At 46.6% G+C, this 103,344-nt stretch overlaps 1 protein-coding gene, 3 long non-coding RNA genes and 1 pseudogene across 24 annotated transcripts; 3 read left to right on the forward strand and 2 right to left on the reverse strand.

Annotated features, from left to right (window-relative positions):
• The first annotated feature begins 8,988 nt into the window (after positions 1-8,988).
• On the forward strand, positions 8,989-58,722 carry LOC105471461 (NBPF family member NBPF3-like). Of its 9 annotated transcripts, none has more exons than XM_071099769.1 (31): positions 8,997-9,171; positions 9,771-9,890; positions 11,380-11,520; positions 13,627-13,886; positions 18,759-18,857; positions 29,713-29,782; positions 30,614-30,927; positions 32,062-32,215; positions 32,318-32,527; positions 34,312-34,414; positions 35,247-35,461; positions 36,521-36,593; positions 37,054-37,265; positions 38,314-38,523; positions 40,279-40,381; positions 41,212-41,426; positions 42,472-42,517; positions 43,004-43,215; positions 44,258-44,467; positions 45,690-45,792; positions 46,628-46,842; positions 47,889-47,961; positions 48,430-48,635; positions 49,935-49,986; positions 53,482-53,645; positions 54,686-54,737; positions 55,374-55,546; positions 56,251-56,299; positions 56,912-57,084; positions 57,789-57,840; positions 58,479-58,722. In XM_071099769.1, exons 9-31 carry the CDS (start codon positions 32,353-32,355, stop codon positions 58,720-58,722), a joined length of 3,330 nt encoding a protein of 1,109 aa, XP_070955870.1. In that variant the 5' UTR covers positions 8,997-9,171; positions 9,771-9,890; positions 11,380-11,520; positions 13,627-13,886; positions 18,759-18,857; positions 29,713-29,782; positions 30,614-30,927; positions 32,062-32,215; positions 32,318-32,352. The 9 variants fall into 9 exon arrangements, with proteins under 9 accessions (XP_070955875.1, XP_070955870.1, XP_070955872.1 ...); XM_071099771.1 differs by having other exon boundaries at positions 18,827-18,857; XM_071099772.1 differs by lacking the exon at positions 18,759-18,857.
• Positions 23,809-77,360, reverse strand: LOC139364242 (uncharacterized). 13 transcript variants are annotated; one of them, XR_011625731.1, is made up of 8 exons: positions 77,143-77,359; positions 72,417-72,687; positions 67,499-67,597; positions 34,741-34,897; positions 31,082-31,143; positions 29,055-29,178; positions 25,690-25,811; positions 23,809-24,182 (listed from the first exon to the last, which is right to left on the reverse strand). It is a non-coding gene; the product is annotated as an uncharacterized lncRNA (long non-coding RNA). The 13 variants fall into 13 exon arrangements; XR_011625733.1 differs by lacking the exons at positions 23,809-24,182; positions 25,690-25,811 and adding exons at positions 74,736-74,923; positions 76,416-76,532 and having other exon boundaries at positions 28,255-29,178; positions 77,143-77,360; XR_011625739.1 differs by lacking the exons at positions 23,809-24,182; positions 25,690-25,811 and adding exons at positions 74,736-74,919; positions 76,413-76,532 and having other exon boundaries at positions 28,255-29,178; positions 77,143-77,360.
• Positions 37,972-41,212, reverse strand: LOC139364244 (uncharacterized). The gene is made up of 2 exons (XR_011625743.1): positions 40,708-41,212; positions 37,972-38,417 (listed from the first exon to the last, which is right to left on the reverse strand). It is a non-coding gene; the product is annotated as an uncharacterized lncRNA (long non-coding RNA).
• Positions 77,361-79,690: 2,330 nt separating the features above from the next.
• LOC139356925 (uncharacterized) lies at positions 79,691-80,549 on the forward strand. The gene is made up of 2 exons (XR_011609468.1): positions 79,691-79,839; positions 80,400-80,549. It is a non-coding gene; the product is annotated as an uncharacterized lncRNA (long non-coding RNA).
• Positions 80,550-83,137: 2,588 nt separating this feature from the next.
• Positions 83,138-84,309, forward strand: LOC139356926 (keratin, type I cytoskeletal 19 pseudogene; annotated as a pseudogene).
• The last annotated feature ends 19,035 nt before the right edge of the window (positions 84,310-103,344 follow it).

Raw genomic sequence — 103,344 nt, forward strand, 5'->3', positions numbered from 1 at the left:
TCTGTCCAAGTACAGAGATATTGATTAGAGTTAGTTTGTTTCTTTTCACACACTAACCCTCACCTCCCCCAGATAAAGAGCACATTGTCCTCACTCTGAGTCTGAGGGAGGAGCTGTTCCTGTACAACTAAGTGCCTGCAGAGACCACCGTGTGCAGCTTCGCAGAGTCAGACGTTTCCCCACGTGAAGCGACCTCCATGGCCCGTGATTGCTGCTCAGGTCTCATTGTGGATTCAGGAGTAGGACACATTTAGGCTCTCACAGGTCAACCTGATTCTGAAAATAATCAGTTTCATAATCAATGCCCATTCTTCTGTCGGCAGTTTGTCTTTCTTATTTGGTTGAAAGTTTGAAGAAAAAATGTGACCATATTTTTGTCTAATTCTAACTTCAGAACCTACTATTTGCTCTAGGAGACCCACAAATTGCAAAACAGGGAGTTCCTCATTTTCATCAAAATGTGCATATTTGCGAATTTCAACATGCTGTTCAGAACCTGTGCATGCTGACAACTATGGTTCCCGGTGCACTCCTGGCCTGGTGAAGCCCTCACAGACCCTGTCCCTCACCTGTGCCATCTCTGCATTCTCCATTACAACCTGTGCTTTCTGCTGGAGCTGGATCCATCAGCCCCCCAGGGAAGGGATAGGAGTGAATCAGGTACACAGGTCATGATGGAGTTCACATTCCAACCCACTCCTCAAGAGTCCAGTCACCATCTCCAGATCCACATCCAAAAAACAGATTTTCCTTCAGCTGAGCTACCTGAGCAACGAGGACACAACCATGGATTTTTACACAAAAGACACAGCCAGGGGAAGACACTGTGAGCTCAGACAAACCTCCGTGCAGGGGAGCTCAGGAACAGCAGGAGGCACTCAGGACACCAGGGGGCGCTCAGGACACACATCAAGGCAGGTGCAATGAGGGGGGAAAAGGTGCTGGAGCTGGGGTTTGGCATCACCATTGTATTTCACCACTGGACACCCGCCACTGTGTTTATTCTCATGTACATGATTCTTTGTATTATTAGAAAATGGCACTTATGTAAATATATACCATATATAGGTGCATCAAGTCATCCTCTCCATCTTATGTGGACCTTTTCCAATAAGACTCTCAGTCCCTGTATTTGTTTGAGCTCCTCATAAATTACAGTCAGTTATGTAGGATCTCTTTCTCTTCTTTCTCTCTTTTTCCCTCCTTCTCTCTCACTCACAAACTCTCTCTCTCTCTTTCTGTCTTCTTCACACGCACACACACACACATACATACACACACACGCACACACACAGAGAATTCTGTAACTTCAATTTCATGATGTATTGAAGACAATTGATTAAACTGCAGCTTTTCCAGTTTAGCTGCTCTTCATATTGCTGTAAGAAGAAGAACGTTGTGTTTGTCAGCTATGTACTTCTCTAAGAAGAGTAGCAGCTTTTAAAATAATACCCAGATACTGAAAGCAGTCCAAATATCCATCAGCAGCTTAATCAAATAGTGGTAAATTCATTCACTGGAAAAACACCCACTGTTACAATCAGGTACTGCTGGATATGCTCAATAGCAAGGGTAAATTCACAAGTACGTATCATGAGTGAAATAAGACAAACAAATATAAGTCCCTACATAGTATTCTGCTATTATAAATTCTATAAAATGAAAACTAATGTAACATAAAGAAAATCAGTAGTTGACTCCGGACATGGTAGGAGATGGGAAGGTGGAGGAAGCAGGAGTTACAGGAAAACAAGAGGAAGTTTTGAGGGTAACTGATTTTTTCTATGTTGAGTAAGGTAATGGTTATGTCACTATTTTGAAATTGTACACGTTATTGGATGGTTATTATTTGCTCATTTTACCTCATTAAAATATTACAAATGTAAACACATATAATTTGGTAGAAAAGGGGTTAGACAGAGATGAATAAAATATATGAGAAATGAAAAAAGAAAACCACCGAACAAGGGCATGCAGGACTTCACTCAATAAACTGAACACATTTTAAATTTCTCAACACTGAATTAAAGATTTAATTAAATATATATAAGAAATTAAAGAATCCAATATATACACTTGAAGGAACCCCTATGACTAGCCATATTTTTAGGGAAAAACTAGAATACAACAAAGTAATGTCATGATTTCATAACGTAACAGGGGTTAATGAACCACACCAGGCATGTACAGCTCTGTCCCGGAGTTCATTCAGGGAACAGGTGTGTCCTGTGGTTAGGAATCGTGCACCAAGCTCACAGCATCAGTTCTAGTGGAAACAAGGCAAAGGCCAAGAGATCTCAACTAAAATGTAGTGTGGATGGCACATCTGGGGGTGCCGCACATTCCCCATGTCAGTATGGAAAGGTTAATTACCTCTGGATGTGTCTGCCAAGATTAGCGCTCATATCTCGGGAATGTGCAAAATGACTAAATACAACAAGAAAAGAGACTGGCTCAGGGTTTCTACAGTGGTTTGGTGGTGGAGGCAGAATGAGGGTTCTCACTCACAGAAAGGAGTTTGTGGGGCTTGAACCTCCAAATGGCATCAAATGAGGGAGTTCCTGTGATTCCTAACTAGATTATTCATCTTGGGTAAGAAAGAAGAGAGACGATGGAGGAATGAGCCTTAACTTATCAACAGCCAGACTCAAAACAATAGTCTGATGATTTAGTCTATGCAGCAACCATAAAAATCATGAATATGGGTTGAAAACTACCAGGTCTACAACAAATGAGAAGACTGCTTAAAGAATAAGCAAATAATAAGGAAAAGGAGGAGAAAAATGAGGAGAACGAGGTGGAAGGCACGGGGTAGGGGATTAGACAAGGGTCCTGTCCCAATGTCTTGTGTGGAGACTTTTCACTGTCTAAAATCATCTGCTTATTCTGAATGTCTTAGGTGAGCTGTCTGCTCCAAACATCAGAAGCCCAGTGGATTCCTCAGGATATTAATATCTTCTATTTGGGTAGCCTTACAATTGTGATTCTTCTTAGTTATTGTTACTGTAATGAGAGATAGGCTCTCACTCTGTTGCAGAGGTTGGAGTGCAGTGGCACAATCAGCTCACTGTAACCTTGAACTCGTGGCTCACACAATCCTTCTGTCTCAGCTTCCTGACTAGCTAGGACAAGAGGAATGCACCACCACAACCAGCTAATTTTTAAAAATTTTTTTCATAGAAATGGGGTCTCCAACAGAGCGAAACTCTATCTCCAAAAAAAAAAAAAAAAAAGAAAGAAAGAAAGAAAAAGAAAAAGAAATGGGATCTCTCTGTGTTGCCCAGGCTGGTCTTGAACCCCTAGTCTCATATGATTCCCCTGGTTTTGCTTCTCAAAGCAGTGGAATTATAGGCATGAGCCACCATGTCTGGTCTGAACTGATTCTTTAGTTGCAAAATATCAACACAAGAATTGACTCCCTGAATTTTTTCTGCTGTGTTTTGGTCAGTAGTGACTGAAAAGATTTATTCCAACATGTTTCAACAGCAGATTTTTTTCCTGATGTTTCTTCCAGTATACATAATTCCATGGCTGAAGATCACAAAACACTGTTAAAAGATGACATAAAAAGCCAACCTTAAACTTTTGGTGATTGAAGTGAGTGTAATACAAAAATTACTTTCAATATTGTGCAACACATGCATGCAACAGGACGGAGGTGAGCAATGAGGGTAAAATTTTTCAATGTATGAGTCCTACAGCTTCTGAATCACAGGGTAGTAACTGATGTGTCCTGAGGGAGGGACAAGAGTGCCATAGTACTAGTGGGATAGCTCTTGGCCAAGAGAGTTTTCATATTTTAGCCGGGCACGGTGGCTCACGCCTGTAATCTCAGCACTTTGGAAGGGTGAGGTGGGTGGATAATGAGGTCAGGAGATCGAGACCATCCTGGCTAATATGGTGAAATCCCGTCTCTACTAAAAATACAAAAATTAGCCCTGCATGGTGGCGTGAGGGGGTGGCTCAGTGGCTCACTCAGAAGCAGAACTGTCCTTGGAGCTGGGCTTGAGGGAGGAAGCAGTTGTTGGTCAGCATATACAGCGGGGGTGACTGAAATAATCTTTCTGCGGCTGGGAGGAAAGGTGAAGGTCCCTGTGCCTGGGAGGGTCCAGGCTGAGGCTCGGAGCACCCGCAGTGATGCTAATCCTGAGAGTCCCCTGGGTGCTCGGACTCAGGGATCTGCTCCCAGCCTGAAGGTTGGGGATGAGGCTCAGGAGGGATAGAGGGGTCTGTGTGGCAAGGGAGGCCCCCCAGTGGGTGACAGCCGTGCCCACCAAGGGCTGGACCACAAGACTGAGCTTCCTCATGTGTCATCCTTTGAGCCAAGTACCCTGTGGGGAGGTTTGGACCAGGCTGGCCTCAGTGCTCCTGCCTGGAACCTTGAGGCAGGCAGCCCAGGGGGTTCCTGAGGTCAGGCCACACCCCGTGGCAACCTTCTTAACTGTGGTCCTGACCACATCTCTTCCTGCTTAAAACCACTCAATGCCCACTCAATGCACGCTCAAGGCCCAAGGTCCTGAACAGCGACTGCAGTCCCCCCACCCCCAGCCCCTGGCCTCTGCAGCACTCTGCACCCTTTCCGCCTGTTGTAATCCCCACTCCCCAGAGCTTGCTGCCTCTCTGCCTGCCCCTCTCCCTGCCTCTGCCTGCTCACCCCACCTGTCCCTCAGCTCTCAGCCTCTCCACAGGCCCTCCCACCACCCGGCTGGGCCTTCACACTCCTGTGCCCTGGCCTCCTCGAGCCCCCACAGGGGAGATGTCAGCTTCCCACTCTTCATCATGAGGGGCCTCGTGAGCCTCTTGAAAATGCTGCCGAGCACCAGGAAGCCTGGGGAAATGGCCCGGCTACCCTTGGGAAGCACTCCAGCTCACCGCACAGTGCTGGGCATGCGCAGGGCCCTGGAAATAGCCCTGAAATGGTGTAGGGGAAGGACCTACCCAGGGGCCTGAGCAGCGGACAGAAGCTGCAGTGTCCTGGCTCTGGGAGCCGAGGCTGCTCAGTGGCACCTTCCCAAGGGCAGGCCAGAGGCCAGGAGTCTGGGGCACCGGTGCTGGGGGCCCTGCTGTCAGACCTGCCTGCTTGCCCTTCCTACTCAGTACCTACGGGGCACCTCACTATGCAGGGCTGGCACCGGACACTGGGTCCTGCCTAGACCCCGCCCCAGGGGCCTACTCATGCTTTCTCTGCCGCAGGGCCTCAGCTGGGCCAGCGCGATGACTCTGCTGACCAGGAGCTCTGGTGCCCCCTAGGAAGGGCGGTAGAAAGAGTCAGGGCTGGTGAGTCAGGAGGCGGGTACTCATCCTGGCTTCACGGCTGCCCCTCTATGGGGCCCTGGGCCAATGCCCCACCCTCTCTGCACCCCAGTACCCCTTCTATAAAGGGGCAGCAAGAATCTAGCAGCCTGTGCCCTAAGACCAGCACTTCCAGCCAGCTCAGGGGGCCCGGCTCAGCTGCTCCACCCCTGGGCACCCTGTCCAAGGGGCTGAGGCTGTCAGCTGGTCGCATTTCCTGGGAGGTGGAGTCACTCCAGGGGGCTCATCTTTGTCCTGCACAAGCTGTCATGGCTGAGTGCTCTCCAGGGCTGGAGGAAGTGGCCTGGAACCTCCTTTCTGGGGCTTAGTCAATGCTTTCAAACAAGGGTCCTAAGGACTTTTGCCTTGAAAGGGTGACCAGGGTCCAGGTGCTTCTGGAGCTCCTCCCACCCCTCAGTGTTCACCTTTAGAGGGGAGTTCCCGCTCAAAACAAGTCTTCAGTCAGGAGGAGGAGTTGCCTTCCTGGCCTTTCTGAGCCTTCTGTCTGCTTCTTCTTAGGTCACTAGAAGGCGTTCCTCTTGTCAGATTCCACTGGAAAATTAGGGCCCCTTTGCTGGACAAAGGTCCCCATCCACAAGGTCGGGGAGCAGCCCCAACCACACTGGGCCACAGTAAAAGTTTTGAGAGATTGTGTGAGCCACAGATGAGCCAAAGGGGTGCTCCCAAGAGAAAAAATGCCTTTCAAGGAGGCTCCTACAGTCAGAGGCTGCTGGCCTGGGCCCTCCCAAATTCTTCTCCACACACACAGACAGCCCTTCTCCTTCAGCCATACATTCCCCATCTTCCCTGGAGCTGCCCATCCATCAGACAGGAATGCCACCTCCAGGCTGGGTGGGAGGAATGAGGCTTTATGAACTCCAGGAGGTGGAAACCAGGCCGGAGCCAGCCTCCAATGCTGAACTGGAGGGAACTGTGAATGCTGCCCAAAACTCTGCAGCGCATCAGAAACTTATGTAAAACTCCAACAAACTCCCCATCAATCTAATAACACTCAGCTCTCTGGTGTTTCGGGGTTGGGGGTGGTGGAAGCAGAGCCACACACAATTACTCATTGTGCACGTGCGTTACTAGAACACTGACTCTGGGGTTATATTTCCTGGGTTTGAATCTAATCTTGGTCACTTACTGGTGATGCTACCCCAGGTGTCTGTGCCTTCATTTCCCCACCCATAGAAATAGGGACAGGATAGTGGAAGGTGTTGAGATTGAGCTGGGACCATCCGCATAGAGCTGCATGGGAGCCAGGAGGGCGGGAGGTGCAGCGCCAGGAGGCAGGTGAGCTGCAGGGCAGTCTGGGCGACGGCGCCAAGGAGAGCAAGGCCCTGCGGAGCTCCAAGGAGAAACTTCGGGCCGCTGTGAAAAAGGCAGAGTGAGCACATCAGGTGGGGAGTCGTGGGGGGACCAGCCCTGAGTCCTCATGGAATCCCATCCCTGAAATCTAACTTCAACCCCAAGGTTCTGGTGAAATTGCCCAGATACGGATCCTCTGTCTCCTAAGCAGAGCCTGGCAACTGGCTCATTTTAGGAAGGTTTCCTCCCTGTTGATTGGGGAAAGGGGCAGAGGGGTAGCGGGCAGGGTTGGGTCCAGACTCAGACCCACCCGCCTCATCACCCTGGAAACCAGGTCCCCTCCTGGAGTCACTGGTCTACCCCTCCCAGCCGAGAGCCTGGGCCCCAGCCCCGGAGGGCTCAGTTCTTGGGAGAGGCCGCATAGGCGGGCAGTACCTGACCCTCTCCAGGAACTGGAGGAGGCAGCTTTTGTGTAGAGCCACTGACTACTCCCAGGACCCAGGGCTGACCTCTGCCCTCTCCAGCCTGAAGCTTGCCAGTGAGGACAAGGAGCAGAAGCTGGCACTCCTAGAGGAGGCACGGACAGCCGTGGGGAAGGAGGCCAGGGAGCTGCGAACTGGGCTGCAGGAGCTGGAGCGCTCATGGCTGAAGGCTCGGCAGGAGCTGCAGGAGCTCCGGCGTCAGGTACTCTCCCTGTGCCACCCCTTGTCCTGGGGCTTGCTGTGTGTCCTAGGGCCAGTAGCTCCCCCTTTCTGGAATCACGTTTCCCCATATGTAAAACCAGGGCCTTCAACTCTGACTCGCCCTCTCACCTAACCTTGGTGTGAATGGATGGGCTTTGAGCAGTCCTTGAATCCCTGAATCTGTGCAAAAGTCTGCGTGCATTTGTGTGCACGCTCAGGCTCACATTTCTCCAAGGTGAGGAGCTGGTGTCCTTGTCCAGTTCTCAAAGGAATCTGCGAACAACAAAAGGTACAGATTTCATGAACTAGGTCAGAGGCTGGCAAATTGCTTTCTGTAAAGAGCCCAAATGGTAAATATTTCCAGCTTTACCGGCCACACAGTCTCTGTTGCAGCTACTTGGCTCTGCCGGGGTAGTGAGAAAGCAGCTGCAAACAGCACATGAACAGAGGGGTGTGGGTTCCAGTCACACTTTGCTTAGGGACACTGGAATGTGAATTTTCTGTCATTTTCATGTGTCAAGAAATATTGTTCCTCCTTTAGAAAAGGCCATTCAAGGCTTGGTTAGTTAGGAGGTTTCGTCTAGGAGAATGGGAAGGCATTTAAGTGGTTTAGGCTGGGAAGCGACAGGGTCACATTATATTTTGAAAAACCACTCTGCCAGTTGTGCTGAGATTAGAGAGGCGATAAAGTGGATATGGGTAAACCACAAGACTAGGTCAGTAGTCCCTCCACCCCCACTCCCCAGGTGAAGGTAGCCTGACTAGGGTGCTGATGGAAGAGACAGAAGAGGACACATTCAAGGAAAAATTGGAAGGTAAAAACCAGTAGGACTTGCTGATGGATGGAATATAGGAGGGGAGAGGTAGATGATCAGGGATGTATCTTTGTTTGCTTATACAAGATAGATTCAGTTGCAATGAAATTGGTAATTGAAATTGATTTTAAATAATGGCACGACCTAAAGTTATGCAAACATTTGCCTTAGATAAAACACCAAGTTTTCAAAGTTTAGCTGGGTGGACGGCATGGCTTTATTTCCTATTTCTTGATATTTCCAATTCTTGTTAAAAAAAAAAAAAAAAGGGTTTTCTTTTTCTCAAAGGCTTATTTCTGTGGAAGCCGATCTGCAGACTCTGTTATAAATTTAAATTGGAAAATAACTACAAGTGCCATTGACATGTTGGTTATTGTTTTTGCGAGTGACCTAAGGCCACCTGTCGGGGGAGCTGGGGGCTGCCTTCTGAAGCCTGCGCGTCTCCACCGCGTGCCCGGGCCTGGAAGTCAGACTCTGGGGCGGGGCGGCAGCGCCAGGCCTGCAGTGCTAAGCGCGGGGACGCTCCTGGCCTCTGAGGGGGTGTGTGTCCTGCCTCTTCAACCTGGCAGGGAGTGTTCAAGTGGACGCGAAAATCAGCGATTTGCAGAGTGGAGGGCTGGTGCTTTGAAAGAGAGGCGGAGGGGAGGGAGGGATTTCCACATCCCCGCTGCACTGGGTCCATCCCCTCGGTTACTCCTTTTCTGGGCCCGCGAGGCGCCTAACCTGCTGGAACCGTTATGCAGCGGAAGCGGCCCGGTCCCTTTAAGACCCCGCCGCGCCTGCGCCTTGGGTTCTGACGCGATCCTGAGGAGCCAGTCGCGGGCGGGGGCGGGCGCGGGAGCGGGCGCGGGCGCCGTCGCGGGGCTGGCTGGCGGTTGAGACCGCGGCGGCGGTACTGGGAGTGGTTGGTGAGGGTCGCGAGGCTGCCTGAGCTTCTGAGTGAGCATGGCGCTTTTGGAACGCGGGACTGGCGACCTGCTGCGCCAGGAGCTGGGCCGAGGCGCAGCGGCGCGGCTACCGGCTGCTCTCTGGAGGGGAAGTTACCGCGAAGTCCACCCAGCGTTTCCGAGGTGAGGACGCCCCGGCTGGGCGGGCGGTGAATCCGGGACCCGGGCGCACAGCTGGGTTGAGGCGCGGCGGTAGCGAGTTTTGTAGCGCGAGGGGTGGTGGGTGTGGGGGGTGCACGGCCGGGGCCTGAGTTCCCTGAGCTCGATTCTTCCCCTGCTGCTGCCGCCCGCAGCCCACCTCTGGTGCGCGCTGGGGAAGAAAGTCGCTGGCGGGTGTTGTGTGGCATCGCGGGCGGTGGAGGGACGGAGCAGCTTCGGGGGCACGTCCTCCTATATCCTGTAGAAGACACTTCCCCGGACCCCACCTTTGAGTCCAGAAATCGGTTCCCTCTGCTTGCAAAGTTGGAGTCTTTATTGGCCTCCGGGATTCTGCTCCTGGTGGTGCCTCCAGGCTGGCGATGGGCAAGCCAGGTGTGCCAGGTCCAGGATGCACATGAGGAGCGTTTGTGGCCATCACCGAATCACCTCATGACTAGAGGGGCAAGCCTCAAATTAACCGCAGGATTTCCAGTAGGATGGATTGTGGGGTTGGTGTTTGCAATGCAAAGAGTTGCTGTGATTTCCCTGTGTCTGATTGTCTGTCTGTCTTTCTGGCTTCTTAGATCATCTCATTTGGCTTCCTTTCACTGAAGAGTTAACCAGGACGTTTGGCCTGGTTTCCTCGCTTTCCTCCTGTCTGTTGCTGCTGGAGCTGCTTTGGAAAAGAAGTCTTTTCTCAAGTGGTATCTTTTCTTTGGGTTACAGTGTTGTTCATCCTTTCTTTTTGTTTTTCAATTTTATTAGTAAAACTTCACCAGTGAACCGGAAGCTATTTTTCTCTATGCTGAAATGCTAGCTTTAAGATTTCTGAGAACTTTGTGTGAAAGAAATCTTTGAAAAGGTACTGAAGTATACAGAAGAAGTTGACTGTGTTAAAAGTGCAGGTGGTCCGGGCGCAGTAGAGCACACCGTAATCCCAGCACTTTGGGACACCAGGGTGGGTAGATCACTTGAGTCCAGGATTTCCAGACCAGCCTGGGCAATGTGGCAAAACCCTGTCTCTACTAAAAATACAAAAGTTAGCTGTGTGTGGTGGTGTGTGCCTGTAGTCCCAGCTACCCGGTAGGCTGAGGTGGGAGGATCACCAGAGCCCGGGAGGCTGAGATTGCAGTGAGCCATGATCATGGCATTGCACTCCCACCTGGATGGCAGAGTGAGACCCTGTCTCAAAAACAAAAACAAAAAGAAACCAAAAATCCAAAAGGGAATGAATTTTTACCAAGTGAGCCACCACAGATGAAGAAATAGAGCATGACTAGACTGGGGTCTATTTGTAGGAGTGGCATTGTTGGTTTCAGATGTATATGAATGATAAAACTTGAGTGTTACATATTGTTGAACATTTTCCCAAAATGGTTGAACCATTTAACAGGGATATTCTTGTTACCCCACGTCCTTGCTGATGCCTGGCAGTTAAAAATGATTTTGCCATTCTTGTAGGGATGCAGTAACATATCAGTGTGGTTTCATTGAGACTGAGTATCTTCTATTATCATTTATATGTCCTGTTTTGTGAAGGGCCTGTTAAATCTTTTTATCCGGTTTTCACTGATATGCTTATTTTTCTGTTGATTTGTAATACTTTATTCTGGGTATGCATCCTTTCTAGGATATATATGTATTGCTTTTCCCTTTTTTCAATCTGTAGCTTGCCTTTTTACTTTTTTAGTGGTGTTTTTTCATGAATGGAGATTCTCTTTTTTTGTTTGTTTTTGAGACGGGCTCTGACTCTGTTGCCCAGGCTGGAGTACAGTGGCACAATCACAGCTCACTGCAACCTTGACCTCCCAAGGCTTCGGTGATGTTCCTGCCTCAGCCCGGAAGTAGCTGAGACCTCCAGGGGAGCACCAGCACACTCAGCTCTTTTCTGTATTTTTAGTAGAGATGGGGTTTTGCCAGGTTGCATAGGCTGGTCTGGAATTCCTAGGCTCAAGCGATACACCTGCCTCGGCCTCCCAAAGTGTTGGGATTATAGGCATGAGCCACTGCACCCGGCCTGAGATTCTTAATTTTAATGAAATTATACTTTATCAATCTTTTCCTTGATGGTTACTACTTTTTGTGTCCTGTTTAAGAAATCAATGCCTAACCTAAGAGTATGAACACATTTTTGTGTGTTAACCTTATAACAATTTTATTTTAGTTTTTTTTTTTTTTTTTTTTTTTTCCCAGACAGGGCCTCACTCTATTGCCCAGGCTAGAGTGTGGTGGCAGCATGTCAGCTCACTGCAACCTCCACTTCCTGGCTCAAGTGATCCTCCCACCTCAGCCTCCTGAGTAGCTGCGACTGTAGGCGTGCGCCACCATGCCTGGGTAATTTTCGTACTTTTTGTAGAGATGGGGTTCAACATGTTTCCCAGGTTGGGTTGAAATCTTGGGCTCAAGTAATCTGCCCGCTTCAGCCTCCCAGAGTGCTGGGGTTACAGGTGTGAGCCACCCCACTTGGCTATGATCACTGTTTACTACATGGATGTGTCTGCTTGATCCAGCACCATTTATTGAAAAGACCATCCTTTTCCTTCTGCACCGTGTGGCACTTTTTTTCATAAATCGAATGACTGTATTGTCATCTGATTTCTGAAATTAGTGTGGGTCTGTTTCTGTTTCGGGATCAACCTGGGTAACATAGTGAGATCCCATCTCTACAAAAAATAAAAAGAATAAATAAATGAATAACATTTAAAAAATAAGTGCGTAGAGCTGATGAAGTCATAGGTGATAATTTAAAAATGATTGTCTGTTTCTTGGCTACATACGGGTTTTGGTCATTCAGATGTGTTGGGCGTTTGAGCAAAATATATTAAATGAATTATATGGTGTTCAGAATGATTGCTAGATGTTCATTGTGAGTTGAATGAGATATAATTTGAGACTCACAGAGCTACAGTTTTCATTCTTTTATTTATTTATTTGTCTTTTAAAAATTTTTGCATCTTCCTGTCAAGGCAGTAACTCTTTCATACTGAATTGTTCTTAGGTGTACTTAGTTCCTAGGAACGCTGTATGGATTGCACCGAAATAAGTGTTCAGCCATTGAAAGGGCTCACGTGATGTGATGTAAATAATAGTATTCTACATAATAGTTTGAGGACACATCGAATATATGTATTTTTTTTTTCTTGAGACAGTGTCTCGCTCTGTCACCCGGGCTGGAGTGCAGTGGTATGATCCTGGCTGTCTACAGCCTTGACCTCTCAGGCTGAAGCAGTCCTCCCACCTCAGCCTCCTTAGTGGCTGGGTCTACAGGAATGCACCACTATGCCCGGCTAATTTTCTATTTCTTTGTAGACAGGGTTTTCCTGTAGTGCCCCGACTGGTTACCAATTCCTGGGCTCAAATGGTCCTCCCACCTTGGCATCCCGAAGTGTTGGTATTACAGGCATCAGCCATCACATGTGGCCATTTTTGTTGTAATAATTTTTATATTTTTCTAATTTAAAAGATTTACTAAAATGTCTTACAGCTGTTATTTATGAATATTCATTGTTGTTGTTATGATGATTGTGTTTAATCTTATTTTCAATATTAGCTCCTGGAAATTAGAGATTTTGTCTCTTTTATTCACCACTGTATTCTCAATACTTGACCTTGCCTGGCATGAAAGAGATATTGAATGAATATTTGTTAAATGAATGAATGAATGAACATACTAATACCATATTCAGCAATCTCCAAGTATCACAGTTTTCACCATCTAACAAATAAAATAGCTTGTATAGAGCAGAGTCACAGTCAACCTGCCATAAGAGGAAATGTCAATGAAAAATAAACCTTTGTATGTGTAGCTGCTAAGATTTTGGGGCTTTTGTTACTGTAGTGTAACCTAGCGAAAGCTCAGCGAGACAGCATATAGAATATATGTGTAGAGATAGACCAGATAGAGCAGTAGATGAGATTCCAAAGATGGTTCAGTAAGCATTAACTAACTACACCCACACTCTCTTAATTCCCTAACAGAAATAATCGAATTCTCGTTCACTAAGATGTGCCTCAAATATTACCTACTTTGTGAAAACTTCCCTGGCTACTCAAGTATTTAGTCAGGACTCTATTTTTTTCCCCCCAGGCTGGAGTGCAGTGGTGCCATCATAGCTCACTAACCTCTAACTGAAGGCTGAAGGAATCCACCTGCCTCAGCCTCCCGAGTAGCTGAGACTCCAAGTGTGCACCACCATGCTGGTCTAATTTTTCAGTTTTTATTTCCAGAGATGGGGTCTTACTATGTTGCCCAGTCTGGTCAGGACTGTTGAATACATATGACAGAAACCCAACCAACTCTAGTTCCCCACCACCTTTCAAGCTGCTCTTCCTGGGTCTTCCCAGTCTCCGTAAATGGCAGCTCCATCCTTCAAGTTGCCGAAGCCCCAAATCTCAATGTTAACCTTGATTTCTCTCTTTTATCCCACCGGCAATCTGAAGGCAAATCCTGTTTCGACCCAGGCGAAGGTTCCTGGTGATCCAGGCTCTCACCAGCCGATTGTCCCTTCCTGTCTTCCTGAGGGTGTCTGGAGCTTCAGTGTTGTGTGCTCTTGGCCTCCACGCTGGGGTGCCAACGACTCCCACTGTCCAGGGCTTCCGGTGGACTCTCTGAGGCACTGATGCAGAAACTTCCCCATTCGGTGCACCAAGAGCAGCCTCACACGGTGTAGGCCAACATGAAGAGCTGCCAGATCCAACAGGTAAAAATCCCGAGGCATTGCTGGCTCGATGGGGTCAGAGAGTCCTCTTTGTATTGTGACTCAGATGTGAAGGGAAGATGCCAAGGTCCCTAAACATCGCAGGGCCTTGCCTGGCATGAAACAGATATGAAATAAGTATTTGTTAAATGAATGAACAAATATTCCCAGCGTGTGCTGCCCACGACCTGCAGTGCCGTGGTCAGGTGGAAGTGATTTTACTTCAGGAGAGGACAGTGTTCTCTCCAGGACTTTTCCTCAGTAGCTAGATCTGCATCCCTCTCCTCGCTCTTCCCCTCTCACCCCCCATTGTCTGTCCCCTTTTCTCTCTGTTTCCACCCTGCTGTCCCCTTACACCTGCTTTCTCCTCTTCAGCTTTCTTGGCTCATCCCCTCCCTGTCCCCCTGCATCCCCCAGGCTCAGGCCCCTACTCTCTCCTGGATGGGGAGATGTGTCTGGTTTTAGGCGGTGCCCTCTAGATGTGTCCAGGATGGGGAAACATGGCTCAGTTGACATTATAATGGGTTAAAAGAGTGGCCACTTTTGAAGGCCCGTCCCATCTCCCATTCCAGAATCCTGTAGGACTTAGAATTTATGGGCCACAGTGGAATTCTTGGTTCCCCAGGACCTTGTGGTGGATGCCTTTTTTCCCTGAGCTTTCATGGGGTGACTGTTAGGTAGCAGGCCCTGCTCTGGGCTAGAGGCCCCATAATGAATAAATCTCAGGCCACTACCCCACGGAACCCACCACTGCCGGCATTGAGAAGGGGAGAAAGAAAGAGGCATGATTTGTTTTTTCCTTCTCACGTGGCCGCCCACCAGGTCCTGGGGGAGTGGGAGCAAGTGCAAGGAGAGAAGTCCAGTGAGAAAGGCAAATGGATGACATCAGACCCAGGGGCTGAGGCCCCCAAATGCAGCCAGGTAGATTCTGGAGTCTCTGGCATCAGTGGGCGAGAGACAGAATGTTTCAGAGGAGGAGGAAGGGGTTGTACCCCATGGAAACGTATATGATTTTACAGTATTGCGTCTTTCTCTAATCACTAGTTAGTGTGTTCCTGTTAATGGAAAATATTGGTGGTGTAAATTCCCCCGATGTTCTCAACTTCATGTATATTTGTTCTCTCCCTCCCTCCCTTTCTTCCTTCCTCCCTCCCTCTCTTCCTTCCTTCCTTCCTTCCTTCCTTCCTTCCTTCCTTCCTTCCTTCCTTCCTTCCCTCCCTACGTCCCTCCAACTCTCTTTCTCTCTTTATTCTTTTCCTCCCGCCCTCCCTGCCTCCATCCCTTACTTTCTCCTTCCCTCCCTCCCTTTCCTTTCTTCCTTTTTTCTTTTCTTTTTCTTTCTCTCTCATGCTCTCTCTTTTTTTTTCCTTTTTGTTCTCCCTACTGTTTTGAGTCGATCACACTGTATTGAAACCCACATTATTTACCAGAATCTCTGGAGCTGCTTCTGTGTTGCAGGCAGGGAGCTCATCCAGTGGCCCTTAGCTCCTGGCAGCGCCTCCTTTGATTTGTGGGTTCCACTGGGGCAGCTGCTGAGTCTCAGTGTTTTCTAGTCTTCACCAAGGTCTGCCCACCCAGATGGTTTGTACCTGTCCTTACCACAAACCTGCACTATCTAGATTGCTGAGGCTGCTTCTCCCTAACTGATCTGCTGTTTTCCGGGGCACCCCAGGATTCGAGGTAAATGGCACAGGCCTGGAAATCTCCAACTGCTCTGACTCCAGGTTGGTGCACTTCAATGCCAAGTACTAACCACACAGGTACTAACTAACACTAACAGGATGCCACCAAAACCTTGATATGGGGCTGCTGCAACCTAATTTAAAAAAATTAATAGACATTATTATTATTATTATTATTATTTTTTGAGACGGAGTCTTGCTCTGTTGCCCAGGCTGGAGTGCAGTGGCCGGATCTCGGCTCACTGCAAGCTCTGCCTCACGGGTTTAGGCCATTCTCCTGTCTCAGCATCCCGAGTAGCTGGGACTACAGGCGTCCGCCACCTCGCGTGGCTGGTTTTTTTGTATTTTTTAGTAGAGATGGCGTTTCACCGTGTTAGCCAGGATGGTCTCGATCTCCTGACCTCGTGATCCGCCTGCCTGGGCCTCCCAAAGTGCTGGGATTACAGGCTTGAGCCACCGCGCCCGGCCAATAGACATCATTTTTTAGAATAGTTATAGGTTCACAGAAAAATGGAGTGGATAGTACAGAAAATTCTCCTAGGCGCCCCTGTCCTCCAGCACACAATTTCCCCTATAAGTATGTTGTATTAGTGTGGTCCATTCTTTCCAATTGATGAACCACTATTGATACATCATTATCAACTAAAGGCTATAGTTTACACAAGAGTTCATTCTTTGAGTTTCACAGATTATGGGTTTTGGCAATTACATAGTGTCCTAAATCCCCAATACAGCGTCATGCAAAATCGTTTCACTGCTGAAAATTCCCTGTGCTTCACCATTTCGTGCGTCCTCCTCTCTTCCAGTCCTGACAGCCACTCATCATTTTACTACTTCTCTCTTTTTGACTTTCCAAGAATGTCCTAGAGTTGGAATCGTACAGTATGTAGGTTTCCAGACTAACTTCTTTCTAGCATTATGTATTTTAAGTTCCTGCATGTCTTTTTATGACTTGATAGCTTGCTTTTTAGAATCACTGAATCAGATTTCGTTGTGGGGCTACAACACAGTTTGCTTATCCATTCACTTGGTGAAAGACATCTTGCGTACTTCCAACTTTTGGCAATTATGAATAAAATTGCTGTAACTACTTATGTGCAGGATTCTGAGTGAACTTAAGTTTTCCAGAGTGACTGTACCCTTTTGATTTCTACTGGCTATGGAGAGTTCTGGTTGCTTTTCATCTTTGACAGCATTGGTGTGTTCACCTTTTTGAATTTTAGCCATTCTAGTAGGTTTACAGTGATATCTCATTGTTGTTTTAATGTGCCATTCCGTAATACCAAATGATTTTGAGCATCTTTTTCATATACTTATTTGCCATCTGTATATCTTATTAATGAGGTGTACAGATCTTTCACCTATTTTTTTTCTTTCTTTTTTTTTTTTTTTTTTTGCTTTGTGTTGTTTAGTTCTCAGAATTCTTCATGTATTTTGGACAGCAGTTTTTCCATCAGATTATTTTGTAAATATTTTCTGCCAGTCTGTGAGTCGCTTTTTCTATTCTCTTAACAGTGTCTTTCACAGAGCAGAAGTTTTTAATTTGAACAAGGCTCCACTTAATTTTTTTTCATTAGTAGATTGTGCTTTTGGTTTTGTATCTAAGAAGCCATCATCGAACCCAAGATCCCCGAGACTTTCTCCGATGTTATCTCCTAGGATTCTTATGGTTTTGCACCTTACATTTACATGTGAGATTTATTTTATAAAGGGTATAACATGCATACCGGGATTTATTTATATATTTTTTGCATGTGGTTATCCAGCTGTTGTAGCACCACTAGTTGGAAAGGGTACCTTCCCTGCTTTAAGTTGTCTCTAAACCTTCATGGAAGATGAATGGACTGTAGGTAGGCCTGTTTCTGGGCTCTGTATTCTTTTCCATGGATCTATTTGTGTGTGTGTTTTCTCTTTTCACCAGCTTCACATTATTTAGGTTACTGTAGCTTAATGTAAGTCCTGAAGTTGGTAGTGCCAAACCTCAGGGGGGTTTTCAGAACTTCATCTTGAGAACCTGGTTGAGATCATTGTAGTAAAACTTGGAAATATGTGAGATTCCCCCTTAGTCTGGTTCTCAAGGAGTTTTTAATGCGCTAACCAGGCCACCCTCAGCTTCTAGTGATCTGTCAATACCATTTAAGTTCTTCTCCCACTTGCTGTCCCCAGTAGCTTCTCTTCCTGTGAGCTCTGACTCCCTGTGTGTGTTCGCCTGTCTTTCTCATTTTTAGGGTGGCAGTTTTCCCTGTGACTTCAATTCTCTGGTCCACCCTAGAAGGGTTGACTTTCAGTTCCTTCAGCCTTTTGCTAGCTGTGAGGACGAGTGATGACTGCCTAGCTCTTTCCATGTTGGACTAGAAACCCAAAAGTTCGTTTAAAGAATGACTTGTTATAAAAGTCACCTGTTGTCAACGTACGACTCAGTGATTTCAGCTGATTTATGGAATTGTGCAGCCATCGGCAGAGTTTCTACTTCAGCACATTTTGTCGCTTCCCCAAATTCCCTTGAACCTCTTTGTAGTCATTTCCTAATCCCTGGTTCCCATGACTCGGTCTGAATAGAATGAATATTTGAAAAGCAGACTTCATGGTATTTACATTTTCATGTGTTTGGGACTTTATATAGTGGACTATTGTGTTCATTTTGTGACAAGTAGGGAAGAGATTGCATTCTAGGGATGGACTTTTGGGAAACATAACAGTAGTCCTGTTTATGGCTCTCCTTGAATTGGTTCATCTGTGTTGGTGACCGCTATTTGCTACCAGACCTTGTCTGGTGAGCAAAAGAAAAGCAATTTTAAAAAAAATCTGCTATTAAAATCGAGATGATACATTTTCACATAATAATATGTGGAGTTAAGTAATGAACCATCTTTATTAATTAATTATTTTTGAGATGGAGTTTTTGCTCTATTCCTCGGGCTGGAATGCAATGGCGTGATCTCAGCTCACTGCAACCTCCACCTCCTAGGTTCAAGTGATTCTCCTGCCTCAGCCTCCTGAGTAGCTGGGATAATATGCGCCTGCCACCATGCCTGGCTAATTTTTGTGTTTTTAGTAGAGACAAGCTTTCTCCATGTTGGCCAGGTTGGTCTCTAACTCTTGACTTCAAGTGATCCACCTGCCTTGGCCTCCCAAAGTGCTACGATTACAGACATGAGCCACGGCTTGACCTCAGCCATTTTTATTCTTTCAGAAATGTGATTGATAACAGTAAAGCCGCACTCCTCACGTGCCTGAAATACCTCTCATTGTCTCCTTCAGGTGGCAGGGGCTCTGGAACAGTCACATAAAGGTGAGGGCAATATTTTTTTTCATTGATTGATTGGTTGGTTGATTTTTTTCTCTTAGAGGGGTTAGCATCCATGTATCTGAAATTGAAATTCAAGAGGAGAGACAGACACCTGTACTAGTTTTCTCTTGCTGCCAATGATCACATTACCACAAATCAGTGGTTTGAAACCACAGAAGTCTGGAATGAAGTGGCCGGGTTCTCTGATCAGAGTCATGTGAGGCTAAAATCCAGGAATGGGCTGGCTGTGTTTTTTTAAAATCCCATTTAAAACATCCACACCAGATGTGGATGAGGCTTCTGAGGGTGTCCATTAAGTACAGATCTTTGACATAATTCCCTTTCCTCCGTCGACCTGTGAAACGGAACGAACAGCTTATCTGCCCCTAATGTGAAATGATGGGACAGACATGGAATAACAACTACAGTGATTCTAGTTGAAAATGAGGGAACAAGGAAGGGATAAAGAAGTCACTGACCCACAATAGTTTGGAAATGGAGCTGGGCAAAATCCAGCAGGGGTTTTTAAATTAGGATCCACAGCCTGGGACCGACCCGCTGTCCTGTGAGTCTTTGCCTCTGGGCTCTCTGCTCTGCATTTCTTGAGACCATGATTATTCATCTCTTTTCTCACACTCTTTTGTGTATGGCTCCTATTGCACTGAAAATGTTTTTGAGATTCATCCGTGTTGTTTTGTGTGTGAACAGTTTGTTCCTTTAGGCTTTCCATGGAATGAATGTATCACAGTTTATTGATCCATTGTTGTATTGACAGATGCTTGAATGTTTCCAGTTTTTCCTATTATGAATAGAAGTGCTATGAACATTCTTATATAAATCATTTTCTGGACATATGTTTTAATTTCTCTTGGATAAATGCTTAGGAATTACTGAGTCATAGAGTAGGTAGTTGTTTAGTTCTGTAAGAAGATGCCAGACATTTTTCCCCAAAGTGTTTATACTATTGTACATTCTAAGCCTTAATGTATGAAGGTGAGAAAGCTTTTGCTACTTGCAAAGAGGCCTGTCTATAGACATGTGATTTTTTTCTAACTGGAGACAGGCTGATGACTTCAGGGACATGAGCATGGGATACAGGACACCTGTCATGACCACCAGCATGAAGTTGGGATTCAGGAAGGAGGTGAATCGTATAAGGAATCCTGAGACCAGCATGAGCTTCTGTCAGGGCACAAAGGGCACTGAAGTGAACAGGGCATAGGGGGCCCTGGTGTCATAGTAAGAAAGCGTCTCATTGGTAAAACCTTTACCCTTGGGGAGGTAAATAAGTTCCTTGTTCCTTCTTGGTTACCCTTGAAGATAAGGATGGCCAAACAAAATAATATCATATCTGCAGAAACTCAGCTCTTGGTAAGATTTACTAGTAGGGAATCCAATGTTAATGCCAAGAAGCAGCGGCCAGTTTGGATCCAGTGTGAGCCTGTGGATCAAGGTGCGTACTCAAACACAGAGAGCTTTTTGAAAGATGCTACCAGTAGTTTTTCCAGGGCAGAGATGGGTCCTCTATCTTTCTCTCTAACCTAGCCCATATGCTTAGCTGAGAAGGTTTCTTCATATCACTTTAAATGATGATGTCCCTTGTTCAGCAATTTTCTAAACATTGTTTAGACAGGAATTTTATGGGCATTCTCTATTGCATTAAGCTTAAATTTAAAGCATCTTATGGTTTTATTGCAAAGTGTTGTCTTCTTTCCTTTTTAAGATGATGCAATTTATAACATGGAAGTTTGCTGTCTGTGCCCTCCCTTTATGTTCCTATAAAATGAACAAACATGTCGCCATGAAACAGATGGTCATAGAATTGGTTCAGTGGTTGTGGGTGTAGCAACCCAAGAGTGTCTTATCTGAAATCCCATCAGGAATGCCTGGACACAGTAGACAAAGTTTGTTCAACTGGATGCCTTAGGATGCATGCTTCCAAAAACAAAGTAGCCAAAAAGAAACCAGAATAACGGAATATCAGAGCCAGAGGAACATTTGGTGGTAGTTCAGTACATCCTCCTTTTCAACCTACAGGGGACACAGTGGAAGAGAAGCAGGGATGGGCCTGCCTGCTGTGCCCAAAATTCATTGGAGTTTGTTGCGGTGAAGAATTTCATTGATGATGAAGGAGAAATAAACCCCCGTCAGCTTCAATTCAGGGAGGTTTATTGAAAAGGTGAAGAAGCGTCTTGCAAAGCACAGCATGGCTGAGGCTTGTGGGCTGTGTCTGGGAAAATGAGCAGCCGACAGTGGCTGATGCTGCCCCTGACTCTGGGGCCATGTGGTCTCTCATTCCCTGAGAGCATCTCTTCTATTCTCTTGTGTCTTCCCTCAGCCTGGCAGTCTCTGTGTACTCCTCAAGACATAATTGTTCAAAGCTGTGCCAGCCCCAATGCCACCTGGCACTTTAGGTCAAATTAGAAAGGCATGACATAAACTGGCCCTTTATAAAACAGCTGTTGGAACAGCAGTTGAAAATACAGTATCTTGACTCCTGGTTTAGTACTTTATGCTGAACTTTCTTTTCTGAATATGAGCACAGCCTTTGGAATGTTAGTGTCACCTAGCGTTATTAGCTAGTATTCTCCTTTTGTTTTCCCATAACATTCCCTCCTGCTTCCCACAGATCCACTCTCCACTCATTTCCATCCTGTCTTATGCCACTTAGTGCTTGTCCCTTCTAGAATGCATCCTTGGGTCACCTGTATACACACTTCTAGTTAGGTTTAGCAATGGGGGGTACCTGATGGAGCCTGGAAGTGAGAGGAAGGTGAGGTCTGTAGTTCTTCCCTCTCCCTCCCTGCTCTGGCACTGAGTATCTGGCAATAGCTGCATCTGTCTGTTACTTCAGTGGTCACTCTTCCATAGCCCCAATTCTCAGTGGGTCCCATAGCATTTGGGACCTTAGCTTTGTTCCTTTAGCTCCCATCAAGGAAGATCCAGAGACATTCTCCTCACCAAGGCATTAAGAAATGCACAGGTGAGGGGAACAGTGGCGTGACTGTCAAGCTCCTGTGGTACCTACTGTCTGCAAACTGGAGGTCATGGCGGGAGATGCTGCATGGATTTGCCCTGGCTGCTGTCAGTGAGAAGAACAGGGTTCTGGAAGAGTAGAGGACAGGCCATGGGACTTGGCCATCTAGAGACAAGGCGGGAGGGATTTCCTTGAGAGGTAGGGATATGTGGTGGTTACTGATCATTGTGAGGTGTCTGGGAATGTAATGGATGGGAAATCTAGTAAGAAATGAACTTTTGTAATAATTAGAAAAGCTGTAGTTCTGAGGACAGAGACCTGATGCAGTCACCATAGTGGGAATTTATGACCTGACATCCAGTTGAGATCCCTGGAGTTTCTTGACTGAGGGGAGATGGATCCGTTGAGGAAGAGTGAAGCCTTCAATGTTGCCGCAAGTGTGTGCTGTCAGTCTTCCTTCAGGCCTCCCCCTGAAGGACCTGAAGTCCTTTATGTGGGTGACTGAGGAAAGGGAGATACTCAGAGCTTCTGTGTCTTGTTAGATTCTGGCTCTGAAGAATGCTAACCTAAGGGCACCTGTGGTGGCCATGAAAATGCACTACTTGCATCTCCAGCAGCAGGAGGCCTAACGAATCGACACTGCCGGCTGCTACACTCCGAATTGAGGACTTGGTGACATTTCCCCCGAGTCTGTACTAGCCCATGATGAGGAAAGCCTCATATCAAGTCCTCCCAACAGAACACCCCTGATGACTGATGAGGATGTCGAAGCTGTTTTCCTGTGGCAACTGTGATTTACTTTCTTCAAAGTCTGTTTCATTCATGCACATTAAGTGATTTATATAAAATAGGAGAATAAATGCCTAGACTCCCATGAGTCCATCTTTTATTGATAAACTCTAGTTCTGAGGACAGAAGCTTGATGGAGTCAGTATAGTGGGAATTTATAACTTGGCATCCAGTTCAGAGACTTAGATCTTCTTGACTGAGAGGAGATCGGGTCCCTCTGGGGAACAAAGAAGCCTTCAATGTTGTTTCAAGTGTATCCTGTAAATCTTCCTCTAGGCCTTCCCAGAGGGACCTGCTATATGACTTATGATCCAGTGACCCCAAATTCAGAGTGTTCTCGTCTACTGTGAAGAATACAATATCTTCCTCCTCTGGTTTCAACCTAGTACCAATGTTTGTGTGTAGCTATGCAGCTTAATAGACCAAAGCTAATTAGATGAGGAATGGTAGACCCAATTCAACCGTACAGGCATCAACCATATCAGCATACAGGCATCCCTCTCCCACCGTTTCATTTTTGTCCCCACTCCAACGTCTTCTCCATTTTGTTTGTATTAATTTTCTATTGCTGCATGCTAAATTACTGCTAGCTTTTAAAGGCTTAAAATAAGACTGATTTATTTTCTGGCAGTATCCACAGATGAGAAGTTGAGGCCTGGATTAGCTGGGTCTTCTTCTCAGGGCCTCACAGGCTGAAATTTGACTGGGTTTCTTTCTGGAGTTTCTGGGGAAGAACTTGCTCTCTAGTTTCCTCAGGTTGTCAGCTGAGTTCAGTTCCTTGTGACTGTAGAACTGAGATCTCTATTTTCTTGCTGACTGTCAGCCAGGGGCCTCTCGCTGCTCCTGGAGGCCTCCCATGTTCCCAATACATGCTTCCTCCAGCCAGAAGAGGAGACATGCCCTGCATGGAAACCCTCCTGCACTTCACATCTCTCCAGGAAGACCTCAGTCCCTCCAAGGAACTCACCTTCATTAGGTCAAGCTCATAAGATCATCTCTCTATATTAAATTTGACTGATCTGAGATCTCGATTACATCTGCTAACGTGTTTTTGCCATAAATTGTAACACAATCCCAGGAGTGATATCACTGGCTCTTGTCTACATTCAGGAAGAAGTGATTATATGAGAACAAAGATCACTGGGGGTCATCTTAGGATTCGACCACAATATTATAGAGACACAGTAATTAAAAGAGTATAACAGATTTCTGCTTGTTTCTGCTGGAATAAATCATATCAGACTAATCCTGCCGCCATAAACAAGCATAAAATTGTTTTCAGACAGTGGACAACAGGCAGTACAACAGGAAACTAAAGGGGGGGGGGGCCATGATTTCCTAGTTCTTTAGGGAGAATTTTTCAGCAGCTGCATCGTGGGCTGGAGTCCACTCAGAGCAGGACAGCCCCACTGAGGTGAGAAGGCAGAGATCAGAGTTGAAGTCCACTGAAGCAACTGCAGTCTGTGGGGCAGGGCAGCAATGAGGAGACAGCTGTTCAGAGGGGCAGCTGTCGAAGTCCATGAGGGATTCCATGTGCACACTTATCAAGGACGGGACTGTACCTGCACAAAGAAAAGATAAACAGATTTAACAGAGGGTTGGCTGCTATCAAATTGAGTTTGGACCAGAGGTAGTTGAGGTGGAGGAGGGTTGGGGAATGGATGATGGCGTTTCTGCCATCCAGAGTGGAAAGAACTCACCTCATTAGCACCCGGGTATCCAACTGAGACACTAGAATGACTGTGCTTTAGGAATAAGTGTCACACTTTACAGTAAGGCCTATTCTAGACCAACCCTAGTAAAGCCTAAAACCAAACCCTGACAAAATCCACAAAGCGGTGGATTGGTGATTGCCAAATTAGAGGGTCTTGAGAAATGCTGTGGGCTTTCCATGCATTCATTTTAATAAAACATAAACCAAGTCCACATAAGTCCAAAGTGATCAGACAGTAATTTTCCTGCCCACTAGAACAAAATTAATTCACACAATCAGTGACACAAGCTAGTCAAGTCGACATTTAAGCAAAATACATCTAAGAACAGCTAACAAATAACTCTTCTCAAACTCACATAGAACATTCACCAAGATAAATCACATATGCTGAGGAATCCTTAGCATTTTCTGTCATGTCTCTTTGACTTGTGTATACTGTGCTCAAGCTCTTAAAATTATACACTTTAATTATACACATTAATATCCTTGATTATACTTTAATAAATCTCAATTGCATGTAATTTATATTTCGATATATTTGTTAAATTTTATAATTAAAAAAAGTGTCCTGGCTTGATTCAAGAAATCTTTTTTATATTTAAAATATATAATTTTATATATTATCAGGGCAAAAGAGAAAAACCGTATGATAACCTTATACACAGTAAAAGCATTTAGCAAAATTGAAAACTTTTTTCATGATTTTTATAAAAACAAACCCCAGAAAACTCTCAGCATGATAAAAACAGAAGACAACACTTCCAACCCCATTAAGGATAGATTTGAAAAAAACTCACAGGTAACATTATATTAAATGGCATAAAATTGAATGCTTTTCTATTAAATCAGAGAAAAAAGTAGAATATCTGTTGGTACATTTTCAATTCAGCATGATACTAGAGATCTAAATCAATGCACTAAGGTAAGACAAATAAATAAAAGTATTGAAAAGAATGAAAAAAAAGAACTGAAATTGTCTTTATTCACAGATAATGGCTGTGTATGTTAATAATCCTAGAAATCTACAATAATCTACCAAAAGTAATTAGTGAGTTTGATAATGTTACAGAATATAAGCTCGATATAAGTAGTCTTGTGTATTTCTGTATATTAGCAACGAGCATTTGGAAAAGGAAGTAAAAAACAGTGTCATTTAAAGTAACATCTAAATACATGTTTTCTTATAAATAAATTCAACAGGCTGGGTGCAGTGGCTCACACCTATAATCTTAGCACTTTGGGAGGCTGAGGTGGGCAGATCATGAGGTCAAGAGATTGAGACCATCATGCGTAACATGGTGAAACTCAGTCTCTACTAAAAATGCAAACAATTAGCTGGGTGTGGTGGCATGTACCTGTAGTCCCTGCTACTGGGGAGGCTGAGACAGGAGGATCACTTGAACCTGGGAGGCAGAGGTTGCAGCGAGCCGAGATCGCATCACTGCACTCCAGCCTGGGTAACAGAGCCAAATTCTGTCTGAAAAAAAAAAAAAAAAAGGAAAGAAAGAGGGAGGGAGGTAAGGAGGGAGGGAGAGAAGAAGGAAAGAAAATCAACAAAATTTATGTAAGGCCAGTACACCAAAAACTACAAAAAATTGCTTTAAGAAATTATGAAAGAACTCAATTAGTGGGGAGATAAACCTTGTCATGGATCAGAAGAGTTATGTTTAAAAAGTCAGCTTTTCATCAGTTGATTTCCAGATCCAATGCAATTCTAATAAAAATTCCAAGCAGCACTGTGGTGGAAAATTACAAGTTGATTCTACTATTTATATGGTAATGTCGATGATCAAGAATAATAAAGGAGCAATATTATAAGAGAATAATGGTGAATGAATTCACTACCTATTTCCAGAATTACTCTGCAGCTATGAAAATCATGTGTTTTTTTGGAAAAAAAAAAAAGAATATATATCAGTGGAAGGGAAGAGAGAATCCAAAAATAGATACTCTTATATATATGTCTAATTAATGATTCTTAGGCCTATGTATGTATACAAAGCCACCCACACACACACACATATGTGACCTAGGGAAATTTTCCAATCTTTCTGAGTTTGTTTTCTCATCGGGAACAGGATAATACCTAAGTGACAGGCTAGTTCATAGATTTTAATATGATCCCGTGGCAGAGGACATGAACCATAATTAATTGTTAAGAATATATTTACACTGAACTCTCCTTTATCCATGTGAAAATTGTAGACAAACAACAATTGTCAAAGAATAGACAGAATGTTCTAAGATAAATATTATTCCTTTGTTTCTGGAAAGAAGTCACACATATAGTAAAAATAATTAGAGAGGACCTAGTTCATATTGAACAATCTTCTCCAAACCCTGAAACAGGTCTACTTTCTAACACCAGGGATGTCTTGACTGAGTCCAACCCCTGCAACCTCCTCTGTCTGGAATAGACAGAGGAAGTTTGCTCCAGCCTTAGAACAGCATGGGCTGGCAAGCGCTCTCAGAGAGGCTCTCAGCTTCAACTCTAAAGGCCCTGAGGAATATGTGCAAGTGGGTTGGGTTAAGGCCAAGCTGAACCACATGACCAGGGCTCTCACCAGCGCCAAAGTCAGTGGAAGGATATCAGTCCCCAGAGCTCTGTTACAGGCCATGGATGCTCCATGGAGGGGTGGTGAGCATATGGATAACAATCAGAAGAAACATCGGTAATGGACAGGAGGCATAAATAAACCATGTCCACCCTCCTCTACAACCCAGGAAAGTTCTCCTTTAAAAAATGATGTCTTGAAGAAAACAGGTACAAATCTTTGTGACTTTGGATTAGACATTTTTTAAGTAGGCACAAACAATCCAAAAATAGATGGAGAAATGGACTTCATTAAAATAAAAACTTATATGCTTCAAAGGACACTGTCAAGGAAGTGAAAAGATAATCCACATAATGGGAGAACTATTTCCAAATTATATATTTGACACAGGTCTAATACCCAGAGTGTATAAAGAATTCATATAACTGAGCAAAAAACGACAAACAACCCAATTTAACAATGGGAAAAAAAGCTGTGAGTAGAGATTTCTCTGAGGAAACACACAAATGGCCAAGAAGCACATGCTAAGATGTTCAATGTTTTTCATCATTAGGAAAATGTAAATTTAAACCAAAATAAGATACCAGTTCACACCCACTACTATGACTTAAGAAAAAAATAAAGACAATACATGTTTGGAAAGTTATGGAGAATATGGAATTCTCATATATTACTGTTGGGAATGTAAAATGGCATAGCTACTGAATTTGGTGAACAGTGTGTGAGTTCCTCAAAAAGTTTAACAACAACAACAAAAATTAAGCATAAAGTGACATATGATGCAGCAATTGCACTCGTAGGCTTATAACCAAGAAAATGAAAAACAGGTGTTCACTCAAAAACTTGTACAAAGCTGTTCATAGCAATATTATTCTTAATAGTTAAAAAGTGGAAACATCTTAAACCACTATCAGTTGATGAATAAACAAAATGTGGTGTAACCATATAGTGGCATATTATTGGGCCATAAAAGTTCATGTACTGATGCAGCTTACGAAGGATGAAACTTGAGAACAACATGCTAAGAAACAGATGGAGAATGTCACAGTTTGTTATTCCATATAGAGGAAGTGCCCAGAACAAGTACATCTATATCTAGAGAAAGTAGATTAGTGGTTGTCAGAGACAGCAAGAAGGGGGGAATTGAAGAGTGACTGCCCGTAGGTACAGGCATGCTTTTTGGCATTATGAAAATATTCTGGAATGAGGTAGTAGAGATGGTTGTGAAACTTTTGGAATATGGTAAAAGACTGAAATGTGTGGTTAAAATGGTGAATTTTGTGATATATGAATTATACTATAGAAATAATAACAGTAATAAAGCAAGGTGTCTTTCCACATCTCCATGTCCTGTATTTTCATTAAAAAAAAAAAAAAAGGAAAAAAAGGGAAAAGCATTTCAGGCCAGGCTCAGTGGCTCACTCCTGTAATCTTTGGAGGCCTAGGTGGGAGGATCGCTTGAGGCCAGAAGGTCAAAACCAGCCTGAGCAACATAGCAAGACCTTGTCTCTATGAAAAATAAAAAATTAGCCAGAAATGCTGATGTGCGCCCAGAGTTCCAACTACTTGGAAAGCTGAGGTAGGAGGATCGCTTGAGCCCAGTATTTCGAGGTTGCAGTGATCTATAATCACCGGTGCACTCCAGCGTGGGTGATAGAACAAGACCCTGTCTCAAAAAGGAAAGAAAAAAAAAAAAAAAAAGCATCTCACTTTAATAGTAAGTGACCAGAATGTGATGCTGGCAGCATGTTGTGAGGAAATGTATTAGATGAAAGAAGTTAAATTCCAGAAGTTTTCCTCTTTTCAGAAATGAGATATGGGGGAGAGAAACACGTACTTGGAAGGAACTGACCCCGCTGAATTGGAAAACGTGAGAAGGGGGTGGGGAAGAGGCTGCTCCACCTGAGATCTGGCTCCAGGACTTACAGCAAGGGGAACTTGGGCAAGTTACAGACTCTCTGTGCCTCAGTTTCTTCATCAGCAAAACAGAAAGAATCATCCCATCAACTGTAAGGTCAGTGCTATCAGTGGGTCCCCAAATTCAGTGCACATCCGAGTCATGTTAACAAACACATTCCAGGCCCCACCTGAGCCCTCTGAATCAGAATCCCTGCAAGGAGGACACTGAACTTGTATTTGCACTGACTTTCCCAGCTGTTTCTTACTTTGATGAAGTTGGGGGTAGGACCCATTGAGCTGCATCACATCATTCCGAAGCCAATACACAACAGCAGAACAAGAATATTTTCAATGCAGTCTCTAAAGCAGAGGAGAAACTATTGAGGGAACCTAGAAGTAAAGGAGAAGGAGATCTGGTTTGCTGGGCTCCATTTAAACTTTATTTTGAGTACAGCAGAGCCACGAGCCCTTCGGGACACATGCCTGAGGCAGTGACCGTCCAACTTTGGAAGAGTGGAAGCCCTAGTTTCAAATTCAAGCATGCTTTGAGTAGAAATTCAGTTGACCTCTTTTTGCACAGCCACATGGCCAATCTTGCCTAAGCTGCTCCCCTTACAAGAAAAGGAATCATCCTGCTAGGAATTCAAACTTCAGCAGTCATGGGTAAGTAAGGAAGTCTTATGAATCTATTCTAGCCACCTAACAAGAAACCAGAAATTTAGCAAGCTCTTTCCATTTCAGGACAGTTGTGTTCACTAGATCAGAGGCATGAAGAACAGACCCCTAAAAAGGGAAAGTGTTCCTTTCAGTTTTAGGACATCACTGGAACATTCGGGAAGTGGAAACACAGCTGCCTGCTCTACAGTATGGGTTGCCTTTGTGTCTGGAATGTGTCTGACGTCCTGATCCCTGTGTCCATTTCAGGGAGCCTTGGGAGGAGCCTGAGTCACTGATGGAATTGGACAGTGCATGGAGATGCTTCAGCAGGACGCGGGTAAGTGCAGGGGCAAGTCCAGGTCATACTGAGGGAGAATGAGTGGTGTTGATGGGGACAGACAAAGGTAAAATCCAAAGTTTGTGCTTCATCTTCAAAAACTCAAACTAATAACAAACTTGGCCTTATGAGAAATCATAAGTATTTTTCTATTTCCATGAGAATTTACTCTCAAAACAGGAATCAGAAAAATATTAAGTCCAAGGCATAACACCTAAACCATTGCTCATATTTATTCTTTCTAAATAGAGCAAAGTGTAAAATCATCTCCATAAAACATACACTGTGGTTATAAAAAGGCAAAAGTCTTAGTGAGAATCACTGGTATTCCATAGAAGAGTGAATTAAACACAGCCAAGGGAAGACCCAAGTCTCATACTTCTCTTGAATATTCCAAAGTTTCAGGGAAATTCCAGGTGATAGAGGTTATTTCCCATAATGTTAAAGCAAGGTTTCAGACACTTGAGAATTTTGGTCCCAGTACTCTAGGAGGGCACACCTCTGTCCTGGAAAATAATCCAGGTATGTATACTCTTCCTGTGACTCATTCTGGTCATTCTTCCAGCTTCACAAAAACCAAAAAATGGAAATATGTCCAAAGACATGATTTGCTATCCCTCTTCTTCAGGTTTCTTACCTGTTACATATGGATAATAGCATTACCTTAAGGATTATGGTGAAGATACAACATCCAAATATGAGCACAGTTTTGAGCAAAATGCCTTGTACAAATTCATCAGTGAATATCTACTAATTATGTGAATATTTACTGAATTATATGGATCCTAGGAATAATGACTGAAGAATGACTGTGATTGCTTTTATTGGCAGTGCTGAAAACTCATCCCTGTGTGACCTCAAGTAAGCCATGTAACTTTGTGAACCTGCAGTTTTATCATTTTTAAAATGAAGAAACTTGACAGATTTTCATCATGACACAGAACGTCAGGTCTCCCAGACCCCGGAAAATATGTTAACTTAAAGCTGTTGATACATCTCAAAGCAGTATCCTTACAGTGTCATTGGAGGACAGTGCAGGCTGCAGTGAGGCACGCCTTCAAATGGGATTGATCCAGTCCTCGTTCCTTAACTTCCACATGAATGCTGAGCGGCCCAGGATCACACCCAGTGCACCCACAACTCAGGCAAGTCCAGCAGCCAATCCTAGGAGACCTGGGCTACAGAACAGTCTCCCAAGTTCCAGGCTCACAAAACCTCAGTGGAGATGGAAGCTGAGAAAGTGAGGAGGTGGCTCAGGGGATTGCTCTTTCCTACTCATTCCTCTCATCTCAAACTCACCTTCTGCTGCACCACTGAGGATCACCAGCCAACCCTGACCATAACCTTGACCTTGCCATGTTCTGTTAGTGAAATGAAACCAAAAATGAATGATGTTAGTCCAACTCAACAAAATATATATCAAAACATATTCCATAAGAGCCGCTCATGGCCCTGTTCTTTCCAGTATATGGGAAAACAAAAGGGAAACAACCAAATAGCATCAGGTTTATGAAACTTCCTAAGATAGATGGTCATACATGTTTTCAGGAGATCTCTATATACATGAATTTGATCACTTGATCCCTTGAAAAGAGCTCTTGAGGCACTAGAATGACATCCACAATTGACAAGTATGAAATGTGGTGCTCAGTGCCATGAAAATACAAATCAACCCACATAGAGGAAGAGCTTTGATATAGGGATGTCAAACTGGTCTAGAGTGTAGTGAAAGCCAAGATGCTTTTCTTACTGGTGCCCCAGTAAGAAAAAAAATTCAACATAACAATGAGATGCAGCAAGAATAATACTGAGACAGGAAAGAAAACATTTTTAAAAAATGAATTATTCATTCACTTTCTAGTGGATACAGAAAAAACTGCAGAAGATGCAGAGGATATCAGTGCAGGCTAAAAGTTTCATATCTTACACTTGCAGAAAAGGCTTAAGATCTGTTTTAACTGGGAGCAGGTGGGGTGACTTCATGACTGCCCTTAAGAAAATATAACCTGTTGGGAAACTGTTTCTGCCTTGATGATGTTGTACAGACAAGAGATAAACAGTGAGGAATGTGCTTAGATGTATTGGGAAAGAGATGGTCTGTGGCATTGTCACAAAAGTACATGAATATTGAGAGTGAATGCTGAAGGAATGAGCCCAATGGTGGTAACCCTCAGGTGAGACCAGGGTGCCTGTGTTTCAGCAAAGCCAGGGCAATTGGAATGCAGGCTCCTAAGATTCCATGACACCCCCACCTTCTAATTCTGTTATTGCAACTGCAGACCGTTACCTGGCACGCTGGCCACAATCTTCCTCACTCTTGTGAGACTCTGAGCGACTGGCAGTGCCTTAGCTCTGAACTCAGACACCTCGAACCTTGTTTTTGTGGTTAAGGATCCTAAAGTGCTGTGGGGACTGATCTCGTTTTTCTCAACAGTAAGTTAAGAATTTCGGTTACTGACATCCCTCAGTCCTGATTCAACCTATTTGATTTCACCGGTTTGTAACCCATCATGTGTTTGGGTTTCTTCTCCCCAGTCCCTGACTCCACGTCTTCTGCCACACACGTCAGCATGGTGGTATATGCGGGCCCTTGGTCCAGTAAGAAGGCAGAGATGAACACTCTAGAAATCAAAGAGAAATTGCGCCCCCAGCGGACAGAGAACAAACATCAGTTCCTAAACACCAAAGAGAAACTTCTTGTAACTCAAGTGGCCTACTTTCTGACCAAGGGGCAGAACAGTTACAGTAAGTTCCATAGGCTCACCATCACAAAAGTGATGAATGATGTCCTGTCTTCTCTCTGAGAAACTGAATTCTCTCTCCATCAAAAATAATTTAATCCTTCCCTTACTTCTAGGAAAATAGAAATGGGTATTTTCACATTTTGTTAATGTTAGAAGACAGAGGTACCAAAGTATTTTGAAACTTTCCCTGTTTGCCGACAGGTGGGGATGGACCTAGAGGTAGAATAGCAGTTATTGATTTCGGACACAGGCACGGAACCACCTGTTTTCTCCAAGAGGCTAAATCATGTTTTCAAGAATCCTCTCTGTACCATATAAGATCCGGCAGACAAATGACATCTAGTCTGTTGTTCTAAATGTCTGGGACTAGTGAACTTTTATTCAGTTCAAGCTTCTGTTGAGGCCCAATAGGCCAAGCTCTGTTCTAGGGACCCTGAGGGAAATTTGGTGTTAGTACACAGTACCCGCTATGTGGGGCCTCAAGAGGAGTCTGCTCCTAATAGAACCTGTGGTATCTATAACGACAGCATCAAGAGCAGGGAGTAGGGGCCGTGCAAGGTGGCTCAGTCCTGTAATCCCAGCACTTTGGGAGGCTGAGGCGGGTGGATCACGAGGTCAGGAGTTTGAGATCAGCCTGGGCAACATGCAGAAACCCCGTCTCTACTTAAATTTCAAAAATTACGTGGGAAATGGTGGTGGGCACCTGTATTTCTAGCTACTCGGGAGGCTGAGGCAGGAGAATCCTTTGAACCCAGGAGACAGAGGTTGCAGTGAGCCAAGATCACGCCATTGCACTCCAGCCTGGGTGACAGGGCAAGACTCGTCAAAAGAAAATAAAAAAAAAAAAAAAGAAAAATAAAATAAAATAAAAGAAAAAGCAGAGAGTACCCTGGTGAGAGGGAAGTCCTGCTTCCTCAGGCACAGGCTTTTGTTCCTAAAGAGGAAGAAAGATCGCACCCGAGGATGTGTGGAAGTAGTAGTGCAGTGTGCAGAGCAGGAACCCTGAGTCTGTCTCCTGGGCTGCATGCAACTTGCTTGTCCTGTCTGTCCCTCAGTTTCCTCATCTGTTCATAGGGTGCTACAGTAATACCTACCTCTGTAAATTGCTGCAATGAGTTACATGAGTTATTTCTTGTCAATCTCCTGGAACATTTATTGGCACAGAGTAAACACTATCTATTAGTTCCTCATTCTACTGTTTGTAAATTAACACAAACTTTGTTAGTATTAGGGCGTATTTCCTTGATAGTCTTGTGGTCTTATGTCTCATAATTTATGTTTCTGTTATGATTGTTAAAATCATATCTGCAGATATGATTTAAAAATCAAAGATTTTTAAGATCTTTGACATATTTGTCCTTGAAATACCCAAACGGAAACCATCAGTCCCATAGTCCTAGGGGCCTTCCCAACTGTCCAAGAAATCTCTACTTCATGCCCCAGTGCAGTGTTTTTGGAGGAGAGGCTGCAAGGCTTGGGGAAGTGGCCCCACATGCAGAGTCACACCTCAGGGGCTGTGAATTCTGACTCGACTTTATTGTGATTGAATCATCTTGTCAACTTCCTTGATGTGCCCTTGAGTTTCGGTTTGTTTGTCTCTAAATTTTGGAGATGAGATGCCAGAAAGTCAGGAGACTGAAGAGTAAAGAGGTGGAAATCCCTGCCTAGAGCCTGTTATTGGGGTCAGTTATGTCCTTGGGACGGACCTGGCTCCTGCCCTATAGACAGTGACCACCGCTGTGTGTCCAGCTTTTCACTGAGGCCGGTGTGTCTGTCTTTTCTCAGACTATGAAGAGTGCAAAGACCTCCTAAAATCTATGCTGCGGGATGAGCTTCAGTTGAAGGAGGAGAAGCTTGCAGAGCAGCTCGGGCAAGCTGAAGAGCTCAGGTGAGGGGGCCCTATGCAGGCAGGTGGGCAGGTGTGTAAATCTCTGAAGTACAGCTGCTTGGCGGGGTGAAGTAAGAGCTAAGCTGGGTCTGGGGAAGGGCAGGAATTGCCATGGCAGGCTCACAACACACAAAGATTTATGAAACAGAGAACAAGGATAATAATAAGTTATGGGTTGCAGTTGTTTCTCAGAGCCATGATTTCTCTTTTTGAAAGAAGTAATTGTTGAGGTGAAATTTACATAACACAAAATTAACTAAAGGAGTCAGAACCACCCAACAGCATTCAGTGTACTCAAAATGGTGCGCCATCACCACCCCACTTACCCTTAGTCAGAATCACCTCCTGACTGACTGCGGCTTCTCATCCTTTCGGTCAATCAGTGTTGCCTTCTGGAGCCTGTCATTCTTTCCTTCTTTCATCTTTTCGACTGGTCCTCTCTGCACCGGGCCTCATTTCTGTCCATGGCTTTGCATCTAGAGACTGCGAGATGCACTATGTGTATTTTCACATGGAAATGTCCATGGCCAGAGTGAGGAACTGAAAGGATGAATGTCTTTTTGAAAGTGAATAAGGAAGGCACCTATTTTTGTTTACAAAAGGGAAAGATGAATGGAACATCGTCGAGGATCTTACAGGAGCCCTCTCTGGTATAGACAAAGCCTGTAAAGCATTTTTTGTTCTTTCTCTTGGCCACAGACATTTGAAATATGTGCTGACCTTCTCCTTGGAGGTCTCCTTGAGGACATTGTCTCAGAAATCTCTGTCGCAATATTCGATCTGATCACTCACCCCTTTCCACTGTTCAATTTTCTCTACTATCTCACCTTAGGCAATATAAAGTCCTGGTTCAGTCTCAGGAACGAGAGCTGAGCCAGTTAAGGGAGAAGTTGCAGGAAGGGAGAAATGCCTCCCGCGCATTGAATCAGCATCTCCAGGCCCTCCTCACTCCGGATGAGCCGGCCAACTCCCAGGGGAGGGACCTCCGAGAACAGCTGGCCGAGGGCTGTAGGCTGGCACAGCACCTCGTCCGAAAGCTCACCCCAGGTAAGGTTTCCATAGGATCTGTTGACCCAGAACCCCAGGCTTATGAGAGACTCCAGACGTTCGTACTTTCACGATGACAGTTGTATCGGTGGTGTTTTTTTCCACTAAACATATGTGGCCATGACATGACCAGGACTTCCTGGGTGAGATCAGAGATGGGAAACCCTGCAACCCATGGGGTTGGAGGTCACAGTATTGGGAATGTCCCTCCTTCCACGATGGAAGATGGTCTTTGGAGCCAGAGGCAACATGTCTCTAGTTGTAAAGGAGAGGAAGGAGGCTGTGACAGGAGGGTGCTTGTTAGAGTGAAAAGAGCTCTGGACTAAGAATGAAGGTTCCCAGGCTGTCTCTTTGGCAATATTCTTAGTAAGTGTCAGTGAGTGAGTGATTTTTCCCTCGTGAGATTCTCTCTCTCCATCTGCAAAGGCAGGCACATTGTCTCTTGCAAGGTTCTGAAGCATCCAAATGTGGGAATACTTATGACTGTTTTTAAAAATGAGATAAAGCCCCTCGCCGTGTGGTGTTGGGGAAGGCACTTGATGTGGGGGCATTTGGTGGTAGGAGGTGCTTCAGACTGGAGCACTCCCCATGGAGAGCATGTCCCTGAATAACACAGGAGAAGCCACATGGAGGGCCTGTGAAGTCTCCTGATACATAGAGGACTGTGGGGCCAGTTTGTCCTCTCCTAAGAGAAAGAATTACGTTCGAAATGTGAACTGTGACAGGACACCTAGCCTGTGCCTGGGAATCAGATTTGTGGTGGGATGATGGAGACAGCTGCCAAAGTCCCGAGAGGGGCTGCGCAAGTCCCCAGTGATATAGGCAACAAAGGGTCTTTTCAATATTTGGCCACATCTTGATGGTGGCCCTCCAGAGCAGAAATGCATTGCCTGATGGAACAGGAAACCATGCCAGGGCATTTTGTTAAAGTAAAACATGAGGGCTTTCAGTTGAATGGTGACCCTTGCCTAGATGTTCATGTCTCTGTGCACATTGGGCTGACTGTGCTTCTAGAGTGTGAAGTGGGAAATATCTGAACGAACACTTCTGTATTTACAGAAAATGATGAAGATAACGATGAAGATGTTAAAGTTGAGGAGGCTGAGAAAGTACAGGAGTCATGTGCCCCCAGGTAACCCTGAATAATCAGGAGCAAGTAATGGATTTTGACATATGAAAAAGGTCTAAGAGGCACACCCTCTCTGGCATCTATGATGGGCCAAAAGCCTGCATTCCCTTGGCCACAGTATGTGAAATTCAACCCAACTTAGACACAGGGTGTGGCAGCTGTTGTGTTTCTCTGTGTGTGGCGAGTGTGATGTCTGTACTGTACAGGGATAGCTGAGTCTTCTTCTTTCTCAGCTCCTATCTGTCCAGTGCAATGAACACCAGTTGCCCTCTTCCTCTCTGTCTCCCGTGGCTGCCATGCTGTGTTGCAGAGAGAAGAGGATTGCCTGTTCCCTCTTAAAGGGAGCCTCTTGTTTGCTTTCTGTGACCACTCTCCTAATCCCTCCTGTCAAAACCGGCTAGGACTCCCTGGCGTCCAATCCCTCTGTGTTTAATCTTCTGGCATCTCTATCTCATCTCATCAGGGAGGTGCAGAAGGCTGAAGAAAAGGAGATCCCTGAGGACTCAGTGGAGGAATGTGCCGTCACTTGTTCAAATAGCTATGGCCCTTCTGAGTCCAACCAGCCTCACAAGAACTCCAAAATCACATTTGAGGAAGACCAACTAGACTCGACTCTGCTTATAGACCATGAATCATCTCCTGATGGACGGCAGGATGCGCTAAACCTTGTCGCAGGTAGCCTGTATTTTCCTTGTGTCTCATACCTCTGTCTAGGCTACAGAAGATCCATTCTGAGTACAGGCTGTATAGGTACATATTGGTTTACTCAGAAACTATGATGAAGCTAGCTGCGGTGACTGACATATATATTCGCAGCACTTTGGGAGGCCCAGTGGGGGGATCATTTGAATTCAGGAGTTGAAGAGCAGGCTGGACAGTATGGTGAAACCCATCTTTACAAAGAATACAAAACATTAGCCAGGCATGTTCCTTTGCCCCTATAGTCCCGACTGCTCAGGAGGCTTAGGTGCAAGGATTGGCTCAGATGATCGTCCCACTCATTCACTTTTCTCAGGCTAGACTCTCTCTCGTTTTCACTGGCTTGTCTTAGCTGTTAATAAGAAGTCTCTGGCCAGGGTCGCTGGGCTCACATCTGTAATCCCAGAAATTTGGGAGGGTGAGGTGGGCAGATCACCTGAGGTCAGGAGTTCGAAAGCAGCCTGGCCAACATAGCAAAATTGCATCTCTACTAAAAATACAAAAAATAGCTGGCATGGTGGTTTGTGCCTGTAATCCCAGCTACTTGGGAAGCTGAGCCACGAAAATCACTTGAACACAGGAGGTAGAGGTTGCAGTGAGCTGAGATCGTGCCACTGCACTCCAGCCTGGGCTACAGAGTGAAACTCCCTCTCAAACAAAACATAAAAAACCAAAACCAACCAACCAGTCAAACGAAAATTTAATGAAACAAAAAACAATCTCTTGAGCTACACAGAAACATTGGCCTCTCATGGGGTAAAAAGCTCAGAGCCCAGCCTTGCTTTATGGAAACTTCTAAGCAAGAAAAGGGTGGAAGTGTTTGTGTCCTGATTTCAAGGTGACTGCATAGGTCAGACACGTTGACTTAAAGGAGATCAAGAGTGGAGATGAGAAGAGTGAAACCAGGGAAACAGCATCTCCAAATCAGTGGACGAGGCTGTCAGTGACATCCCTCAGTCCTGATTCAACCTATTTGATTTCACCAGTTATTAACCCATCATGTGTTTGGATTTTTTCTCCCCAGTCCCTGGCTCCACCTCTTCTGCCGCAAACATCAGCTTGGTGGTATCTGCTGGTCCTTGGCCAAGTGAGAAGTCAGAGATGAACACTCCAGAAATCAACGAGAAACTGCGCCCGCAGTTGGGAGAAAAGAAAGAACAGTTTAGAAACACTAGAGAGAAATTTCTTGTAACTCAAGTGGCCTACTTCCTGGCCAAACAGCAGAACAGTTATAGTAAGTTCTATAGGCTCACCATCACAAAAGTGATGAATGATGTCCTGTCTTCTCTCTGAGAAACGGAATTCTCTCTCCATCAAAAATAATTTAATCCTTCCCTTACTTCTAGGAAAATAGAAATGGGTATTTTCACATTTTGTTAAAGTTGGAAGGCAGAAGTACCAAAGTGTTTCGTAACTTTCCATGTTTGCAGTCAGGTGGGGATGGGCCTAGAGGTAAAGTCTCAGTGATGGTTTCAGACACAGGCACAGAATGACCTGTTTTCTCCAAGAGGCTAAATCATGTTTTCAAGAATCCTCTCTGTACCATATAAGATCCGGCAGACAAATAACATCTAGTCTGTTGTTCTAAATGTCTTGGGCTAGTGAATTTTATTCAGTTCAAGCTTCTGTTGAGGCCCAATAGGCCAAGCTCTGTTCTAGGGACCCTGAGGGAAATTTGGTGATAGTACACAGTATCCGCTGTGAGGGGCGTCAAGAGGAGTCTGCTCCTAATAGAACCTGTGGTATCTATAACCGACAGCATCAAGAGCAGGGAGTAGGGGCCGTGCAAGGTGGCTCAGTCCTGTAATCCCAGCACTTTGGGAGGCTGAGGCAGCTGGATCACGAGGTCAGGAGTTTGATTCCACCCTGGGTAATGTGGAGAGACCCCATCTCTACTAAAATTACAAAAATTAGCTGGGTGTGGTGGCGGGCGCCTGTAATCCCAGCTACCCGGGAGGCTGAGTCCAGAGAATCCTTTGAACCCAGGAGACAGAGGTTGCAGTGAGCCAAGGTCATGCCATTGTAGTTCAGCCTGGGCGACAGGGCAAGACTCATCAAAAAAGAAACAAACAAAAAAGGCAGAGAGTAGCCTGGTGGGAGGGAAGTCCTGTTTCTTGGGGCACAGGCTTTTGTTCCTAAAGAGGAAGAAAGATGTACCCAAGAATGTGTGGAAGTAGCAGTGCAGTGTGCAGAGCAGGAACCCTGGGCCTGTCTCCTGGGCTCCATCCAAGTTGCTTGTCCTGTGTGTCCCTCAGTTTCCTCATCTATTCATAGGGTGCTACAGTAATACCTACCTCTGTAAATTGCTGCAGTGAGTTACATGAGCTATTTCTTATCAATCTCCTAGAACATTTATGGGCATAGAGTAAACACTATCTATTAGTTCCTCATTCTACTGTTTCCAAATTAACACAAACTTTGTTAGTATTTGGGTATGTTTCCTTCATAGTCTTGTGGTCTTATGTCTCATACTTTATGTTTCCGTTATGATTCTTAAAATCATATCTGCAGTTATGATTTAAAAATCAAAGATTTTTAAGATCTTTGACATAGTTGTCCTTGAAATTCCCATTAAAAGGGAAACCATCAGTCCCATAGTCCTAGGTGCCTTCCCAATTGTCCAAGAAATCTCTATTTCATGCCCCAGTGCAGTGTTTTGGAGGAGAGGCTGCAAGGCTTGGGAAAGTGGCCCCGCATTCAGAGTCAGACCTCAGGGGCTGTGAATTCTGACTCCACTTCATTGTGGTTGAATCATCTTGTCAACTTCCTTGATGTGCCCTTGAGTTTCGGTTTGTTTGTCTCTAAGTTTTGGAGGATGAGATGCCAGAAAGTCGGGAGACTGAAGAGTAAAGAGGTGAAGATCCCTGTCTGGAGCCTGTTATTGGGGACAGTTATGTCCTTGGGATGGACCTGGCTCCTGCCCTGTAGGCAGTGACCTCAGCAGCATGTCCAGTCTTTCACTGAGGCCAGTGTGTCTGTCTTTTCTCAGACTATGAAGAGTGCAAAGACCTCCTAAAATCTATGCTGCGGGATGAGCTTCAGTTGAAGGAGGAGAAGCTTGCAGAGCAGCTCGGGCAAGCTGAAGAGCTCAGGTGAGGGGACCCTATGCAGGCAGGTGGGCAGGTGTGTAAATCTCGGACATATAGCAGCTCGGAGGGTAGAAGTAAGAGCCAAGCTGGGCCAGGGGAAGGGCAGGAATTGCTATGGCATGCTCACAATACACAGAGGTTTGTGAAACAGAGAACAAGGACAGTAATAAGTTATGGGTTGCAGTTGTTTCTCAGAGCCCCGTTTTCTCTTTTTGAAAGAAGTAATTGTTGAGGTGAAATTTGCATAACACATGATTGACCAAAGGAGTGGGAACCACCCAGCAGCATTCAGTGTATTCAAAATGGTGTGCCATCACCACCCCAGTTACCCATAGTCGGAATCACCTCCTGACTGACTGCGGCATCTCATCTTTGACCCAATCAATGTTGCCTTCTGGAGTCTGTCATTCTTTTCTCTTTCAATCTTTTCAATTGGCCCCATCTGCACTTGGCCGCATTTCTGTATATGGTTTTGTATGTAGTCACTGCCAGATAGACTATGTGTATTTTCACATGGAAATGTCCATGGCCAGAGTGAGGAGCTGAAAGGATGTCTTTTTGAAACTGAATAAGGAAGACACCTAATTTTGTTTAGAGAAGGGAAAGATGAATGGAACGTCGTCGAGGATGTTACAGGAGCCCTCTCTGAAATAAAGGAAGCCTGTAAACCATTTTTCCTTCTTTCTCTTGGCCACAGACATTTCTTTAAACGTGTGCTGACCTTCTCCTTGGAGGTCTCCTTGAGGAAATTGTCTTAGAAATCTCTGTCGCAATATTTGAACTGATCACTCACCCCTTTCCACTGTTCAATTTTCTCTACTATCTCACCTTAGGCAATATAAAGTCCTGGTTCAGTCTCAGGAACGAGAGCTGAGCCAGTTAAGGGAGAAGTTGTGGGAAGGGAGAAATGCCTCCCACGCATTGAATCAGCATCTCCAGACCCTCCTCACTCCAGATGAGCCGGCCAACTCCCAGGGGCGGGACCTCCGAGAACAGCTGGCCGAAGGCTGTAGGCTGGCACAGCACCTCGTCCGAAAGCTCACCACAGGTAAGGTTTCCATAGGACCTGGAGACCCAAAACGCCAGGCTTATGAGAGACTCCCGACCTCCATACTTTCACAATGACAGTTGTATCGGTGATGTTTTTTCCCACTAAACATATGTGGCCCTTCCAGGACTTCCTGGGTGAGATCAGAGATGGGAAACCCATGGGTTTGGAGGTCACAGTATTGCAGATGTCCCTCCTTCCTTGGTGGAGATGGTCTTTGGAGCAAGAGGCAGCATCTCTCTAGGTGTAAAGGAGAGGAAGGAGGCTGTCACAGGAGGGTTCTTGTTAGAGTGAAAAGAGCTGTGGACTTAGAATGCAGGTTCCCAGGCTGTCTCCTTGGCAATGTTCTTAGTAACTGTCGGTGAGTGAGTAATTTATCCTTCTTGAGTTTCTCTGTGTCCATCGGAAAAGGCAGGAAAATTGTCTCTTGCAAGGGTCTGAAGCATCTAAATGTGGGAACACTTACAACTGCTTTTGAAAATGAGATAAAGCCCCTCGCCATGTGGTGTTGGAAAAGGCACTTGACGTGGGGGTATTTGGTTGTAGGAAGTGCTTCAGACTGGAGCACTCCCCATGGAGAGAATGTCCCTGAATAACACAGCAGAAGCCACATGGAGGGCCTGTGAAGCCTCCTGAGGCATAGAGGACTGTCGGGCAAGTTTGTCCGCTCCTAAGAGAAAGAATTAGGTTCCAAATGCGAACTGTGACACAACACCAAGTCTGTGCCTGGGAATCAGATCTGTGGGGGGATGCGGGAGACAGCTGCCAAAGTCCAGAGAGAGGCTGCACAAGTCCCCAGTGATATGCGGAGCAAAGGGTCTTTTCAATATTTGGTGACATCTTGATGGTGGCCCTCCAGATCAGAAATGCATTGCCTGATGGATCAGGAAAGCATGCCAGGGCATTTTGTTAAAGATAAAACATGAGAGCTTTCAGTTTAACGGTGACCCATGCCTAGATGTCCATGTCTCTGTGCACGTTGGACTGACTGTGCCTGCAGAGTGTGAAGTGGGAAATATCTGAACGAACACTTCTGTATTTACAGAAAATGATGAAGGTGAGGATGAAGATGTTAAAGTTGATGACACTGAGTAAGTACAGGAATCATGTGCCCCAGGTAACACTGAATAATCAGGTGCAAGTAATGGGTTTTAATATATGAAAAAGGTCTAGGAGGCACACCATGTCTCTGGCATCTACAATGGGCCACAAGCCTGCATTCCTTTGGCCACAGTATGAGAAATTCAACCCAGCTTAGACACAGGGTGTGGCAGCTGTTGTGTTTCTCTGTGTGTGGTGAGTGTCATATCTGTACCGAACAGGGATAGCTGAGTCTTCATCTTTCTCAGCTCCTACCTCTCCAGTGAAAAGAACACCGGTTGGTCTCTTCCTCTCTGTCTCCCATGGCCGCCATGCTCTGTTGCAGAGAGAAGAGGATTGCCTGTTCCCTCCTAAAGGGAACCTCCTGTTTGCTTTCTGTGACCACTGTCAATGCCTCCCGTCAAAACCTGCTAGGTCTCCGTGGGGTCCAATCCCTCTGTGTTTAATCTTCTGGCATCTCTATCTCACCTCATCAGGGAGGTGCGGAAGGCAGAAGAAAAGGAAGTCCCTGAGGACTCAGTGGAGGAATGTGCCATCACTTGTTCAAATAGCTATGGCCCGTCTGAGTCCAATCAGCCTCACAAGAACTCCAAGGTCACATTTAAGGAAGACCAAATGGACTTGACTCTGCTTATAGACCGTGAATCGTCTCCTGATGTACGGCAGGATGCTCTAAACCTTGTCGCAGGTAGCCTCTATTTTCCTTGTGTCTCATACCTCTGTCTAGACTACGGAAGATCCATTGTGAGGACAGGCTATATACATACATATTGGTTTACTCAGCAACTAGGATGGAGCTAGGTGTGGTGACTCACACATATATTCCCAGCACTTTGGGAGGCCCAAGTGGGAGGATCATTTGAATTCAGGAGTTGAAGAGCAGGCTGGAGAATATGGTGAAACCCATCTTTACAATGAATACAAAACATTAGCCAGACATGTTCCTTTGCCCTTAGAGTCCTATCTTCTCAGGAGGCTTAGGTGCGAGGATTGGCTCAGATGATCCTCCCACACTCATTCACTTTTCTCAGGCTAGACTCTCTCCTTTTCATTGGCTTGTCTTAGCTGTTAATAAGAAGTCTCTGGCCAGGGTCGCTGGGCTCACATCTGTAATCCCAGCACTTTGGGAGGACAAGGTGGGCGGGTCACCTGAGGTCAGGAGTTCAAAAGCAGCCTGGCCAACATGGCGAAATTGCATCTCTACTAAAATACAAAAAATAGCTGGCATGGTGGTTGGTGCCTGTAATCCCAGCTACTTGGGAGGCTGACGCATGAGAATCACTTGAACCCAGGAGGCAGAGGTTGCAGTGAGCTGAGATCGTGCCACCAGCCTGGGCGACACAGTGAGACTCCCTCTCAAACAAAACATAAAAAACCAAAACCAACCAACCAATCAAACAAAAAAATTAACGAAACAAAAAACAATCTCTTGAGCTACACAGAAACATTGGCCACTCATGGGGTAAAAAGCTCAGAGTCCACCCTTGCTTTATAGAAACTTCTAAGCAAGAAAAAAGTGGAAGTGTTTGTGTCCTGGTTTCAAGGTGACTGCGTAGCTCAGACACGTTGACTTAAAGGAGATCAAGAGTGGAGATGAGAAGAGTGAAACCAGGGAAACAGGATCTTCAAAGCAGTGGACAAGGCTGTCAGTGACATCCCTCAGTCCTAATTTAACCTATTTGATTTCACCAGTTATTAACCCATCATGTGTTTGGATTTTTTCTCCCCAGGCCCTGGCTCCACCTCTTCTACCACAAACATCAGCATGGTGGTATCTGCGGGCCCTTGGTCCACTGAGAAGTCAGAGATGAATACTCTAGAAATCAACGAGAAACTGCACCCCCAGCAGGCAGAGAACAAACGTCAGTTCATAAACACCAAGGAGAAATATCTTGTAACTCAAGTGGCCTACTTTCTGGCCAAGGGGCAGAACACTTACAGTAAGTTCCCTAAGCTCACCATCACAAAAGTGATGAATGATGTCCTGTCTTCTCTCTGAGAAACGCAATTCTCTCTCCATCAGAAGTAATGTAATACTTCCCATACTTGTAGGAAAATAGAAATGGGTATTTTCACCTTTTGTTAAAGCTGGAAGAGAGAGGTACCAAAGTATTTCAAAACTTTCCATGTTTGCAGTCAGGTGGGGATGGGCCTAGAGTTAAAATCTCAGTTATGGTTTCAGACAGAGGCACAGAATGACCTGTTTTCTCCAAGAGGCTAAATCATGTTTTCAAGAATCCCCTCTGTACCATATAAGATCCGGCAGACAAATGACATCTAGTCTGTTGTTCTAAATGTCTGGGACTAGTGAACTTTTATTCAGTTCAAGCTTCTGTTGAGGCCCAATAGGCAAATCTCTGTTCTAGGGACCCTGAGGGAAATTTGGTGTTAGTACACAGTACCCGCTATGTGGGGCCTCAAGAGGAGTCTGCTCCTAATAGAACCTGTGGTATCTATAACCGACAGCATCAAGAGCAGGGTGTAGGAGCCGTGCAAGGTGGCTCAGTCCTGTAATCCCAGCACTTTGGGAGGCTGAGGCAGCTGGATCACGAGGTCAGGAGTTTGAGACCAGCCTGGGCAACATGGAGAAACCCCATCGCTACTAAAATTACAAAAATTAGCTGGGCGTGGTGGTGGGCACTTGTAATCCCAGCTACTCGGGAGGCTGAGGCAGGAGAATCCTTTGAACCCAGGAGGCAGAGGTTGCAGTGAGCCAAGATCATGCCATTGCACTCCAGCCTGGGCGACAGGAGAGGACTCCTTAAAGAATAAACAAAAGGCAGAGAGTACCCTGGTGTGAGGGAAGTCCTACTTCCTGGGGAAGAGGCTTTTGTTCCTATAGAGGAAGAAAGATCGCACCCAAGAATGTGTGGAAGTAGCAGTGCAGTGTGCAGAGCAGGAACCCTGGGCCTGTCACCTGGGCTCCATCCAAGTAGCTTGTCCTATCTGTCCCTCAGTTTCTCTTTCTTCGTCTCTAAAGTTTGGAGGTTGAGATGCCAGAAAGTCGGGAAACTCAAGAGTAAAGTGGTGGAAATCCCTGCCTAGAGCCTGGTACTGGGGACAGTTATATCCTTCAGATGGACCTGGCTCCTGCCCTGTAGGCAGTGACCACCGCTGTGTGTCCAGCTTTTCACTGAGGCCGGTGTGTCTGTCTTTTCTCAGACTATGAAGAGTGCATAGACCTCCTAAAATCTATGCTGCGGGATGAGCTTCAGTTGAAGGAGGAGAAGCTTGCAGAGCAGCTCGGGCAAGCGGAGGAGCTCAGGTGAGGGGGCCCTATGCAGGCAGGTGGGCAGGTGTGTAAATCTCTGAAGTACAGCCACTCGTCTGGGTGAAGTAAGAGCTAAGCTGGGTCTGGGGAAGGGCAGGAATTGCCATGGCAGGCTCACAACACACAAAGATTTATGAAACAGAGAACAAGGATAATAATAAGTTATGGGTTGCAGTTGTTTCTCAGAGCCTTGATTTCTCTTTTTGAAAGAAGTAATTGTTGAGGTGAGATTTGCATAACACAAAATTAACTGAAGGAGTGGGAACCACCCAGCAGCATTGAGTGTACTGAAAATGGTGCGCCATCACCACCCCACTTACCCTTAGTCAGAATCACCTCCTGACTGACTGCGGCTTCTCATCCTTTCGGTCAATCAGTGTTGCCTTCTGGAGCCTGTCATTCTTTCCTTCTTTCATCTTTTCAACTGGCCCCGTCTGCACGTGGCCTCATTTCTGTCCATGGCTTTGCATCTAGTGACTGCAAGATGCACTATGTGTATTTTCACATGGAAATGTCCATGGCCAGAGTGAGGAACTGAAAGAATGAATGTCTTTTTGAAACTGAATAAGGAAGACACCTACTTTTGTTTACAGAAGGGAAAGATGAATGGAACATCGTCGAGGATCTTACAGGAGCCCTCTCTGGTATAGAGGAAGCCTGTAAACCATTTTTCATTCTTACTCTTGGCCACAGACATTTCTTTAAACATGTGCTGACCTTCTCCTTGGAGTTCTCCTTGAGAACATTGTCTCAGAAATCTCTGTCGCAATATTCGATCTGATCACTCACCCCTTTCCACTGTTCAATTTTCTCTACTATCTCACCTTAGGCAATATAAAGTCCTGGTTCAGTCTCAGGAACGAGAGCTGAGCCAGTTAAGGGAGAAGTTGCAGGAAGGGAGAAATGCCTCCCGCGCATTGAATCAGCATCTCCAGGCCCTCCTCACTCCGGATGAGCCGGCCACCTCCCAGGGGCGGGACCTCCAAGAACAGCTGGCCGAAGGCTGTAGGCTGGCACAGCACCTCGTCCAAAAGCTCACCCCAGGTAAGGTTTTTATAGGATCTGATGACCGAAAACCCCAGACTTAGGAGAGACCCCCGACCTCCATAATTTCACAATGACAGTTGTATCGGTGGTGTTTTTTTCCACTAAACATATGTGGCCCTTCCAGGACTTCCTGGGTGAGATCAGAGATGGGAAACCCATGGAGTTGGAGGTCACAGTATTGCAAATGTCCCTCCTTCCTTGGTGGAGATGGTCTTTGGAGCCAGAGGCAACATTTTTCTAGTTGTAGAGGAGAGGAAGGAGGCTGTGACAGGAGGGTTTTTGTTAAGAGTGAAAAGAGCTGTGGACTTAGAATGAAGGTTTCCAGGCTGTCTCTTTGGCAATGTTCTTAGTAACTGTCGGTGAGTGAGTGATTTATCTTTCTTGAGTTTCTCTCTCTCCATCAGAAAAGGCAGGCATATTGTCTCTTGCAAGGCTGTGAAGTATCTAAATGTGGGAACAGTTAGGACTGCTTTTGAAAATGAGATAAAGCCCCTCGGCATGTGGTGTTGGAGAAGGCACTTGATATGGGGGCATTTGGTGGTAGGAGGTGCTTCAGACTGGAGCACTCCCCATGGACAGCATGTCCCTGAATAACACAGCAGAAGCCACATGGAAGGCCTGTGAAGTCTCCTGATGCATAGACGACTGTGGGGCCAGTTTGTCCTCTCCTAAGAGAAAGAATTAGGTTTGAAATGTGAAGTGTGACAGGGCGCCAAGCCTGTGCCTGGGAATCAGATTTCTGGTGGGATGATGGAGACAGCTGCCAAAGTCCCGAGGGAGGCTGCACACGTCCCCAGTGATATGGGGAGCAAAGGGTCTTTTCAATATTTGGCCACATCTTGATGGTGGCCCTCCAGATCAGAAATGCATTGCCTGATGGATCAGGAAAGCATGCCAGGGCATTTTGTTAAAGATAAAACATGAGAGCTTTCAATTGAACGGTGACCCATGCCTAGATGTCCATGTCTGTGTGCACATTGGACTGACTGTGCCTGCAGAATGTGAAGTGGGAAATATCTGAATGGACACTTCTGTATTTACAGAAAACGGTGAAGATGAGGATGAAGATGTGAACGTTGAGGAAACTGAGAAAGTACAGGAATCACGTGCCCCCAGGTAACACTAAAAAATCAGGAGCAAGTAATGGGTTTTAACATAGGAAAAAGATCTATGAGGCACACCCTGTCTGGCATCTAGGATGGGCCACAAGCCTGCATTCCTTTGGCCACAGTATGTGAATGAAATTCAACCCAGCTTAGACACAGGGTGTGGCAGCTGTTGTGTTTCTCTGTGTGTGGTGAGTGTCATATCTGTACCGAACAGGGATAGCTGAGTCTTCATCTTTCTCAGCTCCTACCTCTCCAGTGAAAAGAACACCGGTTGGTCTCTTCCTCTCTGTCTCCCATGGCCGCCATGCTCTGTTGCAGAGAGAAGAGGATTGCCTGTTCCCTCCTACAGGGAACCTCCTGTTTGCTTTCTGTGACCACTGTCTTAATGCCTTCTGTGAAAACCAGCTAGGGCTCCCTGGGGCCCGATCCCTCTGTGTTTAATCTTCTGACATATCTCTCCCACCTGGCTCATCAGGGAGGTGCAGAAGGCTGAAGAGAAGGAAGAACCTGAGGACTCACTGCAGGAATATTCCATCGCTTGTTCAAATAGCCACGGTCCTTGTGAGTCCAACCAGCCTCACAGCAACACCAAAATCACATTTGAGGAAGACCAAGTCAACTCATGTCTCATTGACTCATCCTCTCATGATGAATGGGAGGATGCTGTATCCATTATCCCAGGTAGCCTCTATTTTCCTTGTGTCTCATTCCTCTTTCTGTGCTGAGGAAGTATAACCCCGAAGACAGACTCTATCCACACAAATTGGTTTACATAAAAATCTGCGATGGGATTCTAAACCCAGATATCAGGGAGGTTTTCTGTCCTTCTCAGCTCATGTCATGCCTTTGTCTCCCGGTCCCCAGTGTGAAGTTACTGGACCCCAGGCAAGTGTGACAACCTCATAGTCACCTGAGTGCAGGAGGTGCATGGGAGGTAACTGGGAGGCTTCCTAGCTTCGAATCAGTATCTCTTGTCACCTGTGATTAAGTCATGTGTCCCTGAACAATGTCCATGGAGTTTCTATGCCTTTTGAAGGAGACTAGCAGCCTTGCCTTTGTATTTGGATATATTGCTCCCCAGGCTTCACTACTCTCAGCTTTAATCTTGATCTCTTTTAAGTCAGCTTGGTTAGCTGCACAGTCCCATTGAAATGTGGACGGAAACTTTTCTTGTTTAGTTTGCTGATACAGTTCCATAAAGCAAGGCTGGACCCTGGTTCTCCACCCCATCAATGCAATAGCTGATCCGATGTTTCTTTGTCGCATCATAGATTGTTGTTGTTGGTGGCGGTGGTGGGATTTTTTTGGCGATGGAGTCTTGCTCAACCACGGTGGAGTGCAGTGGCACCATCTTGGCTTGATGCAACCTCCGCCTCCCAGATTGAAGTGATTCTCCTGCCTCAGCATCTTGAGTAGCTGGTACCACAGGTACACACAACCACATCTGGCTAATTTTTGTATTTTTCGTAGAGATGGGGTTTCCCCATATTGGCCAGGTTCATCTTGAACTCATGACCTCAAATGATTCACCTGCCTTGGCCTCCCGAATCCCAGATTCTTTTTAAAGCAAGAGTTGTTAGAATGCGTCTATCAGTTGAGTTTCATGTACAGATGCCCCTGAACATTTAATGTCCATGGTACCTGATGATATAAGTCAGTATTGCAGCAACACTCCTAGAAAATTGTTCGACTAATTTTTGGAGATTTTGGGGGGAAAATTTTATTTTCTTTGCATAGACGCAGGCAGGGAATATGGCATTATAGTCTACCCACAGAGGGAAATTTTGGCCTGTGGGACTGGAAAGCAGGGTCATCTCCTTCTCACCAGACTTAATCTAGACCACCCTAGAATATTCATGTCAGAATCCATGTTCTTGCCCTGAGAATAGTTGGGTCCTTGTGCTATGACTGGACAGTGATTTGGTCATATGTGAAGTGTGAATTGCTTAATGTGACCTGCTTCTCTGAATGTATTTACAGAAAATGAAAGTGATCATGAAGAAGAGGAAGAAAAAGGGCCAGTGTCTCCCAGGTAATGCTGTGGAATTGTGAGCTGTGAATTCAGTAGTGACACCTGGAGATTGTAGATTTTGGGAAAATGAGGAAGCGATGAATAGAACGATTTCTTTCATTCACTCAGCTACAAATTGTCATTATTAACAATGTTGTGCATTATTTGTGGCACTTGTATTGGTTTTAATTTCATAGTCCTCTGAAGATAAGTACTTGCAATCAGTTGAGCCAGGTGAACTAGCCAAAGAGGGATATCTTGTTCATCTTTTCAAAAAACCAGCTCCTGGATTCACTGAGTTTTTTTTTTTTTTTTTTTTTTTTTTGAGACGGAGTCTCGCTCTGTCACCCAGGCTGGAGTGCAGTGGCTGGATCTCAGCTCACTGAAAGCTCTGCCTCCTGGGTTTACACCATTCTCCTGCCTCAGCTTCCTGAGTAGCTGGAACTACAGGCACCCGCCACCTCTCCCAGCTAGTTCTTTATATTTTTTAGTAGAGACCGAGTTTCACCGTGTTAGCCAGGATGGTCTCGATCTCCTGACCTCATGATCTGCCCGTCTCGGCCTCCCAAAGTGCTGGGATTACAGGCTTGAGCCACCATGCCTGGCCCATTGATTTTTTTGAAGGATTTGTTGTGTCTCTGTCTCTTTCAGTTCTGCTCTGATCTTAGTTATTTCTTGCCTTTGCTAGCTTTTGAATTTGTTTGCTCTTGCTTCTCTAGTTGTTTTAATTGTGATTTTAAGGTGTTGATTTTAGATCTTTCCTTTCTCTTGTGGGCATTTAGTGCTAGAAATTTCCCTCTCCATACTGCTTTAAATGTGTGCCAGAGATTCTGGTATGTTGTGTCGTTGTTCTCAATGGTTTCAAAGAACATCTTTATTTCTACCTTCCTTTCATTATTTACCCAGTAGTCATTCAGGAGCAGGTTGTTCAGTTTCCATGCAGTTGTTCAGTTTTGAGTGGGTTTCTTAATCCTGAGCTCTAATTTGATTGCACTGTGTTCTGAGAGACAGTTTGTTGTGATTTCTGTTGTTTTACATTTGCTGAGGAGTGCTTGACTTCCAACTATGTGGTCAATTTTGGAATAAGTGTGATGCGATGCTGAGAAGAATGTATGTTCCGTTGATTTTGGGTGGAGAGTTCTGTAGATGTCTGTTAGGTCTGCTTGGTGCAGAGCTGAGTTTGCGTTCTGGATATCCTTGTTAGCATTCTGTCTCATTGATGTGTGTAATATTGACAGTGGGGTGTTAAAGTGTCCCATTATTGTTGTCTGGGAGTCTAAGTGTCTTTTTAGGTCTCTCAGGAGTTGCTTTATGAATGTAGGTGCTCCTGTATTGGGTGCATATATCTTTAGGATAGTTAGCTCTTCTTGTCGAATCGATCCCTTTACCATTATATAATGGTCTTCTTTGTCTCTTTGGATCTTTGATGGTTTAAAGTCTGTTTTGTCAGAGACTAGGATTGCAACCCCTGCTTTTTTTGCTTTCCATTTGCTTGGTAGGTGTTCCTCCATCCCTTCATTTTGAGCCTATGTGTGTCTCTGCACGTGAGATGCATCTCCTGAACACAGCACACTGATGGGTCTTGACTGTTTATCCAATTTTCCAGTCTGTGTCTTTTAATTGGGGCATTTAGCCCATTGACATTGAAGGTGAATATTGTCATGTGTGAATTTGATCCTGTCATTAAGATGTTAGCTGGTTATTTTGCCTGTTAGTTGATGCAGTTTCTTCCTAGCATCGATGGTCTTTACAATTTGACATGTTTTTGCAGTGGCTGGTACTGGTTATTCCTTTCCGTGTTTAGTGCTTCCTTCAGGAGCTCTTGTAAGGTAGGCCTGGTGGTGACAAAATCTCTCAGCATTTGATTGTGTGTGAAGGATTTGATTTCTCTTTCACTTACGAAGCTTAGGTTGGGTGGATATGAGATTCTGGGTTGAAAATTCTTTTCTTTAAGAATGTTAAATATTGGCCCCCACTGTCTTCTGGCTTGTAGAGTTTGTGCAGACAGATGTGCTGTTAATCTGATGGGCTCTCCTTTGTGGGTAACCCGACCTTTCTCTCTGGCTGCCCTTACCATTTTTTCCTTCATTTCCACCTTGGTAAATCTGACAATTATGTGTCTTGGGGTTACTCTTCTCGAGGAGTATCTTTATGGTGTTCTCTGTATTTCCTGAATTTGAATGTTGGCCTGCCTTGCTAGGTTGGGGAAGTTCTCCCGGGTAATATCCTGAAGAGTGTTTTCCAGCTTGGTTCCATTCTCCCCATCACTTTCAGGTACACCGATCAAATGTAGATTTGTTCTTTTCACATAGTCCCATATTGCTTGGCAGCTTTGTTTCTTTTTACTCTTTTTTCTCTAAACTTTTCTTCTCACTTCATTTGGTTAATTTGATCTTCAATCACTGATATCCTTTCTTCCACTTGATCGATTCAGCTACTGAAGCTTGTGCATGTGTCATGTAGTTCTCATGCCATGGTTTTCAGCTCCATCAGGTCATTTAAGGTCTTCTCTACACTGTTTATTGTAGTTAGCCATTCGTCTAATCTTTTTTCAAGGTTTGTAGCTTCCTTGCGATGTTTTCGCACATCCTCCTTTAACTCGGAGAAGTGTGTTATTACCAACTTTCTGAAGCCTACTTCAGTCATCTCGTCAAAGTCATTCTCTGCCCTTTTTTGTTCCGTTGCTGGCGAGGATCTCTGATCCTTGGGAGGAGAAGGGGCGCTGTGGTTTTTAAAATTTTCAGCTTTTCTGCTCCGGTTTCTCCACCTCTTTGTGGTTTTATCTCCCTTTGGTCTTTGATGCTGGTGACCTAGAGATGGGGTTTTGGAGTGGATGTCCTTTTTGTTGAAGTGGATGCTATTCCTTTCTGTTTGTTAGTTTTCTTGTTAACAGTGAGGTCCCTCAGCTGCAGGTCTGGTGGAGTTTGCTGGAGGTCCACTCCAGACCCTCAAACAGGGATTTCTTGGTGTCGCCTGTTCTGTCCCCTGCGTTTAAATCCAGGGAGAGAATGTACATATGCTTTCTGCTTATTTTTTGTTCGTATGTTTTCCAGTATTTGTGCAAGAAAAGAAACTGAAAAAATAAACATATTCTATCAAAATATTGGGAAAATGGGGCCCTTAGCACACAAGATCTGTGTCTGCACTGCCTCAAGAGCTCTGTTCACTTGAATGCTGTATGGAAAATTCAACGCAATTTATGCAAAGTAGTTGAAATCTTGTGTTAGTCTCTGTGCTGCAAGTCATGAGGGTAGTTTACAGGGAGAGTCGGGGTGCCCTACATTGGCTCATCTGTGGCAAGTGTACTGAGCACGTGCAGCCCATTTTTGGTCATTCCCCAGGGCACTCACCCTCTGCCCTGCATTTAGAAGGATACTTTTATTTCTGTCAAAGGAAAACTGGCTTTGGTTTCTGTGACCACTCCATTCTGCCTCCCATCAGATCATCTGGGAGGTTTTGCTGTCTAATCTCTGTCGGTTAAATCTTCTGTCATCCCTGTCCTGCCTGTGTCATCAGGAATCTGCAGGAGTCTGAAGAGGGGGAAGCTCTCCAGGAATCCTGGGATGAAGGTTATTCGACTCCCTCAATTCCTCCTGACATGTCTGCCTCATACCAGTCTTACAGCAGCACCTTTCACTCATTAGAGGAACAGCAAGTCGACTTGGCTCTTGACGTGGGCAGTGAGTACTCCATTGTGAAGGTGATAAAGCTCCAGTTCATGTCCCAAGTAGACCCCGTAATCTTGGGGCTTTCCGTCCCTGGTTGGGCTGAGAGTTGCCATCACTGTGGGTTTTACCTATATATCAATGTAGATTTCAATCACTCTGGAGTTGAGTCTGAAGTACAGGCATGGCGTGGTTCAGTGAGCTTTAATATCTTGCTAGTCTCAGGCCATGCCAGTGCCACCCTAGACTGACTGTCAGGACATGGAACTCAACGCAGGTGTGGCAAACTCACACCAAGCCATGCAGCACATGCCCAGGTGTTATCTGTCAGATCAGTTCATGTGAATTAAATGTGTCTTGCCAGCTACAAAGTTCCTCATGAGTTTTGTTCCCAAAGCATGTCTGTGCGGTTCTTTACCTGCCCGAGGCCAGTGTCACCCTTGTCTACCTCTGAATCGGAGATGTGACCCAGGTTTCACTGAATTTATCCCCATTTTCTGTGTCTTCTCAGTTGGCTTGTTTTAGCTCATCTGTCCATCGTCTTGCTGGTATGTTTTCTAGATAAATGACTGACTTTTCACCCACAAAAGCCATAATAGCTGATGCTTCTGTGTAGAACCAAGTCTCGTTGTAACAAGAGCTGGAATATTACACCCCTACATGAAATCTCAGTGTCCACAATCTCATAAACTATCAAATCCTGGGTATTTGATGTGAGAAACCTGAATATTGCAGCATCTCTCCTACGAGGTGTTAGAAGTATTTGCCTAGAATCTATTGGGAAAGTCATTGCTCATTTGTGTACACAAACCTAGGACAGATCACATTGGGAAGATAACATTCCAAAAGAGGGGAATTTTGCCCAAGGCTCATGAAAGGAACCAAGTCAGTTCTCTCAAGACTTGACCTCATGCCTCTGGTTATGTTTCTCTCAAAGTCTTCTGTTCCCACACTGAGAAGACTGATGTCCCTGTGTTAGGATTGGACAGAGGAATGTTTCTGTGTGCAAGGAAGAACTGCTTCATGTAAGAGGCCCCATCTGAATTTATTTGCAGGACATTGGTGTGATGAAGTGAAAAAGGAGGACCAAGAGGCCACAGGTCCCAGGTGAGTCTGAGAAATTGTGGACAGTTCATTTGCTGTTGACACCTAGAGACGTCAAGTGCAGGGATAACAGTACATGCTGAAAAGAGTGACTTTGCCTTATCAGACAAGTCTGAATTACGCCTACTAATATTGCTTTTGGTTTTCATTACAGTAAATATTTAGGTTTCCATTTTTTCCCACCCTTATCATTTACTAACCTACTGAAGGTTGACCATGCCTCAAAAGCTGTATTCTCATGGTGACTGCAGGGAAACTTGAGCACATTTTATGCAAAATTATTGAGCCCACTGTTTTCATGATCACTGTTCACTGTTCATCCTGAGGGCACAAATACAAAGTGTTCTTTGACTGCCTCATCAGTGTGTCACCTGGCCGATTCACTGAGCTCTTACTCTCTCTGTCTATCTCTGTCTCGTGTGTGTGTGAGTGTGTGTGTGTGTGTGTGTGTTTCTTTCTCTTTCATCCTTTTCTACCTGGCCCTGATTGTGCCAACATTAAGGCAATAATCTGTTACCTCATTAATAGAGCTGTCCTTTTTCTTTCCAAACACTTCCTTATGTTACCTATGAAATCTAGCTGGGGCTGTGTGGTTTCTGATTCCCCCTGGCTTATTCTTTACTTTTCCTACTTTTCCAGGCTCAACAGGGAACTGCTGGATGAGAAAGAGCCTGAAGTCTTGCAGGACTCACTGGATAGATTTTATTCAACTCCTTGCGGGTATCTTGAACTGCCTGACTTATGCCAGCCCTACAGAAATGCCTTCTGCTCGTTGGAAGAAGAGCACTTTGGCTTGGCTCTTGATATGGACAGTGAGTTCCTTACTATGAAGGTGATAAGGCTCCACCTGGTCTTCCCGATAGGGGTGATATTCCTGTTCCAAGTGACCCTTCCTGACCCGAGAGATGTCATTGCTGCTGGCAGGACCAATGGACACATATAGGTTGTAATGCAACTGTAGTTTCAGTTGGAAGCCCAGATATGAAATGGGTCAGTGAGCATGGCTGTATTCCTAGTCTCCAGTCATGCCTGTGGCAACCTGAACCCACTCTCAGCACATTGGACCGAGGCAGATGTAAAAAATTCACAGAACTATGATTCGGACTCAACGTTTGTAGATTTCCTCCTTTATTCTAATTTCAGTGTCTTGCGACCATGAACGAGTTGGGAATTTGATGAGACAGGGCTGAATACAGCAGTTTTCCTCCTAGAAATCATCTGGGGCATTTTCTTTGAATTGATGGGAACAATAAGACATAACTGTTTGCACAAACTTGGGATAAATGATTTTGGGATAACTGTCTACCAGAATAGGGACATTTGACCCTTGGTTCTGAGATGTAAATCACAGAATCTCTATCATGACCAGCTTTGAGGCCTCCTGCAGTGTATGTCTCACATTATCCTGTTCTCATGCTGAGGAGCCTGTGGTCCCTGTGTGGGGATTAGACAGTGGACTGTTATGGGTGTAGGTGAATTGGCTTATTTTGCCTGTCCCTGTCTGATTTTATTGCAGGAATTACAAAGGAAGAAGAGGAAGAAGACCAAGGCCCACCGTGCCCCAGGTAACTCTGAGCAATTGACAACAGCGAATTCTGTGTTGACACCTGGAGACTCCTGGTTTGGGGAAAACAGAGCGGGCCGACATTATTGATTACATCTTTTCAACCAAGCCTGAATTATTCCTACTAACATTGCTGTTGGTTTTCATTGCATTACATATTTAGGTTCCCATTTCTTCCTCCCCTTATCATTTACTAACCTACTGTAGGTGGACCATATCTCAAAAGCTCTATTCTCATGGTGACTACATGGAAACTTGAGCACATTTGATGGAAAATTATTGATCACAGCCTTTTCATGATCACTGTATGCTGTGTGTCCTGAGGGCACTAACTCAGAGTGTCCTGTTACTCCCTCATCAGTGTGTCACCTGGACAACTCACCAAGTGCTCTCTGTCTCTCTCTCTGCCTCTGTTCTCTGTCTGTCTTTCTCTTTCATCCTTTTCCATTTGGCCCTGTTCTGTCCCAACATGAAGGCAATAATTTGTTACCTCATTCATGGATCTATCATTTTTCTTTCTTGACCACTTCCTTGTGCTACCCATGAAATCTAGTTGGGGCTCTGTTGTGTCTGATGTCTCCTGACTTATTCTTTACTTTTTCTACTTTTCCAGGCTCAGCAGAGAGCTGCTGGAGGTAGTAGAGCCTGAAGTCTTGCAGGACTCACTGGATAGATATTACTCGACTCCTTACAGTTATCTTGAGCTTCCCGATTCATGCCATCCCCAGGGAAGTTCCCTTTACTCATTGGAGGAACAACACGTTGGCTTTTCTCTTGGCGTGGATGGTGAGTACCTTTCTCTGAAGCTGATGAGGATCCACTGAGTCTTCCGTATAGAGATCATATTCCTGTTCCAAGTGGCCGTTACTGAGCTGAGAGATGTCACTGCTGCAGTGAGGACCTATAGGCACATGTAGGTTCAATGAAACTCTAGTTCCACCTGGAAGCCCAGACATGGGATGGGTCAGTGAGCATGGCTCTCTCCCTAGTCTCAAGCCATGCCTGTGGCACTCTGATTCTACTCTCAAGACATTGGACCTGGGCAGATGTGACAAATTCAGAGAACTATGATTTTGACTCAAGGGTTTCCAGATTTCCTTTCTCACTCTAATTTCAGTGTCTAAAATCCTCACAACCATGAACAATCTGAGGATTTGATGAGACAGGGCTGAATATTGCAGTTTTTCTCCTAGAAATCACTTGAGGGCATTTGCTTTAAATTGATTGGAAAAATATGGCATAACCATTTGCACAAACTTGGGACAAATGATATTGGGATAACGATCTACCAGAAAAGGGACATTTTACCCTTAGTTTCTGGGACAAAAACCAAGGAATCTCTATCATGACCAGCCTTCAGGCCTTCTGAAATATATCTCCCACAGTGTCTTACTCTTATGCTGAGGAGCCTTAGGTCCCTGTGTAAGGATTAGACAGTGGATTGTTATGTGCGTAGGAGAATCAGCTTCATGTGTCTGAATTTATTGCAGAAATTGAAAAGTACCAAGAAGGGGAAGAAGATCAAAACCCACCATGCCCCAGGTAACTTTCAGCAATTGTGGACGCTTAATTCTTTCTTAATACCTGGAGACGACAGATCCAGGGGAAAGCAGTGTGTTTGGTTTCATGTTTTCAACGAAAGCTGAATTACTCCTACTGACATTGCTGTTGGTTTTCATTGCAGTAGAGGTTTAGGTTTCCATTTCTTCCTCCCCTTATCATTGACTAATGTACCATAGGTTGACCATACCTCAAAAGCTGTACTCTCATGGCGACTGCATTGAATTTTAATCACATTTTACGGAAAACTATTGAGCTCACTCTTCATAATCACTGTTTGCTGTGTGTCATCCGGGCACTAACTTAGAGTGTCCTTTTACTCCCTTATCAGTGTGTCACCTGGCCAATTCACTCAGCTCGCTTTCTCTCTCTCTCTCTCTCTCTCTCTCTCTCTCTCTCTCTCTCTCTCTCTCTTTCTCTCTCTCTCTGTCTTTCTCTTTCATTGTTTTCTACCTGGCCCTGTTCTATCCCAACATAAAGGCAACAATGGTTTACCTCATTAAAAAGATCTATCCTTTTCCTTTTTTAACCACTTCCCTATGTGACCCCTGAAATCTAGTTGGGGCTCTGCGGTGTCTGATTTCCCCTGGCTGCTTCTTTAGTATCATCTCGTTTTCCAGGCTCAACGGGGTGCTGATGGAAGCAGAAGAGCCTGAAGTCTTGCAGGACTCACTGAATGGATGTTATTGGACTCCTTCAAGTTACTTTCAACTACCTGACTCATTCCAGCACTACACAAGTGGCTTTTACTCACTTGAGGAACAGCACGTCAGCTTGGCCCTTGACGTGGACAATGGGTTTTTTACTTTGACGATGATAAGGTTCCACCTGGGCTTCCAGATGGGAGTCATATTCCCACACTAAGCAGCCCTTCCTAAGCTGAGAGATGTCATTGCCGCAGGCAGGACTTACAGGCACATGTAGGTTTGAATGAAACTGTAGTTCCGTTTGGAATCCCAGACATAGGATAGGAAAGTGGGCAGAACTCTATTCCATTCTCAGACCATGCAGTGGCAACCTGTGCTCAGTCTGAAGACAGTGGACCCAAGTTAGGTGTGACACGTTCACATAACTCTGCAGCACATGCCGGGAGTGAATGTGAGATATTCTGATTTGAACCAGGTATCTCTGGGTAGCTACAAAGTTCCTCAGGGATTTCATTTTACGGGCATGTCTCAGCTTCTATACCTGCTCAAGGTCAGTGTCATCTTTGTGTTTAAGTCATCCAAAGGTGTTACCCTGGTTTCAAACAACCTCCCCCCATTCTTTGTATCTTCAGTGTTGGTTTGTTTTAGCTGATCCATGTGTAACACAGGAGGGATCCTTGGCTGAGGATTGTATTTCAGAACCACTGACTGCTCTTGACAATTGTTAACCCACTAGGCACCTTTGGTTAGAGAAGCCACAGTCCTTCAGCCTCCAATTGCTATCAATACTTAGGAAGACCACAGCTAGATGGACAAACAGTGTGGAGAGCCCTTAGCCCTGCTCCTCTCAATTCCATCCTGTAAAGAACAGGAGCCAGGAGCCGCTGGCAGGAGACAGCATGTCACCCGGGACTCTGCCGGTGCAGAATATGAACAATGCCATGTTCTTGCAGAAAACGCTTAGCCTGAGTTTCATAGGAGGTAATCACCGGACAACTGCAGAATGTAGAACACTGAGCAGGACGACTGGCCTGTCTCCTTCACACAGTCCATGTCACCACGAATCTCACAACAAAAAGGAGAAGAGATATTTTGGGTTCAAAGAAAGTAAAAAGGTACTGTAGCTACATTTCTTTATTTTGAACCCCAAATATTTCCTCATCTTTTTGTTGTTGTCATTGATTGTGGTGACATGGACTCATTTGTAGAGGACAGGTCAGCTGTCTGGCTCAATGATCTACATTCTGAAGTTGTCTGAAAATGTCTTCATGATTCAATTCAGCCTAAACGTTTTGCCAGGAACACTGCAGAGTCAATACTGTGACTTTCCAACCTCAGTCTGTCTATCTGCGGGCATAGAAGGTCTAGTTTGTCCATCACCATTATCATGATATCAGGACTGGTTACTTGGTTAAGGAGGGGTCTAGGAGATCTGTTGCTTTTAGAGACACCTTACTTATAATGAAGTATTTGGGAAAGTGGTTTCTAAAAGTATAAACGTCATGTATTCCAATCATCATCCTCTAAACACTTTATCGTTTATTAATCATCCCTGCCTGTGTCTATTATTATATCCATATCTCTACACTGGAAATTTTCTGTCTCAATTTTTACTCTGCCTCTGTTTTGGCTAGTGTCCGCTGTTGAAAAAAAAAAAACATTCTCTGCCTGAGTTTTAATTTTTGTCCAAAGTTATTTTACCCTATACAATTAAAAACGTTTGCCTATCGCTCTGGACTGTTGGATTGTTTTTTACATTCAGTGTTAGAATCTTTTATTATGCTGATTGGTTTTGGTGGGTTCTGATACAAATTAATAAAAAAATTTTCATTTCCCTGTTTATTTTCTAATCTCTTCCACATTGTAGACTATGTTTATCATATGTAGCAGAATATATTTACTACATTTCTTGATTCTAATTATTTTATTCTTTGTGAGAGAGTGTGTGTGTGTGTGTGTGTGTGTGTGTGTGTGTGTCTGTGTGTGCCTTTGGCATTTAGGAAGGGTTGCATAGCTCCTGTTTAATATTGCACTAAAAATGTTTTTGATAGTTTTCCCCCCTTTGAACTAGACACACTTCTAATATTTGTTTTATATGTTTTAAATTATGACTTTCAACCTCAAAGATTTCCATAAGACAGCAAATTACATATGCGTTATCTTTCTACTACCTCCCTTACCTGCCACTTCTCTTTTTTTTTTTCTTTGTATTTTTTAGTAGAGACAGGGTTTCACCGTGTTAGCCAGGATGGTCTCGATCTCCTGATCTTGTAATCAGCCCACCTCATCCACCCAAAGTGCTGGGATTACAGGTGTGAGCCACCGCGCCCGGCCTGCCACTTCTCATAATAGTATTTGAACCTAAACATACACCAGTGACATTCTGTGATTGTCATCTTGGCCCCACCTTGGTTTTTGGTAAGATCCACAATTAAATATATTAATGCTCATGAGCTATTCAACAGTGAATGTCACAGTCATCACTTGCTGAGTGGTACTCATCCTTAACAGAGTCCTCCTGAGGGAATCAGGTCTCGCTGAGCTTAGCATGTTTAATAATCTTTTCTCATGGTCTTGCATGGATCGCATGACTGGATATAAGGTACTCGCCCAAAATGATTTTTCTTGAGTTTTTAGGAGATACTGTCTTCCCTGGGGGACATACACGGTGTATGTTCTCATTGTGGGATTCAATTTTGTTCTACCAGGACCTCTAATTTCTGCCAGTTACTTCGTTCATGTGTTCTCTTCACCACGAGTCTCCAGAGGATGCTTCCTCTGTTCCTGCCTCCCCATCTCCCAGCAATTCTGCGTTTCCAAGATTGGCACCTCTGGTCCTCTGCACGGTGAAGCCCCTTCCTTTCAATTCCCCAGTAGCCAGTGCTCTAATCCACCAGGTCTCAGGCATGATCTGTTTCTCCACACGCTCTTTCTGAGGGTAGTTTTACCTGTGTTCTGTCATGAACAGGCCCGCCCTGCTGTTCTGGCCTGGATTTGCATAGTGTCTCCTGCTCCCTCTGCAGTTGTGTGGCTCTCAGACCCAGCTAAAGACAATCTCCTGAGGGCCATAGTGTTCCCTAGCCCAGGTGTTTAGGGCCAGGGTTACAGGTGGGAGTTTTGACTCTCTAACCCCTAGGGCTTTGAAGTGTCCGTTGAGAAATTCAGCGGTCATCATCCTAGGTGGACTTGCTCTCTCCTATCCTCCTACTTCTGCTATGCTTTTCTAGTATTATAGTTTATATTTAGTTGCATAATCCATTTTGAGTTAGTTTTTGAGTGAGTATTGAGGTTCAGGTGAATTTTTTTCCTTTGGGGATATGCATGTCCAGTTGTTTCTACAAAATTTGTTGATAAGGGAGCGCCTTCTCCACTGAATCATATCTGGAGGTTTGTCAATCCATTGGCTGGTTGAGACTGGTGAGAGGACTGTCCTGGTGTTTGGACAGAGAGACAGGGCATGAAGTCGGGTGGTTCTTAAGGGAAATATTAAGGAAGGCCCATTGTTGTATGAGGCATAGGAAAGCCCCAAGCACAACTGGGGTGCCATCTACCAGCATGTTGCAGCACACTCATCTCTGCTCTCTCCACCTCTCCTGTTGCAAAAGCTTGGGTGTGCATCGACACTGGGGTCGAATGGTGTCTGGGCACTTTTGAGCATTGACAGCGAAGCTCCAGCATCAAATCTTAGAATATCAAGCAGCTGGGTGGATCGCCTGAGGTTAGGGGTTCACGACCAGCCTGACTAGCATGGTGAAACCCCGTCTCTACTAAATCCAAAACAAATTAGCCAGGCATGGCGGCGCATGCCTGTAATGTGAGCTACTGGGGAGGCTGAGACAGGAGAATCGCTTGTGTACCTGGGAGGCGGAGGTTGCAATGAGCTGAGATCACACAATTGCACTCCAGCCTGGGCACGAGAGCAAAACTCCATCCCCCAAAAAATAAAGAAATAAAAATAAAAGAATATCAAGCAGCCAAAGAAGCAGGAAAACATGACACATAATGAAGAATCTAATGATCTAGTTGAAATTGAGACACATGTTGGAAATAGAAGAAAAGGACATTAAAAACAGTATAATTTTATTTTAATTAAGTGGAGAGGTTGAAGATTTTTTAAATATCAAATTCTCTAGATAAAAACTATGATTTACAGTCTGAAATGGAGGAAGGCACTGGATTAAACATTGCGGAAGGGAAGATTATTGAACTAGAAGGAATAGAAGTTGAAACTAACATAAATGAAACACACAGTCACAAATGACTTGAAAACATAAAAAGACCATCAGTATAAAAACTTTAAACACCCTCTAGAGGGCTCAATGGAATCCCTGAAGGGCGTGTAGTGGAGAAGAGAGACAAAGATATTTAAAACATTGGATGGAAGATTTAGAAGCTCCATGGAAAGCATAAACTTCCAATATTACAGAAATACAAATATTCTAAGAACAAGAAACATGAAGAAAAGTTCACCAAGGAACACCTGAATCAAATCCATCAAAACCAGTGCTCAAAAGGAAATCCTAAAAGTAATCAAAGGTGAAAGAACATGTTCCATACAGAGCACTGCCTAGAAGGATGGCATAAGATTTCTCATAGGAAACTTTACAAACAAGAAGTTTGCAATAAAGCACTTAGAGAAACTGTCGCCTACAATTCTACACCTGGTCAAATGATCTTTCAAATATAAACATGAGATAAAATATTTTTGAACAGAAAACAAAACGATCTCAATTTGCAGATGGTGTGATCCTATGGATAGAAAATCCCAAATAATAATTACAAAGGCAAACACACATACATGCTCACAGATACCACACACACACACACACACACACACACACAGAGTTAATAAGTGAATTTAGCAAACATTCAGCAAACAATCCATTGTGTTAGCAATGAACAATCCGAGAAGAAAATTGACGCAATGATTTCATTTATATTAGCATCAATAAGAATAATACACCTGGGAATAACTTTGTTTAACAAGCTGCAGTACTTGTACACAGACAACTCCTGAACATTGCTCGAGGTCACGTGGTCCTGCACCCATGGGCAAAGTGATGGTCTGGGCTCAAAACGCAGCCCCGCCCGTCCACACCAACCCATGAAATTGGTAGGAAACCTGACAGCCAAGTGGCGGATTGGCTTTTTTTCTCACTCTTCTTTTTCCTGGTGACCTTCCATCACCAGGAAGCCGGGTTCGTGGGAAGAAAAGCAAAGTAAGGGAGGGGATTCCCAAACAACCTCCCTCCCTGGGGTCCAGGCAGCCTAGGTCTAGGTCCCCCTAATAACAGAGGTCTCCTCTGAGTGAGTGATGTGAGCACATGAGCAGACCTGCTGGCAAAAGGGACCAGCCTGGAATACCAGCACTTTGTTAGACCGAGGCAGGAGGATCGCTTGGGCACAGGAATTTGAGACCAGCCTGGGCAACATAGAGACTTTTTTTGTAGAGACCCATTCTCTACAAAAACATTAAAATAAAAAAAAAATTAGCTGGACTTGGTTGAGCCTGGGAGGTCGAGGCTGCAGTGAGCCATGATCGTGCCACTGCACTCCGGCCTGGGTGACGGAGGAAACCAAAATGAAAACCAAAAACAAGGACAGAAGATGCAGAGAAGATCCAGCACCATGCTAACCTCAGAGGAGGCGGCACGGGTTGGTGACCATCCCCTGGAGTTTTTTTCTTAAAGACCCTCATTCAGTCCAGGCACGGTGGATCACGCCTATAATCCCAGAGCTTTGGGAGGCCGAGGCTGGTTACCTGGCTTTGGGGTGATTGAATCCCTGCAGCACTGGGGGGCTGGAGCATCCTCAAGGGCAGCCTCTCTTTCAGCCCATTAGCAGCTCATGCATTTTGCTCTTAGATGACTCAGAGGCAGGAAATCAAATCATCTCACTAAAGTCACTAAAAAACTGTCATTAAACTAGTAAAGATGCTGTGCTTTCGATCAGAGGACACTGCGTTTCTTCATTCACTGAACCCTGGCTGAGCCCTCCTGCTGTGGGAGGCTGCCCCTACAAGAAACGGAGCTCCTGCCCCCAGGTTCCCCTGAGTAGCTGAGGGGCGTGGACAGGGAACCAGGCCTGCAGAATGGAGGGTTCTGCTGAGAGCAGAGTCATCACCACAGCCCGTCCCCAGGGAGCCCCCCATGGAGGCTGCATAAGCAAACATGGCCCATGGCAGGCAGGATGTCCTCACACAGGCTTGAAGAAGGGGCTGGGGGCTGGGATGCCTGTGCCTTTAACAGGGCGTGTAGCCCACCCCACACCTCACTCTCTTGGGTCTAGCTGCTGAGCTAACTTTCAGAATTCCAGAATCACAAACTCAACTTAGTTTGGAAACACTGCAGCGACTCAGTCACTGGTTCCATGAACTTGGGGTGGGGTCCGAGAATCTGCATTTCTCACAAGTCCCAGATAACGCTGATGCTGGAGTCCCAGGGACCATGCTTTGAAGACCCCTGGTCTGGAGGCGAGGTCGAGGGCCAGGAGTCTAAGCAGGCCAGAGCCAGCCTGCTGCCTATTTTTGTAAATCAAGTTTTGTGGGAACACCTCCATGCCCGTTTGTTTACAAATCCTCTCAGGCTGCTTCTGAGCTCCAAGGCCAGGGCTGAGGAGTTGCAACAGAGACTGGCTGGCAAAGCCTAAATTATTTACTATCTGGTCCTTTACAGAAAGAGTCTGTGGGCACCTGCTCTACGCCATCCTCTCTCCCAGGTTCAGGGGACACCTGGCCACTCCTCCCTTCCACCTCACCCTCAGCTGCCACTGCTGCTTCCCAGACCCCTGAGAAAACACAAGCAACCAAAAGTCACCTTCCCCACACAGGGACACGATCTATGCTCAAAGGCACCTTCCTTCCTGTGGCTGCCCAGTGAACCGGCCCCACAGTGTCCATGGCCACGTGGCCGCTCCCAGCCCCACAGCCACTCAAGGGCATCCCAAGCCCATTCCTCCTTCTTCAGGAGGCACTGCCAGCTGCACCCAATGAGTTATTATTTCTCTCATCTCCAAATAAAACAAAAAGCACAGTTGCTTTTTTTGTGTGAGACAGAGTCTCACTCTGTCGCCTAGGCTGGAATATAGTGGCGCAATCTCGGCTCACTGCAACCTCCGCCTCCTGGCTTCAAGTGATTCTCATGCCTCAGCCTCTTGAGTACCTGAGATTACAGAAGTGTACCACCACACCTGGCTAATTTTTGTATTTTTAGTAGAGACAGGGTTTCACCATGTTGGCCAGGCTGGTCTAGAACTCCCGACCTCAAGTGACCCGCCCGCGTCGGCCCCCCTAAATGCTGGGATTACAGGTGTGAGCCACCTCACTCGGCCTAAAAAGCACAATATCTTTGACCCACTTTCTTCTCCCCTGTTTCTCACCTTCCATTCACAAGAAAATTCCTCAAAATATTTCCTTCACTTGTCTGCGATTCCTCTCCTTCTTCCAGCTCATAAACCGACTCCAATGAGCCTCTGCCCTCACCACTCCGTGGGAGCTGCACTTGCCAAGGTCGCGGTCACCTCTTCTTTGCTAGGTTAAGCAGTGCCCATTGTATCAGGGCGACAGAGGTGCTGCCTGCAGTTTCCCCAGCATATTAAAACATATGTCCAGAAAATGATTTATACAAGAATGTCCATGGCACTTTAATTCATAATAGGAAAAACTGGAAACATTCAAGCATCTGTCAATACAACAATGGATCAATAAACTGTAATACAGTCATTCCATGGAAAGCCTAAGGGAACAAACTGTTGACACACAAAACAACATGGAAGAATCTCAAAAACATTTTGAATGCAATAGGAGCCATACACAAAAGAGTGCGAGAAAAGAGATGAATAATCATGGTCTGAAGAAATGCAGAGCAGAGAGCCCAGAGGCAAAGACTCACAGGACAGCGGGTCGGTCCCAGGCTGTGGATCCTAATTAAGAAACGCCTGCTGGATTTTGCCCAGCTCCATTTCCAAACTATTTTGGGTCAGTGACTTCTTTATCCCTTCCTTATTCCCTCATTTTGAACTAGAATCACTGTAGTTGTTATTCCATGTCTGTCCCGTCATTTCACATTAGGGGAAGATAAGCTGTTCATTCAGTTTCACAGGTCGACGGAGGAAAGGGAATTATGTCAAGGATCTGTACTTCATGGACACCCTCAGAAGCCTCATCCACACCTGGTGTGGATGTTTTAAATGGGATTTTAAACTTTTCATCTGATGTGGTCTATATGACATTTTTCATGTTGAACTAATGCTTTAATGACATGAGATTGGGAAACCTTAGGGGAGAGGGTGAATGCATTTTGCAATTGGGGGAATGTGAATACTGTGGTAGATGGAATTTCTGAAATGGTCCCCCAACATGCCACACCCTTGTCTCCAATGCCCGTTAAAGTGATGAGACACCATTCCTGTGATTATGTTGTTATATGCCAGTTATATGATTTTAAGCTGGTGAGGTTACTTGCATGAACTGGATCTAATCACATCACTTCATACACGACAACTTTCTGGGGCTGGTTGGAGAACAAGTCAGAGATGGTAGGAGCTTGAGAAAGACTGCATGAGTTATTATTGGTTGATGATGGAAAGACAGGGAAGGAGGAAAGCAGGTGGCCTCTGGAGTCAGACTGTCTCCTGGATGACAGTCAGCAAAGACAAAGGGCCCTCAGTCCCCCACAAACAAGAATAGAAACTCTTTCAATATCTGTAGTGAACTTTGAAACAAATTGCTTGAGCTCTAGAAAAAAACACAGCCAGCCCATTCCTGGATTATAGCCTCACATGACTCTGATCAGAGAACCCAGCCACTTCATTCCAGACTTCTGTGGTTTCAAACCACTGATTTGTGGTAATGTGATCATTGGCAGCAAGAGAAAACTAGTACAGGTGTCTGTCTCTCCTCTTGAATTTCAATTTCAGATACATGGATGCTAACCCCTCTAACAGAAAAAAAATCAACCAACCAATCAATCAATGAAAAAAAATATTGCCCTCACCTTTATGTGGCTGTTCCAGAGCCCTTGCCACCTGAAGAAGACAATGAGGGATATTTCAGGCACGTAAGGAGTGCGGCTTTACTGTTATCAATCACATTTCTGAAAGAATAAAAATGGCTGAGGTCAAGCCGTGGCTCATGTCTGTAATTGTAGCACTTTGGGAGGCCAAGGCAGGTGGATCACTTGAAGCCAAGAGTTAGAGACCAACCTGGCCAACATGGAGAAAGCTTGTCTCTACTAAAAACACAAAAATTAGCCAGGCATGGTGGCGGGCGCCTATTATTCCAGCTACTCAGGAGGCTGAGGCAGGAGAATCACTTGAACCTAGGAGGTGGAGGTTGCAGTGAGCGGAGATCACGCCATTTCATTCCAGCCCGAGGAATAGAGCAAAAACTCCACCTCAAAAATAAATTAATTAATTAATAAAGATGGTTCATTACTTAACTCCACATATTATTATGTGAAAATGTATCATCTCGATTTTAATAGCAGATTTTTTAAAATTGCTTTTCTTTTGCTCACCAGACAAGGTCTGGTAGCAAATACCGGTCACCAACACAGATGAACCAATTCAAGGAGAGCCATAAACAGGACTACTGTTATGTTTCCCAAAAAAACCATCACTAGAATGCAATCTCTTCTCTACTTGTCACAAAATGAACACAATAGTCCACTATATAAAGTCCCAAACACATGAAAATGTAAATACAATGAAGTCTGCTTTCCAAATATTCATTCTATTCAGACCCAGTCATGGGGACCAGGGATTAGGAAATGACTACAAAGAGGTTCAAGGGAATTTGGGGAAGCGACAAAATGTGCTGAAGTAGAAACTCTGCCGATGGCTGCACAATTCCATAAATCAGCTGAAATCATTGAGACGTATGTTGACAACGGGTGACTTTTATAACAAGTCATTCTTTAAACGAACTTTTGGGTTTCTAGTCCAACATGGAAAGAGCTAGGCAGTCATCACTCGTCCTCACAGCTAGCAAAAGGTTGAAGGAACTGAAAGTCAACCCTTCTAGGATGGACCAGAGAATTGAAGTCACAGGGAAAACTGCCACCCTAAAAAAGGGAAAGACAGGCGAACACACAGGGAGTCAGAGCTCACAGGAAGAGAAGCTACTGGGGACAGCAAGTGGGAGAAGAACTTAAATGGTATTGACAGATCACTAGAAGCTGAGGGTGGCCTGGTTAGCGCATTAAAAACTCCTTGAGAACCAGACTAAGGGGGAATCTCACATATTTCCAAGTTTTACTACAATGATCTCAACCAGGTTCTCAAGATGAAGTTCTGAAAACCCCCCTGAGGTTTGGCACTGCCAACTTCAGGATTTACATTAAGCTACAGTAACCTAAATAGTGTGAAGCTGGTGAAAAGAGAAAACACACACACAAATAGATCCACGGAAAAGAATACAGAGCCCAGAAACAGGCCTACCTACAGTCCATTGATCTTCCATGAAGGTTTAGAGACAACTTAAAGCAGGGAAGTTACCCTTTCCACCTAGTGGTGCTACAACAGCTGGATAACCACATGCAAAAAATATATAAATAAATCCCGGTGTGCATGTTATACCCTTTATAAAATAAATCTCACATGTAAATGTAAGGTGCAAAACCATAAGGATCCTAGGAGGTAACATCGGAGAAAGTCTCGGGGATCTTGGGTTCGATGATGGCTTCTTAGATACAAAACCAAAAGCACAATCTACTAATGAAAGAAAATTAAGTGGAGCCTCGTTCAAATTAAAAACTTCTGCTCTGTGAAAGACACTGTTAAGAGAATGGAAAAAGCAAGTCACCGACTGGCAGAAAATATTTACAAAATAATCTGATGGAAAAACTGCTGTCCAAAATATATGAAGAATTCTGAGAACTAAACAACACAAAGGAAGAAAAAAAAAGAAAAAAAGAAAAAAAGTAGGTGAAAATCTGTACACCTCATTAATAAGATATACAGATGGCAAATAAGTATATGAAAAAGATGCTCAAAATCATTTGGCTTTAGGGAATTGCACACTAAAACAACAATGAGATATCAGTGGAAACCTATTAGAATGGCTAAAATGCAAAAAGGTGAACACACCAAATGCTCTCAAAGATGAGGAGCAACCAGAACTCTCCATAGCTAGTAGAAATGAAAAGGGTACAGTCACTCTGGAAAACTTAAGTTCACTCAGAATCCTGCACATAAGTAGTTATAGCAATTTTATTCATAATTGCCAAAAGTTGGAAGTACGCAAGACGTCTTTCACCAAGTGAATGAATAAGCAAACTGTGTTGTAGCCCCACAACGAAATCTGATTCAGTGATTCTAAAAAGCAAGCTATCAAGTCATAAAAAGACATGCAGGAACTTAAAATACATAATGCTAGAAAGAAGTTAGTCTGGAAACCTACAGACTGTAGGATTCCAACTCTAGGACATTCTTGGAAAGTCAAACAGAGAGAAGTAGTAAAATGATGAGTGGTTGTCAGGAGGAAGAGAGGAGGACGCACGAAATGGTGAAGCACAGGGAATTTTCAGCAGTGAAACTATTTTGCATGACGCTGTATTGGGGATTTAGGACACTATGTAATTGCCAAAACCCATAATCTGTGAAACTCAAAGAATGAACTCTTGTGTAAACTATAGCCTTTAGTTGATAATGATGTATCAATAGTGGTTCATCAATTGGAAAGAATGGACCACATTAATACAACATACTTATAGGGGAAATTGTGTGCTGGAGGACAGGGGAGCCTAGGAGAATTTTCTGTACTATCCACTCCATTTTTCTGGGAACCTACAACTATTCTAAAAAATGATGTCTATTGGCTGGGCGCGGTGGCTCAAGCCTGTAATCCCAGCACTTTGGGAGGCCCAGGTGGGCGGATCACGAGGTCAGGAGATCGAGACCATCCTGGCTAACACGGTGAAATGCTGTCTCTACTAAAAAATACCAAAAAACCACCCAGGCGAGGTGGCGGACGCCTGTAGTCCCAGCTACTCGGGATGCTAAGACAGGAGAATGGCCTAAACCCGTGAGGCGGAGCTTGCAGTGAGCCGAGATCCGGCCACTGCACTCCAGCCTGGGCAACAGAGCGACACTCTGTCTCAAAAATAATAATAATAATAATGTCTATTAATTTTTTTAAATTAGGTTGCAGCAGCCCCATATCAAGGTTTTGGTGGCATCCTGTTAGTGTTAGTTAGTACCTGTGTGGTTAGTACTTGGCATTGAAGTGCACCAACCTGGAGTCAGAGCAGTTGGAGATTTCCAGGCCTGTGCCATTTACCTCGAATCCTGGGGTGCCCCGGAAAACAGCAGGTCAGTAGGGAGAAGCAGTCTCAGCAATCTAGACAGTGCAGGTTTGTGGTAAGGACAGGTACAAACCATCTGGGTGGGCAGACCTTGGTGAAGACTACAAAACACTGAGACTCAGCAGCTGCCCCAGTGGAACCCACAAATCAAAGGAGGCGCTGCGAGGAGCTAAGGGCTACTGGATGAGCTCTCTGCCTGCAACACAGAAGCAGCTCCAGAGATTCTGGTAAATAATGTGCGTTTCAATACAGTGTGATCGACTCAAAACAGTAGGGAGAACAAAAAGGAAAAAAAAAGAGAGAGCATGAGAGAGAAAGAAAAAGAAAAGAAAAAAGGAAGAAAGGAAAGGGAGGGAGGGAGAAAGGAAGGGATGGAGGGAGGGAGGGTGGGAGGGAAAGAATAAAGAGAGAGAAAGAGAGTTGGAGGGACGTAGGGAGGGAAGGGAGGGAGGGAGGGAGAGAGGGAGGAACAAAGGGAGGGAGGGAGGGAACAAATATACATGAAGAGGAGAACATCGGGGGAACTTACACCACCAATATTTTCCATTAACAGGAACACACTAACTAGTGATTAGAGAAAGACGCACTACTGTAAAATCATATAGTGTTTCCATGGGATACAACCCCTTCCTCCTCCTCTGAAACACATTCTCTCTCTCGCCCACTGTTGCCAGAGACTCCAGAATCTACCTGGCTGTATGTGGGGGCCTCAGTCCCTGGGTCTGATGTCATCCATTTGCCTTTCTCACTGGACTTCTCTCCTTGCACTTGCTCCCACTCCCCCAGGACCTGGTGGGCGGCCACGTGAGAAGGACACAAACAAATCATGCCTCTTTCTTTCTCCCCTTCTCAATGCCTGCAGTGGTGGGTTCCGTGGGGTAGTGGCCTGAGATTTATTCATTATGGGGCCTCTAGCCCAGAGCAGGGCCTGCTACCTAACAGTCACCCCATGAAAGCTCAGGGAAAAAAGGCATCCACCACAAAGTCCTGGGGAACCAAGAATTCCACTGTGGCCCATAAATTCTAAGTCCTACAGGATTCTGGAATGGGAGATGGGACAGGCCTTCAAAAGTGGCCACTCTTTTAACCCATTATACTGTCAACTGAGCCATGTTTCCCCATCCTGGACACATCTAGAGGGCACCGCCTAAAACCAGACACATCTCCCCATCCAGGAGAGAGTAGGGGCCTGAGCCTGGGGGATGCAGGGCGACAGGGAGGGGATGAGCCAAAAAAGCTGAAGAGGAGAAAGCAGGTGAAAGGGGACAGCAGGGTGGAAACAGAGAGAAAAGGGGGCAGACAATGGGGGGTGAGAGGGGAAGAGTGAGGAGAGGGATGCAGATCTAGCTACTGAGGAAAAGTCCTGGAGAGAACACTGTCCTCTCCTGAAGTAAAATCACTTCCACCTGACCACGGCACTGCAGGTCGTGGGCAGCACACGCTGTGAATATTCGTTCATTCATTTAACAAATACTTATTTCATATCTGTTTCATGCCAGGCAAGGCCCTGCGATGTTTAGGGACCTTGGCATCTTCCCTTCACATCTGAGTCACAATAGAAAGAGGACTCTGTGACCCTATCGAGCCGGCAATGCCTCGGGATTTTTACCTGTTGGATCCGGCAGCTCTTCATGTCGGCCCACACCGTGTGAGGCTGCTCTTGGTGCACCGAATGGGGAAGTTTCTGCATCAGTGCCTCGGAGAGTCCACCGGAAGCCCTGGACAGTGGGAGTCGGTGGCACCCCAGCGTGGAGGCCGAGAGCACACAACACTGAAGCTCCAGACACCCTCAGGAAGACAGGAAGGGACAATCGGCTGGTGAGAGCCTGAATCACCAGGAACTTTCGCCTGGGTCGAAATAGGATTTGCCTTCAGATTGCCTGTGAGATAAAAGAGAGAAATCAAGGTTAACATTGAGATTTGGGGCTTTGGCAACTTGAAGGATGGAGCTGCCATTTACGGAGACTGGGAAGACCCAGGAAAGAGCAGCTTGAAAGGTCGTGGGGAACTAGAGTTGGTTGGGTTTCTGTCATATGTAATCAACAGTCCTGACCAGACTGGGCAACATAGTAAGACCCCGTCTCTGGAAATGAAAACTGAAAAATTAGACCAGCATGGTGGTGCACACTTGGAGTCTCAGCTACTCGGGAGGCTGAGGCAGGAGGATTCCTTCAGCCTTCAGTTAGAGGTTAGTGAGCTATGATGGTACCACTGCACTCCAGCCTGGGGGGAAAAAAATAAAGAGTCCTGACTAAATACTTGAGTAGCCAGGGAAGTTTTCAAAAAGTAAGTAATATTTCAGGCACATCTTAGTGAATGAGAATTCGATTATTTCTGTTAGGGAATTAAGAGAGTGTGGGTGTAGTTAGTTAATGCTTACTGAACTATCTTTGGAATCTCATCTACTGCTCTATCTGGTCTATCTCTACACATATATTGTATATGCTGTCTCGCTGAGCTTTCGCTAGGTTACGCTACAGTAACAAAAGCCCCAAAATCTTAGCAGCTACACATACAAAGGTTTATTTTTCATTGACATTTCCTCTTATGGCAGGTTGACTGTGACTCTGCTCTATACAAGCTATTTTATTTGTTAGATGGTGAAAACTGTGATACTTGGAGATTGCTGAATATGGTATTAGTATGTTCATTCATTCATTCATTTAACAAATATTCATTCAATATCTCTTTCATGCCAGGCAAGGTCAAGTATTGAGAATACAGTGGTGAATAAAAGAGACAAAATCTCTAATTTCCAGGAGCTAATATTGAAAATAAGATTAAACACAATCATCATAACAACAACAATGAATATTCATAAATAACAGCTGTAAGACATTGTAGTAAATCTTTTAAATTAGAAAAATATAAAAATTATTACAACAAAAAAGGCCACGTGTGATGGCTGATGCCTGTAATCCCAACACTTCGGGATGCCAAGGTGGGAGGACCATTTGAGCCCAGGAATTGGTAACCAGTCGGGGCACTACAGGAAAACCCTGTCTACAAAGAAATAGAAAATTAGCCGGGCATAGTGGTGCATTCCTGTAGACCCAGCTACTAAGGAGGCTCAGGTGGGAGGACTGCTTCAGCCTGAGAGGTCAAGGCTGTAGACAGCCAGGATCATACCACTGCACTCCAGCCCGGGTGACAGAGCGAGACACTGTCTCAAGAAAAAAAAAATACATATATTCGATGTGTCCTCAAACTATTATGTAGAATACTATTATTTACAGCACATCACGTGAGCCCTTTCAATGGCTGAACACTTATTTCGGTGCAATCCATACAGCGTTCTGGGAACTAAGTACACCTAAGAACAATTCAGTATGAAAGAGTTACTGCCTTGACAGGAAGACGCAAAAATTTTTAAAAGACAAATAAATAAATAAAAGAATGAAAACTGTAGCTCCGTGAGTCTCAAATTATATCTCATTCAACTCACAAAGAACATCTAGCAATCATTCTGAACACCATATAATTCACTTAATACATTTTGCCCGAACGCCCAACACATCTGAAGGACCAAAACCCGTATGTAGCCAAGAAACAGACAATCATTTTAAAATTATCACCTATGACTTCATCAGCTCTACGCACTTATTTTTTAAATGTTATTCATTTATTTATTCTTTTTATTTTTTGTAGAGATGGGATCTCACTGTTACCCAGATTGATCCAGAAACAGAAACAGAACCACACTAATTTCAGAAATCAGATGACAATACAGTCATTCGATTTATGAAAAAAAGTGCCACACGGTGCAGAAGGAAAAGGATGGTCTTTTCAATAAATGGTGCTGGATCAAGCAGACACATCCATGTAGTAAACAGTGATCATAGCCAAGTGGGGTGGCTCACACCTGTAACCCCAGCACTCTGGGAGGCTGAAGCGGGCAGATTACTTGAGCCCAAGATTTCAAACCAACCTGGGAAACATGTTGAACCCCATCTCTACAAAAAGTACAAAAATTAGCCAGGCATGGTGGCGCACGCCTACAGTCCCAGCTACTCAGGAGGCTGAGGTGGGAGGATCGCTTGAACCAGGAAGTGGAGGTTGCAGTGAGCTGACATGCTGCCACCACACTCTAGCCTGGGCAATAGAGTGAGGCCCTGTCTGAAAAAAAAAAAAAAAAATGCAAAAACTAAAATAAAATTGTTATAAGGTTAACACACAAAAATGTGTTCATACTCTTAGGTTAGGCATTGATTTCTTAAACAGGACACAAAAAGTAGTAACCATCAAGGAAAAGATTGATAAAGTATAATTTCATTAAAATTAAGAATCTCAGGCCGGGTGCAGTGGCTCATGCCTATAATCCCAACACTTTGGGAGGCCGAGGCAGGTGTATCGCTTGAGCCTAGGAATTCCAGACCAGCCTATGCAACCTGGCAAAACCCCATCTCTACTAAAAATACAGAAAAGAGCTGAGTGTGCTGGTGCTCCCCTGGAGGTCTCAGCTACTTCCGGGCAGAGGCAGGAACATCCCCTAAGCCTTGGGAGGTCAAGGTTGCAGTGAGCTGTGATTGTGCCACTGTACTCCAGCCTGGGCAACAGAGTGAGAGCCTGTCTCAAAAACAAACAAAAAAAGAGAATCTCCATTCATGAAAAAACACCACTAAAAAAGTAAAAAGCCAAGCTACAGATTGAAAAAAGGGAAAAGCAATACATATATATCCTAGAAAGGATGTATATCCAGAATAAAGTATTACAAATCAACAGAAAAATAAGCGTATCAGTGAAAACCGGATAAAAAGATTTAACAGGCCCTTCACAAAACAGGACATATAAATGCCAATAGAAGATACTCAGTCTCAATGAAACCACACTGATATGTTACTGCATCCCTACAAGAATGGCAAAATCATTTTTAACTGCCAGGCATCAGCAAGGACGTGGGGTAACAAGAATATCCCTGTTAAATGGTTCAACCATTTTGGGAAAATGTTCAACAATATGTAACACTCAAGTTTTATCATCCATATACATCTGAAATCAACAATGCCACTCCTACAAATAGACCCCAGTCTAGTCATGCTCTATTTCTTCATCTGTGGTGGCTCACTTGGTAAAAATTCATTCCCTTTTGGATTTTTGGTTTCTTTTTGTTTTTGTTTTTGAGACAGGGTCTCACTCTGCCATCCAGGTGGGAGTGCAATGCCATGATCATGGCTCACTGCAATCTCAGCCTCCCGGGCTCTGGTGATCCTCCCACCTCAGCCTACCGGGTAGCTGGGACTACAGGCACACACCACCACACACAGCTAACTTTTGTATTTTTAGTAGAGACAGGGTTTTGCCACATTGCCCAGGCTGGTCTGGAAATCCTGGACTCAAGTGATCTACCCACCCTGGTGTCCCAAAGTGCTGGGATTACATGTGTGCTCTACTGCGCCCGGACCACCTGCACTTTTAAAATAGTCAACTTCTTCTGTATACTTCAGTACCTTTTCAAAGATTTCTTTCACACAAAGTTCTCAGAAATCTTAAAGCTAGCATTTCAGCATAGAGAAAAATAGCTTCCGGTTCCCTGGTGAAGTTTTACTAATAAAATTGAAAAACAAAAAGAAAGGATGAACAACACTGTAACCCAAAGAAAAGATACCACTTGAGAAAAGACTTCTTTTCCAAAGCAGCTCCAGCAGCAACAGACAGGAGGAAAGCGAGGAAACCACGTCAGACGTCCTGGTTAACTCTTCAGTGAAAGGAAGCCAAATGAGATGATCTAAGAAGCCAGAAAGACAGACAGACAGACAGACAGACAGACACAGGGAAATCACAGCAACTCTTTGCAGTGCAAACACCAACCCCACAGTCCATCCTACTGGAAATCCTGCGGTTAATTTGAGGCTTGCCCCGCTAGTCATGAGGTGATTCGGTGATGGCCACAAACGCTCCTCATGTGCATCCTGGACCTGGCACACCTGGCTTGCCCATCGCCAGCCTGGAGGCACCGCCAGGAGCAGAATCCCGGAGGCCAATAAAGACTCCAACTTTGCAAGCAGAGGGAACCGATTTCTGGACTCAAAGGTGGGGTCCGGGGTCAGTGTCCTCTACAGGATATAGGAGGACGTGCCCCCGAAGCTGCTCCGTCCCTCCACCGCCTGCGATGCCACACAACACCCGCCAGCGACTTTCTTCCCCAGCGCGCACCAGAGGTGGGCTGCGGGCGGCAGCAGCAGGGGAAGAATCGAGCTCAGGGAACTCAGGCCCCGGCCGTGCACCCCCCACACCCACCACCCCTCGCGCAACAAAACTTGCCACGGCCGCGCCTCAACCCAGCTGCGCGCCCGCGAGTCCCGGATTCACCGCCCGCCCAGCCGGGGCGTCCTCACCTCGGAAACGCTGGGTGGACTTCGCGGTAACTTCCCATCCAGAGAGCAGCCGGCAGCCGCGCCGCCCCGCCTCGGCCCCACTCCTAGAGCAGCAGGTCGCCAGTCCCGCGTTCGAAAAGCGCCATGCTCACTCAGAAGCTCAGGCAGCCTCGCGACCCTCACCTACCCCTCCCAGTACCGCCGCCGTCTCAACCGCCAGCCAGCCCCGCGCCCGCGCCCGCCCACGACTGGCTCCTCAGAATCGCGTCAGAACCCAAGGCGCAGGCGCGGCGGGGTCTTAAAGGGACCTGGCCGCTTCTACTGCATAATGGTTCCAGCAGCTTAGGGGCCTCGCGGGCCGAGAAAAGGAGTAACCGAGGGGATGGACCCAGTGCAGCGGGGATGGGGAAATCCCTCTCTCCTCTCCGCCTCTCTTTCAAAGCACCAGCCCTCCACTCTGCAAATCGCTGATTTTCCCGGCCACTTGAACCGCCCCTGCCAGGTTAAAGAGGCAGGAGACACACCCCCTCGGGGCCCCAAGCGACCCCGCGCTTAGCACTGCAGGCCTCGCGCTGCCGCCCCGCCCCGGAGTCTGACTTCCAGGCCCCGGCACGCGGTGCAGACGCGGAGGCTTCAGAAGGCAGCCCCCAGCTCCCCCGACAGGTCGCCTTAGGTCACTCGCAAAAACAATAACCAACGTGTCAATGGCATTTGTAGTTATTTTCCAATTTAAATTTATAACAGATTCTGCAGATGGGCTTCCACTGAAATAAGCCTTTGAGAAAAAGAAAAACCTTTTTTTAAAACAAGAATTGGAAATACCAGGAAATAGTAAATAAAGCCATGCTGTTCACCCAACTAAACTTTGAAAATTTGTTTTATCTAAGGCAAATGTTTCCATAACTTTAGGTCATGCCATTATTTAAAATCAATTTCAATTAACAATTTCATTGCAACTGAATCTATCGTGTATAAGCAAACAAAGATACATCCCTGATAATCTACCTCTCCCCTCCTATATTCCATCCATCAGCAAGTCCTACTGGTTTTTACTTTCCAAATTTTCCTTGAATGTGTCCTCTTCTGTCTCTTCTATCAGCACCCTAGTCTAGGCTACCTTCACCTGGGGAGTGGGGGTGGAGGGACTACTGACCTAGTCTTCTTGTGGTTTACCCATATCCCCTTTATGGCCTCTCTAATCTCAGCACAACTGGCAGAGTGGTTTTCAAAATATAATGTGACCCTCTCACTTCCCAGCCTAAACCACTTAAACGCCTTCCCATTCTCTTAGACGAAACCTCCTAGCTAACCAAGCCTTGAATGGCCTTTTCTAAAGGAGGAACAATATTTCTTGACACATGAAAATGACAGAAAATTCACATTTCAGTGTCCCTAAGCAAAGTGTGACTGGAACCCACACCCCTCTGTTCATGCGCTGTTTGGGGCTGCTTTCTCACTACCCCGGCAGAGCCAAGTAGCTGCAACAGAGACTGTGTGGCCGGTAAAGCTGGAAATATTTACCATTTGGGCTCTTTACAAAAAACAATTTGCCAACCTCTGACCTAGTTCATGAAATCTGTACCTTTTGTTGTTCGCAGATTCCTTTGAGAACTGGACGAGGACACCAGCTCCTCTCCTTGGAAAAATGTGAGCCTGAGCGTGCACACAAATGCACGCAGACTTTTACACAGATTCAGGGATTCAAGGACTGCTCAAAGCCCATCCATCCACACCAAGGTTAGGTGAGAGGGCGAGTCAGAGTTGAAGGCCCTGGTTTTACATAGGGGGAAACGTGATTCCAGAAAGGGGGAGCTACTGGCCCTAGGACACACAGCAAGCCCCAGGACAAGGGGTGGCACAGGGAGAGTACCTGACGCCGGAGCTCCTGCAGCTCCTGCCGAGCCTCCAGCCATGAGCGCTCCAGCTCCTGCAGCCCAGTTCGCAGCTCCCTGGCCTCCTTGCCCATGGCTGTCCGTGCCTCCTCTAGGAGTGCCAGCTTCTGCTCCTTGTCCTCACTGGCAAGCTTCAGGCTGGAGAGGGCAGAGGTCAGCCCTGGGTCCTGGGAGTAGTCAGTGGCTCTACACAAAAGCTGCCTCCTCCAGTTCCTGGAGAGGGTCAGGCACTGCCCGCCTATGCGGCCTCTCCCAAGAACTGAGCCCTCCGGGGCTGGGGCCCAGGCTCTCGGCTGGGAGGGGTAGACCAGTGACTCCAGGAGGGGACCTGGTTTCCAGGGTGATGAGGCGGGTGGGTCTGAGTCTGGACCCAACCCTGCCCGCTACCCCTCTGCCCCTTTCCCCAATCAACAGGGAGGAAACCTTCCTAAAATGAGCCAGGTGCCAGGCTCTGCTTAGGAGACAGAGGATCCGTATCTGGGCAATTTCGCCAGAACCTTGGGGTTGAAGTTAGATTTCAGGGATGGGATTCCATGAGGACTCAGGGCTGGTCCCACCACGACACCCCACCTGATGTGCTCACTCTGCCTTTTTCACAGCGGCCCGAAGTTTCTCCTTGGAGCTCCACAGGGCCTCGCTCTCCTTGGCGCCGTCGCCCAGACTGCCCTGCAGCTTGCCTGCCTCCTGGCGCTGCACCTCCCGCCCTCCTTGCTCTCATGCAGCTCTATGCGGATGGTCCCAGCTCAATCTCAATACCTTCCACTATCCTGTCCCTATTTCTATGGGTGGGGAAATGAAGGCACAGACACCTGGGGTAGCATCACCAGTAAGTGACCAAGATTAGATTCTAACCCAGGAAATATAACCCCAGAGTCAGTGTTCTAGTAACGCACGCGCACAACGAGTAATTGTGTGTGGCTCTGCTTTCACCACCCCCAACCCCGAAACACCAGAGAGCTGAGTGTTATTAGATTGATGGGGAGTTTGTTGGAGTTTTACATAAGTTTCTGATTTTTGAGCAGCATTCACAGTTCCCTCCAGTTCAGCATTGGAGGCTGGCTCCGGCCTGGTTTCCACCCCCTGGAGTTCATAAAGCCTAAATCCTCCCACCCAGCCTGGAGGTGGCATTCCTGTCTGATGGATGGGCAGCTCCAGGGAAGATGGGGAGCGTATGGCTGAAGGAGAAGGGCTGTCTGTGTGTGTGGAGAAGAATTTGGGAGGGCCCAGGCCAGCAGCCTCTGACTGTAGGAGCCTCTTTGAAAGGCATCTTTTCCCTTGGGAGCACCCCTTGGCTCATCTGTGGCTCACACAATCTCTCGAAACTTTTACTGCGGCCCAGTGGGGTTGGGGCTGCTCCCCGACTTGTGGATGGGGACCTTTGTCCAGCAAAGGGGCCCTAATTTTCCAGTGGAATCTGACAAGAGGAACGCCTTCTAGTGACCTAAGAAGAAGCAGACAGAAGGCTCAGAAAGGCCAGGAAGGCAACTCCTCCTCCTGACTGAAGACTTGTTTTGAGCGGGAACTCCCCTCTAAAGGTGAACACTGAGGGGTGGGAGGAGCTCCAGAAGCACCTGGACCCTGGTCACCCTTTCAAGGCAAAAGTCCGTAGGACCCTTATTTGAAAGCATTGACTAAGCTCCAGAAAGGAGGTTCCAGGCCACTTCCTCCAGCCCTGGAGTGCACTCAGCCATGGCAGCTTGTGCAGGACAAAGATGAGCCCCCTGGAGTGACTCCGCCTCCCTGGAAATGGAACCAGCTGACAGCCTCAGCCCCTTGGACAGGGTGCCCAGGGGTGGAGCAGCTGAGCCGGGCCCCCTGAGCTGGCTGGAAGTGCTGGTCTTAGGGCACAGGCTGCTAGATTCTTGCTGCTCCTTTATAGAAGGGGTACTGGGGTGCAGAGAGGGGGGGGCATTGGCCCCGGGCCCCATAGAGGGGCAGCCGTGAAGCCAGGATGAGTACCCGCCTCCTGACTCACCAGCCCTGACTCTTTCTATTTCATCTGACTCTGCAGAGCTGCACACAGTGGTCTCTGCAGGCACTTAGTTGTACAGGAACAGCTCCTCCCTCAGACTCAGAGTGAGGACAATGTGCTCTTTATCTGGGGGAGGTGAGGGTTAGTGTGTGAAAAGAAGCAAACTAACTCTAATCAATATCTCTGTACTTGGACAGAAACCAAAGTTTACAAGAAACCATGAACTTGGGGTAAAGTAGGAAATTACAATTGTTTGCAGGCTGCATGCTTGCTTTTCTATGTCATCTAAGAGAACCAAGGAAAATCATGTTTCTTATGTACATATCCAAAAACTGTGTTTCCACCCTGAGAACGCACCTCCTCTACCTCCAACGTCAGAGAGCACCTGGACCAGGCACCCGGCATAGCCCTCTGACATCATAACCCAGTTTTTGACAAAGAAACACATCCTGGAGCTCCTCCCAAACAATGACTGTGCACAGTGAAGATGCTAATGTGTGGCTGCTGCTGGACACGTGGGGCATTCCTGATGGACAGCATGCTCTGGGAAGAACCAATGGCCTTGATGGACTTAGCTTGAACCACAGGGTTGTTAGGAATCTCCATCAGACCCCCACCCTTCTCCAGCACTTGTGGTGAGATTGGCATAGCGGACTGACAGTGTCTGCAGCCTCACCCGGCCTCCTGCACACTTTTCTGCCTCTTGCCTCTCCCCTAGACTCCACCACCTGCACCTCACACTAGACACCTACAAACATAAGGACATTTTGGTAAGAAACTGCCACACATCATCACTGTTTTTTACTCACATCCACTCATGCTCAATATCTCTAGTTCTCCATTATTTGCCTTTTAAAATAGCAACAAGAAAACCCAGTTCAGCCCTAACTCTATGGTGAGCCATGTGTGTTCAGAGCTGATCATCAAATCAAAACTACTGGTAATTCTGGACTGGGGCTCTTCTCCCAGAGTTGTCAGGTCAGGCCTCTCCTAGTTTTCGTTAGGAGAGGGAGGACCCTATTATCATGTCCCCTCCTCTGTAGCAAACTCTGAGGTGGGATGCCTGAGGAGACAGGAGAGCCCAGGGCAGATGTGAGACCCCTGGAGGAGTTTAGTGTTGATGGCAGCATTTGGAAAATATAATATTTTGTTATGTGATTTTCTCATTAAAATTACTAAGCAATTAGTGTTTTCTTTCTGTTTTATATATTTGAAAAAATAGAACTATAACTACATTTGCCAAACTTTAAGAGATATGAAGGGAGGAATAGAAAACAATGAAAAAACGAGGAGATTTCAATACCTCACCTTCAATAATGTATAGAACACTCACAGAAAGATTCTCAGGAATCCCGTGGACTTAAGCACTGTTGAACAAACGGACCTAATAGACATCTACAGAACATCCCAACCCAGAGCAGCGTAATATGCCTGCTTCCCGAGCACACTATAAATGTTCTTCATGATAGGTGATATATTAGAAAAAATGACTCTCGGCATTTAAAAAAGTGATGACAAGCATTCTCTAAGTTTTTCAAAAATGGGTGAAGTGCCAACCTTCTAAATTCTTTCTAAGAGGCTACAATTACCTTATCAGAAGTAATAGACAATGGCGAAAGAAGAAAATTAAACTTCAGACAAATTTTCTTAGTACATATGAATAAACTACTCCCAAATAATAGTCAAATTCTATAAGACTTTAAAAGGATCATACAACATGACAAACTCAAATTGATTTTTGAGATGCACTGATTATTCAACATCTTCAAATCAGTAAGTTAGGAGTGCTAAATTAAGAGAATAAAGGAAGGCTGGGCGCAGTGGCTCAAGCCTGTAATCCCAGTACTTTGGGAGGCCGAGATGGGCGGATCACGAGGTCAGGAGATCGAGACCATCCTGGCTAACACGGTGAAACTCTGTCTCTACTAAAACATAGAAAAAACTAGCTGGGCACCTGTAGTCCCAGCTACTCAGGAAGCTGAGGCAGGAGAATGGCATAAACCCGAGAGGCAGAGCTTGCAGTGAGCTGAGATCTTGCCACCGCACTCCAGCCTGGGCGACAGAGCAATATTCCGTCTCAAAAAAAAAAAAAAAAAAAAAAAAAGGAGAATAAAGGAAAAAATCCATTAACTTCTGATCAGACACAGAAAATAACGTTTTAAAATTTCAAGATTTCATAATAAAAACTCTAAAAAGGAGGAATGCGGCTCCTTCCGCGAATCGCAGCCTCTGGCACCAGGGTCGCTCCGTCCATGACTTCCTACAGTTATTTCCAGTCGTCGGCTATGTCGTCTGTCGGAGGCCTGGGCGGCGGCTCGGTGCATTTTGGGCCGGGGGTGGCCTTTCGCGCGCCCAGCATGCACGGGGGCTCCGGCGGCCGCGGTGTGTCCGTGTCCTCTTCCCGCTTCGTGTCTTCGTCCTCCTCCGGGGGCTACGGCGGCGGCTACGGCGGCGTCCTGGCCGCGTCCGACGGGCTGCTGGCGGGCAACGAGAAGCTCACCATGCAGAAACTCAACGACCGCCCGGCCTCCTATCTGGACAAGGTGCGCGCCCTGGAGGCGGCCAACGGCGAGCTGGAGGTGAAAATCCGCGACTGGTACCAGAAGCAGGGGCCCGGGCCCTCCCGCGACTACAGCCACTACTACACCACCATCCAGGACCTGCGGGACAACATTCTTGGTGCCACCATTGAGAACTCCAGGATTGTCCTGCAGATCGACAATGCCTGTCTGGCTGCAGATGACTTCCAAACCAAGTTTGAGACGGAGCAGGCTCTGCATATGAGCGTGGAGGTCGACATCAACGGCCTGCGCAGGGTGCTGGAGGAGCTGACCCTGGCCAGGACTGACCTGGAGATGCAGATCAAGGGCCTGAAGGAAGAGCTGGCCTACCTGTAGAAGAACCATGAGGAGGAATCAGTGTGCTGAGGGGCCTAGTGGGAGGCCAGGTCAGCGTGGAGGTGGATTCAGCTCCAGGCACTGATCTCGCCAAGATCCTGAGTGACCTGCGAAGCCAATACGAGGTCACGGCCAAGCAGAACCGGAAGGATGCTGAAGCCTTCCTCTATTCTATAGAAGGTTTCCTCTATTTCACATTAAAAGAACAGACAACAAAAGCAGAAAACATTTCTCACATTAGTGTCCATCTTTCCATTAACCTTTATAGAGCAAATTATCTATCCACTTATTTGCAACACTCTTTTTGAAGCATTATTGCTATGTATTCAATATTGCATAATTCAAGTGCGCAGTGTAATGCACACGGAAGCTGAGTATGATGCTGCGTACATGTAGTCCCAGCTACACGTGGTGGAGGGAGGAGGATTACTGGAGACCCAGGGTCTGAGGCTGCAGAGAGTTATGATCTCACCACTGAGCTCTAGCCTGGATGACAAAGCAAGACCATGTCTCTAGAGGAAAACACATGTAATTTCACATGTGCTCACCTATGCATCCAATATAAAAATCCAGATAATGATGAATTACGCTTAAAAGCTTCCCTGTCTTCCTGTGATTCCTGTGTCCCAGTCATTTTCCTCTCGCCATACTGAGTCAATCTCTCATCTTTGTTACCTCAGGTCTATTTTTCAAGATTTTGTTGAAGTGAAATCTTATAGTTTCCATTTCATTTGTGTGGCTTCTCGGTCAGCATAATTACCTATGAGTCAGTAATTTGGTTGTGAACAAAGAATGTGTTGATTCTCATGAGGAACAGTATTCCAGTTAATGAGTGCCTCCTTACTATTTCTTTATAAATCTCCTTAATATTTGTGTTATTTCCAGTTTCTGAGTATGAAAAATATAGCTTCTACTTGGCCTGGAGATGTAGGCATCCCATAAAAATTATATGATTTTTACAACAACTAACCTTACTGAGCTGCAAATCAGCACATTTTCTTTAATACACGAGTTTATTGATGTTATAGGACAAAAAGGAGCCTTTACATCTTGAGAAAGTCAGTGACTTTCAGGGATAAACAGGAAGAGAATATGACCTTATCTGGGGCAGTGTCCAGCAAATTCAGATAAGCTAATGCAACACTAAATTAGACATATATACTCAATTGTTTACAATTGAGTATAATAAAGAAGCTGTTGTTTAAATGATCAGAGGACATACGACTGAGGGACTCCTACTGCTATTGAAACCTTTCTCCTGGGATTGAGGACACATCACAAAAATCTCCACGCTCTCCCTCCTGAGATGGTTCTGCCTGGGCAAGGGGAACAGGAGCTGTGGCCGAAATGCATCCAGACACACCTCCCCTGCCACCACTACATTACCAAAGAATTAACATGCAGGGGCAAAGCCACTAACATCTCTGTGTCACTGGCACTGGAGCAACTCATAGAAACTGTGTTAGAAGAAAGAAAAGCTCCAAAGCTCTGTCCATTCTCTCAGGAATGAGACTCATGTCCCACCTCCTCTCTTTATCCTCAGGAAAAACAGCCTCATCCTGCTGGGAAGGGCAGAAAAGAGGAAGCTGAAGACATCAGTGTAAGACATAGTGGCTGCTGGAAGAAGATCTGGGGAAAAACAAGGAGACACTCTACCTAGGAATGGGAGGAAGATGCGTGGATCAGCATCACACCTGCAGGAGGGGCAGGGATACTTGGAAGGACACACCCTGAGCCAGGACTGCGATGTCTGCCTGGAGTATGGCTCCCTCGGAAGGACAGAGAGTGCCTGTTTGCTGCAGTCCTTCCCACCACATTGACAATTGTCAGGTCCTTGTGGCTCTGGCATGAACTGGGGGAGATGAAAGTCAGAGTCTCCCTGGATAGCACAATTTAAGGGCCAAAGCCAAGAGGGAAACAAAATTAAGGTGTCACTGGAGGAATCTGAGTGTCTGGTGACTGCAGAGGAAAGGCACTTCACTTCCGGCAGCCACCGCAGTCATGACTTTCACATGTAGCCCTGAGTAGTTTCACATAATTTTCTACAATAAAGGCCTAGAAAAGATAGGGTGTGAGCATTTATGAAAAAATGCAAAAATTATAAAACAAATAATTAGCTGTCATCCGGAATCTGATAGGAGTATCTGTGGAACATAAATTTTGAAATAACTGCATAAATACTTTGAAACATTTACACTGGATCCCATAGTTAGTCCACATATAACTTCATAAGAAATTGCCAACATGCGGTTATTTTAATAACTAATACTTTATGAATACCGTGATGATGAATGGAACAAAGACCACAGCGTAGGGTCTATTGGAACTATTGGCAAAAAGCCAACATTGTAAAATATTTAGAGAGATTTATTCTGAGTCAAATGGGAGGCCCGTGCCCTGTGACACAGCCCCAGAAGATCTTGAGAACATGTGCCCAAGTGGTTTGATGGCAGCATAAATTTAATAACATCAATCGATACGTGTGAGATATATGTTGACTTGGTCCGTAAACACAAAACTGCTGTAAGCGAGGCAATGTGGGGAGGGGATCACAGTTTACAGGTGGATTCAAAGATTTTCTGGTTGACAATTGATTGAAAGACTTAAGTTTTTTATCTAAAGACCTGAAATCAGCATAACAAAGTGTCTGAGTTAAGATAATGGGTTTTGGAGAACAAGATTCAAACTACTGAAGAAGTCTCTTTTTGTTTTTTTTTTCTTTTGAGACTGAGTCTCGCTCTGTCGCCCAGGCTGGAGTGCAGTGGTGCGATCTGGGCTCACTGAAAACCCCGCCTCCTGTGTTCATGTCATTCTCCTGCCTCAGCCTCCCGAATAGCTGGGACTATAGGCACCCGCCACCACACCCGACTAATTTTGTGTATTTTAGTAGAGACTGGGTTTCACCATGTTAGCCAGGATGGTCTGGATCTCCTGACCTCGTGATCTGCCTGCCTCGGCCTCCCAAAGTGCTAGGACTACAGGCGTGAACCACCGTGCCCAGCCCCTGAAGAAGTCGCTTATGTGGCCACCCTTAGAGAAAACAGATGGCAAATATTTTCTGTTAAGACCTTTAAAAGATGCTAGACTCTCAGCTAATCCCCTCAGTATAACAAAAGACCTGGAAAGGGAAGGAGATTCTCTGCAAAATGTAAATTTCTCTCACAAAAGATAACTGTGCAGGGCAATTTGAAAATATGTCAAAGAAATATATTTTAGGGTAAAAGCCTTTGATTCATTTCAAGGCCTGCTCGCTGTCATGTGATGCTATTCTTGAGTCAGGTTGGAATTTGGTATATTACTTCTACAAAGAATCTGTTTCCTGAGGCTTGAATTCTCTGTTTTCATGAAAATGCTGGCTAGTCGTGCTCGAATTCCAAAGGGAGGAGAGTATAATGAGGCATTTCTGATCCTCTATTTCTAACATGACCTGAGCTAGTTTTTCAAGTGTCTCTGGAGCCACTTAGTGAAGAGAAAGGGTCCATCCAGTCAGTTGGGGCACTTAGAATTCTACCTTTACTTCATAGGACGTATATGAGACTTCTCCTAGCCAGGGGTATCAGAAAACTATTTATTGAGGCAATCATACTGAAGTTGAGACTTGAAAGATGGTCTCAGATTCCTCCCTGCAAACCTTTTATCCTGACAGGAGAAGAAGAAAACTTACCAGAAAAGTAAAGCAACGATCTCTCTGAAATTGCCCATCTGGGAAACACCAGGACACTGGCCTCTCCATCCTTCTCCCATCCTGGGATTTAAGAAGTTACAACCCCCCACCTCTGCCCAGGAAGCCAAGGCAGCAGCTTGGAGCTGGAGCCAGAGCCAGAGCCACCCATCCATGGGGAGCTGGGCCTCCTCTGCGCCCCCCGCCATGCTGAGTCAGGCTTTGAAATGCGGTCATCATTGGGAAGTGGTTCTTGTTGTGGCCCCATCCCCATGTTATTTTCCTACCTTGGCTCACTTAACATTTCAATCTGGCTCTGAGAGGAGACTCAGCATTTCCTTTATCCCCATTTACTGTGGATGCTCGGAAAGGAGTGGGAGAAGCTGGGCGCCGCAGTGTGTGTGCCTCACTGTTGCCCTTACCCCTGAGGGAGGGGCTGGCCAGGAGAACCTGGGACCTCCCCTCCTGTTCCTGCACCTGCCCCTCCCTGGTCCCTCACTGATGAGCCCCCCAGATGCAGAGGCTCCTTCTCTCCCTGACACTGCAGCCAGGTAGAGGCAGCTGCAGCCACAGCCCTGGGAGGGGTGGGAGACACTGAGGCAGGTGCAGGGGCGGGGTCTGGCTCCCCTCAGTTCAGTGTGGCCTGCAGGAGCTGCCTGGAACTGTCTGGTTTGACATGGCTCCCCCCAAGGGAGCTGATGAGTGTGGGGGCAGGAGCACTGCCTCATCAGGCATCCCCTCACCTGCACCAATGAGGAGGAGATCCTGGAGCTGGGGCATTAAGATCCACAGATTGTTTTCTCCATGTTGCGAAGGGCAGGGCTTGGAATTCACGAGGCAGGTGGCGAGCCAAGTCCAGTTCCACTGTACGGCGTCCTCCATGGCAGAAAGGACTTGCCCCCCATCACCCTGACAGTGGCTTGCCTGCCCCTAGAGCAGCCAGCTCCCAGGACAGGCTTAACTTGTTCCTTTGTTCATCCTCTTTAAGAATCACTCACAGCAAGACACGGTGGCTCATGCCTGTAATCCCAGCACTTTGAGAGGCCGAGGCGAGTAGATCACTTGAGGTCAGGAGTTCGATACCAGCCTGGCCAAGGCGGGGAAACCCCGTCTCTACTGAAAATACAAAAATTACCCAGGCATGATGGTGTGTGCCTGTAATCCCAGCTGGTTGGGAAGCTGAGGCAGGAGGATTGCTTGAACCCAGCTGGCATGGTGGAAGTTGCAATGAGCTGATATTGCACCACTGTACTCCAGCCTAGAGATGAAGCAAGTTTCCATCACACACACACAAAAAATAGGATCACTCAGGACACCAACATGGGCTGAGAAATGCTCCTGGTATCAACAGACCTGCAGCAGTTGATGAAAACAAAGCTGCAATCAGGGAAGTGGCTGAGGGAGTGAGGCCCCCGAACCACCGCCCCAGAGCTCTGTCCCAGGTCCCGGGGGTCTCAAGTTTGACCCCCTGTGCCACATGGGGAGGGGTCATCTGGGAGACTTGTTTCCGTGGGAATCTCAGGCCTGGGGCCTGAGTGGGGAGATGTCCGAAGCCTCTGGCCTGGGCCCACGGTGAGGCCGCAGAGCAGCCCGGCCATTCCTCTGGGAGCAGCCGCAGGGAAAGCTGTAAAGCAGGGAAACTGGACACGTCCAGGCCGGAAAGAGCAAAGCAAAAGTGCTCCTGGGTGCACTGCACCCCACAGTCCAACCCCTCTCCCCCAGGAGCTACGGGTCACACTCTGAGCCTCTGTTTGAAGTGGGCCCTGACTGGACATCCTCATCTGGGGACATGAGCCAGGGTCACGCAGCACCACTATGCAGCTCTCCAAGTCCTCGTGGCCACCTCGTCCTCTGTAGGGGTGCTGGGACTTACTCTGCACCTATCCCTTGGAGTATTTGATTTCCAGAGCAGCAGGAGGCCTGCCTCGCATGGGGCGGGGCATCCACTCGTGCAGAGTCCGGCTTTTCCCCAGCAGCTCGCTGGAAACGTGAGCGGGCATCAGACCGTAAGCAGTCTCCCTAACGGGTAGAGTGGGCCCGGCGGTGTCCGTGTGTGTACGTGTGCACATGTGTGCGTATGTGTGTGCATGTGTGCGTATGTGTGTGCACGCACCTGCACACACATCTTCAGATGCACGTCCACTGTCTAGACCCCATCAAAGCCTCTTGCCAGGACTGGCCTGGAACACACTGTCCAGCCTGGTTCTGTTCTCTCCCTGGCTTCTCCTGATCAACTTCCTGTAATGGGAGGAGCTCTGACACACTTCACAAAGGGTGTAAACTTAGTTTTAAAGGGAAAAAGAACTACAGCATGACCTGGAATTCACTTTCTGCCCCGCGGTTCCACTGTGAAGCCCACAGGCCTTCAAGGAGTTGTGCAGATGAGGCAGCGAGGCCCTGTGATTTCTATCAGGGAGTGTTCTCTGGCCCCAGGTGTTCCCTCTCTGTCTCTCTACGTCTTTGGCAGGTATTTCCCACACATTAGTCATTGGCTTTTCATCTCATGATTTCGTCATCTGTGCTATTTCTTTTTCCTTTTCTTTTCTTTTCTTTTTTCTTTTTTCTTTTGGTTTTTGTTTGTTTGTTTGTTTTGTTTTGTTTTTTTTTTTTTGAGACAGGGTCCTCACTCTGCCACCCAGGCTGGAGTGCAGTGGTGCAATTTCATCTCACTTCAACCTCCAACTCCCAGGCTCAGGCCATTCTCCTGCCTCAGCCTCCGGAGTAGCTGGGATTACAGGCACGTGTCACCACACCCAGCTAAGACTCTGTCTCTACAAAAAAATCTTAAAATTAGCCGGGGGTGGCGGCACACACATAAAGTTCCAGCTATGTGGGAGGCTGAGACAGACAGACTACTTGAGCCCACAAATTCAAGACTGCAGTGAGCTGTCATCATGCCACTGCATTCCAGCCTGGGCAACAGAGCAAGTTCCTTTTTCCAAAAAAGATTAAATGAATTAAATAAAACTGGAAAAACGATTCTTAGCTCGAGGGCTGCACAAACACAGGTGACAGGCTGGTCCACCAGTTTGCCAACCCCTGTCCCAGAGCAAGGAGGGAAGCTGTCGCGCTGCACTCTGCTGGCCAGCCAGCGTGCAATGCTGCTCAGGTTCTGGGTGCCTCTGTCATTTTAGGAAGGATGTGGCAAACAGAAACACCATTCAAAGAGGGTGGCAGGGTGCTGATGTTCCAGAAAGAAACTGTGCCGAATGATGGCTAACTAAGCCTCTGGAGTGAGGCACTGGAGCACCAGACTTCCTGCTCTCCAAAGCCCAGCTTGGTGACCTCAACCTGAGCATCTTCCATGGTAGAGCACTGCCCCAAGGCTGGCCTGTAAGGTTTGGCGAGGGTCTGATGTCACAGCCCATGTGCGGCACATGTTGCACAGCGTCGGCCAAAATTACATTCATGGGCTTAAGTCAGAAGCCTTGTGTGGAAGGAGGGAAAGAAGCAAGGATTGCTCTCAAGAACAAAGGGCCCACTTGTAGATGGGATGAGCTATGGCGGGTGTCCTCAGATGCTCCAGGGATTGTCCTAAAGAGAGGGACTCACTTCATTGTCAATCTCCAGTGGGCAGAGCAGGCCCAGCAGGTGAAAGTGATGAGGAAGGTGGTTTCCAATCAACATGCAAAGGACCATGTTGTCATTTTAGTTGTCCCCAGTGGGACGATCTGCCTAGAGTTTCCCACAGGTGGAGGCAGGGAGACCTACAATGTGGGGGTCTTGCAGAGGGGGTCCTGCATCCCCCGCAGCCCTGCACCTGGGGTCCCGTCTCTGCATGCTCGGACGTGTCACGACGTGTGAACCTAGTTATCTTTGGTAACGCTTGGGGGATGTGCCCCCTCCCCACAGTCCTGGTCCAGAGGAATGAAGTTGCATCAAAGCAGATTGATTCAGTAGTTGATCCTTATGTTGTAGAAATAACTAGAAGCTAGAAGGAGAACCACTGTGAGGTCCCCATTAGGCTGGAGCAGAGTTTTGGTGGTCCCCAGACAGGGCTGGCTCGGGATCTCGTTCTGTGGTTAGGATCACCTGCTGCAGTACAGCCTCCCACCTCAGCCTCTCAGACTGCCATCTCCTGCCCCTGATCCGGCCTGAGATGCCCCTAGCACCACCCCTGCTGAAAACAGAAGCAGAACTGGATACTCAGCTTCTTCCATGACAAGAACGCACCAGGATTGCTGCCCTTTCCAAGCAGTACTGTCCCGAAGCCCCACCCTCCAGGACTCGGGTTACAGACCGCCACAGGCCACCCCAGCTGGAAGAAAATTCAGGAAATTCAGGGGTCGTGGGTGATAGCTGGGCCAGCCAGCAACTGTATCTACCACATTTAAAAAATTTCTCTTTTTATTATTTATTTATTTTTGAGATGGAATCTCGCTCTGTCACCCGGGCTGGAGTGCAATGGTGCGATCTCGGCTCACTGCAACCTCTGCCTCCTGGGTTCAAGTGATTCTCTTGCCTCAGCCTCCTGAGTAGCTGGGATTACAGGCTCCCAGCAACACGTCTGGCCAATTTTTGTGTAGAGATGGGGTTTCACCATGTTGACCAGGCTGGTCTCGAATTCCTGACCTCAGGTGATCTGCCCGCCTCAGCCTCCCAAAGTGTTGGGATTACAGGTGTGTAATCACACCTGTAAACCTGTAAGGCCACCACACCCGGCCTAAAATTTTATTTGCATATATATATTTTTTGAGGCAGGGTCTCATTCTGTTACCCAGCTGAAGTACAGTGGCACAATCACAGCTCACTGCAGCCTTGACCTTCCAGGCTCAAGCCATCTTCCTGCCCCAGCCTCCCGAGTAGCCTGGACTACAGGTGCACACCACCATGCCCAGCTAATTGTTTTATTGTCTTTTGTGTAGAGACAGCGTTTCTCCATGTTGCCCAGGCTGGTCTTAAATTCCTGGGCTCAAGCAATCCACCCACCACGGGCTCCCAAAGTGCTGAGATTACAGGTGTGAGCCACCATGTGTCATGTTTATTGATCCAGCTTCAATATTTGGCTTAAACACATACACCCAAATGTGGAGCTGCTGTTGACTCCATGATACAGAAGTTTCTTTTTCTTTTTTCCCAGTTTTTTTTTACTGTGGTAAAAGTACATGTAAAATGTGCCATCTTACCCACTTTTAAGTGTACAGTTTAGTGGTATTAAGTATACAATTCAATGGTATTAAATGTATAGTTCAGTGGTATTGAGTATAGAGTTCAGTGGTAATGAGGGCAAAGTGCAGTAGTATTGAGTGTATGGTTCAGTGGTATTCAGTGTACAGTTCAGTAGTATTGAGTGTGTAGCTCAGTGGTATTGAGGGTATGGTTCCGTGGCATTGAGTATACAGTTCAGTGGTATTGAGTGTGTAGCTCGGTGGTATTGAGTGTGTAGTTCGGTGGTATTGAGTGTACATTTCAGTGATATTGAGTGTGTAGTTCGGTGGTATTGAGTGTACACTTCAGTGATATTGAGTGTGTAGTTCGGTGGTATTCAGTGTACACTTCAGTGGTATTGAGTGTGTAGTTCGGTGGTATTGAGTGTACAGTTCAGTGGTATTGAGTGTACACTTCAGTGGTATTGAGTGTGTAGTTCGGTGGTATTGAGTGTACAGTTCAGGGGTATTGAATGTATAGTTCGGTGGTATTGAGTGTACAGTTCAGTGGTATTGAATGTATAGTTCAGTGGTATTGAGTGTACAGTTCAGTGGTATTGAGTGTGTAGTTCAGTGGTATTGTGTGTACAGTTCAGTGGTATTGAATGTATAGCTCAGCGGTATTGAGTGTACAGTTCAGTGGTATTGAATGTATAGTTCAGTGGTATTGAGTGGACAGTTCAGTGGTATTGAGTGTGTAGTTCAGTGGTATTGTGTGTACAGTTCAGTGGTATTGAGTGTACAGTTCAGTGGTATTGACTGTATAGTTCAGTGGTATTAAGTACATTCATAATATATGTACTACCATCACCACCATCCATCTCCAGAACCTTTTTATTCTCCCAAACTGCAATCCTAAATAGTTGGGACCACTGGCATACACCACCGTGCCTAATTTTTTTTTTTAATGGTAAGTTTCACTCTTGTCGCACAGGCTGGAGTGCAATGACACAATCTAAGCTCACTGCAACCTCTGCCTCCTGGGTTCAAGTGATTCTCCTGCCTCAGCCTCTTGAGTAGTTGAGATTAAAGGTGCCCACCACCATGCCCAGCTAACTTTTGTATTTTTAGTAGAGACAGCGTTTCACCATGTTGGTCAGGCTGCTCTCAAACTCCTGACCTCAGGTGATCCACCCGCCTCGGTGTCCCAAAGTTCTGGGATTACAGGCATGAGACACCACGCCCATCTGCCTGGCTAATTTTCTTTTTTTTTTTTTTTTTTTTTTTTTAGACGGAGTCTCACGCTGTTGCCCAGGCTGGAGTGCAGTGGCGTGATCTCGGCTCACTGCAAGCTCCGCCTCCCGGGTTCCCGCCATTCTCCTGCCTCAGCCTCCTGAGTAGCTGGGACTACAGGCGCCCGCCACCGCGCCCGGCTAATTTTTTGTATTTTTAGTAGAGACGGGGTTTCACTGTGGTCTCGATCTCCTGACCTAGTGATCCGCCCGCCTCGGCCTCCCAAAGTGCTGGGATTACAGGCTTGAGCCACCGCGCCCGGCCTAATTTTCAAATTTTATGTTAGAGATTGAGTCTCACTATGTTTCCCAGACTGGTCTCTAACTCCTGGCCTCAAGCAATCCTCTCACTTTGACCTCCCAAAGTGCTGAGTTACAGGTGTGAGCCACTGCACCTAGTCAATAGTGTCTTTTAAATGAAGTGTCTTTAACTTTGCCACTCAGCATTTACCAGTCACCTGCCTTCCTGGTCCAAAGAAACTTTAAAAAAAAAAAAAAAAAAGGATTGACAAATATCTGAAAATACAATTTGTTTTTAAGAGCCAGGAATGAAGCTGAGCTTTGAGGGCTGGTTCAGTGTGTCTAAAACTGCAAAGCAGCCAGTGAGGTTACTTCCGCAGCCTCCAGCTTTTACCTCTGCTTGTGAGGTTCAGCATCCGCAGCTGTGGTCTGTGAGAGTCGTGAATACAGCCTGTGTTTGGAGACCCACAGAGTCAGGGCAACCTCTCCGTGCTGAGGGCCAGGAGGATAATGGCTGTGCTCTGGCTCTGGGAGGCAATAGAGGTCACCTGTCCAGAGCCAGAGGTCCATGGGGGGCTCCAGGGTGGGAGGTCAAGGTATGTGTGAGGAAAGAACCCCGATTTGGAGCTGGATACACCCAGGTTCTGGTTCCAGCTTTGCCACTAATTTCACCAAGCGACCTTGGATGTTATTTAACATTCTTGGACCTCGACTTCCCCATCTGTAAAAAGCATGTCACTGCCAGGGCTGGGGGCAAGGCCCAGAGCTGGCTCAACATGCGTGGCTGTCCCCCAGCTCTCCCTCACGGCGCCTCTCTCTTTCTTTTTCATTTTCCCATTTGTTTGCCTTCCTCCTTCTCCTTTCTCCCTCCTGTTTGTCTCTCGACACCTCTGCTTTCTTACTGAGCACCCAAACTATTTTATTTTCCCTTCTTTTTCTTCTTTCTACCTCCCCTAACCACAGTCTTTATCTTTATCCTGCCGGGAACACACAGCAGCACCCCTGGTGTAGGCTTCAGAGCTGTGTGCCCACGCCAGGAGAGGGGGTGCCAGCCTCCCTCCTGGAATCACACGGGGGTGGCCTGGGACCAGGGACTCAACACAGTGCAGGTGGCTGGCACCACGGGAGATGGAATGTTCCACCCGAGTCCTCCCTTTGCCTGGCACCCCGAAGAGCTTGAGCTGTCTCCAGAGTGAGTCACCAGAGAGCTTGGCCCCAGGCTCAGCAGCTGGCGTGAAAGGGAGGAGGGGCCTCCCCAAGAAGGAATAGCAGAGCAGGGAGAGGCCACAGAGAGGGAGAAAAACCCCCACAGACGGTGCTCTTACCTCTGGCCTGTCCTTCCCAGGGCCACCTGTCCCCTCAAGGCGGTTTCCCCCTCTGTGTCCTGGCAGACAGATGATGTGATGGAGTGGCAGAGCCTGCCCTGGGCTTCTCAGCAGTGCACAGCTCAGAGCGCACTTTGGAGTCAGCCAGCCCTGAATGCAGGGCTCACGGACCCTCCGTGTTGTCACCTGTGGCATGGGAGGCAGCAGTACCCCTTCCCAGGGCGGCAGGGAAGATCAGATGAAGGAGCTCAGGTAAAAAGGTGGGCAGCCCACCTCTGCACACAGCGGATCCCGGCACCCAGCGGATCCCGACACCCAGCCGATCCCGACGCACAGCGGATCCCGGCGCACAGCCGATTGCGGCACCCAGCGGATCCCGGCACACAGCCGATCCCGGCACCCAGCGGATCCCGCCACCCAGCGGATGCCGGCACACAGTGGGTCCCGGCACACAGGCCATCCCGGCACACAGCCTATCCTGGCACAGAGCCGATCTCGGCACAGAGCCTGCAGCAGTGAGGGGAACTCTACAACATCACCAGAACCCCCTGCCCTCAGAAAGGGGCTCCTGGTCCGACAGGGAAGGTCTGCCTCCTACTCTGGAGGGGCCGCTTGGGGACAGGCCCGGGCTGTCTCCTCACAGCCACCTGCTCCCTGTCCTCCGCCTGCCTCCTGCGCCATCTGGCCGCTGCTCATCCAGGAAGGTCGGGGGTGTCGGGACCTCCCTCCTGGGTCGCGCGCTAGGCCTGCCTCAGAGCAAAGGCCACGCCCCGGCACCTTGCGGAGCCCTGGTCCCGGCGCACCAGGCTTCTCAGCCCTGCAGCAGCAGTGCCTGGCTCTGGCACGAGCTGCACCAGCTTCCTATTGGGTGCTGTGGTCCCAAGGCGCGTGCTTTGCAGCAAGTGTGTGACTTGGCGTTCCCCGGAGTGCTCGGAAAATGGCCTTGTCTCCGGTCGTTCCCCTTCAAGAGCAGGTACCCGGGGTGCTACAGGGATCACGTTTTCCAGGTTGGGTTTTCTGTCTGATGGGTGGGCAGCCCCAGCTCCCTGAGCAGGGTTAGGTGCCCCCGTAATGTCCAGTGTTGACTGTGCCAGCCTGAGCCCCTGAGCCCCGCGTGCCCCCTAGGGATTGGCCTCAGCCTGGGGTGAGCTGACCCCAAAGACACTCTGCCCAATGCAGCCCTGCCCTTCACTGCTTCCTGTTGCTGCTGCTGGACAGAGTGGGCCTGACACCCAGCAGAGACGTCTGACTGCCGCACATTCTCCACTGGCTTCTGCTTCCATCCCTGGGGTGATGTTGAGGGAGACACAGGGGATGCAGAGCCCTGTGGGGCCACCTCTGTCCCTCTGCAGGGGGCAGGGCTGGGAGCTCCTGGGGAGAGCCCTGTCCATCTTGTCTGCTCTCTTCCGGAAGCCCTGGCCTGGGGATTCCCGTCTCTGAGTGGAAGGCGTGAAGGCCCCTGCCTTGAACATGGACGGCTGGTGGGTCCCCAGTCCCTATTTCCCCTCATCCTTGGGGCTGAGCACAGGCCAGTGATGGGGGATAAAGACCCCTCAGATCCCTTCCCCACCCTGCAACCCCTTGCACAACCCTGAGGTCACTTTCCCGGAGGGGAGGGCAAGGGGCTCCCTGGTGATGGCTTCTCGCATCCCCTCTCACTTGCCTCCTCCACATCCCCTGGGCAGGATGTGGGTGCAGCGTGTGTTCATGGAGGGAGGAGGCCGTAAGCCTCCTGGGGAACACATTAGTGTGTGTGTTTGTTTGTGTGCGCGCGTGCGTGGGCTCCTGTTGCCTCCGCAGGGGACAGGCCCAGCCAGCTACTGAGTGAGCAGCCTGCGGCAGCCCTGACTCCCTGGGAGGACCTCCAGGGTTCCAGAAGCAACATGCAAAATAACATCAGTTCAACAAGCAGGTGCTGGAGTCCTTGCCCCCAGGCCTTCCAGAAGACACCCCAGGATGTCACATCTAGCCCAGAACAGCCCCACTCTTTGCGTTCCTTCCACGATGTTCACTAGGCATTACCGCGTGCTGGTGGCCGCTCTGGGTGCGGGGGCACATGTGTGAAGGAAAGAGATGAAGCTCCCTCCCCGGAGGATCTGACCTCTCAGCAGTCTTATGGGATACGGATACAGAGGTGAATCTGGGGGCGAGTCCATTGTTGGTATTGCGCCACTGACCTGCAGGATGGCCTCCAGGGACCCCGCCTCCTGGTATCCACGGTCCCCATCGTATTGGCACAGATGTCCAGGAAGCAGCTGTGGTCAGTGACTCCCCAGGAGGCATGCCTGGACCTGGGGCCAGAGCCTGCCCTGCACCTGTGCCTCATGTGACACCAGGGCAGGGCACAAGCTAGTCCCAGCACCTGCGGTCCCCGTGGCACACCCCTACCTGTTAGCACACTGAGTCCTCCCTCGTCATCATCCCATTTGACAGACGGAGAAACTAACACAGGGAAGACTGAGAGAATTGCCCTAGGCCACAGACCAGCACACGGCAGAGTTAGGACTCCCGCCAACGCCAAATCCAAAGCCCAGATCGGAACCACTGACTGGACCTGACCTCCTTCCTAGGAACCCAGAATGATCACCTCAGGTCACCCAAAGAGGAAGGAATAATGTCATCAACCAGCTCCCGAAGAAGATAGGAGCATGTGCAGTCGGCACTGGCAAAATTTAAGCTTAAAGAGAGATCCTCTCCAGCCTCAAAGAACTGACTTTGGATCAAGACTTCTCACTGAAGGCAGGTTCTGGCCAGCTCAAATGTCTTGTACTCCAGAATCTACAATAAAGAGACAGTTAATGCCTTTTGCAGGAACTGGAAGTAGGTTTCCAGGTACCTACTGGACTTATCATTCAGTGTTGATAAGTAGGACCCTGGAGATTAAATCAAGGCAGAACTTGCTCCCTGGAGCCCTGGGGTTAAGCGCTAGGGCGAATTCTGTATAACGATGCTGTTGGCGGCTACAGCGAGCATTTATTGATCGCACACTCATGGGGCAGCTGGTTCCACGTCACAGAGAAGCTGGGGTTGCCTGGTCTAGGTGGGGTGGCTCTTTCATATGTAGCAGGGTGGATTGGGGCGTATGTGTCCCATGATGATGGCAGAGGCCCAGGGGCAAGTCTCCTGTGACTGAGACCAAAGCAAGTCACATGGCTGCACAGGAGGGCAAGGCCAGGACTTCACCCTCCGACGTATGTGTGCCTGTGTGTATGTATGTGTGTCTTTTTGCATATGTGTGTATATGTGTGTACGTATGTGTGTATATATATGTGTATGTGTATACGTATGTATGTCTATATGTGTGTGCGTGTGTAGGTGTGTGTGTATGTGTGTGTGTATGTGTGTCTTTTTGCGTATGTGTGTATATGTGTGTACGTATGTGTGTATATATGTGTATGTGTGTATGTATGTATGTCTATATCTGTGTGCATGTGTAAGTATGTGTGTATCTGTATGTATGTCTTCGTGTACGTGTCTAGGTATGTGTGTATGTGTGTGTGTAGATATGTGTGTATGTGTGTGTAGGTATGTGTGTATGCATGTATGTGTATAGGTGTGTGTGTATGTGTGTATGCAAGTGTGTTTGTGTGTATGTGTGTATCTGTATGTATGTCTTCGTGTACGTGTCTAGGTATGTGTGTGTGTGTGTGTGTAGATATGTGTGTATGTGTGTGTAGGTATGTGTGTATGTATGTATGTGTATAGGTGTGTGTGTATGTGTGTATGCAAGTGTGTTTGTGTGTATGTGTGTATATGTATTATGTGTATAGCTGTGTTTGCTTGTGTATGTGTGCATATATGTGTGGATGTGTGTAGGTGTGTGTGTTTGTGTATGTGTGTATATGTGTGTAGGGGTGTGTGCGTTCATGTGTGTATATGTGTGCCTGTGTAGGCATGTGTGTGTAGGTGTGTGTGTGTATATATGTGTAGGTGTGTGTATGCACGTGAATAGATATGTTTGTATGTGTGTGTAGGGGTGTGTGTGTGTGTGTGTGTTGGGAGAGGCAGCAAAGTCACACAGCAAAGGACATGGATGCTGGGAGAAGTGAGGCATTGGGGGTCAGTAACTCCACCTCCCATACCCTCATGCCCTCCCTATGCAAATGAGGTGCCAGCTCCATCAACCAGAACATGTGGGTAGCCATAACAGGTTGTCCCCACACCAGGTCAAATCAGAAAGTGTCTTCTATTATTTTTGTGTCTCTGTCCTTGACTCCTAGGCTCAGTCCTGACCTTCCCTAGTGGTTTCTTGGCTTAAGCCATTCATTTATTTCCTGCTCTCAGCTGGGTGCACTGACTTCTTCCCAGCTCATGCGAGCAGCGCAGGCAGCTCCCACAGGGTCCAGATTCCATCTTTGATGCTGAGGTTGAAGGAATCAGAGACAGTGTCCTCAAAGCTCCTACTCAGATACCCCAGGGCACATTTGCCCCCCAAATAACAGTCATTTACCATTAGCTCCAGCAGAGAAATTTTGGTCCTGGGCCCCCCATTCTGCAGATGAGCAAACTGAGGCTCCAAGAGAGGCCCTCGCCTTGGTTGGCTGTGCCCCAGGGAGTTTTGCTCCATTTCTCCATTTAGTCTGGGGCTGCTCTTCCTTGTGTGTCCTTCCCTACAATCATGTACGGGTCCACCTTTTCCAAAAAACAGCCAGCCCTGGCCGAGTGCAGTGGCTCAAGCCTGTAATCCCAACCCTTTGGGAGACGGAGGCAGGAGGATGGCTTCAGCCCACGAGTTTGAGACCAGCCTGGACTGCAGAGTAAGACCTCATCTCTATATATATAAAAAAAAAAAATTAGCCAGGCTCGGTGGTGCACATCTGTGATCCAGCTCATTGGGAGGCTGAGGTCGAAGAATCCCTTGAGCCCCATGGATCAGGGCTGCAGTGAGCAGGGATCACGCCACTGCACTCCAGCCTGGGGAACAGCGCAAGACCCTGTCTCAAAAAAGAAAGAAAGAGAGAGGGACCTGGGGCAGCATGGGGAGGAAACTGCCAGCCCTAAATCTCATGACCCAGGCTTGCCCCAGGAGCCAGAGTCCCATAAAGGGGCGCTGTGGACCTTCTATCAGTCCCTGAAAGAGTCTCACCAGCGATGCCTTCCTGGGGCTCTGGCTTTGATGACAGTTCAAGACCCCCAGGATTCCTTCCTGTGTTTAAAGAAACTCGGTTTCCTGTCCTCTCACCAACTCTGCATTCAGAACCCAAATTGGCAACATATTTGGCCTTTCTAGAAAAACTGCAGTTGAGAAAACACCTCCACTGGGGAGTCATAGGGGAACCGAGTATTCACACAGCCTTCAAGAACCCTCCCTGGGATTCCTGGTTAATCATGAAGAAAAGAAAGAGCAGTAGCCGGGTGCGCTGGCTCACGCCTGTAATCCCAGCACTTTGGGAGGCCGAGGCAGGCAGATCACGAGGTCAAGAGATCGAGACCATCCTGGCCAACATGGTGAAACCCCGTCTCTACTAAAATTACAAGAATTAGCTGGGCATGGTGGCACACACCTTTAGTGCCAGCTACTTGGGAGGCTGAGGCAGGAGAATCATTTGAACCCGGGAGGCAGAGGTTGCAGTGAGCTGAGATCATGCCACTGCAGTCCAGCCTGGTGACAGAGTGAGACTCTCTCAAAAAAAAAAAAAAAAAAAAAAGGAAAAGGAAAAGGAAAGAGAAGAAAAGAAAGAAAGAGCTGTGCCCTGGCAGACACCACCTTAACCAAATGGCCAGACCTGGTCTTGCCCTCGATGGGCAAAGTTGCTTCTTTGGCCCTGCCTGGATACATAGGAAGGACAAGACCTCCCCAAAAAGGTTCAGCTAAATTGAATCCCAAAGCTACAGTCAGACAAATCCAAACCGAGGGACTGTCTGCAGGACAGATGACCTGAACTTTTCAAAAAAAGTCAGTGTCATAAAACACAAAAATGAAAAATATGAGGGGTTGCTTCTAGATTGAGACAGAGGAGAGAGAAATAACCAATGCCATTTGAGAGCCTTGAATGGATCCCAGATCTTTGTAAAGCTGTAGGAGTTATTTTGGAATGATTGGGAACACCGAATAGAGGATCCAGTGATACTGAGCTAAGTATCTTAGGTACAATGCTGGTGGTGCGGTTAAGACATAACTCTCAGGTAAGTGCTGAGGTATTGAGGGGTGGAGCTCAGGGGATTGCAACGCACTTTCAAACAGTTCAGGGAAAAGTGTGTGTGTGCATGTGGGTGTGTGAGCATGTGTGTGTGCCTGTGTGTGCATGTGCATGTGTGCATATGTGTGCACGTGTGAGCACTGCATGTGTGTCTGTACGTGTGCATGTGTGTGCATGTGGTGGTGTGTGCATGTGTGTGCCTGTATGTGTGTGCCTGTGCGTATGTAGGTGTGTGCCTGTGCATGTATGCATGGCATGTGTGTGCTTATGTGCGTGGAGAGAGAGGAAAAAGGGAGGAGAGGAGCAGGAATGCATACGAGTGAGATAAGAGGGAAACAATTGGTGAGTGATAGGGATGAAGAGTATATGGGGATTTATTGCCATTCCAATTATTTCCACTTTTATGAGGTTTGAAAGTTTTCAAAGTAGTAAGTTGGTAGGAAGAAAGTAAATGCCCATAGAGGGAGCCTCCCGACCTTCCTGGGTCCCCTGTCCTTGTCAGACGACCACGTCAAGGGGAAGAGCTAGGATTTAATGACCGGATTCCTTCCTGGGCTCCAAGCATTTTCACATCTCGCTTCTCTTTGCTCCGTGAGAAGTTGGGCAAGCCTTTCTAAATGCCCCGTGCTTCCGTTTTTCCAAATCTAAATCCGGAAGATTTGCTCCAGGTCATTGGCAGACCAAGTGGAAGTGGAGCTGATGGGAGGGACCTAGCCTGTGGGCTCCCTGCTTGGACCCTGGGCCCTGCAACCCCTCAGCTGCGAGGCTCCCCTCTTGGGTCCGGTGGGTTGGCAAACGGTTTCTGAAGCCTGTTCTCCCCAGTCCCGGAGGTGTCAGGGACCCCGGGGCCACGCAGCTTAGCCATGCCTGCCTCCCTCTGCACTGAAGGAGCCACTGCGCCCATCCTGGAACTCACAGTATCTCCCTAAGGATGTCGGCTCCACAGGGATTGGCTGCCTGGCAGATGCAGTCGCTCCTGATTGGATAGTGGCATCTGCAGCTCGAGAAGGTGGACTCTGGGCCAGTTGGCTCTGCCTGTATGTCTTGCATCCTGAAATGCAAAGGAGGGGCTGTGGGGAAACCTCACCAACCCCTCCTACCCTGGGAGGTGGCAAAGGTGGTGGGATGTGCTGCTGGGCCCCTGGGGAGGAATGACACAGAGGCTGTGTTGGTGGCCCGCAGTTCCTTGTAAGGTGGTCAGCAAACGGTGTACAGTTCCCGCCTGTGGCTGCAGGTTGGAGAGCTGGCGGCTAGCACAGACACAGCCTGACCTCGGGTCAACAGTTCTTGGAGTCCAGAGGGGTGGGGAGTGGGACAGGTGGCCTCCCAGGGACGCCTCCCTGAGTGGCCAGCGGTGCCGCTTGCCCCTGCACCTGTAGCTGCCCTGAGCATCCCCACTGGACACAGCGGGGATTGCACCCTCCGGAGAAGGCTGCCCTGTTCCACATGCGAGCCCCATCCCCAGCGCCCTGGGCCGTGCTACCTGCAGTAAAGAAGACCACCAGCCCCGGCTGCCTCTCCAGTGCTCTCTCTCCTCCCGCCTTCAGCAGGCTGGGTCGCAGAGGCATCCACCCACTCATTCATTCACTCGACAAATACCTGTTCCGTGTCTACTAGGTGCCAGGCACAGCTGGGAACCAGCAGACAAATCTCCCTGCTTTCCCGGAGCCGGCATCTTGGTGGGCAGACAGCACAAGCCAGACAAGTAGGTGGAGGA

This window comes from Macaca nemestrina, chromosome 1 (assembly GCF_043159975.1).
Source record: "Macaca nemestrina isolate mMacNem1 chromosome 1, mMacNem.hap1, whole genome shotgun sequence".
Lineage (NCBI taxonomy): Eukaryota > Metazoa > Chordata > Mammalia > Primates > Cercopithecidae > Macaca > Macaca nemestrina.

Coding starts and splice junctions, on each gene's coding strand:
- LOC105471461 (XM_071099774.1), top strand. CDS start 32,353: ATGGTGGTATATGCGGGCCCTTGGTCCAGTAAGAAGGCAGAGATGAAC. Junction 37,266..38,313: donor TGCGCTAAACCTTGTCGCAG/GTAGCCTGTATT, acceptor TTTTCTCCCCAG/TCCCTGGCTCCACCTCTTCT. Junction 38,524..40,278: donor CAAACAGCAGAACAGTTATA/GTAAGTTCTATA, acceptor GTCTTTTCTCAG/ACTATGAAGAGTGCAAAGAC.